General features: G+C 33.2%; 5 protein-coding genes across 8 annotated transcripts; 2 read left to right on the plus strand and 3 right to left on the minus strand.

Annotated features, from left to right (window-relative positions):
• Positions 1–9,171: 9,171 nt before the first annotated feature.
• LOC134697594 (mucin-3B-like) lies at positions 9,172–28,126 on the plus strand. The gene is made up of 5 exons (XM_063559878.1): positions 9,172–12,500; positions 12,765–15,254; positions 15,336–24,186; positions 24,583–26,638; positions 27,441–28,126. Exons 1-5 carry the CDS (start codon positions 9,172–9,174, stop codon positions 27,722–27,724), a joined length of 17,010 nt encoding a protein of 5,669 aa, XP_063415948.1. The 3' UTR covers positions 27,725–28,126.
• Positions 28,127–30,315: 2,189 nt separating this feature from the next.
• On the minus strand, positions 30,316–39,257 carry LOC134695936 (uncharacterized). Of its 2 annotated transcripts, none has more exons than XM_063557427.1 (4): positions 39,156–39,257; positions 34,381–34,474; positions 33,486–33,785; positions 30,316–32,914 (listed from the first exon to the last, which is right to left on the minus strand). In XM_063557427.1, exons 2-4 carry the CDS (start codon positions 34,457–34,459, stop codon positions 30,408–30,410), a joined length of 2,886 nt encoding a protein of 961 aa, XP_063413497.1. In that variant the 5' UTR covers positions 34,460–34,474; positions 39,156–39,257; the 3' UTR covers positions 30,316–30,407. The 2 variants fall into 2 exon arrangements, with proteins under 2 accessions (XP_063413497.1, XP_063413498.1); XM_063557428.1 differs by having other exon boundaries at positions 39,136–39,212.
• LOC134695937 (putative polypeptide N-acetylgalactosaminyltransferase 10) lies at positions 39,233–68,500 on the plus strand. Of its 2 annotated transcripts, none has more exons than XM_063557429.1 (13): positions 39,233–39,320; positions 49,355–49,554; positions 51,655–51,736; positions 52,141–52,285; positions 52,769–52,935; positions 53,763–53,963; positions 54,620–54,797; positions 55,542–55,659; positions 56,898–57,008; positions 57,898–58,119; positions 58,556–58,666; positions 59,835–59,978; positions 60,362–68,500. In XM_063557429.1, exons 2-13 carry the CDS (start codon positions 49,393–49,395, stop codon positions 60,524–60,526), a joined length of 1,806 nt encoding a protein of 601 aa, XP_063413499.1. In that variant the 5' UTR covers positions 39,233–39,320; positions 49,355–49,392; the 3' UTR covers positions 60,527–68,500. The 2 variants fall into 2 exon arrangements, with proteins under 2 accessions (XP_063413499.1, XP_063413500.1); XM_063557430.1 differs by lacking the exon at positions 39,233–39,320 and adding an exon at positions 42,980–43,079.
• On the minus strand, positions 46,333–46,683 carry LOC134697595 (platelet glycoprotein Ib alpha chain-like). The gene has a single exon (XM_063559879.1). The coding sequence runs from the start codon at positions 46,681–46,683 to the stop codon at positions 46,333–46,335; it is 351 nt and encodes a 116-aa protein (XP_063415949.1).
• An 8,430-nt stretch (positions 68,501–76,930) lies between the features above and the next one.
• On the minus strand, positions 76,931–103,296 carry LOC134696577 (ganglioside GM2 activator-like). Of its 2 annotated transcripts, none has more exons than XM_063558432.1 (4): positions 102,491–103,296; positions 86,857–87,064; positions 84,089–84,272; positions 76,931–77,874 (listed from the first exon to the last, which is right to left on the minus strand). In XM_063558432.1, exons 1-4 carry the CDS (start codon positions 102,612–102,614, stop codon positions 77,761–77,763), a joined length of 630 nt encoding a protein of 209 aa, XP_063414502.1. In that variant the 5' UTR covers positions 102,615–103,296; the 3' UTR covers positions 76,931–77,760. The 2 variants fall into 2 exon arrangements, with proteins under 2 accessions (XP_063414502.1, XP_063414503.1); XM_063558433.1 differs by having other exon boundaries at positions 84,095–84,272; positions 102,491–103,293.
• Positions 103,297–136,286: the final 32,990 nt, after the last annotated feature.

The raw sequence follows: 136,286 nt of genomic DNA on the forward strand, positions 1-136,286 counted from the left end.
TAATTCTATTCTGTGAAACTGGTAATATTTATAAAAAAAAAAAAAAAAAAAAAAAAAAAAAAAGTTTAAATATAATAAGGATTTCTTAAAATAATAAATTATTGAAATATTGATACCGAATTATATATTATAAGTCCTACATAGTCAACTCTATATTCTGAAAATCTTCTGTTTTTGTCATTTTGATTACGTGATGTTGATCGCAGATAATTGATGGTCTCTGTGGCATTTGTTCACAACTTTTTTTGTTTTTGTTTTGTTGTTATGGCGGGTTGACGTATATACACCATATATCTGATAGTTTGTTCATATTAACATATAACTAGAAGATCATCATTAAAAACTTTTTTTTATACTTTCACTTGGATTTCGCGGGCAGTACGGATCGAAAACATCTCCGAATTTCGATATTATCTCAAAAATTGGAATTTTCTGTTGAAAACAAATGGTTTCAAAGACAAATTTAGTAAGTACAACGCACTACTTTGATACATTTGTACGACATATTACAAATATTTCCGACTTTATATGGTTTTAGAGAAGTTGCAGCTCAATGGAAACGGTCTCCCTTTAGAAATATAGATGCACAAAACTTATAAGATAATTTGCTTACGAAAAAAAAATCCCAAAAGTATTTTGTTATTTAGATATCCACGTACATGTGAACACAGCATGTTGTTTTTTATGCAAATTCAAAAAATTATTTCACACAATTTGATTTGATCAAACAAAGGAACAAATCAATACCTGTACGACGTGCTTGCATGCATGTTAAGTTTTACATAATACTAATAACAAATGTATAAAATTTCCCATAATAGTGATGATTTGTCTTATCTTGATCTCTAAAATCATGACATTGAACTAATCGAACTAACTTCCGCATTATGTAATCAACAAGACAGTAGAAGATGTTTTCTTATATCAATTTTTTGTTGTTGCACAGGTGATTTAAAAATAATCAAATATAGGGAGAAATCAGATAGTCCGTTATATATCAAGTGTATTTAAATACATCACCATTCAAAAGTATAAATGCCAATATTGATGATGTATGCTTTAGGGGTTTAGAAGTAAAATTTTAAAAAAATGCATAAGAAAAAGATTACAAGAAAGAGGACCTGAGTCTATACGTCCAAAACTTCAGAAAACTATGCTACAACTAAAAGAGTTACTAAATGTTACTGAATGTTACTGAATGTGAGTTCAATAAAATTTAGAATGGAAATGGGGAATGTGTTAAAGAGACAACAACCTGACCATAGAGAAGACAACAGGATCGCAGAAGGTCACCAACAGGTCTTCAATGCAGCGATAAATTCCCGCACCCGGGGGCGTTATATATAGCATTTGAAAACATTTACTAATCATCAGAAAATGTACATACTTCTTACAAGACTTCATAAACTAACATCATTTACTTGGTATGTTGTCTTGAAAAAAGCACGATTATTATAACATGATTGAAGCGTCAGCATACTGGTTTATTTACGCTAATATATACGCTGTACGTATAAGAATAAGGGGAGTGACACGAGTGCTATCATTTCCAAAATTTCGCATTTTGTATTGTTTTCAAACTTATCATTCTCACTTGCTTTCTTCTCTTTCCAAGAGTCCACATGTTCACCCTCGCGTCCCACATTCCAAAGCGTGCCATTGGGCACAAGTATCTAAAAATAAAATTCAAATCAACATAATAACTATACAAACTCAAGTTTTTGGGAGAAGTGTTTCTCTGATATGAAAAGCATCAAAATAAGGTGTTGAGGTATATTTGCTTGTTAGAGACAACTGCAATGTAACTTCTGACCGGACTCCAAACATAAGAAACTATAGACCACTATACGTGCTTCATCAGTAATAGCAAACCCAGCTATAAATTGACCCGACATGACATAATATGAGACCGTGAATTTTAAAGAGATTATAAACGGCATGATTTATAGCAAAACAATAAACAAAAAACAATTATGGCGGACAGCAGCCGACAACAACCATTTCATTACATGCTCCTGACTTGTGACAGGCACACACTGAGTGTGACAGGGTTAAACATGTTTGCAAACACTCACCCTTCACCTTGCCATTTTTGTGGTGCATCAGTGCAACATTTAAATGGTTTAACTCATCAAAGTGGTCAAAGAACAAAAACAACATACGCAAAGACAAAAGACATGTTAAGGTCACGTTAGATGAACTATATCACGTATTTGTTTATGAACAGTTCATATTATATAATTTTAATTATTATTATTTGTTTACTATTTAAAATAACAAAATCAGGAATAAAATACGTTACCAATGTCATCGCAACATACCAAATATTTCGGTTAAGATCTTGATTGAACCCGTTTAAAGTATTTCAAACATTTAAATGGAAGCTGAGAACTTTGACGTGTATCCGAATTTTTAACCTATTGTACTAAATCTACCATTAAATTTAAAAAATGCAATTAAATCTAATCAATTTAACAAACAATTGGTCATTTATCATTCCGCATCTGATGAAGTGAATTATTATAGATTTTCGTCTTCGCAAATATTTCTGATTCCGGTGGGACACTTAATGAATTTCTGGACATAAATTTAATAGAAAGATGGAACATCGTCCCTTTTCGTCACATGTATTCCTGTAGAAGTTATTTTTTTATTTTTCGAATTATTTTGGATATTTTCGCTCATGGTTTTCGATTAAGGTAGGTCTAATAAAACTTATTTAAATAATTATAATATTTTTTAAATATTTTTTTTTATCATGGAATTTTATAAATGATATGTTGAATCGTATAGTTGATATGCTATTACTGCACTTTCTCTACATGTAGAATTTTCAAAATTCAATTTTTTCTTGAATACAATTTAGCAAAAGCGTCAAAAAGTTAAACCTAACAAATGAAATAAGAAAACAATATAAGATTGAATAATACCAACCCAAGCGAAAAAAGGAACCAGTCAAGACAAACATATTACATATAATTTGTATTTGCTTCTATCATTATGACTTTGTAAAACAATGGTTCTGCTTTGCCTATGATTAAATTGGTTTACAAAAGTTTTCGACTAAAACTACGATTTTAACCCCCTCAAATAAAGTTGAACATATTTTTTTGTTATTTGATTAAGAGGGTCGCGATTATATTTGAATTCCCCTACATACAATGCGACTTTTGCTTTTTGCTTTCCAAACATCTTTTTTAAGTGTTGATGGCTTCATCTCGATTAAGCAACATCATTTGGAATGTAGAGAGGAGCCGCTGTAATCTAGCAATCAAAATACGTTGTACCAAACATACAAATACCGCCAAAAACGACTCGAACAGCCCCAGTCGCCTGATACCTCCTAAAACCAACAGTCTACTGACCCCTCTAAACCCACCTACCCACCCACACACACCCGAAAGAAATGTACAGTCTCCTTACACCTTCATTAACAGCAAAGTCTAATGCTATCAAGTCTCCTTGATCCCCCTAAAAATAAGTCAAACTATTTATTTAGAAAAAAAATCGCTGACACCCTCCAAAATTAACGCTATATACATAAATGTTAACATTTAAAAGTAGCAACCTGCTGACAATGGGATCGATTAAGATAAAATCAAATTAGAAATATCTATGATGTTCAGCTGATTTAGTTATTTTCTGCGAATCAAAAACATTAACAGATATTGATGATAATATTACTAATTGTAGTTCTTATTCCTTCCTTGCTTATTTTGGCTCCCGTTTTGCATTTTCAAGATTTTCATTCTTTCTAGTGGTGAATTTAGAAGCCCTTTTGGAGAATCAAATATCGTTTATACATTTTGAATACTTAAAAAAGTACATAAATTGTATTTTTACAAGTACTAGTATATAGAAATGTGTGCCTATCCTTATTTTCAAAGTTCTATAGATACATCACGAACTTTCTTGCAACATAATCTTTTTTTTGTCATTTTTTTATTACGTAATTAGTAAAAGCTTTACTCTACTACGTTTCAAACCGATGAATACTGAGCTAAAAGTTAAGGTATTTATCTACAACAAATGCATGTTTGTTGAAATAAAATTAATTATTAATTTGTACTTAAGCGTTGCTTTGTGATTTTTCATTTTCGATTTTTACGGTAAAACTCTTGATATTTACAATTTGTAATTATCAATATAACATTCAATTGTAAGTCCTTAACTACGACTCGTATTACAAATATAGAAATTGAATTTGAAGTAATTAAATCGAGATAAGATTTTAAAAAGTTTAATCCGTACTATATTTTTTTTTATAAATTTATTTTCAGCGTAGAAACACCACCTATTCTTTACACAAGATTTTGTTTTTATTTGTTTTGATTTTTGATACATTTTACTATGGGTAACCGTATGATTTATACTTATATCTATATAATTAAAATTTTCTTCATTGTTGTAATTTGGACACAGACACAATAAGGACCTGTTTGCATCATCCTAAATGACAAAGAATTTAAACTTTGATACTAAACTAAATTAAAATAATAATCCTTTAAATATAATGATGAATTAAGTCGAACCAGGTGATTTAAAAAAATAACCTATCGTTTTCTTTTTAACGGTAAAAATGAATAATGCTTTTGTATGTGCTTACGATCTCTGACGCTTCATCGCAAACAATAAATGTTTCACGGGGACCAAAAATTTATGTCATTAGCGTGTTGAAAAGAAATATACAGCAATGTCCATTGGCCGTCACGGGCGTGAATGCACTATGCTGAAACAGAAGAAACTCAAGCAGCAGTTTGAAAAATGTAACATTCCGTTTATCAATTTTAAAATGATTAAGATATCACTCACTCAGGCAAAGTTGAACTTAGATGGAATTGGCTTTTTATATGTTCTTTTTTGTCATATGTATAACTCTTCAACTGTTTCGGTTCTTATACATCCTTGGATTTCAAATATTCGGTTTAGAATTTTCTCGATGAGAATAAATCAAGACAAGCGCTTCGGACGTATGGAATTTACAAAGTGTTAAACGTTGTTTTCAATTTTGGCTAAATTACTTTGTTTTATCTTTTGATATTTTAAAATTTAAAAGGAACATATTTCCCTACTATGCGTGAATTTGATATTAAAAATTATTTTCAGGCGAAGAAAAACAATTAAACACTGTAAATATTTAGATTCTTATTGATTTCAATGTATATATCCGTAGATTTTAGAATTAAGTAGGCGTTAACATTGCAGAAATCATAAGAATTCATTTCTATTATGATTTTTCCATCGATTTGAACTCAGAGCACTTACATATGATAGATTAGTTTTATATATGAATTTATTGGAAAAAGATTTCGAAATCTTCTACACTTATTATTAACTGGGACTATTATACAAGTCTCATGATTTAAAAAGCGATATTTTTATGTTTCTCCTCTTAAAAAAATATTTTTTGTGACTTACGTTTAAACAGTCATTTACATTGTATTGCACTGTAAAATAGGGAACACTCATAACAAAAAATTACACACACAAACAAAATAGTACAAAATAAAAACGTCATGAAGACGACAGTAAAGTACATGGCAAGATTCTCAACGAACTGCCGACGCTGAACATGTTCATGAATGTATACCCCTCTTATGAACAGACATTCTTCTCGCCGTGGTGTCTGCTCTATGGTTGGGTTGTTGTCTCTTTGACACATTCCCCATTTTCATTCTCAATTTCATTTATTGGTTTTATTTTTGCAATTGCTCAACTATTTACTTTATTATGTGCCAATCAACTTATCAGGATAACGAATTCATAATTCAAAGTTTTCAAAAAATGAGTGTTAAAACTGAACAAGTTTTAGTTAGTAGTAGCCGTTGATTTTCGCACATTACCCCTACTGCTTTTCACTTTGCAAACGTGTGAAAACTTGGTTTATTTATAAGATGAAATTGGTTTTGAAGTTGCTTCAGTAACTGATCTGTAGTACTTTTTGCTTTTTCGTATTTGCATTTTGTTGTGCTTTACGGTGAAAAAACGAGTCAAGCCTTTTCCAACTGACTTTTAGTTTGTTTTACGTTGTACCGACATCTGTTGATTTTGGAGAAGACGTTACTAAGTTGGAAAACTTGTGTCTAATCCATTTGTCTCTTTTTGGAACAATAAAATATGTTTAAACTAAACCGACATCTGTTACACTCCACACTCGAGTATGCAATTTTAAAGTAATGACAGTATTTCAGTTGAAAAGTTGCCGCCGTCAACTGACGTTTTGGCTGTCGCAATTACTGGCGACGCATAGCGGGAACAGAAACACTGATATTTGCATTCGTCTAAAGACACTTATCGTCAGCAACTCTTCAACTACAGCACTGTTATTGTGATTCTAATGAATAAAAAAAAATCGTTAATACTTGAAAAATATAATTCCGCGAAACTTCATGATTAATTTTGGCGCATAGACGTCATGTCTGAAGTGACGTTATGTAAAGGAGCACTTACACACTGAAGGTTATTGCAGTACTTCGGGTTAAAATTTCACCAAAAATGGCGTTTTTGAGGTAGGCGTGTTGTATTGTTTTTCATAATATTGAAGTTATCAAACATTTGTTGGTCTAAGATTTCAAAATGAATGGTCACTACTTAGTAATAACATGTCAAATTTGGATTTTATGGTCAATTTTAGCCAATAAAAAAAAATGTTAAATAGAAACGTTTTTCGTTTTTTTTATCTAAAATATTTATTTATAGATAAACTCAGCATAGGTATCAGGATTTAGATATAACTGTGTATACCAGACGTGTAAGACTCATCAGTGACGCTCGGATAATAAAAAAAACTTTCAAAGGGCGAAAAATAATCCAAAAATCTGAAAGATTTTGTCAAAGGGTTATTCTATCCTGGAGGAAAACATTCTTAGTATTTTGTAAAAAGTGTAATAAAAGTTTTTTTTTAAATTATGAGATAACTCATGTCAACATATTTATCCTGACTACTGGGTTTGGTATTACCCTCGGGGAGTAAACTCAACAAGCATAGGTTTCAAATAAACTCATCGTAGATACCAGGCTTAAAATTGTGTAAGCCTATCACGCGTTTTGTATTCAAAATATCCAATCTTCTGTTTCTCTCGTTTGAATTGTTTTTTTTTTTTCATTCCGGAATCTTCTTTTTCTCTCGTTTGAATTGTTTCTCTTTTTGTCATTCCGGAATCTTCTATAGGTTTGCTAATTGTTGAAGGGCGTACAGTAACCTATATTTATTTATATCTTTGCCATTTGGTCTCTTGTTAGTAGTGATTTCATTTGCCAACATATCATATCTTCTTATTTTTATAACCCAATCCTGGAGTAAGACCTTCATGCGAAATTAAATAAACATAATGCAGTGCGATGACTTATAGTGGTAATGTCTGTGCCATTTAGTCTCTTGTGGAGAGTTGCCTCGTTGGCAATTTTATACAGGAACTTAATCGTTCTTTGAATATGTATACAGGACACCTCCGGGTGCGGGAATTTCTCGCTACATTAAAAACCTGTTGGTGACCTTCTGCTGTTGCTTTTTATATGGCCGGGTTGTTATCTCTTTGACACATTCCCCATTTCCATTCTCAATTTTATATTTGAATTATACTATCAATTTGTTTCAGTCTTTTCAAAAGCTTGCTTTTTAAACAGAGAAGCGAACATCCTGTTTTATTATGCTTAATTTTATGTGCTTGCCTTTTATTCTACTGTTTGATTCAGATGACAGGATTGAGATCTTAAAAATCTTGTAAAAATCCGCCTTTCAAAACTTGGAAGCGTCGTCGGTCACTATTGTCTTTTCTTATTTTTTTGGGTTCATAAATGGAATTAGGTGTTGATAGTATGTCTCTTTTGAATTTATTGACCATTTTTCTTGACTACTGCCGATTATGAGCCTGATGTATTTTTGTAGGAGACTAAGTGTATTTGAAATGATTATTTTATGTCTTGAGCTTTTTTGCTATAGTATCGTAATTAGTTTTTTGTATGTTTATGTTATTCGTTGATTTGTTGCTGACCTGTTGTTTGTGTGTGATTTTGTTTTGTCACATGGGGTCAGTGTCGCCTGATGATTGTATATCTCACAACACTTTTTATTCAGAGATATACGATGATGTGATATGAGTTCCAATGAAACAAGGATCCATCCATGTTCAATTTGTAATTCTTTATTATATTTTACATTAATTTACTTTCAGTAATTTACAGATGAATGGCGAAGACGTTTCTTAGATTACTACACCCATCATGTCGAACATATTGGGTAAAACATTGTAAGTAGTAAAACAATATCTGTTAAATCGTAAATGCTAATTTGATAATCAGTGTCGTATTTAGGGAGGACTGGGGTTTGGAATCCCCTTTTTTTTGGACGATCAATGCACTTGAATTGGGACATATGCTTAGAGCCCCTCTTTTTGTCTGGGTTGGGACCCTTTTTTAAAAATGGCTTGATCCGCCCCTGATAATGACACCTTTCTACTATCATGACTTCAAAATGTCTTTTTGCAGTTTCATTATTTTGATGGATATTTGACCAATAGTAAATAGGAGGACTATTTTAATTGCAAAATCAAAGATTTTAATCATTTGTTTATCAGGGTATTTACGTGAGTGCAACACGACAAAGCGTGTGACATGGTCTATTTAAGGCACGAACCATTCAACGTTTATTTAGTTTGAGGATAGGGGTCTGGTTATTTGAAAATTATGTTTTTCCGAATATCAATTTTTTTGGGAAAATTAATCTCAAATGTAAGAAAAAAATGATAAAAGAAAAACAAAACGAAAATTCTTTCAAAATGAATGTCTTGTTATTGTATGCTATTGAAAAAAAATATTGTTTTAATAAAAATTGTAAACAATTACACGTGCCGAGAACCCCGCCCACCAAAATCGAATGGTCGATGACTTATTTATCAATATCAGAAAATCAACTGTGCACTTACACCGATGGTTATACTATACCATTTTCTTTTTAAAATTATCATAATGTCCTGCCTATCCAAATTCTAATTTGATACAGTAAATAAAGTACAAGAGGTTTTGTCAATTAATTTAAGAAATGATATGAATGATTTCAAAATAGAATATTTTACAATAGATAATCATTCGTTTTAAAAACACCAGATGTTAATATAACACGTTCTCAACTGCTTCATTTCAGATACTGTATGGACTCATCTCATACTGATCATGTCGATGACGTGTAGTGCATCTACAACAACAGAAGCTATCACTACAACTATTGAACCTACAACAACAGAAGCTCTGACTACAACTGTTGAACCTACTACAACGATAGCTGTCACTACAGCTGTTGAATCTACAACAACAGAAGCTGTCACCACATCTGTAGAATCTACAACAACGGAAGCTGCCACAACTGTAGAACCTACTACAACAGAAGCTATCACTACAACTGTAGAACCTACCACAACAGAAGCTATAACTACAACTGTAGAACCTACTACAACAGAAGCTATCACTACAGCTGTTGATTCTACAACAACAGAAGCTGTCACCACATCTGTAGAACCTACAACAACGGAAGCTGCCACTACAACTGTAGAACCTACAACAACAGAAGCTATCACTACAACTGTAGAACCTACCACAACAGAAGCTATAACTACAACTGTAGAACCTACTACAACAGAAGCTATCACTACAACTGTTGAACCTACTACAACAGAAGCTGCCACAACATCTGTAGAACCTACTACAACAGAAGCTATAACTACAACTGTAGACCGAACTACAACAGAAGCTGCCACTACAACTGTACAACCTACAACAAAAGAAGCTGATACTACAACTGTAGAACTTACTACAACAGAATCTATCACTACAACTGTAAAACCTATTACAACAGAAGCTATAACTACAACTGTTGAACCTACAACAACAGAAGCTGCCACTACATCTGTAGAACCTACTACAACAGAATATGACACTACAACTTTAGAACCTACTACAATAGAAGCTGCCACTGCAACTGTTGGACCTACTACAACGGAGGCTGTCACTACAACTGTAGGACCTACCACAACTGAGGCTGCCACTACAACTCTTGAACCTACTACAAAAGATGATGTTACTACAACTTTAAAACCTACTACACCAGACGCCCCCACTACAACTGAAGAACATACAACAGAAGCTATCACTACATTTGTTGAATCTACTACAACGGAATCTGCCACTACAATTGTAGAACCTACTACAATAGAAGCTACCACCACAACTGTAGAACCTACAACAACGAAAGCCATCACTACAACTGTTGAACCAACTACAATAGAAGCTATCACTTCTACTGTAGAAGCTACAGCAGCAGAGGCTCCTACTACAACTGTTGAACTTACTACAACAGAAGCTGCAACTACAACTGTAGAACCTACAACAACGGAAGCTGTCACTACAACTGTAGAACCTACAACAACGGAAGCTGCCACTACAACTGTAGAACCTACAACAACGGAAGCTGCCACTACAACTGTAGAACCTACAACAACGGAAGCCATCACTACAACTGTTGAACCAACTACAACAGAAGCTATCACTTCTACTGTAGAAGCTACAATAACAGAGGCTCCTACTACAACTGTTGAACTTACTACAACAGAAGCTGCAACTACAACTGTAGAACCTACAACAACGGAAGCTGTCACTACAACTGTTGAACTTACAACAACGGAAGCTGCCATAACAACTGTAGAACCTACAACAACGGAAGCTGCCACTACAACTGTAGAACCTACAACAACAGAAGCCATCACTACAACTGTTGAACCAACTACAACAGAAGCTATCACTTCTACTGTAGAAGCTACAACAACAGACGCTCCTACTACAACTGTTGAACTTACTACAACAGAAGCTGCAACTACAACTGTAGAACCTACAACAACAGAAGCTGTCACTACAACTGTAGAACCAACTACAACAGAAGCTATCACTTCTACTGTAGAAGCTACAACAACAGAGGATCCTACTACAACTGTTGAACTTACTACAACAGAAGCTGCAACTACAACTGTAGAACCTACAACAACGGAAGCTGTCACTACAACTGTTGAACCAACTACAACAGACGCTATCACTTCTACTGTAGAAGCTACAACAACAGAGGCTCCTACTAAAACTGTTGAACTTACTACATCAGAAGCTGCAACTACAACTGTAGAACCTACAACAACGGAAACTGTCACTACAACTGTAGAACCTACAACAACGGAAGCTGCCACTACAACTGTAGAAGATACAACAACGGAAGTTGTCACTACAACTATTGAACCAACTACTACAACAGAAGCTATCACTTCTACTGTAGAAGCTACAATAACAGAGGCTCCTACTACAACTGTTGAACTTACTACAACAGAAGCTGCAACTACAACTGTACAACCTACAACAACGGAAGCTGCCACTACAACTGTTGAACCTACAACAACGGAATCCATCACTACAACTGTTGAACTTACTACAACAGAAGCTGCAACTACAACTGTACAACCTACAACAACGGAAGCTGCCACTACAACTGTTGAACCTACAACAACGGAGGCCATCACTACAACTGTTGAACCAACTACAACAGAAGCTATCACTTCTACTGTAGAAGCTACAACAACAGAGTCTCCTACTACAACTGTTGAACTAACTACAACAGAATCTGCAACTACAGCTGTAGAATCTACAACAACAGAAGCTGTCACTACAACTGTAGAACCTACAACAACGGAAGCCACCACTACAACTGTTGAACCTACAACAACAGAAGCTATTACTACAACTGTTGAACCTACAACAACAGAAGCTATCACTACAACTGTCGAACCTACTACAACGGAAGCTGTCACTAAATCTACAACAACAGAAGCTGCCACTACATCTGTAGAACCTACTACAACAGAAGCTGTCACTACAACTGTTGAACCTACTACAATAGAAGCTACCACTACAACTTTAGAACCTACTACAACGGAAGTTGCTACTACAACTGTAGAACCTACTACAACAGAAGCTATCACTACAACTGTAGAACCTACTACAACGGAGGTTGCTACTACAACTGTAGAACCTACAACAACAGAAGATGTCACTACAACTGTTGAACCTTTAACAACAGAAGCTATCATTACAACTGTTGAACCTACAACAACAAAAGCTATCACTACAACTGTAGAACCTACAACAACAGAAGCTGCCACTACAACTGTTGAACCTACAACAACAGAAGCTATCACTACAACTGTTCAACCTACAACAACAGAAGCTATCACTACAACTGTTGAACCTACTACAACGGAGGTTGCTACTACAACTGTAAAACCTACAACAACAGAAGATGTCACTTCAACTGTTGAACCTACAACAACAGAAGCTATCACTACTACTGTAGAACCTACAACAACAGAGGCTCCTACTACAACTGTTGAACTTACTACAACAGAAGCTGCAACTACAACTATAGAACCTACAACAACGGAAGCTGTCACTACAACTGTTGAACCAACTACAACAGAAGCTATCACTTCTTCTGTAGAAGCTACAACAACAGAGGCTCCTACTACAACTGTTGAACTTACTACATCAGAAGCTGCAACTACAACTGTAGAACCTACAACAACGGAAACTGTCACTACAACTGTAGAACCTACTACAACAGAAGCTATCACTTCTACTGTAGAAGCTACAACAACAGAGGCTCCTACTACAACTGTTGAACTTTCTACAACAGAAGCTGCAACTACAGCTGTAGAATCTACAACAACAGAAGCTGTCACTACAACTGTAGAACCTACAACAACGGAAGCTGCTACTACAACTGTAGAACCTACTACAACAGAAGCTATCACTACAACTGTAGAACCTACTACAACGGAGGTTGCTACTACAACTGTAGAACCTACAACAACAGAAGATGTCACTACAACTGTTGAACCTTTAACAACAGAAGCTATCACTACAACTGTTGAACCTACAACAACAAAAGCTATCACTACAACTGTAGAACCTACTACAACGGAGGTTGCTACTACAACTGTAAAACCTACAACAACAGAAGCTATCACTACTACTGTAGAACCTACAACAACAGAGGCTCCTACTACAACTGTTGAACTAACTACAACAGAAGCTGCCACTACAACTGTAGAACCTACAACATTGGAAGCTGTCACTACAACTGTAGAACCTACAACAACGGAAGCTACCACTACAACTGTAGAACCTACAACAACGGAAGCTGCCACTACAACTGTAGAACCTACAACAACGGAAGCCATCACTACAACTGTAGAACCTACTACAACAGAAGCTATCACTTCTACTGTAGAAGGTACAACAATAGAGGCTCCTACTACAACTGTTGAACTTACTACAACAGAAGCTGCAACTACAGCTGTAGAATCTACAACAACAGAAGCTGTCACTACAACTGTAGAACCTACAACAACGGAAGCTGCTACTACAACTGTAGAACCTACTACAACAGAAGCTATCACTACAACTGTAGATCCTACTACAACGGAGGTTGCTACTACAACTGTAGAACCTACAACAACAGAAGATGTCACTACAACTGTTGAACCTTTAACAACAGAAGCTATCACTACAACTGTTGAACATACAACAACAAAAGCTATCACTACAACTGTAGAACCTACTACAACGGAGGTTGCTACTACAACTGTAAAACCTACAACAACAGAAGATGTCACTTCAACTGTTGAACCTACAACAACAGAAGCTATCGCTACTACTGTAGAACCTACAACAACAGAGGCTCCTACTACAACTGTTGAACTAACTACAACAGAAGCTGCCACTACAACTGTAGAACCTACAACAACGGAAGCTGCCACTACAACTGTAGAACCTACAACAACGGAAGCTGCCACTACAACTGTAGAACCTACAACAACGGAAGCTGCCACTACAACTGTAGAACCAACTACAACAGAAGCTATCACTTCTACTGTAGAAGCTACAACAACAGAGGCTCCTACTACAATTGTCGAACTTACTACAACAGAAGCTGCAACTACAACTGTAGAACCTACAACAACGGAAGCTGTCACTACAACTGTTGAACCAACTACAACGGAAGCTGCCACTACAACTGTAGAACCTACTACAACGGAAGCTGTCACTACAACTGTTGAACCAACTACAACAGAAGCTATCACTTCTACTGTAGAAACTACAACAACAGAGGCTCCTACTACAACTGTCGAACTTACTACAACAGAAGCTGCAACTACAACTGTAGAACCTACAACAACGGAAGCTGTCACTACAACTGTTGAACCAACTACAACAGAAGCTATCACTTCTACTGTAGAAGCTACAGCAACAGAGACTCCTATTACAACTATTGAACTTACTACAACAGAAGCTGCAACTACAGCTGTAGAATCTACAACAACAGAAGCTGTCACTACAACTGTAGAACCGACAACAACGGAAGCTGCTACTACAACTGTAGAACCTACTACAACAGAAGCTATCACTACAACTGTAGAACCTACTACAACGGAGGTTGCTACTACAACTGTAGAACCTACAACAACAGAAGATGTCACTACAACTTTTGAACCTTTAACAACAGAAGCTATCACTACAACTGTTGAACCTACAACAACAAAAGCTATCACTACTACTGTAGAACCTACAACAACAGAAGCTGCCACTACAACTGTTGAACCTACAACAACAGAAGCTATCACTACAACTGTTGAACCTACTACAACGGAGGTTGCTACTACAACTGTAAAACCTACAACAACAGAAGATGTCACTTCAACTGTTGAACCTACAACAACAGAAGCTATCACTACTACTGTAGAAACTACAACAACAGAGGCTCCTACTACAACTGTTGAACTTACTACAACAGAAGCTGCAACTACAACTGTAGAACCTACAACAACGGAAGCTGTCACTACAACTGTAGAACCTACAACAACGGAAGCTGTCACTACAACTGTAGAACCTACAACAACGGAAGCTGCCATAACAACTGTAGAACCTACAACAACGGAAGCTGCCACTACAACTGTAGAACCTACAACAACGGAAGCCATCACTACAACTGTTGAACCAACTACAACAGAAGCTATCACTTCTACTGTAGAAGCTACAACAACAGAGACTCCTACTACAACTGTCCAACTTACTACAACAGAAGCTGCAACTACAACTGTAGAACCTACTACAACGGAAGCTGTCACTACAACTGTAGAACCAACTACAACAGAAGCTATCACTTCTACTGTAGAAGCTACAGCAACAGAGACTCCTACTACAACTGTTGAACTTACTACAACAGAAGCTCTCACTACAACTGTAGAAGCTACAACAACGGAAGCTGCCACTACCACTGTAGAACCTACAACAACGGAAGCTGCCACTACAACTGTAGAACCTACAACAACGGAAGCCATCACTACAACTGTTGAACCTACAACAACAGAAGCTATTACTACAACTGTTGAACCTACTACAACAGAAGCTGTCACTACAACTGTTGAATCTACAACAACAGAAGCTGTCACTACAACTGTTGAACCAACTAAAAGAGAAGCTATCACTTATACTGTAGAAGCTACAACAACAGAGGCTCCTACTACAACTGTTGAACTTACTACATTAGAAGCTGCAACTACAACTGTAAAACCTACAACAAAGGAAGCTGTCACTACAACTGTAGAACCTTTAACACCGGAAGCTGTCACTACAACTGTTGAACCAACTACAACAGAAGCTATCACTTCTACTGTAGAAGCTACAGCAACAGAGGCTCCTACTACAACTGTTGAACTTACTACAACAGAAGCTGCCACTACAACTGTTGAACCTACAACAACAGAAGCTATCACTACAACTGTTCAACCTACAACAACAGCAGCTATCACTACAACTGTTGAACCGACAACAACGGAAGCTGCTACTACAACTGTAGAACCTACTACAACAGAAGCTATCACTACAACTGTAGAACCTACTACAACGGAGGTTGCTACTACAACTGTAGAACCTACAACAACAGAAGATGTCACTACAACTTTTGAACCTTTAACAACAGAAGCTATCACTACAACTGTTGAACCTACAACAACAAAAGCTATCACTACTACTGTAGAACCTACAACAACAGAAGCTGCCACTACAACTGTTGAACCTACAACAACAGAAGCTATCACTACAACTGTTGAACCTACTACAACGGAGGTTGCTACTACAACTGTAAAACCTACAACAAAGGAAGCTGTCACTACAACTGTAGAACCTTTAACACCGGAAGCTGTCACTACAACTGTTGAACCAACTACAACAGAAGCTATCACTTCTACTGTAGAAGCTACAGCAACAGAGGCTCCTACTACAACTGTTGAACTTACTACAACAGAAGCTGCCACTACAACTGTTGAACCTACAACAACAGAAGCTGCAACTACAGCTGTAGAATCTACAACAACAGAAGCTGTCACTACAACTGTAGAACCGACAACAACGGAAGCTGCTACTACAACTGTAGAACCTACTACAACAGAAGCTATCACTACAACTGTAGAACCTACTACAACGGAGGTTGCTACTACAACTGTAGAACCTACAACAACAGAAGATGTCACTACAACTTTTGAACCTTTAACAACAGAAGCTATCACTACAACTGTTGAACCTACAACAACAAAAGCTATCACTACTACTGTAGAACTTACAACAACAGAAGCTGCCACTACAACTGTTGAACCTACAACAACAGAAGCTATCACTACAACTGTTGAACCTACTACAACGGAGGTTGCTACTACAACTGTAAAACCTACAACAACAGAAGATGTCACTTCAACTGTTGAACCTACAACAACAGAAGCTATCACTACTACTGTAGAAACTACAACAACAGAGGCTCCTACTACAACTGTTGAACTTACTACAACAGAAGCTGCAACTACAACTGTAGAACCTACAACAACGGAAGCTGTCACTACAACTGTAGAACCTACAACAACGGAAGCTGTCACTACAACTGTAGAACCTACAACAACGGAAGCTGCCATAACAACTGTAGAACCTACAACAACGGAAGCTGCCACTACAACTGTAGAACCTACAACAACGGAAGCCATCACTACAACTGTTGAACCAACTACAACAGAAGCTATCACTTCTACTGTAGAAGCTACAACAACAGAGACTCCTACTACAACTGTCCAACTTACTACAACAGAAGCTGCAACTACAACTGTAGAACCTACTACAACGGAAGCTGTCACTACAACTGTAGAACCAACTACAACAGAAGCTATCACTTCTACTGTAGAAGCTACAGCAACAGAGACTCCTACTACAACTGTTGAACTTACTACAACAGAAGCTCTCACTACAACTGTAGAAGCTACAACAACGGAAGCTGCCACTACCACTGTAGAACCTACAACAACGGAAGCTGCCACTACAACTGTAGAACCTACAACAACGGAAGCCATCACTACAACTGTTGAACCTACAACAACAGAAGCTATTACTACAACTGTTGAACCTACTACAACAGAAGCTGTCACTACAACTGTTGAATCTACAACAACAGAAGCTGTCACTACAACTGTTGAACCAACTAAAAGAGAAGCTATCACTTATACTGTAGAAGCTACAACAACAGAGGCTCCTACTACAACTGTTGAACTTACTACATCAGAAGCTGCAACTACAACTGTAAAACCTACAACAAAGGAAGCTGTCACTACAACTGTAGAACCTTTAACACCGGAAGCTGTCACTACAACTGTTGAACCAACTACAACAGAAGCTATCACTTCTACTGTAGAAGCTACAGCAACAGAGGCTCCTACTACAACTGTTGAACTTACTACAACAGAAGCTGCCACTACAACTGTTGAACCTACAACAACAGAAGCTATCACTACAACTGTTCAACCTACAACAACAGCAGCTATCACTACAACTGTTGAACCTACTACAACAGAAGCTGTCACTACAACTGTAGAACCTACAACAACGGAAGCTGCTACTACAACTGTAGAACCTACTACAACAGAAGCTATCACTACAACTGTAGAACCTACTACAACGGAGGTTGCTACTACAACTGTAGAACCTACAACAACAGAAGATGTCACTACAACTTTTGAACCTTTAACAACAGAAGCTATCACTACAACTGTTGAACCTACAACAACAAAAGCTATCACTACTACTGTAGAACCTACAACAACAGAAGCTGCCACTACAACTGTTGAACCTACAACAACAGAAGCTATCACTACAACTGTTGAACCTACTACAACGGAGGTTGCTACTACAACTGTAAAACCTACAACAACAGAAGATGTCACTTCAACTGTTGAACCTACAACAACAGAAGCTATCACTACTACTGTAGAAACTACAACAACAGAGGCTCCTACTACAACTGTTGAACTTACTACAACAGAAGCTGCAACTACAACTGTAGAACCTACAACAACGGAAGCTGTCACTACAACTGTAGAACCTACAACAACGGAAGCTGTCACTACAACTGTAGAACCTACAACAACGGAAGCTGCCATAACAACTGTAGAACCTACAACAACGGAAGCTGCCACTACAACTGTAGAACCTACAACAACGGAAGCCATCACTACAACTGTTGAACCAACTACAACAGAAGCTATCACTTCTACTGTAGAAGCTACAACAACAGAGACTCCTACTACAACTGTCGAACTTACTACAACAGAAGCTGCAACTACAACTGTAGAACCTACAACAACGGAAGCTATCACTACAACTGTAGAACCAACAACAACGGAAGCTGCCATAACAACTGTAGAACCTACAACAACGGAAGCTGCCACTACAACTGTAGAACCTACAACAACGGAAGCCATCACTACAACTGTTGAACCAACTACAACAGAAGCTAGCACTTCTACTGTAGAAGCTACAACAACAGAGGCTCCTACTACAACTGTTGAACTTACTACAACAGAAGCTGCAACTACAGCTGTAGAATCTACAACAACAGAAGCTGTCACTACAACTGTAGAACCTACAACAACGGAAGCTGCTACTACAACTGTAGAACCTACTACTACAGAAGCTATCACTACAACTGTAGAACTTACTACAACGGAGGTTGCTACTACAACTGTAGAACCTACAACAGAAGATGTCACTACAACTGTTGAACCTTTAACAACAGAAGCTATCACTACAACTGTTGAACCTACAACAACAAAAGCTATCACTACAACTGTAGAACCTACTACAACGGAGGTTGCTACTACAACTGTAAAACCTACAACAACAGAAGATGTCACTTCAACTGTTGAACCTACAACAACAGAAGATGTCACTACAACTGTTGAACCTTTAACAACAGAAGCTATCACTACAACTGTTGAACCTACAACAACGGAAGCTGTCACTACAACTGTAGAACCTACAACAACGGAAGCTGCCACTACAACTGTAGAACCTACAACAACGGAAGCTGCCACTACAACTGTACAACCTACAACAACGGAAGCCATCACTACAACTGTACAACCTACAACAACGGAAGCCATCACTACAACTGTAGAACCTACAACAACGGAAGCTGTCACTACAACTGTTGAAGCTACAGCAACAGAGACTCCTACTACAACTGTTGAACTTACTACAACAGAAGCTGCAACTACAGCTGTAGAATCTACAACAACAGAAGCTGCCACTACAACTGTAGAACCTACAACAACGGAAGCCATCACTACAACTGTTGAACCAACTACAACAGAAGCTATCACTTCTACTGTGGAAGCTACAACAACAGAGGCTCCTACTACAACTGTCGAACTTACTACAACAGAAGCTGCAACTACAACTGTAGAACCTACAACAACGGAAACTGCTACTACAACTGTAGAACCTACAACAACGGAAGCCATCACTACAACTGTAGAACCTACAACAACGGAAGCTGTCACTACAACTGTTGAACCAACTACAACAGAAGCTATCACTTCTACTGTAGAAGCTACAGCAACAGAGACTCCTACTACAACTGTTGAACTTACTACAACAGAAGCTGCAACTACAGCTGTAGAATCTACAACAACAGAAGCTGTCACTACAACTGTAGAACATACAACAACGGAAGCTGCTATTACAACTGTAGAACCTACTACAACAGAAGCTATCACTACAACTGTAGAACCTACTACAACGGAGGTTGCTACTACAACTGTAGAACCTACAACAACAGAAGATGTCACTACAACTGTTGAACCTTTAACAACAGAAGCTATCACTACAACTGTTGAACCTACAACAACAAAAGCTATCACTACAACTGCAGAACCTACAACAACAGAAGCTGCCACTACAACTGTTGAACCTACAACAACAGAAGCTATCACTACAACTGTTGAACCTACTACAACGGAGGTTGCTACTACAACTGTAAAACCTACAACAACAGAAGATGTCACTTCAACTGTTGAACCTACAACAACAGAAGCTATCACTACTACTGTAGAACCTACAACAACAGAGGCTTCTACTACAACTGTTGAACTTACTACAACAGAAGCTGCAACTACAACTGTAGAACCTACAACAACGGAAGCTGTCACTACAACTGTAGAACCTACAACAACGGAAGCTGCCACTACAACTGTAGAACCTACAACAACGGAAGCTGCCACTACAACTGTAGAACCTACAACAACGGAAGCCATCACTACAACTGTTGAACCAACTACAACAGAAGCTATCACTTCTACTGTAGAAGCTACAACAACAGAAACTCCTACTACAACTGTCGAACTTACTACAACAAAAGCTGCAACTACAACTGTAGAACCTACTACAACGGAAGCTGTCACTACAACTGTTGAACCAACTACAACAGAAGCTATCACTTCTACTGTAGAAGCTACAGCAACAGAGACTCCTACTACAACTGTTGAACTTACTACAACAGAAGCTGCAACTACAGCTGTAGAATCTACAACAACAGAAACTGCCACTACAACTGTAGAACCTACAACAACGGAAGCCATCACTACAACTGTTGAACCAACTACAACAGAAGCTATCACTTCTACTGTGGAAGCTACAACAACAGAGGCTCCTACTACAACTGTCGAACTTACTACAACAGAAGCTGCCACTACAACTGTAGAACCTACAACAACGGAAGCTGCCACTACAAGTGTAGAACCTACAACAACGGAAGCCATCACTACAACTGTTGAACCAACTACAACAGAAGCTATCACTTCTACTGTAGAAGCTACAACAACAGAAACTCGTACTACAACTGTCGAACTTACTACAACAGAAGCTGCAACTACAACTGTAGAACCTACTACAACGGAAGCTGTCACAACAACTGTAGAACCTACAACAACGGAAGCTGCCACTACAACTGTAGAACCTACAACAACGGAGGCTGCCACTACAACTGTAGAACCTACAACAACGGAAACTGCTACTACAACTGTAGAACCTACAACAACGGAAGCCATCACTACAACTGTAGAACCTACAACAACGGAAGCTGTCACTACAACTGTTGAACCAACTACAACAGAAGCTATCACTTCTACTGTAGAAGCTACAGCAACAGAGACTCCTACTACAACAGAAGCTGCAACTACAGCTGTAGAATCTACAACAACAGAAGCTGTCACTACAACTGTAGAACATACAACAACGGAAGCTGCTATTACAACTGTAGAACCTACTACAACAGAAGCTATCACTACAACTGTAGAACCTACTACAACGGAGGTTGCTACTACAACTGTAGAACCTACAACAACAGAAGATGTCACTACAACCGTTGAACCTTTAACAACAGAAGCTATCACTACAACTGTTGAACCTACAACAACAAAAGCTATCACTACAACTGCAGAACCTACAACAACAGAAGCTGCCACTACAACTGTTGAACCTACAACAACAGAAGCTATCACTACAACTGTTGAACCTACTACAACGGAGGTTGCTACTACAACTGTAAAACCTACAACAACAGAAGATGTCACTTCAACTGTTGAACCTACAACAACAGAAGCTATCACTACTACTGTAGAACCTACAACAACAGAGGCTTCTACTACAACTGTTGAACTTACTACAACAGAAGCTGCAACTACAACTGTAGAACCTACAACAACGGAAGCTGTCACTACAACTGTAGAACCTACAACAACGGAAGCTGCCACTACAACTGTAGAACCTACAACAACGGAAGCTGCCACTACAACTGTAGAACCTACAACAACGGAAGCCATCACTACAACTGTTGAACCAACTACAACAGAAGCTATCACTTCTACTGTAGAAGCTACAACAACAGAAACTCCTACTACAACTGTCGAACTTACTACAACAGAAGCTGCAACTACAACTGTAGAACCTACTACAACGGAAGCTGTCACTACAACTGTTGAACCAACTACAACAGAAGCTATCACTTCTACTGTAGAAGCTACAGCAACAGAGACTCCTACTACAACTGTTGAACTTACTACAACAGAAGCTGCAACTACAGCTGTAGAATCTACAACAACAGAAGCTGCCACTACAACTGTAGAACCTACAACAACAGAAGCCATCACTACAACTGTTGAACCAACTACAACAGAAGCTATCACTTCTACTGTGGAAGCTACAACAACAGAGGCTCCTACTACAACTGTCGAACTTACTACAACAGAAGCTGCCACTACAACTGTAGAACCTACAACAACGGAAGCTGCCACTACAACTGTAGAACCGACAACAACGGAAGCCATCACTACAACTGTTGAACCAACTACAACAGAAGCTATCACTTCTACTGTAGAAGCTACAACAACAGAAACTCCTACTACAACTGTCGAACTTACTACAACAGAAGCTGCAACTACAACTGTAGAACCTACAACAACGGAAGCTGCCACTACAACTGTAGAACCTACAACAACGGAGGCTGCCACTACAACTGTAGAACCTACAACAACGGAAACTGTCACTACAACTGTAGAACCTACAACAACGGAAGCTGCCATAACAACTGTAGAACCTACAACAACGGAAACTGCCACTACAACTGTAGAACCTACAACAACGGAAGCCATCACTACAACTGTTGAACCAACTACAACAGAAGCTATCACTTCTACTGTAGAAGCTACAACAACAGAGGCTCCTACTACAACTGTTGAACTTACTACAACAGAAGCTTCAACTACAACTGTAGAACCTACAACAACGGCAGCTGTCACAACAACTGTAGAACCTACAACAACGGAAACTCTCACTACAACTGTAGAACCTACAACAACGGAAGCTGCCACTACAACTGTAGAACTTACAACAACGGAAGCCATTACTACAACTGTTGAACCAACTACAACAGAAGCTATCACTTCATCTGTAGAAGCTACAACAACAGAGGCTCCTACTACAACTGTTGAACTTACTACAACAGAAGCTGCAACTACAATTGTAGAAACTACAACAACGGCAGCTGTCACTACAACTGTAGAACCTACAACAACGGAAACTCTCACAACAACTGTAGAACCTATAACAACGGAAGCTGCCACTACAACTGTAGAACCTACAACAACGGAAGCCATCACTACAACTGTTGAACCAACTACAACAGAAGCTTTCACTTCTACTGTAGAAGCTACAACAACAGAGGCTCCTACTACAACTGTTGAACTTACTACAACAGAAGCTGCAACTACAGCTGTAGAATCTACAACAACAGAAGCTGCCACTACATCTGTAGAACCTACTACAACAGAAGCTACTACTACAACTGTAGAAGCTACAACAACGGAAGCTATCACTTCTACTGTAGAAGCTACAACAACAGAAGCTCCTACTTCAACTGTTGAACTTACTACAACAGAAGCTGCAACTACCATTGTAGAAACTTCAACAACGGAAGCTGTCACTACAACTGTAGAACCTACAACAACGGAAACTGCCACTACAACTGTAGAACCTACAACAACGGAAGCTGCCACTACAACTGTAGAACCTACAACAACGGAAGTTGCCACTACAACTGTAGAACCTCAAACAACGGAAGCCATCAATACAACTGTTGAACCTACAACAACAGAAGCTATTACTACAACTGTTGAACCAACTACAACAGAAGCTGTCACTTCAACTGTTGAATCTACAACAACAGAAGCTATCACTACAACTGTTGAACCTACTACAACAGAAGCTACCACTACAACTGTAGAACCTACTACAACGGAAGTTGCTACTACAACTGTAGAACCTACTACAACAGAAGCTATCACTACAACTGTAGAACCTACTACAATGGAGGTTGCTACTATAACTGTAGAACCTACTACAATGGAGGTTGCTACTACAACTGTAGAACCTACAACAACAGAAGATGTCACTACAACTGTTGAACCTTTAACAACAGAAGCTATCACTACAACTGTTGAACCTACAACAACAAAAGCTATCACTACAACTGTTGAACCTACAATAACAGAAGCTGCCACTACAACTGTTGAACCAACTACAACAGAAGCTATCACTTCTACTGTAGAAGCTACAACAACAGAGGCTCCTACTACAACTGTTGAACTTACTACAACAGACGCTGCAACTACAACTGTAGAACCTACAACAACGGAAGCTGTCACTACAACTGGTGAACCAACTACAACAGAACCTATCACTTCTACTGTAGAAGCTACAACAACAGAGGCTCATACTACAACTGTTGAACTTACTACAACAGAAGCTGCAACTACAACTGTAGAACCTACAACAACGGAAGCTGTCACTACAACTGTAGAACCTACAACAACGGAAGCTGCCACTACAATTGTAGAACCTACAACAACGGAAGCCATCACTACAACTGTTGAACCAACTACAACAGAAGCTATCACTTCTACTGTAGAAGCTACAACAACAGAGGCTCCTACTACAACTGTTGAACTTACTACAAGAGACGCTGCAACTACAACTGTAGAACCTACAACAACGGAAGCAGCCACTACAACTGTAGAACCTACAACAACGAAAGCTGCCACTACAACTGTAGAACCTACAACAACGGAAGCTGCCACTACAACTGTAGATCCTACAACAACGGAAGCTGTCATTACAACTGTTGAACCAACTACAAGAGAAGCTATCACTTCTACTGTAGAAGCTACAGCAGAGGCTCCTACTACAACTGTTGAACTTACTACAACAGAAGCTGCAACAACAACTGTAGAACCTACTACAACGGAAGCTGTCACTACAACTGTAGAACCTACGACAACGGAAGCTGCCACTACAACTGTAGAACCTACAACAACGGAAGCTGCCACTACAACTGTAGAACCAACAACAACGGAAGCAATCACTACAACTGTTGAACCAACTACAACAGAAGCTATCACTTCTACTGTAGAAGCTACAACAACAGAGGCTCCTACTACAACTGTTGACCTTACTACAACAGAAGCTGCAAATACAACTGTAGAACCTACAACAACGGCAGCTGTCACAACAACTGTAGAACCTACAACAACGGAAACTCTCACTTCAACTGTAGAACCTACAACAACGGAAGCTGCCACTACAACTGTAGAACCTACAACAACGGAAGCCATTACTACAACTGTTGAACCAACTACAACAGAAGCTATCACTTCTACTGTAGAAGCTACAACAACAGAGGCTCCTACTACAACTGTTGAACTTACTACACCAGAAGCTCCCACTACAACTGTAGAACCTACAACAACGGAGGCTCCAACTACAACTGTAGAGGCCACAACAACAGAAGCTATCACTACAACTGTAGAACCTACAACAACAGAAGCTGCCACTACAACTGTAGAACATACTACAACAGAAGCTACAACTACAACTGTAGAACCTACTACAACAGAAGCTGCCACTACAACTGTTGAACCTACTACAACAGAAGCTGCCACTACAACTGTTGAACCTACTACAACGGAAGCTATCACTACAACTGTTGAATCTACTACAACAGAAGCTATCACTACAACTGTAGAACCTACAACAACAATAGCTGCCACTGCAACTGTAGAACCTACTACAACAGAAGCTGCAATTACAACTGTAGAACCTACTACAACAGAAGCTGCCACTTCAACTGTTGAATCAACTACAACAGAAGCTATCACTTCAACTGTAGAACCTACAACAGAAGCTGCCACTACAACTGTAGAACCTACAACAACAGAATCTGTCATTACAACTGTAGAACCAACTACAACAGAAGCTGCCACTACAACTGTTGAATCTACTACAACAGAAGCTATCACTACAACTGTAGAACCTAATACAACAGAAGCTACCACTGCAAATGTGGAACCTATTACAACAGAAGCTGCCACTACAACTGTGGAACCTACAACAGGAGCTGCCACTACAACTGTGAAACTTACAACAGGACTTGCCACTGCAACTGTGGAACCTATTACAACAGAAGCTATCACTATTACAACGGAATATATCACTACAACTGTGAAACTTACAACAGGAGTTGCCACTGCAACTGTGGAACCTACTACAACAGAAGCTGTCACTTCATCTGTGGAACAGTCTACACAATCTAATGGCAGCATTAATTCAACCAAACTTTATTTAGGTAAACAAATTCATTTTCCATTCTCTTGCATTTACTTGTGTTTTAAAATTGTGATGAAACTAAACGAAACAAATATATTGCTGTTTGTCTTTCAGGTGAACTGAATTAATGTTAAACCAGTAAGAGTCACTGCCTTGTATTTTCTGGCATTGCATAGTCATGGGTATTACATCAGATTATCCGGTGTAAAGGAAAGATTGTGCCGTGTGTATCCGTCGGATTTTTTTTACCTTAAACTTGAACAGATTCAAAATCTTTTAATTCTAGTCCTAGATTTATTTAAAAAAAAAATTATGGGTCATTTTGTCGTTTTTAAAACAAAAATAGTATAAAGGATGATGGTTGCTTAATAGGTTACTATTCATAAATTTAAAAAAATACATCATTTCAAAGTCACCTTATTATGTGATAAATACACACAAAAAAAACAATCGCGCCCATTCGCATACTTATACTTTGTTCAAGGTAAAGGCGGATTAAGGGGCAGGGGACCCCACTTTGTTCAAGGTAAAGGCGGGTTAAGGGGGCAGGGGACCCCACTTTGTTCAAGGTAAAGGCGGATTAAGGGGCAGGGGACCCCACTTTGTTCAAGGTAAAGGCGGGTTAAGGGGGCAGGGGACCCCACTTTGTTCAAGGTAAAGGCGGATTAAGGGGCAGGGGACCCCACTTTGTTCAAGGTAAAGGCGGATTAAGGGGCAGGGGACCCCACTTTTTAAAATTTCTTATTTTTTTTAGAGTGGAACTGAATACATGATCGGTGTTTTAAAGTCCCATGCTTTTATCTTTCATTCATTCTTTTCAGCTGATGAAGCAGACGACACCCTTCGAACCCTTGGTATTGTCATTGGTGCCATAGCAGCCGCTGCATTCGTCATTGCTGTAGCTGTTGGTGTGGCAGTACTCAAGTTTGGTGGTACGAGAAACATCAGACGAGCTGATCCATTCCATCGAAGAGTCAATCCTTCAATAGAGGATGATATTCAAATTGAATCCGACGATGAACTTTTCGCTGACTACAACGACAGTGCTCTTCCTCCGCGTTCAACAACACTTATAATACTCGAACCAGTAGATTCAAACTGTTGAAACTGTATACACTACAAACTTAAGGAACATACAAATAACTAATGATGATTGAAAAAGGACTCACAGTTATAACTAATTCTGATTGGAAAAGGACTTGCAATAACATATAATGATTGAAAAAATACTCGTAATAACTAATTCTGATTTAAGAGGGACTCGGGTGTGTCGAGCGTCAACAAAGTGCCTTTGTGAAGCATTAATGTGTGTATTTTGCTTTGGGTTGCGGTATAATGATGTCGAACAATTTAACGAGAGCAAAATGTCTTGCTCGATTAAATAAATTAATTGGTTTAAAAATCATGGTAGTAACAAATCATTTTTATACTATTTTGTAAAATATGACATATGTATTATACATGTGTTTTTACATATGATTTCGTATATAAAGTTTGTTTTAAATAACGTAGTCAGTCAGATTTTTTCTCTCGCGCAAAGCGTGTTCAGAAAAAAAATGAGATCTTATTAAACGCATACAATATGTATGTGGGATAACTACTATTGCAACAGCTAGCAAATAACATGCAAAATTTAGGGCATCTACAGGTGAACATAATCGTTTTACATACAATTAATAACGACTATTTGGAAAACTATAAACTGCTCGTTGTCTGTATTCTCCACAGTAAACTGACCTAAGAAGGTCATCGACCTGAAAAACGTTTCTATATATTTGGATTTTCCTGAAATATCATATGGAAATATACTCAACATGTTCATTATCAAGCGGGAATTATTCTGCAATGGTAAAACACGGATTTAGCGTTTTAAGGCAGAGTATCAAAATCTTTTAAATATTTGGTTTTAAAACCAGTTCTTCGTTTAACAATTGCTCTGGATATGTTTGAAATATTTGCGACTGGACGCTACGCAATTAACCAAATCGCATTGACCCAGGCGATTGGCGAGTATTAACAACTTTCATATTCAGCAAAGGATCCGGAACCGAATTATCAAAACAAAAAATACTGTAGCATTATTGATTTCGACAATAATTATCAACTATTTCCATTCAACTCTACAGAAAACCCTCGTTTGACGAAATATTTCAAGTTCGATCAGCATGAATGTTTTGAGAATAGTATTTTTTTTAACAAACCTTCTTCATTTATTTGTTTTCCTGTTGGCTTGTAATTTAAATTTATAGATACGTGTTTAAATATTTAAAAACAAGCTATGGGTTCCTAGGTCCATCCGTGTGTTAGATATACTAGTACACAAAAAAAGAATTTGTGGTATGGTTGCCAATGAGACAACTATTCACAAGAGACAAAACACAGAAACTAACATCTATATGTCACTGTACGGCATTCAACAATAAGCAAAGCTCATACCGCATGATAGTCAGTTATGCAACTTGTCAAGTCCCCGAAATGACAAATGTAAACCAATTCAAACGAGATGAGACGAGACAAACAAATGAACGAAAAACTAATCTGGCACAGGCACGTTCATACAGAATGCAGCGGGGTTAAGCATGTTAGCGACATCCCAACACTCTTCAAACCAGCTGGGACAGTGGTGTGACAGACAACAGGTTTTTTTCAATAGCTGGTTGACTGTATGACTTTACCGGTTGACTTGTAATTCAGGGAACCTTTATTAACTTTAAATTTTAGAAATACCTGATGAAAAGCATTCAATTGTTCTTCAATTGTGACTTTACACGATTGCCATCAGTAGGGGGTAGTTAAACATTCACAAAAGATTAATCCCGCCACAGCTATATGTATGTGCCTGCCATTAGCATGTAGTCAAGTGGTTGTCTTTTCGGTTTCAATGACTTTTTTGTTTGTTCAGTGACCAGTAGTTCAATGTTTACAGCCTTTTTCTTTGAGCATTTGATGGATCATGACTTGTCTCAGTGGCATTTATACAACATTTCCTTATCTTTGTAATACAATGGATTTATAAAACCTATCATCAAGAAATTAATTCTTTTGGACAAGCAGTTTCACAAATGGAAAATTCAATGGTGATTAAAAGAACTTCTTCACTGTGAAAATTGGCATATATGTGACACATTTTCAAATTGAAGGTGTTGACTTAATGTTTTACCCAAAATGGTGACAACTTCTTATATATATGCTAATCCTCACAATATTTTCTCAAAAAATAAGACCAACATCTTAGTGAATACTCATTCTTTTTCTTTTCTTTCTGTTCTTGTTCTTTTTGTTCGTTTATTATTTTCGTTTTTCATTCATTCATGGTTTATATTGTCATTTTCCCATGTTTAAATTAAGGATTCAATCTCCTCTGTGTATAAATTAGAAAAATATCTCCTATCAGCCAGCATCACCAACCATATAGTTCTTAATTGTGTCTTTTTATTTATTTTCTTTCTTTTTTATGTAAAATGAACATTAATTTCTAAATATCTGACCATCAATATCATATTGATGGATTTTTTGGTTGTTTAACGTTCAGTGGCGAATATTTGATTAATTTCCTGCATGTTCAGGACCAGCAAATTATCATTATGAGGTTGACCAACAAAACTCAACATTAAACATAAAGGTGAACAAATTATGTTTAAACTATTGGCTAATTAACATTCAAATTCAAACTTTCCAGATTTTACACTTTATATATACTTGATTCACCTGTTAGTATAACAGCAAAGCAAACAATATTAGTCCATTATTAAGATAAAAGTTTGAATTATACAATATAAAAATTCTTGCTACATGAACATATATCTGTGCTTGTACTCCGGACCAGCCCTTTGCATTATTGCAATTAAAATTTCATCTTTCTGGCTTGGAGTTATTTCCCTTTCTTGAGGCAGTGGAAGTTCTATCCCTTCATCCAAGAAAAACTGTAGCAAATGAAAATGTCCATTCTTTGCTGCTAATGTGAGAGCAAATTCTCCTTGGCTTGTCAACATCTCAGGTTTTGCACCCTTATCCAACAGGATATGACAAAGTTCAGAGTATCCATTTTCAGCTGCCAGATGAAGTGGGGATATTTTAGTTGAAGTTGTTGAATTAACGTCTGCACCTTTGCTCAACAAGAAATTAACAATATCTTCATGGTAAAACAGTGTAGCGAAGTGTAGTGCTGTCCATCCAGATATTCCAGACTGATTAACCTCTGCATTATTTTCAACAAGATATCTTACGATTTCTAAATCACCTTGTGCTGCTGCTTCTGCCAATGGTGACCAAGGATCAAAGACACTGTTTCCACGGCAACCAGTTCCCAATCCTTGGACTAAAGTAACAATCTGCTTGTCTCCAGTACAAGCTGCTGCATGTAAGAGCGATCGGCTACCTTCCATTGTGGTTTTACTCAACCTTTCTTTGTCATTGTAGTGAAGTTGTCTGATTATGCTTTCTTTACCTGCCAATAAAGCTTCATGTATAGGTTTATGTCCGTTGGGTGTTTCCGCCTCTAAATCACACTTTAGGTCCATCAGTGCTCTAGCAGCACCATCATCTGTATTTCTCACTGCCAGATGCATTGGTGTGTATCCATCCTCAAGTGCTGCATTTATATCTAATCCTTTTTGTTTTAATGTTTTGATTGTTTCTCCTGAACCAAATTGAGCAGCTATATGCATCAATGTTGGTTTTAACTTCATTAAATCAAGTAAATCATCTCCATACAACTCTTTAAATTCATCGTCTGCAAGATTTTCATTTGAGGTCAGTGGTGCTCCTTCATCTAGGAGCAGCTTGACCATTTTTCCATGTGAAATGGTAGTTCCATAGCAAACTGCAAACAATGCAGCTTGAAGTTCATCCTGGAACCATTGTTCTATTTTAAATTCTTTCAATTCTTCATTTGTTAGATATTGCCTCACTGTAGCTTCTTGTCCATAGAATGCTGCCCAGAAAAATAACGATCTATTAAATGGACCTTTCTGCTGGATGACTGGTAACAAACTTCCCATCTCGCCCATAAATTCAAAGAAATCCTTTGAACACTTTTCATTGTTCAATGCAGAATGAGAAGCGATTAATCTGACATTTCCGGACAGGATCTCAAATACAAAACGTTGTGCAAGTTGTGAATGTTCTTTTGGCCATACAGTGATGTATGACTCCATTTTACCACCAAAGTAGTTTCCAGTTCTACATCTCTCCATTAAAAAGTTATGTGAACAAAGTTCGACTATTTTCTTTGGAATTTTACGGTTGATTGATTCAGCTACAAGATGCATGACATGTTCATGGCAGAAAACCCAGCAATGAAGTTGTTTTGGAACAAAGAAAACTCCATTCAGGAGAGTTGCTGCAAACCTCATTTTCCCAAGATTTACCTCTCGTGTAATTTCCAAAGGTTCTATCAGTTCTCTGAAAATCTTTTGTTCCCTGTCTGTGTATTGTTCAAATACTTCTTTATCAAGATCAAGTTTACCATCGAACAAAACAGCCACAGCTAATGTGTAGAATATAATTTTATCAAAATTATACACCTTCTGGATAACATTCTCAAAGGCTCTACTTGGATTGGCAAAATATTGTTTGCCTTCCATGTGGAAACTTTTCACGGCAGCAAAAAGTCTGCATTTGATTGGAAATCCCTCCTTAACTTGATCATACTGCAGTTCATCTCTATCACGGAAACCCATTTTAAAGTCATAATATTCGCAAATTTTCTCAATGACAGATCCTTGATCAGAATAGCCAGGTTTAGGGGCGGTGAGATCTATGAGATGATTGGTGGAAAAGATTCGCTTTCTAGTGACAAAAGATGGCAGTTTATCGAACTGATGTTTGTGACATGTTGTGATGAGAAGAAGATTTGGTTTATTGTCAATGGCTGTTTGAACCATAGTGTCTAGATGAGGGATCCAGGGTTCTATTTTATGCATGCTTGTTGCTGCTTCACCAAATATATCATCAACGATTATCACCTGTTTCTTGTTTCTGTCAACTTTCATGTACCATTCCTCGGGAGAATTTACATAGATACATTCGTACAGTTCTCTTTTACCTTCTGGAATGCTGTTTTCTTTAAATTCTCTTTCAGTCCCTGCATGTGAACCCCATTTTAAAGCTTTAGGCTTCATTATAAAGCTAATCATGAGATGTTCTGCCATTGAAGACTTCCCATCACCACAGAAACCAACAATAGTTACATATCCGTTATACCATAGGGTCTTTCTCGCTTTATTGTAGTAATAACGCTCATAATACATTTCTTCTGGATTCATTGGTGTTGTCTGGAAGAAGTTATTCCACACTGAAAAAAGATATTGAACATGTTTAAAGAACACTTAATATATTTTTCTTGTTTTCTGTTTTCATTCAACTGTTATAAAGTCCAAAATTGTCCAGATGAGAAATGGGAATTACATTTAGAATACATGGTTTAACCCAATCTTTCATTCAAAAGTATAAGCATACATAGTTTAATCAGCAGTTGTACCAAAAATAATCTTGATTAAGGGTAAAAATAAATCCAAGAACAGTTTTGATAAAAGGTTAATATTTAGCTCTGAATATTAGGGCCTTTTTTGAAAAGACAAATAAAAAAGAGAAATAGAGTTATTTTTATGAAAGTTTTCTTATAATGCTGTAAAATTAACAAGCCAAATAGGCCAATATAGATTTTGTTAAAATTTGGCTTTACTGAATCTATTTCTTTACTCTTGCATGTATGTTTTGTTAGTTTTTGCTTGTACGAATACCACTTGGTGGAGTTGGATGTTGGTTTTTAGTTTGGTCTGTTGTTCCTGTTGAAATTTTTGGGTAAATCCCATAATCTTTTTATGTATTATGCAATAATTTCTGAATGTATAGTTAATACTAACATGTAACCTCAGATTCTTGTAGGTATGTCTCAGGCGTCAGCTCTTTAGGTGTTTTATGTATCTCTATGTATTCAGGTCTTGGTTGGATTGGAGCGGGTCTGAACTGTTGTGAGAACCCAAATGGCTGTACAGGTTGTATTGGTTGGAGAGGCTGGGCAGGATGATATCTAGGTTCCTGTTGACCAGTTGTAAACTGGAAGGAACTTGAAGGTGCTTGTCTAGTTGGTGTAACTGGTTGAACAGGTTGATCGGATGCAAAGTGGAAATCGTCATCGTCTTCGTCCAAACTTTCATCATCATCTTGAATAAAAAATAAATTTCCTTACAGTTTGAAGCAAGATTATAAATATCTAACAATATCAAGTAAAAATCTAACAATATCAAGTTAAAATCTAACAATATCAAGTAAAAATCTAACAATATCAAGTAAAAATCAAACGATATCAGATAAAATAATACATACAATTCTAAACAGTTAGCATGATTAGAAGCAAATGCATGTTAGACACTTTTCGTATAAATTTTCTTTGAACAAGAAAGTTAATCATTGTTAATTGGTCAACTGACAATTTCTGTTGCATGGACATAAAATATATTAAAAAAGTTTACAGATATTTCATGTTTACAATGTACTTTTTGTAATGGAGAATTTCATATCTATTTGTAATCAAGCAATAACATACAAATCTGCAAGGGAGATAATTCACTCATGTTTATTTTATTGGTCAGTTTTTGTTGGTCCAGGAAGCTGGTGTGCTTGGACAGACACCTGCCATGTGTAGGATTAAAACTCTCATTGTGACAACCTCAGTGGTGTTGATAGGCTACCAGTTCAACAAATGAATCACTTTTGAGGTTGTAAAGCTAAGTTTGTACATGTATGTTAATATAATACCTGCAGTAAACACTATCTGTTCACCTTCCCCAAGATTTACATTCACCCCTAAATCTTCTGGTCGCAGTCTTTCTGCCATATTTTTTGGTCAAATCTAACAAAAGAATAAAATGTTTCATTAACACATGTAAAAGATGTTATTATACATTCAGAGCTACCTTAGTCATGCAAGTGCATGTTCTATAATAAAATACACAAAAATAAAAAAAAGACTTTGGTTAATGTTGAAATTGATGTATGGTTTATGTCTTTACCATGTTTACAGACTTGTCTTTTGGTGTTGAAGATGGTTCAGTGACCTCTATATCATATGAAAATAATGAGACACCAGAGTCCTAAAACATTGATGTAAGCAACTATACATCACCTTCAACCATGTGCATGATGTGTACTTGCATATAAAGTGATAAATGGACTTAAATCTAGAAAGGTAAAAGTGATGCCACCTAAACTAAATCTTGGTCTGTGTTTAGACTAGAGGTATATATACGTAACATAATCAGTCAGGGGTACTACTTATACAAGTGTATTTTATTTACTTGAAGGAGTAAAAAAAAATATACACATATAAGTAAATTTGTAGGATACTTATACAAGTGAATTTTATTTACTTGTAAAGGTAAAAAAAAAATTGGCTGAGTTCTGTCCCTTCGGCATTCAGATTTTTTTACTTGTATAGGTAAAAAAATCAACCTTTCTTCTTTTCTTGAATTCTGAATATTTCTTTGCTCTAATAGAATTTTAAATTGTGTACCCTTTGCAGATGTCTTTACTAATCATTCAAGTGTAATTTCATGGACAATGAAAGTCCCATTTGTCTGTTATCTTCTTAACAATGCTCATTTATAAGCCCCAAAGGAGCAATTTTTGAAGGCCTTGCGCAAATATACAAGATCTTTGCTCAATCAGTTTCTTTGATGAATTAATGAGATGAAACATTGAACTTTAATGAAAAAATTTGAGCAAACCTGGGAAAAATCATTAAAGGCATGATTTTACATCTTAAAACTTGAGGATTTTTGTTGGATTGTAAGAAAAATTTACTTATACAAGTAAATTTTTCAGAAAATCAAGGGGAGATTATTCAAACATTATTTATTTACTTATATGTGTATATTTTTTATCACTTCTTCAAGTAAATAAAATACACTTGTACAAGTAGTACCCCTGACTGATAATATGAACATAAAATGTGTTTACTTTTTAAAAGTTTACAGTAATTTAACGACATAATTACTATGTGCTTTTAGTAATTTATCATTTTACCAAACAATAAAAGAAAAACAAATATGTGTACTTGCATATAAAGGGATAAATGGACTTAAATCTAGAAAGGTAAAAGTGATGCCACCTAAACTAAACATCTAAATCTTGGTCTGTGTTTAGACTAGAGGTATATATACGTAACAAACTGTGTATTAGTTTCACAACATAAGGTTGAGTCAAACTAAGGTTAGAGAACAGCAACCAATTTTGGGATGTACAGAGTTAAAGATAAATGTACAGAATGACAAAGATAAAACTTATTATTTCTCATGCAGCAAAAATACTGCAATCTGATTGGTTGACTACCCCGCTGTAAATAACACCCCACCCTTGTTCATCCAGGGATAAATAAAATTTTGCCAAAATTTGAACTAGAGGCTCTCAAGAGCCTGTGTCGCTCACCTTGGTATATGTGCATATTATACAATGGACACAGACAAATTCATGACAAAATTGTGTTTTGGTGATGGTGATGAGTATGTAAATCTTACTTTACTGAACATTCTTGTTGCTACAATTATCTCTATCTATAATGAACTTGGTCCAGTAATTTCAGTGGAAAATATTTTCTTAAAATTAACAAAAATTTATGAAAAATGTTAAAAATTTACTATAAAGGGCAATAACTCCTTAAGGGGTCAATTGACAATTTTGGTTAGTTGACTTATTTGTAGATCTTATTTTACTGAACATTATTGCTCTTTACAGTTTATCTGTATCTATAATAATACTCAAGATAATAACAAAAAACAGCAAAGTTTACTTAAAATTAACAGTTCAGGGGCAGCAACCCAACAATGGGATGTCCAATTCATCTAAAAATTTCAGGGCAGATATATCTTGACCTGATAAATATTTTAATCATGTCAGATTTGCTCTAAATGCTTTAGTTCTTTAGTTATAAGCCAAAAACTGCATTTTACCCCTATGTTTTATTTTTAGACATGGTGGCCATCTTGGTTGGTTGGCTGGGTCATCGGACACATTTTTTAAACTAAATACCCTAATAATGATTTTGGCTAAGTTCTGTTTAATTTGGCCCAGTAGTTTCATAGGAGACGATTTTTGTAAAAGTAACTAAGATTTACGAAAAATAGTTTAAAAATTGACTATAAAGGGCAATAACTCCTAAAGGGGTCAACTTACCATTTTGGTCATGCTGACTTATTTGTAAATCTTACCTTGCTGAACATTATTGCTGTTAACAGTTTATCTCTATCTATAATAATATTCAAGATAATAACCAAAAACAGCAAAATTTCCTTAAAATTACCAATTCAGGGGCAGTAACCAAACAATGCCACGGGTTGTCTGATTCATCTGAAAATTTCAGGGCAGATAGATCTTGACCTGATAAATAGTTATACCCCTTGTCAGATTTGCTCTAAATGCTTTGGTTTTTGAGTTATAAGCCAAAAACCCCTATGTTCTATTTTTAGCCATGGCGGCCATCTTGGTTGGTTGGACGGGTCACTGGACACATTTTTAAACTAGATACCCCAATGATGATTGTGGCTAAGTTTGGTTAAATTTGGACTAGTAGTTTCAGAGAAGAAGATTTTTGTAAAAGTAAACGACGACGCCGGACACAAAGTGATGAGAAAAGCTAACTTGGCCTTTTAGGCCAGGTGAGCTAAAAAAAAAATTTTTATTTTGTCAAAAAAAATTAAAAAATTAAATTTTGCCAAAATAAAAAAATAATAAGAAAAAAATGATAAAAAAAATTCAAAAGAACACAAAATTTTTCTCAATTTTTCCAAAAATAAAGTAAAAAAGTATTTGACAATGTGCAGCAACATGGACATTGAAAAAATATTACACTGGAAATTTTTCATTACCATTTTTACAATTTTACATCCTGGTTTCAAAATGAGTAAATGAATTGTTCATACGAAATAAATTCGTTATCTTGGTGTAATCAGGGGTGTACAGAATTTTACACCCTTGTTGAAAATTCAGACACCCATTCGGCTTGCACCTGAGGGGGTATGAATTTTCAACAACCGTTTAAAATTCTGTACACCCCTTATTACACCAAGATAACTAATAATACCACCTTCACAACAGCAGGGGCATAAAAAAGGCATGTCTATTTTAAGGATAGAAATTCATAATAAAGCTCCATTTCCAAATCTTTGTTTCTGTGAAATAATTTAGTAAGGGTTTCCTAAGTGACTTGTGATAACAAAATCCCTAACTAGAGCATGCTTTTTTTTTATTGTAAAAACCTGGGGCTTTGAGCTTTTTTTAATAAATGATTTTAAATTGGTGAACATTACTTACATTTAATAACACATATATATACACTAATTAAACTATTGACATGATTAACACATAGAAATTTCTCATCTTTGTGAAAGTTTAAATAATAACTTTGCTGAAAAAAACACATCTAAGTCTTGCTTTTTAAGATTAATATTATAGGCCAGAAAAAAATGGTTCTCATTTCTGTACTTTTTACATTGATTGTATCATATGTTGTGAAGTACACTATGTACACTAGTATGTACTGGTAATTGCCTCCGATATCCGAAGAACCCCTCGAAAGCTGCGAGGGTACAGTGGCATCCATGTACACTCCCTAACGGGATTAATGGAGATGTGTCACTAACGTATATTTATACGACAATTATTTTTACAAGGACAAACAATCCCCACCCAATTCAACACAAAGGGAGTGCTAGGACACCGGGAAGTCTGTTATTGTGGTGGAGGAAGCCGAAGTACTCGGAGAGAACCACCGGGCCACTCGGTGGAAACAGACAAACCAGAGAGATATCAGAAGATTGATCTCCAGGTCAAAGTAGGGACACTTTGACCAACCGAGGCCCCCAACGTACCCATTCTAGTTTAATCTCCGGTCTGGGTACCAGAGATGTGTGTGAGAGGGTGAAAATTACCCTTCTAATGTACTGATATTTTTAGCACCCCGAGTGAGAATCGAACTCGGGACCTTCAGCACTGTAGCCATCGGTCTTAACCACTAGACCACGAACTCTAATATGGTATAAAGTATGTGTATTATAGTTCTTATTTGTTTCAGCCTTATGTGTGTCAGTGTGGCGGGATTGCTTCCCTTAGAAAATTTAGTAGATACTTAGTCAGCTGTAAGCGGTTGAGCGAAGGAAGTACTTCTTTAGCTCAGTCTGTTAGCTGCTGCTGTTGTAACACAGAGGTCCCGGGTTTGAGTCCCGGTGGAGACAAGCAATTTTGTAATGAAATTTGTGCTCTCCGGTTACATGTGGATAAAAACACCTCTAATACTAATATATGCGGTAGATACATTAGCATCCATAATAAGATATTATACAAATAATGAAATTGTGCTACCTTTGATATTGTAGGTCTAACTCTAAGATAATTTTTTGATCTGTTGATTGAATAATTTTATGGTCTAAAATATAATGTTTTCATTGGTTGCAAAGTTGAACTAGATGTATTATGTGTGATAAGCTTAGTACTAAGATTTAACTGAAGCATCTTACACACCAAGTATGAGCATAAAGTACCTGTGTATGACTGGTCTGAAATTGAAATGAAACAACGCTGCAATAGGTAAAACCCCAAATCTATTTTTAGTGACAGGAAATGTTCCATGTCCGATCCGTGATACACATCTTTAAACCGGGATTGTAAGGGGAACAACTCAAGAGTTATTTCTGTCTGGAGACGTGGTAAGATAAGAAACTTTTATCTGATAGTTTAAATAGCATTGAATAAGCAGCATGTCCTTATATAAATTGTAAAAGCAGATGTATATGAATTAGTAAACGTTATGCATAGTACCAATGTCATGAACTTTTTTGGTAGTCTCAAAAAAATATCTCCACTGGCACTATACACCTTATCGCTAATCCCGGCTGACCCTGCCGCTTGAACTTTTGACGTCAACAACAATCACTTTTCCATTGTGGCGTCAAATATTTTGTTTTATGACGTCAACATTTTACGGGAACCTGTGTGAAATCCAGCAATGGCGGATAAATAGCGATAAGGTGTATTATAGCTGCGAAAACGTAGCTCTAGTCACAGGGGCTTGTTTAGTGGGTCAGACGAGGTTTTACTGTCAATGGCGATCGCTATCCTATATAAAGTCAGACTGACCCACTAAACAAGCCCCTGTGCTCTAGTGTCCTTAGTCCAAATAATTATGACGTCTTGAAAGGCTATTATAATTTTTGTCTTTTACGCCTTACATTATAATAGCCTTTCAAGACGTCATAATTATTTGAACTATAGTGTCCTTTGGTTTTTTTTTGTCTATGGTCCGCAAATATAAAAAATCATCAAAAGAACCTTGCTCCGTTTTCGCAGCTACACTGGCACTGTTGCGGTGCATACACCTTATCGCTAATCCCGGCTGACCGGGCCGTTTGATTGATAACACCAGGTGATCTATTTACTTAAAAACGATGTCCATGCCATAATTTTGAACAGGCATATAGAGTTTGTTAATAGGAAACAATTTACATTTATTTTTCATAGAATTTTCTTTTTATTCATTACAAAAAGATTGATATTCTGACCATCATGACTGTAGGTAAATATTCATACAAAATTCCCTTGATGTCAAAAGGGATGGCAAAAAAAGAGTTTTCCTGTTGAATAAAACCCAGAACTATTGCAAAATATTTTGAAGCAATATCCCAGAAAGAAATAACGTAATTGCCGTAGACTGAAAAATCCCCTTATTGACAGTAGAGCAATTTCATGAATTTGATTGGATATAACGAATTGACATCACGTGATTGTCACGCCATTGAAATTTTAATGTAAACAAACAAGGTCAGAAGGTTCTGTATGGGACATCATCATACATTTAGTTACTGACAAACAATTACAAGTTATCAAGCTTGCCAATGCATGGTTATAAAAAATTAAAGCTAAGTCTACAGAAAAAATAAGAAAAAAATAGCCTTAGTATAACGACTTATAATTACACCTGGATAATTAACACTTTACCATGATTCATTTGTGTTTTAATTAAGTGATCATAACTGTATGATCACCGAGAACTAATTTATGGCTTCCACTCACCACCGAAGAGCTGACCTGTGACAAATCGGCAAAAACATTGTACACAAACAGTGCTGACTCAATAGTTGTACACACGTTGTTACATTTTTGTCGAGCCTTCGACTTTAGTCGAAAAAGCGAGACTAAGCGATCCTACATTCCGTCGGCGTCGTCGGCGGCGTCAACAAATATTCACTCTGTGGTTAAAGTTTTTGAAATTTTAATAACTTTCTTAAACTAAACTGGATTTCTACCAAACTTGGACAGAAACTTGTTTATGATCGTTAGATAGTATCCAGAAGTAAATTTTGTAAAAATAAAATTCCATTTTTTCCATATTTTACTTGTAAATGGACTTAGTTTTTCTGCGGTAAACAGTACATTCAGTCTGTGGTTAAAGTTTTTAGAATTTTAATAACTTTCCTAAACTCTTCTGGGTTTGTACCAAACTTGGACAGAAGCTTGTTTATGATCATAAGATAGTATCCAGAAGTAAATTTTGTAAAAAAATAAATCCATATTTTACTTGTAAATGGACTTAGTTTTTCTGCGGGGAAACATTACATTCACTCTGTGGTCAAAGTTTTTAGAATTTTTATAACTTTCTTAAACTATTCTGGGTTTGTACCAAACTTGGACAGAAGCTTGTTTATGATCATAAGATAGTATCCAGAAGTAAATTTTGTAAAAAAATAAATCCATTTTTTCGATATTTTACTTTTTAATGGACTTAGTTTTTCTGCAGGGAAACATTATATTCACTCTGTGGTTAAAGTTTTTAAAATTTTAATAACTTTCTTAAACTATCCTGGGTTTGTACCAAAATTGGACAGAAGCTTTTTTATGATCATAAGATAGAATCCAGAAGTAAATTTTGAAGAAAAAAAAAATCCTCTTTTTCCGTATTTTACTTTTAAATGGACTTAAATTTTCTTTCAGTTAACATACAGACTTGCAAAGTCTGCAGTTAAAGTTTTTAAAGCATTTATTAGATTCATAAACTATGCTGGATTTTTACCAAACTTGGACAGTAGCTTCTTACAATCAAAAGATTGTATCAAGAGGAATATTTTTATTGATTTTTTTCCCTCATTTTTGTTGAGCATGCGATTTACAGCAAAAGTAGGCGAGACACTAGGTTCCGCGGAACCCTTACAAATTTTTTACTTTTGTTAAGAATTGAATGCTTCTTTTTGTAAATTAATCATTTGTTCATTGGTGTGTAAATGCATTGAACTAAGTAACTTTAAGTTTGTACATTTTGTATGAAGAATGAAGCACTTCATTCTATAAATGTGTACTAGGTCAACATGGTCAATGCTTTTACAACTCTATAAACACATTTTTTTAAATTACTAAAAAAAAGCATTCAATACTTACATGACTTACCATGCTCATAATTACATTATTTCGCTATGATCAAGAAAACACGATTACCATGATTGCTATCAAGTTTTCTTTTATTTGCTAGTGCACTTTATTGTGGAAACTTGTGTCATCTCGAATGTTATTGTTCTTTTTTAAAATGAATATTAATTTCAGAATAACAACAGATTCTTATGTGAATCTTTTTTTAAGAAATACAATCATGACAATTTGTGAATCTTTTTTTAAGAAACACAATCATGACAATATGAATAATTTTCAGTGGTCAATATTGATAAATTAGCTTTACAGTTGCTTGTAATATGTATTACATTTGAAGCTGTTAAAGTACTGTTTCCTTTTAACACGTTTACTTTTACTGTAGTCAAGAATTAAATATTGAAAAATAGAAAATTCAGTTGCAAACATGTGTGTCATGTCAATAATAGAAATGTATTTTTCTCAGCTGTAATATTATACAATGTTTAGTTATACATTTATCATCCTTCCCTCCATCTATAACACCCTGCTCAGTTGCTTCGTAATACATTTGTTCTTGTAATACTGCTTTGAGACGAGAGAAGGCATTAATTATCAGCAATGTCACAATGTGAGAGGAGACCTTATCAAGCTTGCTTTCTTCAAGCATAAAACTGTCTTTGTATGGAGGGGGATTTTAAAAGACCATTAATAGAACAATAAACATATAATCAGTTTTCTTTCTATATATATCATAAAATATCAATGTGTAGAAAACACAATAATCTATTACATGATACATACATGACATATATGTAGATGTAATAATTTGGTCATATAAATATTATGATTATATATTCTTTAATTTATATTCAGAATCTAAAACATGATTAAGCATTTATAAGTATTGTATTTGTACATATAATTTATTTTCTTGTTTCAAAAGAAAGTGCATCTTTTCTATATAATGAGAGTTACATGTTATATTGTCACCCTCCAGCTTAAACATGATTCATAATATATATAGACTATTGGGAATAAAACAACCACTTATTTAATTCAGATTTTTACAGGTTAGAAACTTACATGTTCATCATTTTAAACTGTAGTATCAATTAAATATCATTTTGAGATTTTATTCTATTTATTATTCATAGATATATTTCATTTTGTATTTAAAAACAGGTACATAAAATATAACTTGTCTAACAACAGTAAGAAAGGAATTTGTACTAACTGGATTAGAAATGTATTCCATAATTTAAATAACAAATATAAATACATGTTTAAACTAATTTGTGGCTAATTTGAAAGCATATGTTCAATTATTTGTAATTTGTTTTAAAACTTCTTGACTATAACCAACTGGTGATAACGTTTTAAATTATAGCAGCCCAGATTGATTATTTAATTTACATGAACATCATTTACATATTATAACTTAACAATGCTTAAATTTTTAAAACTTTCATTAGTTTTATAATAAAATGATTGTATTGATAACTCTGTCTACTTCTCTGGACTATACATTATTTTAGTTGACAAAGAAAGAAATAACACAAAACGAATCCCAAAGCTGTGATTGGACCAAAAATATAAACATTTCGCATGTTAACGTTTCATCAAGAAAAATGTTAAAAAAATACAATATTTTATCTTTGCACCTAAACATGCTTAAAAATTTGGGGGGGGGGGGGGGGGGGGGGGAATCATGTATCTTACAAAAGGGATATACATGTGTGGTACATGTATGTACATTTCTCTATATGAGGCTGAAACCAAACAACACAAAAAAATCAAAAAGGCCTTTGGGTCAATATGTATAGGTATGGTCCAACAACAAAAACAAAAGTTTCTATCCCATGCAAGTCAAGCTCTAATTCTACACAATTCTTGAGAACCAATGTCAATAAATACATTAAATACACAGAAACTATTAAAGATTTGCATTCAGACATAATCTTTGTATATATTCCAATGTGCCTACGGACAGGATCATTAGGTCACTCAAATAGCAGTGGTGGATCTAGGGGGTTCTCGGGATTGGAACCCTTTCCTTTTTTTGACGATCAAGGCATTTAAACAGTCAGAGATATAACTCTATAGGGTTATTCCAGGAAATAACTTGCATGTGTTATTACAGATACTTCCACCTTAAATTTTCTAGATCTGTTATAACATATGCTTGTTATTTTTAAAATTATTTCATTTATAGTGGGCTCTAGGGAACTCTTGAGACTTTGCTCAGAAACTAAATGCATAGTCTTGATAACTAATTTTTTAATTAAATTAATACATTTTTGATGGACCATGGTAAATCAATGAGTCGAGGCTATTAAGGGATAAACTTAGCTGTGATAACAAGGCTCAGTTATTAAAGGAATGTAACTTATTATATAAGACACTTGGGAATTACTGAGAAACATGCGCAGAACCTCATTACATGCTCTGGTCATTATTTCTTACAATAAATTAAACTTCATTGTAATTAAGCATGATGTATGTCTGAGCAAATGCTTTGAAGTGATTTAGAGAAGCTGTGATAACACCCTTTAGTTATTACAGGCATATTTTTTCTGTAATAACATATAGGTGTACTATGCAAAATTTGCAAACTATGAACTGTTATATCTTTAAATAGTTAGTATACATATAGAAAAATGTAATATCAATAGAACTTATATACATTTTATCTAAACTAATGATGTATATTGTTCCTTTGAAACATGTAACATACATATGTTATCACAGTTCTTTGATTTTTTAGTCCACAATAACAAATGTATGTTATTTTCCTGTAATAACCCTATAGAGTTATATCCCTGACTGTTAAATGGGGACATATAGTTAGAACCCTCCCTTTGTCCTTGGTTGGGATCCCCCCTTTTTAAAAATGTCTAGATCTGCCCCTAAACTTGGTCATCTACATCATGCAAATGTAGTTCAAATTATCATAATATTTCTAATAATACATAATATTTTAGAATAAATCTTTTCTGTAGAGAAACATTCTGACAATGAAGAAATTGTTCATCCTTGATGTAATCAGATTATTAGTGAAAAGATTTATATCTAGGATGCATAGTGAATAAAATGATACCACAGAAAACTTTATGTTATTTAAAGGTTAACTTCCAAACTCAATCAGGTGAAACAATGTACCTTAAAATCTTACAAATCAATGTATTAAAAACATTTGTGTCCTATGAACCTGCCTTTTAAGGTACCCATGAATAATTAGGTCTGCTATAATTTCATATTCACATGATGTACATTTACTGTATATCATTACATCTGCATGAGGTAAAGAGATTATAATTTGATATTTCAGATGTAAAATATGTTTGTGATTAAATTTTCTAAGATTTGTTCACAATTTTCCTGTGAATTGTAAAAGGGCTAAAAAAAAAAAATTAACTGTAGGGCTACAATTAAAAACCTTGGGGTAAATTCAGTAATTGTAAAGGTAACTGACCATATATGATAACATCTTTCATATAAGTTAATCTTATCTTTTCTGGGTCAGTGAATGCTATATGTCAAGTAAATTAGTATTACATGAACATGACATATATAGTCTCCAGGCTCCCCTTTCTTAAACATCTATCTTAGCTTATTATCACTTCTGTAACAGTTTATATCCTGCCTCTGTTTCAGGTTCTTGAACTCTTTGTTTTAGCCAATTCTTAATGTCACTGACTTTTAGTGACTATAGAGGATAGTGTGTTACATTTTTATACCCCACCTTTAGAATAGTGAGAGTATCCTGTTGTATTATTATACCCATTTTAATTAAAATAGCACGGGTATACTGTTGTATTATTATACCCCTTTTAATGAAAATAGCGCGGGTATACTGTTGTATTATTTATTATACCCCTTTTCATTAAAAAAATGGGAGTATAATGTTTTACCACTGTCTGCCTTCCGTATGTCTGTTTGTCATGTTCATCAGTCCGTCTGTCCCATGGATATTTTCATTTCTAAATTTCTCAGAAAGTACATTACAAGGATTTCTGAAAATTGGTTGTAGGATTTATATGAGTAAGCTATACTGTTTGATGGGTTTTCAGATTCCTCACTAAACAACTTCCTGTTTAGCTTATAGTTTAAGTGGGCAGGGGTATCATCAGTGAGCAGTAGCTCACAGATTCACTTGTTTAGAACTGTTTTGATATAGCTGTTTGTTGTTTATTGTGATCATGGTAATCATTGGTTCAGTAGTTGGTGCATCTGTTATCATGGTAATCATTGGTTCAGTAGTTGGTGCATCTGTTATCATAGCAATCATTGGTTCAGTAGTTGGTGCATCTGTTATCATGGTAATCATTGGTTCAGTATAGTAGTTGGTGCATCTGTTATCATGGTAATCATTGGTTCAGTAGTTGGTGCATCTGTTATCATGGCAATCATTGGTTCAGTAGTTGGTGCATCTGTTATCATGGTAATCATTGGTTCAGTAGTTGGTGCATCTGTTATCATGGCAATCATTGGTTCAGTAGTTGGTGCATCTGTTATCATGGCAATCATTGGTTCAGTAGTTGGTGCATCTGTTATCATGGTAATCATTGGTTCAGTAGTTGGTGCATCTGTTATCATGGTAATCATTGGTTCAGTAGTTGGTGCATCTGTTATCATGGCAATCATTGGTTCAGTAGTTGGTGCATCTGTTATCATGGTAATCATTGGTTCAGTATAGTAGTTGGTGCTGTTTGTTGTTTATTGTCATCCTGGTAATCATTGGTTCAGTAGTTGATGCTGTTTGTTGTTTATTGTCATCATGGTAATCATTGGTTTAGTAGTTGGTGCATCACCAATGACCTGATTTATTACTGTTTTACAACCACTGCATTTACAGTTCTCGTTGATAACTTCCTAATTTCATAAGAAAGTGGTTCTAAATATCTAAGCTAAAATTGGTCGAGTGTAAAAAATTAACAACAAAAGCAGATGAACACTGTATATATACATGTATTTAATACCCTGGTTTTTTCAGCATCTTTCCTAGCAGAGGGTTTATAGGATTCAGCCCCTCTTCTGGATTGAAACCCTTGGCAAGTGAATATGTTCTTTCACTAACTTTCAATGTGCAGTATATATGCATGATATGTAGTTAAGTTGACTTCAAAATTTAACATGTTCAATGAAACTTCACAAAATTTAACAACCTATCTTAAATTAGATTCTCAAATTATAACCTTAAACATTATGTTAAATGATTATATTTTAGTCATATTTTGACAGATCATTAGTTTTAAAATTAATAAACTTGAGAAATGATTCAAAATCAAATTTCCAAAAAAATTGGAATTCACAGAAACTTTGAAAACTAATTATTTTGTTCAAACCCAACCCTTGAAAAGGCCCTGCGAATTATGGAAATATGTACATGTTTTACAGATTAATTTGTAGATGAAATGCAATAAGATTTAAATTTCAACTGAAAGGGTATTCATACATGTAGCAAACTGGATGCATAATTATGATTATCCCATACCCCCTTGATAAGACCCTTCATCTTTACAAATCAATAGTTATCAGTAAAAATTAACAAATCTATAAAATTTGTTTAAATTATTGAGTACTCAGAGACATGTACATGATGTATAGACATTTCAACATAAATATGATCTATTTATTACATATTTTAGTCAATACTTTCAAATGGATCATGAAACACATGTTTTGGGGAATTGTCTTATGAATAAATTTCTTAATAGGTTTATAAAGAATTGTCTGTCGTAGGAGGATAAAAAAATATATAAGCTTATATCATATATCATGAGTTTATCAAGTTTGTATATATATGTCAATATTTTGGTCACAGCTGTATGTATAGTCATAAAAACATCTTTAAATAATCATGAAAACTTTAACTGTACACATAGCCTCTCTTTTTTGTGCCAACAGTTTGAGTATAAACTTATACACATGTTCATTATGATTTTAACTGTTTAAAATATATGTTTCTCTAATTCTATGGAAATTTATCCCTTTGCGAACCCATTGTATAAAAAAATTTAATCAACGTGTGGTTGCTGGTGATCTCAAAAGATCATTGGATGATTTTAAGGGTCATGAACTTTTTAGCTAACTGGATGAATCAAAATTTGATAACAGGTGTTAATGAAATTGACAACTTCGTGCAATGTGAAAGGCACTCGAAGGGATTTTTCGGTTAGCAAAAAAAGAAAATGTCTTTTTAATCATTAGAGAAACAGATTCTTGCATAGTTACTCGTGGATTATCGGATTTATCCAATCTCGATAGTTAAATTATAAATTTTAAAGTCCTCGCCGAGGCAGCTCGGACTTTAAAATTGATAATTTAACTAGATCTCGATTGGATAAATCCGATAATCCACTGGTGTCAATGTAAGAATCTATATATATATATGGCAAATTGATGTTATTAAAATGATTTTTGAAATTCATCCCATGTTCATTGAGAACATGAAAAAGTTATAGTTTGATTGAAGCATTGTGTCCTGTGGACACATACCTATATACTTTTGTTTTTATTTGTTATTTGAGCAGTCTGCAATGGAGGATCAGAGTTTCACATCTCTTTAAAATTTACCTATTCTTGATTTACAATATTAATGCAACCCCAAATTTGGCAACATCAAACAATTTTAATATTGGTCCAAACAATATCAGGCAAGTACTGGTCAAATTGTCTGTCATCATTTGCATTTTTAAAACCAATTTTATTTGAACTAAAGAATTCTCCCTTTCCTATGTTTATATTTAATGGAAAGGCATTCATCTCATTAAGTCATGGTTTTTTTTTTAAAAACCTTAATGATTTGATTTGACACAGAGTTAATTTTGGTATGAATTCTCAAAATATGTGCAGAAAAGTGTACCTCTATGACTTAAACTTTTCAGTTTAGAAATTTTTAGCACAAGATATTAATATTTTATCATCATTGATCATGGTCATAATATCCTGGTCCTTAACAGAATCCTGGACCAACATGACCAAATATCATTTATCCTGAATTCCAGGAGGAAGTCATTATTTACCCAAGTAGTGGAGCAGGCCAGGTCAAAATTGACAAAGCACACTGATATCAAAACTCAACAGGGCAATTGCAATACATGTTATAATATAGGTCAGTCTTAACAATTAATCACAAGACATATGGCAAAGGCCAGTAAAAATTTTGCCTGGCCAATAAGGTTTCCAAGAAAAGTGGCATCATAAGCCAAATAAGAAATTCTGAAAGACTGGAATTTTGGGCGTGTCAGTCAAAATGATTTAGTCAAAGGCTGTCATGAGGGGTTATGTTGAAAAATATCAATAGTACTTCTGAATATGCTAAACACTAGATTTGATTTTTCAGGAGGTGCAAACCAATGGTATAGTTGCTGACTTGTCATCATGAGGAGGAATACAGTGACCTTACTCAAGTTTTTAGTAGCAGCTGTACTATGTATTATGGCCATCAAATATTTCACAGGGGGTCATGGAGGGGCACAGGATGTATATGTTGAAAGCAAGTTTCCTCATGAAGGAGGAGGAGGTGGTGCTGGAAACAAACGGGTAAGGAGTAGAGGTAGTGTATAGACGTTTTATGAGGAGTAGAGGTAGTGTATAGAAGTTTTATGAGGAGTAGAGGTAGTGTATAGAAATTTTATGAGGAGTAGAGGTAGTGTATAGAGGTTTTATGAGGAGTAGAGGTAGTGTATAGACGTTTTATGAGGAGAAAAGGTAGTGTATAGAAGTTTTATGAGGAGTAGAGGTAGTGAATAGAGGTTTTATGAGGAGTAGAGGTAGTGTATAGACGTTTTATGAGGAGTAGAGGTAGTGTATAGAGGTTTTATGAGGAGTAGAGGGAGTGTATAGACGTTTTATGAGGAGTAGAGGTAGTGTATAGAAGTTTTATGAGGAGTAGAGGTAGTGTATAGAGGTTTTATGTGGAGTAGGGGTAGTGTTTAGACGTTTTATGAGGAGTAGAGGTAGTGTATAGATGTTTTATGAGGAGTAGAGGTAGTGTATAGACGTTTTATGAGGAGTAGAGGTAGTGTTTAGACGTTTTATGAGGAGTAGAGGTAGTGTATAGACGTTTTATGATGAGTAGAGGTAGTGTATAGACGTTTTATGATGAGTAGAGGTAGTGTTTAGACGTTTTATGAGGAGTAGAGGTAGTCTATAGAAGTTTTATGAGGAGTAGAGGTAGTGTATAGAAGTTTTATGAGGAGTAATGGTAGTGTATAGACGTTTTATGATGAGTAGAGGTAGTGTATAGACGTTTTATGAGGAGTAGAGGTAGTGTATAGACGTTTTATGAGGAGTAATGGTAGTGTATAGACGTTTTATGATGAGTAGAGGTAGTGTATAGACGTTTTATGAGGAGTAGAGGTAGTGTATAGACGTTTTATGAGGAGTAGAGGTAGTCTATAGAAGTTTTATGAGGAGTAGAGGTAGTGTATAGAAGTTTTATGAGGAGTAGAGGTAGTGTATAGAGGTTTTATGAGGAGTAGAGGTAGTGTATAGAGGTTTTTATGAGGAGTAGAGGGAGTGTATAGACGGTTTATGAGGAGTAGAGGTAGTGTATAGAAGTTTTATGAGGAGTAGAGGTAGTGTATAGAGGTTTTATGAGGAGTAGGGGTAGTGTTTAGACGTTTTATGAGGAGTAGAGGTAGTGTATAGACGTTTTATGATGAATAGAGGTAGTGTATAGACGTTTTATGAGGAGTAGAGGTAGTGTTTAGACGTTTAATGAGGAGTAGAGGTAGTGTATAGACGTTTTATGATGAGTAGAGGTAGTGTATAGACGTTTTATGAGGAGTAATGGTAGTGTATAGACGTTTTATGATGAGTAGAGGTAGTGTATAGACGTTTTATGAGGAGTAGAGGGAGTGTATAGACGTTTTATGAGGAGTAGAGGTAGTGTATAGACGTTTTATGAGTGGTTGGAAGGTGACATTATATAAATAACACATGGCTAAGAGGGTGATAGAGCAGATTGTTACCCTGAGAAAACATTGTCAACCGCGGCTAAGCCAAGGTTGACAATGCTTTTTGAGGGGTACCAATCTGCTCTATCACCCTTTCATTTAAAAAAAATGTAATCTGCTCAGCCATGTGATTGAGTAAATTAACACCCTCGTATTAGCCAATCAAAATATGGCATTTTAATGAAAGTATAATAATATGTAATGCTATGACAGATCAGAATAAAAGTTTCCTGAATAGCACTTCATGTATAGATTCATTTGTCTTACAATTTGACAATATTGCTTAGTATTGGAATAATCTACTGATATGTCCTGAAAATTTTCTTTTTTTTATGCCCCAAATAGAAAAGGGCAAAATGTTGATTTTTTTTTAACACATTTCCAATTTTTATTTGTAAAGTACTTTCTCTACTCTTTTACATATTAAATGATTGACAAGTTACTTCTTATTTTCAAAACTAAGATGTATAGATGTTTTGTGATTTTATACCATGAAGTTTTGAAGTACCATTGTAGGGGGGTGTGAGGGGAGAAAAACTTAAGAATATTGGGTAAACTTTACAGCAGAATTTTCTTACATGGAAACTGAAAAGAACAATGATTACAACTACAAGTTAGATATGCTTTCTAAAAAATATTTTTTAAAATCTTTATCAGATATTTTGTATTGTCATGATTGTAGGCAATGATCATTAGTGATGGAGACATGAAAAAAATAGATTGGCATAATTATAAACAGATAGCAGAAGAAAAACAAAGAACAGGTTAGTATAATATTTATGATTGCTTATTTTGCAATAAGGATGAAATTGTTAAAAAAAATGCTGCAAACTTATATTAAAAAAAAATGCAGAAAATAAACCCTGTGAATATATTTTACTTTGTGAAAATAGTATATCATCTGGATTTTGCAACTTTTAATTGCATCATTGTAATGTTTTGTTATATTAACATGATTTACTTTTGTGGTTTTGCCATAATGAAAAAGGGTGTGTGCTTTAATCATGTTAATAAAAATTGTTTACTACAAAAAATGAAAGATCTTCAATAGAAAAAAATACATTGTCTTTGAATGTTTGAAATTGATAAAGCTCTGCGTTTGTAGGTCCTGGTGAGCAGGGACAATTGTCTTTGAATGTTTGAAATTGATAAAGCTCTGTGTTTGTAGGTCCTGGTGAACAGGGACAGTCTATCATTTTGGATGCTGCAGATGAGAAGAAAAAAGCAGACTTATATAAAGTGAATGGTTTTAATGCCTTTGCCAGTGATAAAATCTCCCTGCATCGGTCTATGAAAGACATTAGACATCCTGAGTAAGGTTTTACTTCTGTTCATAGAAAATTTACAAAAATCATACACTAATGTAAGATATTTTAAGATTAAACATTTCCAAAACTTAAATTTTATTACCAAATTTTATCCAATATGAAGATACTTTAAGATAGATGCACATTTTACCAGCAAAAATGCTTCTGTGAACTTCTATGTACAAATCTTAAAACAGTACTCATCATCCAAATATGAGTCTTTAATTAGTACTTGTATTTAATGTTGTAAGAATATTGACCCTATGGCAGGCTTAGAATCAGAAGGAAAATTGTACCATAATCCATTCATACTTAAAATAAATGGATAAAACAAAAGCCAGAGCAATAATTACAAAATTTGAACAATTGTAAACTCATATATATCTGACTAAGTTAAGACATTAATTTTTGCAGAGAAAAAAGATTGAGCATGTTTGGATCAAATAAATGAATTATTAAGTGTATTTTTGATTTTTTGTTACCTTATAGTTGTAAAAATAAGAAGTACTGGAATAAACTACCAACAGCCAGTGTAATAGTCCCTTTCCATAACGAGCACTGGACCACATTACTGAGGACTGCATGGAGCGCTGTGGAGAGATCACCACCAGGGCTTCTCAAAGAGGTCATATTGGTGGACGATTTTAGCAGTAAAGGTTTGTTACTAATGTCTGTATTAATATATATTACCCTAAAAGTTATTGCAGAACAAATTATCATAGAAAAAAGAAGATGTGATATGATTGCCAATGATACACCTATTCACAGGTGACCAAATGACACATAAATTAACAACTATCGGTCACTGAATGGCAATCAACAATGTGCCATGCCATTAAGTCATAGTCAGCTATCAAAGGCATCAAAATGACCAATGTTAAACAAATATAACAAGAGAACTTATGGTTTACTTAAAAATAAATATGTAACACAGTAACGAATGAATACCTCTGAATTACAGTTTCCTGACTTGTGACATGCACATACAAAATGTTAGCCAGCACCCTCCCCATCCTTAACCTGGGTGGTGTAACAGTACAACAAAAGAACTAATTATGAAAATTATATAAGGTTTAACTCATTAGATGGATACAAATAGAAATACATATAACAAAAACGGAGAGTGGTTGTGGCTTAGTACCTATAAATCCCAACAACTGATAGACACTACTTAAGTACAGATCTCATGCACGTGTGAGATTTGGCAAGCTGTAAAGTCTGCTTCAACAACCATGTACAATGCAGGATTCATATGCATATTCCATTTACATGTCTCGTCCAGAATATGCATTTAATTTGCCACTAGATGTTGAACATCCATCCATCATTAACATGATAAAAAGAAAAGACAAATAAGTCAAACTGTTCAACCATTCAGCAACCAACCTCCAATCTTCAAGTCATCAATTTAAATTTTTCATTAAAACTTTCAATACATGTTTTCATTTGAAAAACCATGAAAACAAAAGAGATCTATTTTTAGAGTTTCTGAAACAGAAGTTAGACGATTATGTTGCTGCAGAATTCAAAGACTTTTCCACCATTGTAAAAGTTGTTAGAGCAAAGAAACGTGAAGGATTGATAAGAACAAGGTTACTGGGTGCTAAAGCTGCTACAGGGGATGTACTCATCTTCCTAGACTCTCATTGTGAAACTAATGTCAACTGGTTACCTCCTCTTCTTGGTAAGTTACCAATTTTATTGTGCTTAAATTTTTATGAGTAATGCTGGTGTCATTTAAGACTTTTACTCTAAAGTCTTCCTCAATTCGTCACCTGCTCTATTTGTTTATCTGTACATATTTACTAAAATACCTTTGTTACAAAAGATGTTTTTATCTGCACCCTTAAAACATAATACTATTGTTTCCAAATCTCCAATGATAATTTCCTCAATATAGGACAGTGATGTAACATCAGGATATAAGAACAAACTTAAAACCAGTTGAAAAAAGATTCTTTGGGTATCTTAGCAATTGTAATGCTCTACTAATTAATGTGCAGACTTCAGAGTTTAACGAAAAAACGTAACGGTTAGGAAGTCGAGTGTTTCTTACCAGTATAGTTAACTGCAAAATATCCAAAATTAATTGAAATCATTCCTACAAAATCATTATTTACCAAAAAATAAAAATCACATTATAATTGACAAAACACTCTCTGTCCCAAAAATGTACAGAAAATATTATTAACCATATTCATATATCGCATTCAATTTAATATTTTCCAATTTACTGTAAAAAATTTAAAACACATTTACTTCAAGAATGATAGAATTTATAGTACTGAAAAGTGGAACATCTTAGCCTTTTACATGTATATTATATCTTCTTTTCCACAGATCCAATACAAGAAGATTATAAGACTGTAGTATGTCCATTTATTGATGTGGTAGACTATGAAACATTTGCCTACAGAGCACAGGATGAAGGTGCTAGGGGTGCGTTTGATTGGGAATTCTTCTACAAAAGATTACCTTTAAGGCCAGAAGATCTAAAACAGCCAGCTGAACCTTTCAAGTGAGCAAACATTTATTGTTTTTTGGGGTTGGTTATAGTTTAGTATATCTGAAATATCCATGAATATGCAAGTTTTCAGCATTTCACAAAAAATTGTTACCCACGAAAATAAATGAATCCACAGTAACTGACAATGGGGCTCTAAAATTGAAGAAATTTCTTGGGTTGTTTTTTGCATTACAACTTTTTTTTCTCAAATTTTAGATTTTCAGGACTGCCCCCTTGTCTTAAATCCTGGATTAACATCTGCTGACTTGGAACAAGGATTGACACCTAAGAGATCTTGAATACCTAAGAGACTTTCTTCAAATGTGAATAAATTAAAAATTAATAAAATGATAAATCGATTATTAATCCCATGAATTTTTAGGGAATTTTTAATTTTATAGTGCAGAGATTGATGGAATCAATATTTCTATATTTTTTAATTTTTGTTTGTTTCAGTTCACCAGTAATGGGAGGGGGTTTGTTTGCTATTAGTTCTAAGTGGTTCTGGGAGATGGGTGGCTATGATATCTCTATGTTTTATTTCTGTTTCAGTTCACCAGGAATGGCATGTGGTTTGTTTGCTATTAGTTCTAAGTGGTTCTGGGAGATGGGTGGCTATGACCCAGGACTAGATATCTCTATGTTTTATTTTTGTTTCAGTTCACCAGTAATTGCAGGCGGTTTATATGCTATAAGTTCTAAGTGGTTCTGGGAGATGGGTGGCTATGATATCTCTATGTTTTATTTTTGTTTCAGTTCACCAGTAATGGCAGGCGGTTTATTTGCTATTAGTTCTAAGTGGTTCTGGGAGATGGGTGGCTATGACCCAGGACTAGACATCTGGGGTGGAGAACAATATGAACTATCATTTAAGGTAACAGGATTAAGATATGACTATGACTGTTTCCCACAATCTTAGCAACATTAGTTATTTGGAAATTATTTTTACTAAGAACAAATGGTATCAACAAAAATTTACTCTACAATTTCTTTTCTTCTCAACATAAACATTTATCTCTTTCATTTTGCTGTTTAAAACTGAACTGCTATTTTTTTCCTCAGCTGTTTTTGTCGAGCCTTCGACTTTAGTCGAAAAATCGAGACTAAGCGATCCTACATTCCGTCGTCGTCGGTGTCGTCGTCGGCGGCGTCCACAAATATTCACTCTGTGGTTAAAGTTTTTGAAAATTTAATAACTTTCTTAAACTACACTGGATTTCTACCAAACATGGACAGAAGCTTGTTTATGATCATAAGATAGTATCCAGAAGTAAATTTTGTAAAAATAAAATTCCATTTTTTCTGTATTTTATTTATAAATGGACTTAGTTTTTTCTGCGGGGAAACATTACATTCACTCTGTGGTTAAAGTTTTTAAAATTTGAATATCTTTCTTAAACTATACTGGATTTCTACCAAACTTGGACAGAAGCTTGTTTATGATCATAAGATAGTATCCAGAAGTAAATTTTGTAAAAATGATATTCCATTTTTTCTGAATTTAATTTATAAATGTACTTAGTTTTTCTGCGGGGAAACATTACATTCACTCTGTGGTTAAAGTTTTTAAAATTTGAATATCTTTCTTAAACTATACTGGATTTCTACCAAACTTGGACAGAAGCTTGTTTATGATCATAAGATAGTATCCAGAAGTAAAGTTTGCAAAAATAAAATTCCATTTTTTCTGTTTTTTACTTATAAATGGACTTAGTTTTTCTTCCAGTTACATTTATACAGTCTGGAGTTAAAGTTTTTAAAACATTTATTCCATTCATAAGCTATCCTGGATTTTTACTAAACTTGGACAGAAGCTTCTTACAATCAAAAGATAGTATCAAGAGGAATATTTTTATTGATTGTTTTCCTCATTTTTGTTGAGCCTGGGAATTACAACAAAGTAGGCGAGACACTGGGTTCCGTGGAACCCTTACAAATTTTTTATATAATGTATTATTTAAATTTGATTGTTTTTATTAAAAATATAGTTTATTGTATAATAATCCAAATGACATCAAGAAACAAAATGTTATTGAACAATCACAAAATGGAAAATGCTGCACATTCTTCTTTAAAAAAAAAAAGAGGTTAGAATAAGGTTATTTATTTCAGATATGGCAATGTGGAGGTAAAATGATAGATGCCCCTTGTTCCAGAATAGGTCATATCTACAGAAAATTTGCACCTTTCGCTAATCCTGGAGTGGGAGATTTTGTTGGAAGAGTGAGTTTCTTATACACAACAATTGATGTTCAATTTTTATGTAATTTGCAAATATCATGTTTTATGTATGATTTTATTTTTGATTAGAAGATTTAAAATGTTGTCTTAAAAACATATTACCGTGGATTCATTATAATTCATTGGATACTAATTTTCATGGGTTTCGTGGCTACAGCTTAACCACGATTTAAAATGTTCAACGAATTACAAATTTTCCAAAATTTTTGTATGCTGAAATTGACAAAACAATGAAATCAAATATCCATGAAAGTGAAAGATTTCCTTAATCCATGTAAATTGATACCAACGAAAATAAATGAATCCACAGTAGTCTGCAATACATTTTGCAGAAAACTAATTTCTCTGGAACAATACAATGTTTCATCAGGATTTTGTTTTTATTTCACCAATTATAGGAATGTGTCATGAAACTAATATATCAAACCATGACAATTCTATGCTGAATAATAAGAATAGAATTGTGTCCAGTAAAATTAAGTTCCAGGACATTAATAAAATCATATTCTTCTTTGGTAGGCTCAAAACCAAAAGTTTTGAACACAAAACTGCCTAAACAGAATTAAATAAGTATTGCTTAATGGACGTCATTGATAGAGACCAAAACCTTACAACATACACTTTCTAAAAAATTTAAGACTTCCAGAGAGCTGCATCTCAATGTGTCAGATAAATTAAATCACATTTGAATTGCATGGGAATCTTGAAAAGTTGTGAACACTAAAGAGAGACTTCCAAAGAGTTTACAAATAATTAAATCACTGGCAAAATTTAAATCGTGATTATTCTATATTTCAGTACTAACATTTGTGTACTGTTGAGAAGTGAAGATTAGCTATAACAGGACATAACAATTTTGGTTTATTTTTAGAATTATAAGAGAGTTGCTGAGGTATGGATGGACGAGTATGCCACTTATTTATACAATCATAGACCCCATTATAAATCTATAGACCCTGGAGATCTAACAGAACAGAAGGCAATCAGACAGAAACTCAAATGTAAACCATTTAAATGGTTCATGAAGGAGGTAGCCTTTGATTTAGAGGACTATTACCCTGCAGTAGAACCACCTCCTTTTGCTAATGGCGAGGTAAGCTTGTTAAAAAAAGGTTTTGTCATCGTATAGTAGTCCCAAAAGGAAAACATACTCTGGAATTTTGTACTTCATGAAGTATTACAGTATTTGCCATAGGTGGTAAAAGGTCATGTAGTATTTGTTAAAAACCAAGGCATGTTATCAATGTATTGTAAATAGTTATGTTTCTGGTGGAAACATGTGGCAGGACTAATAGATATTCCTTTACGGATACCTGGAACAGTTTGAATCTTTGATTCTGTAATAAAATTTAAAATTAGAATTGACCTTGAAAAAATTGTGTGCAGAACTATATGAGAATATGTAGGTCAGGAATTGTTCTTGAAATATGTGTGTTGTTCTATCTATTCATATTCATATGACAATCAAATAGAAATGATAAATTTTCTACTCATAATTTGGTAGTTAATTATCGTTAATTTATTTGCAGATCAGAAATGTTGGAGCCAATATGTGTATAGATACACGATTTAAAGGACAGAATGAAAGATTTACAATAGAACCTTGTATTAAAGATGGTGGAAATGCCGGAGGGGAACAGGTAACACTTACTAGATAGTTGTTGTTTCAAAATGGAGGTTATAAAGTACGTTGTAACCTGTCTCATCACACACCTGAGTATTACAACATTCTGCTTTAACCCACACATTTTCCTGGTCCTAATATATGCATATTCTTTCAGAAAAAAACTGAGTATTCCGACACCCTGTTTAGTTCGACATTTTTTTCTGGTCCCCCATTGTGGCGGATTACAGAGGTTACACTGTAGTATCAAATCAACATATTATATGCATCTTCCTAGTATTTCAAACAGAAGAATTAAGCAAATGGAATAATTAAATTTTGACCACCAGTATTATCCAACTGATTCATGTTTTCTGTGCTGAAAAAGCATCATTTGTTAATGTTGAGTGTAAATGAAAAAAATACTCTATTCAACCTTCAAAGTCGTTTATTTTATTCATTGATGAATGTCGATTTCAAAATAAATTAAAAATGCGTTAAAACTTATATTCATTATTTTTTTTACAAAATTAAAGGAGTAGGTCCGGTAAGGACCGATTTTGGCCTCAAATTTTAGGTTCATCTAATGAAAGATGTTGACAACTTTTTAAACACTTAAGTGTCTATTTTATTTGATTCAATTAATTTATGTGAAAGATTTTAACTAATTTAGTCATTAAAAACGCTCCGATTGAAGTTCAAATATGAAAAATCTACCAAATATGCTGAAAAATGTCATTTTTAAGATGTTTTTTGTCAAAAATGAAAGTGGCCGCATCCATGTTCATCCTCAACCTTCATATATGTTATGTATTATCATCAAATACAACTTACATTTAAATATTTTGGATGAACACGAATGCGGCCACTTTCGTTTCACACGTAAACCGTCTAAAATTTAACCAAAATGCTAGAATTGTGAAGATTTCAGTAATTTAGCATGATTTAATGGTGCTTATACTCAATAAATGTACATCGTATTGTCAAAAACAGCCCATATTTATGTAGCAGAAGCATCCTACTGTCCAATAAATAACTAAAAGTATACATTTTAACACTTTTGTAAAACTGCTATATTTTGGGGCCAAACAGGGGTCTTACTGAACCTACTCCTTTAATGACTTTTTAGGGTGCAGGAGTGGGTCATTTTAAGCTGAATTCAGATTTTATGACATGAAATGTTTTTTAATTTTACTGTTTTACAGAACATAGAGTTAACCTGGCATAAAGACATTCGTCCAGGAAGGAGATCTGTTTGTTTTGATGTATCTCAGTCTATAAGGAAAGCACCAGTACTGTTATATAACTGTCATGGTATGAAGGGAAATCAACGATTCAAATATAATATAGTAAGTCAATTTCCTTGTTTAAACTATCTTAATGTAGTAAATAAACATCAATGGATATTCAAATTGTTGATAGTAACATGAATGCCCATGCATGTTTCTTAATTTTAGGCATTTGGTCCAAATTTCCATTTAAAGACACTTCAGAAACAAAATTGATTATGATGTTAGTTTTGAGGGTACTTACTGAGATCTTTCAAGTAACTCATCTTATATTGTTAAAAAAGAAATCTTTATTCTTTCTTCTGCTAAACTCTTTTCATAAGCTATTTATTTAACCAACTTTGAAATGTTAACAATTAATGGAAAACATGCTGAAAGCAATGTTGATACAAACTTTAGTATTTACCATTTTTTTACAACAAAATATATCTCCTTTTTTTCAGGACACAAAACAAATATATCATCCAATAAGTAATCAGTGTTTAGACTGTGATCCAAGTAATAAAGAACTATTTATGAATCCATGTGATCAGTCGTCAGATACACAGAAATGGAAAGTAGAACATATAGAAGAAGATAAAGTTAAACAGGAATGGGGTGCACCTTAATGTAGGAGGAATTCATAGGTGATTATGTAAAATGAATGGTGTGCATAAACCATGTGTAAATATTTAGTGGGAAAAGGCAAGTCTGTAGCAAATGTATTGTAAAAATGAGGTATGCAATTTTAATGGTATATTGTTGTTTTTTTATATGTGATTTATTTATTATTTGAACATTTTTAAAATAAATATACATTCCATCAATTTTTATCCTTTGAAAGTAAAGTGGTATACACACATATGTGTGACTGTGTATGTTTAAGTAAAATAAGGAATTTGTTGATGGTGTTTTGATCTATGCTGTGTAAATGAAGAAGTGTGATGTGACGTGTGTTAAGAGTTTCTGCTGGTGTGTTTGTGAAATTATCATGTGTGACTGAATTGTTGTAAATATTGAATAACTATGTGTTTGCTGTAATAAGAAACTAATAGACCACTTTCGAGTTCATCCGTCACTGGAAAAAACTCGTTAATTATATGCGCCTTTCTGACGTCATTTACTAGATAGAGGGGCTCACCTGTATCCCTGCACTATAAATGTTTATCAAGCGTCTAAGTGATCGTCGTTGTGCAGGGTTAACTAGAAATTAAGTTTGTTCGGTGGGTACTTAATCACAATTCCCTAATGACAGCGGTGCAGATTGTCAATTATGAGAATTTGATTTGCCGAACAATTTGTGCAATATAGCTTTAAAGTTTTTTAACCACTCGCTCAACATTTAAACGGAAGTCATAACGCACCTAAACACACGAGTGACGTTTACTAAAACCAAAGTTTTTGATGGAAATGCAACGAACTCGAAAGATGTCTATTCATAGATTGGTAAAAATGCATGTGAATGAAGGTTTCCAGCTCACAGCTACTTAAATACATCAAGTGTCTCATTATTTGTCTAATATCCATTTTGATATCCTTATATTTATGTGCAGTCTTTAATAGCAAAACACATTTATGTTCTTATTGAAACTGAATTGAGATTTCAACAAATGTCCTTCAAAAGTAAAATTCCTGTAGCTACCTATTAAAAACCTTTTATTATTTAATGTCATTTATTTGTTCTTTCTGATGATTTTCTTAAAAAAAAGTATTGCTTTTAAGATTAAAACAGGTTTATTTTGTTTAAGAAATTAAATTAAATATTTGCAAGTGTTTCTTATTTTGGAAAAGGAAGATTATATTGAAACATTTTCTGATTAAAAATTTACAAAGGATTGACACTTCTTTTGTACTCAGCATTATATTTATCATTGTTAGTATTGATACACTGTGTACTGCTGATATCAGAATACTTAAAGCATGTAATACTTAAAAATACTTTGTTTTCCTTTTTTTTCTATTTTGTAGAGATATGGTGCTATGAAAAGCTTCTTTTATAAATTTGGTAATTAATTTGTAAGGATACATATTATTAAAAAATGTATAAATATTCTGGGTTTTTTTCTATCTTTTTTTTTTGTTTTTTGATAAAAGCCTTTATATTAAATGACTTTTGGTATGTTGCATTTTTATTTAAATATATATTTTTTATCTATTCAATATAAATATGTTGAAATATTTTTGATGTTAAGTTATAACAATAATTGCAATACTAAACTTCACTGCCGTCACGAAGCAAAAGTACATTGACATCTATTTAACAACTGAGTTTATTTTTCTGCAGAAACATAACTTGTTTACTTATTTAAGCTTTTTTCACAAATTGTTTGAATGTGGATGCTACGCAAGACGGTGACAATTATGTATTGCCTATATTAAAAAATAAAAATCTCAGTTTGTTTTAAGAAATTTCATACTTTCAGTTAGATAAAAGCATAACATCATAATCGTCACAAAAAGCTAGGAAATTACAACAATTTGGCCTCTCCTTGCTTATCCCCCCTCCCCCCCAAAAAAAAAATAAAATTGGTTATTTTTTACTCCTACTGAAACATTCCTTTATTTTTCCGGTAAATCATTTTAGATTGTTATGGTTATATGGTTTTTGACCAAGAAGATTTACATAATTTATATTTTGATAAAATGACTTCATGATTTAAGCTGCCTTGGATAAAAATCAACCTTATACAAATGAATATCAATACACGTATCTGTGAACTTATTTTATCTGTGAACTTATTGTATCTGTGAACTTATTTTATCTGTGAAGTTATTGTATCTGTGAACTTATTGTAACTGTGAACTTATTGTATCTGTGAACTTATTGTATCTGTGAACTTATGGTATCTGTGAACTTATTTTATCTGTAAACTTATTGCATCGGTAAACTTATTGTATCTGTGAACTTATTTTATCTTTGAACTTATTGTATCTGTGAACTTATTTCAGGTTGAAATTTGACAAAATCTATATGCAAAGTCTGTAACTATTTGAAAATTTAGTTGTTATAAGAACCCTTTAAATAAATCCAAATTCATCTTTTATTTTGCATTTGATTGTCCAAAAATCCAAAAATGGCTTATATATGTACATGTGAACATGAACTTGCATACGCTTGATTTCTATCTGACGCAGCTTATTTGTTAATATTCGATTTTGTAATCATATTTGCTCCTCAGTATATTTTCTTATTTTGTATTGTCTCACCTGCAACATTTATTGGAGAAATGATATACAAGTTTTCTATCCTAAAAGAAAAGTTAAGTTTGTATGCTTTCCATAAAATATCCGTATTGAGAGTAAAGGAGCTGAATAGTCCATATTTATATACGTCTTTAGTTTCTATCCCTTGTCCACTGTTCGGTGACTATGTGATCTGGCCTTGAAGGCATAAAACTTTGCTCAGTGCTCTGAGCACAAAAATCATGCTTGAAACATGAAATCCAGCAATTTGATTGGTAGATTTTTCGAGTCTGAGTACAAAAATCATGCTCGAAGGTTTTATGACCGTGAGGCCAGATTTGTATAGGTTTAAGAATTATATGTTTTGTCCCCCAATTATTGTTAATAAAAGGTCAGCACTATTTAATACATAAAATCAGTGTGAGGTGTGCATGTCCATCTGACCTAGTTCACTTGACTTTTATCTTATGTCATGGTTCATTAATCATACATAAAGTCAGTGTGAGGTGTGCATGTCCATCTGCCCTAGTTCACTTGACTTTTATCTTATGTCATGGTTCATTAATCATACATAAAGTCAGTGTTAGGTGTGCATGTCCATCTGACCTAGTTTACTTGACTTTTATCTTATGTCATGGTTCATTAATCATACATAAAGTCAGTGTGAGGTGTGCATGTCCATCTGACCTAGTTCACTTGACTTTTATCTTATGTCATGGTTCATTAATCATACATAAAATCAGTGTGAGGTGTGCATGTCCATCTGACCTAGTTTACTTGACTTTTATCTTATGTCATGGTTCATTAATCATACATAAAGTCAGTGTGAGGTGTGCATGTCCATCTGACCTAGTTCACTTGACTTTTATCTTATGTCATGGTTCATTAATCATACATAAAGTCAGTGTGAGGTGTGCATGTCCATCTGACCTAGTTCACTTTACTTTTATCTTATGTCATGGTTCATTAATCATACATAAAGTCAGTGTGAGGTGTGCATGTCCATCTGACCTAGTTCACTTGACTTTTATCTTATGTCATGGTTCATTAATCAATGTTAAATTTTCATTTTAAATAGTTCAGGATCTTGACAAAAAAAAGTTTCATATCATTCAGTTCTATTATGCAGCAGCATGAAAAAAATTTCAGTGTGTCCTCTCATATTTGCTTGTTATATTTAATTTGTCATTAAGCATCGTAATTATTTCTGTGGGAAAAAAGTTCTTTTCTCTGCATAGTACAATCAAAATACTTGTTCCGTGTGATTTTTGTCTCTTCTGTTCTGTAGGTGTGAATTTTTAACTTTGAAAAACCAATAGTGTGTAATTCCTCATGTTTTGATTTGTTCGTCTTTTGGTTTTTTGAATTTTACTTTTTATGTTCTAATGTATAGTATTATGAAATTTTTCTATTTTTTCTTTTTGTTTCTTTTGTGTTTTTTTTTTTTTTTACCTATGATTATCAACTAAAGCTTTTGTGTAGTGTGTTTACAATTTTTTTTATTTCATACTAATTTTATATGGTAAAGATTTGCCTTTGTGGAAATTAATGCAAATAAGTCCTTATCAGTCTTTTAAAAACATATGAACTTACTTTAGATTTTCTTCTATAGAAAAAATAAAAACAGTGTATAATAACATTTTAACACTAGAGTATTCACAGATAATGTTGGTTCTAACAACGAAAAGTTTGCAAAGAAAATTGTATGATTACATATCAGATTACATTTCTATTATAAGTATGGAAGTTGGACAGAAACATTTTTTTTCATTCTTGCTTTCGTTAGAAGTCTTCTTTTTGCATTATTATATAACTTTCACATTAGCTTACAAAAATTCCATAGAAATGATTCTGTTTCCTGCCCATGAATTGTGTACATATAGATATAAGAAGATGTGGTATGAGTGCCAATGAGATAACTCTCCATCCAAGTCAAGATAATTAATAAAGTCCCTACCAAGATATTATATTCCAAATGCAGTTATGTACTTTCAAGCAAAACTTATACTTCTATACCTTTTATATGAAAAACGATTTTATTTATGGAAAGATCTATAAGTATTGTAAATTATGCTTCAAATGATATGATAATACATGTAGCTATTTCATGTTCCATTTAAGATATCTAAATGTCAATTTCACGTTCTTTCTGTCAGAGCCCATTCAAAAATAATACTTATCATTTTGTGTTAATACTCATTTAGAACCAGTGCAGCCTGGAAGTTTCATCATAACTTTTAAGATTTTTTTTAAAAATCCATATAGCTGTTTACTCAAACTGAAGGGTCAGCATTGGTTTTATCATAAATGTGAATGACCTCTTGTATTGTAAATTTGATAATTTGCATGCATTTAAATATCCATTTTTGTTAGAAATTAAAAGAAAATTATTTCAAGAAATGGTACATGCAAATTTTGTCCTTGTAACTTTCGAAATTATAAAAATATAGCAAAAATCTCTGAATTTATAGTATTGTCATAGATTTATAAATATGTACTTTTAAAAGAGTTCTATCTAATTCTTTTAAATGTGAAAAGAATATCTCCTTGTAGGCTAAAACTTTAAAAAATTAACTATCAACACATGAAAATGTCTATTGAATGTACCTCTTCATTTTTATCCAAGTCCCTTTGAGTTAGATCACAAAAATCAGTTATGTTGGTGTAAATCATTTAATTTTGTTGTTGCATGAACTACCTCAAGTGAGAAAAAAGATAATGTTTTTAGTTTTCTTTAATGGGAATTGTATGCAACTAGCAAATGTAATGTTTATCTGTATTATTGTGTCTGATTCTCAATTGAAATTTTTGTCTTATTAATTCTATAAGTGCAGCTATATTTTTCAATGAAAGCAAAAAACAAACATACATTGAATGGTTATGGTTGTCAGGTTTATTTTTCCCTCATTTTAAATGTACATTTATAAAAGCACGATAGCAGATGACTAAATTGTTGCTAGAAGCCATATTGATCTTGATGTAAAATAGAAAAGCTTCAAATATATGTTGAAAATATTCAAACAACTGTCAAGTTGAAGGATAGCAATTTAAAAAGTATTGTGCCATAGATAAATTTATTATTTTATAGCATTTCATGAAATGTTTTTCATGTATATCTTTCTCATAATGTTTCTTTTGTGGAATTATTTCAAAATTTATTTTTGATTATATGTTGATAAATTAGGTATTGTTTACCACCTGAGAATGATTTATTGTAAGTTTACTATATAAAATAATTTAGAATATAACACATATTTTCTGGAAATGAGTATTTTATTCTTTAGTTTAAATTTTGAATATGCATGCATATGAAATTTATGGAATATTAATTTCAATTTCTAAAGTGCCATAAATTATGGATTTTTTAAATATTTTGTATCCAATGTTTTTGTTATGAGCATATATGTACATTTTGTTTGTGACTAGAATATGGAGCCATTCTGTAATAAGATGGTGTTCAGATTGGCATCCTTAGAGGTTATTATTGCATGTTGGCATGCTTAGAGGTTATTGTTGCATGTGTTTCATAGATGTGTTGATTTGTTTATGCACCATAAATTATTAGTTATAAAGAAAGACATTTTTAAGTTATCTCCCCTTAACAAAGCTTTCTAGCAGAGATGATACAAGTGAAATAAAGACCTGGCCTTGAAGGCATAAAACTTTGCTCAGTGCTTGGAGCACAAAAATCTTGCTCGAAACATGAAATCCAGCAATTTGATTGGTTGATTTTAGAGTCTGAGTACAAAAATCATGCTCGAAAGTTTTATGACCGTGAGGCCTGATCTAGACAGAAAAAAAGAACCAAATACAAAAGTAGATTACAGATGTTCAAAGGGATGGTTGTAACTCATAAAACCTAATGGATACCGCCAAAAGAAAACAAAATTGGATGATTTTATGATTAGAATAACAGTTGTTTTAAATGATCTACAGTGTTTCTGTATATGTTGTCATTTGTTTTGTTTAGTTTAGTTTTTCTTTTTATCAGTTGTTTCCTCTTATAGTTCATGTGTTTTCCTTTGTTTTAGTTTGTTACAGGAATTTGTATTTGCTTAATCAAATTATGACCATTGAACAGCAGTATACGATTCTTACCTTTATTTAAGGCATATAAACTGTGAGAAACAAGATTTATTTTGGCAATCATGGAGGGGTCGCATACTTCCTATGTAATTCCTAGATTTGCCTCTACGATATTCAAACATTGAATGTCTTCATCAAGAAAAGAGCAGAAAGAATAAATCTTATAAGAAGGGAGATAAATTGCTCCTTTTAACTGAAATAACAAATTGTATCACTAGGTGAAGATGTAAAGGGAGATAACTGAATTATGTTTCTCAATGTTCACAGGTAGTGGTGTAGTTTAATATGTAAATTTTGTTTGTATGATGTAGTGTCACATTGACCAGTTACATGTGTTAAGTTGAATTCTAAAAAGAAAATCTTTAGTTTTTTTTTACTCTCAGGGTAGTTCTTTTTGTGACTACTGTAATTGTTTCTCTATTTTGAAGTATTTGATTAATTCTAAAACTGTGTATCCATATATGTCTTCTTTTCATTTGATGTCAAAAGATTTTTTATAGACTTTAGTAACATTATAAAAAGATGTAAAGTAAAAGATTTTGTTCTTGCAAATTAACTGTATGAGCTAAAAGTATTTAGTAAAAAAGTGAAAATACTGTTTTATATATTTATTTATTTAGGTTTGTTAAAGTTTATGCAATACCTGTTGATACATATGTAGTATATATATACATGTATATTCCAATTGCAGTAAGCTGTTGTTCTTTTGAATACAGATATTTAAAAAATATACTAGTATTTTCTTTACTTATACCATGGCTTATAGTTTCAAAATATTGACTCATGATTGAAATTAACTGCTAGTCTATGTAAGAATCAGGCAATTTTGGAAAAAAACAAAACATGGAAGGAAAAAAACCACTGACCTAACCATCCTATTTTGAAGTTACTCTCGACCTGTAGGTTATGAATTAGAAATGGTAGGTCTTTCTTTTCTGTGTCTCTGATTAGCTGAGAAATTGGATACATTTTGGTTAGAATGATATCAAATTACAGAGTGAGCTCCCCTTAATTGTTACAGTCTAGTGCATTTCAACGAAATTATCGCTTGAATTACCAGAACGGGACAAGGAAACCAATTTCATATTCGTGCACCATTATACATTTTAAAAACATAAATTAATGTCAACTTGAGTGGGCTTTTGTTTGTCATGTTTTCACAACTGCCTCATCAGCCTGATTCTTAGGTAGATTGGCACTTAAACTTATCCGTCAACAGAATATAAAAAACTGATCTGTTAGTTCAACATGAGAAATGCTGATTATTGATCTGTAGATGATTACTGATCTCAATACGATTCCTGGAAAATGTGGGGATTAAAATTTACATTTGACATTGTTTTATTATTTATTTGTGTGAAATAAACAACATTTACTTACAAGTCTAAAAAGTAAAATCACAAAAATACGAACTCAGAGGAAAATCCCAAACAGAAATTCCCTTATCAAATGGCACAATCAAAAGCTTATGAACCTGATTTGGTACACACATTTTCTTATGTAGATAATGGTGTATTAAATCTGGTTTTATAGCTAATTTATTTCAAACTTAAAATACAAATATTGACATGATTAAGGTCCTTCATCATTCAAAAACAAAACGAGGCAAAAAGTTTGGGATTGCTGTATGTGATTTCTAATATTGTAAAGGTTTCACCAACAGACAATCCCTATATATTGTTATTAAATACTTTGATAACTATAAGCATATGTTGCACAATTGATCATTTACATGAAGATGACTCCCTCCTACAGGGAGTGAGAAATTTAAAAAAACACGAAATAGAGTTATCTTTCTTTCTATAGTCAAAGTAACACAATCTTTACTTTTTTGTTGTTTTATATACAATTATAAGATCTTCACAGAGTTTAGACTACCCTAAAATCTTACTGGGTTATTCTGTTCAATATGAAAACATTAAAGTTGTGAAATTAAAATTATAAGATCGTCACAGGGTTTATACTACCCTCAGATCTAGGGAATTATTCTGCCTCATGTGACAAACATAATTGATAAAATTTTATGAATTTTTTCACTATTTAAACAAAGTCCTTCAACATTTTTCCTTTTTGAATAACTGGCAAAAGTTCATAAGATGAAGCTTCAAACTTCGTCATGCAATTTGCTAATTGTTTATCTCCTGGACACCATTTAATATAATTGTTTATTTCTTTTGACACCAATGATTCAGTTATTGCTTTATTTTCAACTCTGAAACGCTTGTCGAATTCACTTTTATGTGTAGAATTATCAAGAGTTATGTCATTTTAGTTATAATGCATTTGACATCTTCATATGAACAATTTATCTCTTCAATTTTTCCGGCAACAAATCTTGTCAGCACTTTTCTCATATATAGCTTCCTCACATTTTTCATCTCCAGAATGAAAAAAAAATCATCTACATTACATTACTGCAAATTATTTCACTTAAACTTTGGTCAGTATGTTTGACAAACTACATTGTTTACATCCTAAACTTAACAGCTTTGCCCTTACACTTAAGTAGAATTGCCTTGCTCCATCTTTAAGTCCATATAAGTAGTGCTTTAATCTCCATAGTCTTCCTTTCTTAGAATTGCTTCCTAGTGGGGGGATCAGAAAGACATCTCGATCTTCCCTTGAAGAAACGCTGACTTTCTATCTGTTTATTCTAACGATCCAATTCATGCTAGCATTAATTGAAAGGAATATGTTAATTGTTCCTTTTCCTACAGTACTGTTGGACTGTCTTTCTGCATGGGAACTTCTTCAAAACCTCGCACAACAAGTCTTGCTTTGTTTGATTATCCTTGATTGTTATAACCATCTTTTAAAAGCGCATTCTGACCTATGTCATCTCTTTCTTCATAAGTGTCAAAGATATGAAGTTTTGAATGTTGTTTGTTTAGCAGTTTCCTCATCATTCAAAAAGGATTAAATTTTGATTTTACGCCAGACGCGCGTTTCGTCTACAAAACACTCATCAGTGATGCTCGAATCCAAAAAAGTTAAAAAGGACAAATAAAGTACGAATTTGAAAAGCAGTGAGGATCAAAATTCCCAAAAATTTTGCCAAATACAGCGAAAGTCATCTATTCCCGAGGTTGAAAAGCCTTAGTATTTCAAAATTCAAAAGTTTTGTAAACGGTTAATTTATAGATATGACCATATCAATGATAATTCATGGCAGCATAGGGCTGGTAATACCCTCGGGGAATTAAAACTCCACCAGCAGTGGCATCGACCCAGTTGTTGTGAATAAACCCCTCGTATATACCAGGAGCAAATTTTGTTTTTACGCAAGACGCGCGTTTCGTCCACAAAAGACTCATCAGTGACGCTCGAATCCAGAAAATTAAAAAAGGCCAAATAAAGTACGAAGTTGAAGAGCATTGAAAAAAATTCGAAGAGCATTTAAAAAAAGAACTGTTTTTCATATTTACACCAATTTCGTTCTCATTACTGTCACCTGTGACCTTTTCAAATCAACTTTATCTAAATCTACACTTTGAAATCAACCCATCTTGAACATTATACCAATGTTTATTTTTCCCTGTACATTTTTTTATGTGTTTAAGTTAGGCAGTTTGTACTGAACTTATTTTCTTTTAGATAATTTTTACGTTTAACCTGAATATATAAAAAAAGATGTGATATGATTGCCAATGAGACAATTGTCCACAAAATACCAAAATGACACAGACATAAACAACTATGAATGTTCTCCATCTGAGGAATTCTTTCTTTTGATGTTGATAATAGCTCGATAAAACAATTTTTCATTTCTACACACAGAATACTTAATTTTTTTATTAGTACCTCTGGATTCATGATTGCCTCTTTCATTTGTATCAGTGTTCCCGAAAATTAAAACCTTTAGGTTTAGTAAATATGTTTGGCAAAGACTCGTCCATGTCAAATAATTTTTTATTTTTTCCATCTGAAAAACTACGATTGCTGGTCCTAGCTGATCTTTTTCCTCTTGCTAATAAAAAAACACGTTTTCTGGTCCTAGCAGATTTGTTCCCTCTAGCTTATAAAAAAACGCTGTCACCGTGATCTAATATCTGATTTGGTGCTTTTATTTTGCCACTTAGTGCTAGTATAATGCGTTCATTTGACTAGGATTGAATGTAAGCTTTTTGAGAATCATGTAAAAATTTCAAATATTTTGCAAATTAGTCACTTGAAGTTTTTCCTTCTAAATATGGCAAAGTATAGTTTTCAAAATGATTTTGGAAGATAAGGATTGAGTCCCGACAAACCAATTTATGACTACTGAATCCATTCCACATCTGCGAAGCATCTTTTGCCATATTTTCTCAACAAAGTAAACTCTGCTCATTCACCTCTCTATAATCAGCTTCTAGCTTCATAAGCATAATATCAGAAATTGCATGGACTCTCTCACAGAGTCCATTTTGGAAAAAAAAACTTTCACCAGCTTTGGTATAACCTTTAACATTCAGTATAGACGAAACCTCTCTCATTTCATCTGAGCTGAATTCACCCCCATTAACTGTAAATTAAGGTACTATAATATCAAATATTCCAATCAAATTAGTCATCATTTTCTCAATATTACGTGTAGTCTTTTTCTTTCTAATAAAAAAAAAACAAACAGAGGCAGTGTATCGTGATCTATCGTGACCACGAGTCGATCATTTGCAAAATCCATCGTATATTCCACTGTTTTAGGTCGATTGCCACTTTTCATTGAATTGAGATGCCATAGGTAGGGAAATTACTGGTCTTGGTGGTGTTTTTTACAAATATCTTATAAATTTCACGTTGTTTCTCTATAGTCGACATTTCTTGTTCATATTCCTCTTTTTATAGCATCTCTCAAAAGTGCAATTAAACGATTCACTGGTAGGTGTGCAAAAATGTCTTTGCAACTTAAGTAAGGTTGCATATCTCTTTTTCGAGTCTAACTCTAAGTCTCACAGCACTTACACCTGAGACTGGAATTTCTTCAGTTTTATCCATTGGAATGCATTAGTGGCCTGATGAAGTTAAATAAGTACATTGATAAATGTTGACCAAATATCTCAGCAGTATCATTTTCCAGGTCCATTTTCATACCATCATTTTCGTAGCTGTTCGCGACAGTAAAAGTGAAATGTCAGAATCTACAACATCAGTTATTATTGTTACATACATTTTCGCTTTATCTGTTCCACTTCAACATTACTCCTCCGTAGCCATAATTATCCACAATTAGTGCTACTACATACACTATCAAGAACAGCACAGTTTCGTGCATCCATCCAAAGACGCGTGATATCCTCACGCACATTTCCTGTAAACTTTCTCTGTTATATTACTTTCTCCTGTAAATTGTTTTAGCAATGTGGACTGTACCATGATTTTGGAAGTTGTATTTGTATCGCCTGAATTGATGTGCTAAGATGTTCAGCTTCTCTGCTCTGTTGTCTATTGTAAATTAACTTCTAGTATGTGTTCCCTAAGTCCCAAGTTTGAAACTGTATGTATATGGGAATTTAGTACCACTTTGCTTGTTTTAATGTCTTTGACCTTTTTGTACATCTCCGACATAAATTGCCTTCTATGGACAACTTTGAAAGTGTTAGAAATATTGCGTCCTTCATATTCATTCGTTATGTGCCTGTCCCAAGCCAGGAGCCTGTATTTCAGTGCTTTCCGTTGGTTCATATCTTTAATATTTGGTTTTCGTAAATTGTTTCTGTTATAGATTGTCGGGGCCTTTTATATCTTTGACTATTGTTTTTATTGATATGAATATAGATTTTGTTATCAGTTAATTAATGAAAACTAAATATTATTGTTATTTATATATGCACTTTTATGGATATACAATCTGTTGATTCCCATATTTTGACATTGTACAAGGCCATAAATAAGGGCAACAGTAGTATACCGCTGTTCAAAACTCATAAATCCATGGACAAAAAACAAAATCGGGGTAACAAACTAAAACCGAGGGAAACGCATTAAATATAAGAGGAGAACAACGACACAACACCGAAACTGACCAAGCAACAGACAAAACACCACGAGAATAACAAATATAACATAAAAACCAAATACATAAATTTAGGATAGACAAGTACCGTGCCACGTCTTATCTCAATATCTCAAAAATAAGAGAAAACACAAACGACTCAACGTTAAAAAGCAACACACACAGAAACGAACAATATTATAACAATGGCCATCTTCCTGACTTGGTACAGGACACTTTTAAAGGGGAATAAAAGTGGTGGGTTGAACCTGGTTTTATGACATACCAAACCTCGCACTTTAATGGCAAAGTTAAATAAAACATTGAAATGACAACATAATATTACAGGACTACAATACAAATAAAAAGGAGAACATATTAGACACAAAAAAGCATGATTAATAGATAACAAAAAGCATCAGGTTTAAAATCCAATACGCCAAAAAAGCGTCTTGTCCACACAAGACTCAACAGTGACGCCCAGATATAAAAGATCGAAAGTGAAAGTGAAAATGTTTGTCGAATCTTTGACTGTGAGTGCCGTCTTTATTCTAAATCCATTGGCTGCTGGATGTGTACTAATTGATATTTGAGTCTTAGATATTTGTACATTTTTTATCAGTTGTTATTGGCTTTTAACGAGCTGTTATTACTTGATTTATTTCACTTGACTGGGCGGGGTTTAACCGGTTCGCGTATCAAGACCAGTCCATCTATAGACAGGTGTTTTTGGATAAACTCACCACTGAAGTGTCTATATCATACACTCGGCTCATTTGTATATCCATTTGGTAACACTGATAAGTGATTAGAAACCAATAATGATTATAACGGAATTCATCCTTATCACACACACCTTCTAATAGACTGTCCATATGCAAATTAAAATGTAAACTCCGCCCGATCAGTTGAAATTATATTGGTAATAGAATCTTCAAGTATCTCAGATCTCCACTTGGTGTCTTATTATTTATAGAATGGATAGATACGCTGTCACGTCCAATCTGTGTTTTTCGTTAGATGTTTTCTGCTTTGTATTGATCAAATGAATTGAGCCCGTTTCAACTGATTTCTATGCCCCACCTATGATAGTAGAGGGGCATTATGTTTTCTGGTCTGTGCGTCCGTTCGTCCGTCTGTCCCGCCTCAGGTTAAAGCTTTTGGTCAAGGTAGTTTTTGATGAAGTTGAAGTCCAATCGACTTCAAACTTAGTACACATGTTGCCTATGATATGATCTTTCTAACTTTAATGCCAAATTAGAGATTGTACCCCAATTTCACGGTCCACTGAACATAGAAAATGATTATGCGAGTGGGGCATTCGTGTACTGAGGACACATTCTTGTTTGTTCTTATGTTGAACTGTCCTATGTTAGGAGGAATGTAACATTGTTTGGCGCCAGAAAAGTAGTTTATCCCCAATATATTCTATGTGTGTCTGTGAAAAGTCATGAGCCTGGAATTGGTGTTTTAGGTAAGTGGTTTGTTAGGTTAATGTTTGTTATTGGTTTCGGTGCATCCTAGTATTTGTTATTGGTTTCGGTGCATCCTAGTATTTGTTATTGGTTTCGGTGCATCCTAGTATTTGTTATTGGTTTCGGTGCATCCTAGTATTTGTTTTTGTTAATTGTTTTGTTACAAATTAGGCTGTCAGTCTTCTCAATTGAATTGTTTCATATTTTTCATGCCAGGGCCTTTGTGGTAGACCATACGGTGTGAGTTGTTCTAATGGTGGACGACCGTACGGTTGCCTATAATTACTTACATCCACTTCATTTGAACTGTGGTGGATAGTTATGTCATTGACTTATATTTATAAAGGCCAATTCAGACATATTCATATTTGTTTTATAAAGGAATCATTCCTGTGCAATTTTCTGTAAATACTCGATCTCATCTAGATCTGGTACATGTCATAAATTTTCCCATCTGAGGTTGGTTGACAGCTTTCCATGGTAATGTTGTTAAAAGAGTCGATCAGTTTCCGTTTCTAATTCTTGATCTTATTTATTTAAGACTGAATGGTTTTGAAAGAAAAATCGGTATATTTCAATGTCAATGTCGATGGAATATGTTTCCATAAATGTCTTTATCTTATAAAGATACAGATAATAGTTCTAAAACAATATTTTAACTTATATATTTTCAAAAGCAAATGCATCCATTCGACATTTATTACTATAAATAAGTATTCATTTACAATATATCAAAGGAAAATAATAAAATAACATCTTATATACATTATGAAATGATAATAAATTGGATGCTAAATAGGGTACTGGCATAGGCTTTAGTTTTGATGAACTTGTTTAGAAACTTTAACACGAAGGTAGAATACTAATATCAATTCGCTGTTTCAGATTTCTTACGCATGATAAAAGGGAATTTTAAACGGTATGACTGGCTAATAATGGGCAATGGTTAAATGAGACCAATTAAGTCGATTTTGTATTTTCGAGCAAAGATTGACGGCCGGGAGTGGGGGGTAATGACCTTAACTTCCCATGACGATGTTTCACGGGTCGGTACGGACTATACAAGTACCAACATCCTTATATTTTCCAATTCATCATACGTCAAAGTACAAACATGAAAATGAAAAAAGCAAAATTTACGTGAAATTCAAACGGAGTAACACATTGTATGTTAACCAGTAAGCATCTCGTGCTACATATGCAGCACCCGTTATGCGATTCCTCTGTCATTTCAACAAACCTATTGCCTTTAGATATCTAATTATAAATAGATTCCAAACACAACCGACAGAAGTAATGCAAAAAAGCCAATTACTACTAGCATGGAAGTATTTTATAAACTTCCATTCTACTAGCAACTTAAACAAAGGGTTTTTTTCCTACTGAATTCACTATTTTCTCCCTTCTTAAAGAATTCTCAAATTTGTACATATATCTTTTTCACATGATATTTTGTCTTCGAGTATATCAAATATGCTTACTGCCTCATTATTCATCCATATTTATTGTCCATTACATATAAATAGCCACGTAACAGGTCATTGTACTGATTAGTTGATAACATATATGGGGAAATTGCAATAACTTTAAAATATTGTCTAAGTTGACCTCTTTCTTCATTATATTTTTCCAGTGTGTTTTAGAATTATTTCGAATTTAGCACAAGAAATTATCGGGTTCCATCTCAACCGTCGTCTTATTAAAACCAATCTCTCTACCTATATGGTACCACAAATGTCTCAACTACTATGACATTCTTTGATAGATACAATTTGATTTAATTTTACTTTGATTCTACTTGGTTATTATGGTCTCTATACCGGTATAACAGAGGTAGATGCTTTTTCTGATCTGTTTTTGTACTGGTTTCGTTGTTCCTTTTCTAATGTTAAAACTAATGAGAAAATGAGAAAGAAAAAAAAACACATGTTACTCCCGCCAAATGTGTATGTGCCTATCCCGAGTAAGATACTTCGTCAATTGGTTTCTTTAGTTATATCTAAATTGATTTGGTCTTTAGTAATATGGTTTTGACGGAAGATCTTTAATAAAATGTAACTTTTTTAACTCTAGGCGAATCTAATCAGGCTCATGGTAAATGACATTTTCGTTTATAAAAATGAAATGTTCTTTTTATAAAATAAGAACTTCAAATTTTGTAATTTGTTTGGAAAATACAAAGTAAAGGAATAATATAGACACTGCGAAAAAGGTTTAACTTTTGAAAACTCTTTCCTTAGTTCAGAATATACAAACACGTATGACAATCGTACAAACATTATAATTACATCTGGTTGGAGATCTTGATTACAGGTGTTGCGGGATTGCCTAATATTAATCAAATTTGCAGAAATTTAGTGCAAAGATAAAATTTCAGGGAAATTTCAGAATATTCATTGTTTATCCCTGAAATAAACGATACTAGTATACGTTCCCTCGTTGGTGTTTATTGAAAGCGATATTCAATATCTTCATAGGCAAAAAAAAATGTCAGCGGTTATCTCGCTTTTAAGTCTTTTTGTTAATTCATCTGTTTTAAAACCAGAATTATTAACTTTAAACCATGAAAGACTGAAATGATCGGGAATGGTGCAATATAAATATGATCATGATATTAATGAAAATACAATGCAAATAATTCGACATGAAAAGAAATATATAATGCAACAATAGTTTACAATATTAAAGTAAACAACCAAAAAAGCACAATAATACATAAAATATAAAGGGATCCTCAAAATCAGCAATACAACCTATTGTCTGTTTCTACTTTCATACTTTTTATATTCCTGATGCAAATGTTTGAATAATGTGTCACCAACATTCACTGTTTTTTGTCCGCTTAATATGTATAAAGCATAAACAGCCAGTAAATATCTCATGAGCATGAGAAATGAAGAGAATCATATTAATTCTAAAACTAACGGCTTAGTATTGTCGTACAAAGTAAACTGAACACGTGCTGTATACTTTCATTTTTGTAGACACTGACAACATGTCACGTGCAAGTTGAGTCTGCGCATATTGTAAATAATAATAGGAACAGCCGATGAAAGCATCTCTTACTCAAGTTTGGATTTCATTTTGATCCGTTCGTCAATAGATATCTATATTCACCCGTAATTGTATGCAATGATATAGGTTCATTTGATTATATTCGGAAAAGCCATCCTTTATTTCGTTTTTTCATGGCAAACCGCAAGTTCAAACAACCTAGTTCACCACTGTCTTCGTCCAGAATTCTAAAATTCACTGCATAATCTCCCTGAAAGTAAAAACATATTGAGAACTTAAAAAAAGAGTTTGACGTCACAAATTTATAACAAAATAATTGGGGAGAGGCAATTATAAAAAACAAAGAAACGGGTTGAACTCATGTGATCCTGAAAGCTAAATAAATCCTGCTCCACTCTTTACACCCGTCGTGTGCCCAAACAATCAGCATTCGGATATATCTAAATTCTTTTGATAACAAACAATATCAGAAAGCCGCATTAAGATACTCTATTTTTTGGTTTTTAAGACATACTATTTAGATAAAATGCATATTTGTCTCTACATGTTTACTACACAGTATCCATAGATTCCTCGTCAAGATGTACTTAAGAACCCTAATGTCATGGCTAAAATTTACAGTTCATTAGACTAAAATATCATTATAAAGTGTCAGCTAATTCTAAAGCATGAATTTTGCGATGTAAACAGTAGTATTGCTAGCTGTCATATAATGAAAGGAGCGTGTGACCGGTCCTCCATGTCAAAAATTTTGACTTTGACATGGTCATATGCGTAAATAAAAGTATAGTAACAAGCTACGACCTTAAAGTTAATAAACAAAAGATACAAAAACTTTTACTGTTTACAAACTATATCGATTAAATCGTCAATTTTCTGGAGTCATGAAGAGGAATACGTAGATAGACTTTTACCTACACGTACCTACTTTATCTCGGTAGATTATCTTAAAGGGTGTAAATGTTATAAAAAGATAAGTGTCATGTTATCGTGTCAGGGTAAAAGGTGTTGACAGAATTCCATGTATATATCGAATAACCTTGTAATGTATATATTGCATGATGTTTGTTATGTTTTGTAAATGTTACCAGATTTTCATTCAGGATAATAACCCTTAAATTGTAAGATAGCATGGCAGTGTAAATAAAAATATCTGACAAAGATTTTCTATAATGGGAACGATATGATATGAAACGATAGGAAGTAGAAAAAAAACAAAAGCAAGGAGTAGTGCTGGTAATGTCGTTCTTCATCTTAAAGCCGCAATGATGCCTTCAACACGGAGCAAACATTCTCAATACACAGCATGATCACTCATTGACATTCATATCTCGCATCTTTAATTGTTTTATTCAGGAAATATGTGCATATTTTCAAGGTTTTAAAATTTCGTCGTAGATGTGCATTGCAGTTATTTCCCCTATTGCATGATTCTTTTATGGACTACTTCTTCAAGACAAATTTGTCTTCGATAATACTCTTTTTTTATATAACTGTATCGGAAATAATAAGCCTCCGTGAAAAAAAATCCAAAATGTCTTCGTGCGCTTCAAAAATTTTCTTGTCAGTTTAAAAGAAAAAACATATTTATTTTGAAAAAGGACACGATTAATCCCTTTGACAATTCACAGCTATTTCAAAATTGACTTGATTCACATAAAATAGTACAAACAAAAGTCTAACAAAGGAAAGTTTCACTTTGAGATTCTTCGTTATTTTTTTGTTCCGTACATAACATAAATATCCTAAAATAAGAAGAAAAAAATAAATCGTTTAAATAACTGATCTTTTGAACAAAAAAATCTTTAAAATAACGACCCGACACCAGTCAACTTTTCATTAAAATTTAAGTTCAGAAATCACATAGTCGAGACGAAGCAGACTTGACAGGAAAAATAAAAAAAATGATGTCTGCAAACAAACTTAATTCAGTAGTCTTAAATCGACAGACTGCACATTTCTTTATTCTATTTAAATAGAAGCTTTTAACGCTATTAGAGAGAAGAGAAAAAAATGTTTATATAATACGGTAACGTATAATTACTTGTACTCATTAGAGAACCATAGGTTTATCTGTTGTAAGTGGAGGTTAAGCGTGGTTAATAATGCGTTATTGAACCTTATAATAATTTGTTAGCTATTTACCGTCTACGAGACATATTATGTTGTTCTTCTATGTGAAGGAAAATAGATAAATATTAATTATTTGTGCTAAATCATCTAATCATTTTCCGCTATTCAGATTCTGATGTAAAATACAAAAGAAATGTAATGAACTAGAACTGAGAAAACTAACAACACGTTGTTTAACAGCCTTAGGCTTTGCTTCCTAGGTGGTCCATTAAAATACACATCACTGTCATTTGAGAGTGTTGGCCGAAACTCTTTCTTATTAATCAATTCATGATAAACGCCTCTTTCTATCGAGATGTTCTTTATACACGTGCCACTAAATTGACGTTAGTTGTGTTTTAAAGTAAATGTATAATTTAAGGAACGACCAATTAATTACGTATTTAGAGAACATCAAGAGGATGCTTATTGTATATTATAAGCAAAAATGCTTTGGCACTTTAAACAGATTTCTTGACATATTCAAAGTTTCCCACATAGTAAAATAATTATCTTTCAAGACTTTAATTTCTCAAATACTGGCTATATCGTTCCTATTTCTGTTTTAAATACAGCAATGAAATCAAAAGATATATCAAATTGTAAAATTTATTTTAACATTATTAAGATGATACCTACAATATTGCCAGCTAATGAGTTGGCAGTATCATGTCATAGGACAGAGAACAATAATTACAAATTTTAAAACAATTAGGTGAACGAATTTTGTCAAGATAATTGTTGGGTTTTTTTTTCAAATAAAGATGTGGTTTGATTGCCAAATAAGCAACCATCAATACAATCCAAAAGGTGTGAACTACTACACGTCACGGCATACTGATCGGGATGGGATATAACGCATTTTGCAGGATTTAATACATTTGAATGCAGTTACTCGTACCAACCAAACACTGGAGACAACAAAATATAAAACCAGAGTGCAAACATCTATTGGGAGGAACTTGACTAATAAGATCGGAGCTAACCAAAAACAAAATAACAAAAAGACAAAAGATTCAAAGTATCGAACTAAGAGTCCTTTCAGTTTCTGAAAGTTTCTTCAAAGCCCAATTTCAACAAAAAATAATCCAAGACTAAAAATTATGTATAGTGTAAAGATGTCAACCGATGAAAGTATGACCTTGCGCAATGTCAAATTAAAGGTTCGACAATTGTTTGGTCGTGTAGCGATCGTTTTAGTTTTCTTGTGTTTTGTAGACAATTCGTTTATGTGTTGGTTTTTTTTTCTTTCTTTATCGTACAGTCGTCTACATTTCTGAGACATACTGTTTTAACACTCCACTCCCGTTCTGATGGTATTTCTAGATTTGTTTATTCAACATCCCAACTAGTTTTTACTAAATTCACACTTTCAGCATTGACAAAGGTGTAACAAAACATTTTGTGGTTTCTTTCACTGTATACTTCATTGTCACATCAACAAAAAATAGAAATAAAGATTTATCGCAACTTCACAGGAATTAATGTGTTCTTCTTTATATTTACAAATGACGTAAAATATGTAAAGATAAGCAATGAATTGTACAACGTGACAAAAATAAACCGTTTACTGCACGATTGCTGTGTTACAAAATGACGTCAGAGCTATTTACCCGTCAACTATAACAATAGTAGAAGTAGCTACTTTGTACCGGAAGTTCGAACAAGATTGTAGTAAATTAGATTTATCTTCAGATGATCACTATGATGAAAGATCTAGATGCCTTGATTGGCATTTGCCCTGTATCAGCTTGACACTGACGGAAACGATATACGAACTTGTTTTATTAGTTAAACAAACTGCCTGATCGATATCTGCCTCTCTTTTTTTTACATTCTTTATGATTTGAATTATTTTTACTTAATATTTGTCCATAGATTTGCTTATCTTTTCCAATTATATATGCAAATTACAAACAATTAACTCGTTTGGGGTTTGGTTTCATTTTGGATTATAAAATTTTATGAAGAATCATGAATTGAATTTAACATATAAAAAATCCAAAACCATAGTTAGTTCTAATAGTTTCATTTTTATAGTATTCTTTCTATTTCTTTATAAAATTTTGTAAACAATTAAAGTTTCTCATTAAACTTTAACAATAACCATCTAGAGTCGTTTCTTCTGAAATTATTTGATAATTTTTTCATTTTAAATTACAAAAAAATGTAAACTGTGAGTATCGTTCATTTAAGGGACGACCGTTGAGCTGCCCGAAAGGGGGGAGGGGTAAGTTTTTTTCTAAAAAAATATTCTGATCTGTAATTTGATATAATAAAAAAGTTATGGTCAAGCAGATGGAAAAAAATTCTGAATCAATGTTTTTACACTACCTTAAAAGAGGGACGAAAGATACCAAAGGGACAGTCAAACTCGTAAATCTAAAACAAACTGACAACGCCATGGCTAAAAATGAAAAAGACAAACAGAAAAACAATAGTACACATGACACAACATAGAAAACTAAAGAATAAACAACACGAACCCCACCAAAAACTAGGGGTGATCTCAGGTGCTCCGGAAGGGTAAGCAGATCCTGCTCCACATGCGGCACCCGTCGTGTTGCTTATGTGATTACAAATCCGGTAAATAGTCTAAATCGGTAGGTCAAATTCATGAAAGGGAAGGGGATTGTAGTTACGACGTAAGGAACATATCCGATATCATTTGTGAAACGGCTATTCCATAACGGTCAACCAACTCGTGATGGCGTCTGTAAAATTTACGAAGGGATGATTTCAACTTCACCATTTGGAACTCTTGGTTTAATAGCTTCCTTGTGAGCAGTAACCCTCTATCAAGAAAATCATGATAGGAAATGCAAGCACGGGAATATCGTATCAATTGGGAGAGATATACCCCGTATGCAGGTGCTGCTGGAAGTGCTAGATTTTAAAAACAAAATTATGACCCCCTGAAGTTAAATGGTTGCTGCCTTAGTTCTTTCAGTTTTGTGGTCATAATATCAATTGATAATACTATACACCTAGAGTTGAAAAAAACACCAAAACAAACAGTGTAATGTTAATTAAATTATTTAAAAACCAACACAAATGCTCTTTTTTTTAGATAACATCCATAAATAAAAATGACTCGTTTGCTTTTGTTAAAATGAGGTTTTTTTCTTATCTAACAGATAAATTGAGATAAAATCATAAAACTGTGATAATTTGTTGTTGTTTAAAATAAAGCATTTAACGTTGAGTACATAAAAAATAACTTATTTCTAATGTTACTAAATGCATTATTAATCGCTTCGGAGAGAATAATTGATAAACTACAATATCTATGAATTGGTATTTTTCTATTTTTTAGAACATTTCGATAATGTAAATCTCAGTGCAGATAAAAAAAATCTTTTTAATAGATTTTAACCTGATTTATCAAATACGCTGTAAAATACTATATTTTTCTTTTCTTTAATTCGTAAAATTTAAACAGATTCTCACAGTGGTATCTTTTAATATAAATACTTTACTTGTTTTACCACACACGAGCTATTTTTCATAAAACGTATCAATAAATAATCCTAAAAAGTCATTATTTTTTCTTGGAGGACATTTAACAATATAATGCGAATATGCAAAATTTAATCTACTAGGAGACTAGATTCAATTCAAGTACACATTTCCACAAGACCATTATGTGTTTAACTTCATTCAAGTTTCTCAAAGATAATTATACAAATATTAGATTTTTTCCAAGCAAAATCAATCAAAAGTCACATACATGATGAGTGCGATTTGACAGGTATCTATGTTTAAAATATCAATAATTCAAGTTTGAAATTATTGCATATACAAAGGAATTTGAACCCAAACGAATGTTTGTACATCTATATCAATAAGTAGTACTATTGTTTTCATATTTTTTTTAACGGCTAAAATAATTCAATTCCGTTTAAAAGTAAAATTTATTTTTAAAATAAGTTTGAATCCAATCACTTTTGTATTGACAAATTTCGCATCTTACATATTTTATTTTTGTTGTGAAGAAAGACGGCAAAATCATTTTTCCAATATACAAACATATATGTGCAGTGTCTTCTTTGCAGATGTTTATCAAACAAACGATTCGTTCCTCGTTCCATCAAATACAGTTTGGCATATACTAGTAATACGAAGTGTCAGATTTTAAAACCTGGTTTTACAGCTAGCTTAACCTGTCACTTGTATGACAGTCGTAAAATTGTTTACTATATTGACAACTATCGTTACATTTATACATGACTCATCAGTTGCGTTCGAATAAAAGCAGTTAGGAGGTCAAACAAGTACGAAGTCATAGATAAAGTTGAGAATAGATAACATATATCAACATATATCAAGATGTAAAAATAAATTATGCTTACTCTTACTTTAACAAAAGAGCCAGCGTATCCACCTATTCTAGGTATATTTACGGCTAGGTTTTTCACACTAAATACTCCAGCATGGAATGGACAATAACACTGAATATCTAAATGTCTTAAACGTTTCGGACATCTTTGTCTCTTTTCAAATCTTTCTAAATTTTGGCAAATATTGTCATACGTGCTGAAAAATAAATCAAAACTGTTGTATATGTTATTTAGAGATACATTTTGGGAAATACAAGTAGACGGGAAAGCTACATTTTTAAACGAAGCACAGAAACAATACATCGGATATATGAAAAAAAGATATAAGTTGTTTTGGATTTTCAAATTTTTTGGTCTCGAGCATCACGGAAAAGACATTACTTGCCGAATTCGCATCTGGTGCAGAAAAAAACGGGCTTTTTTCACGACAATGTATGACATATGCTCTGATTTTAAGTTTCCATCAGTTGATTTCCATTTCTGAAAAGTAATGTTCCATTTCATTTATTATCATTGACTCTTCCAGAACTCGACTTTTCGACAAAACGAAACTGCTGCTCCATACTCGGTTTACTATGGTATAATTCGATTTAATTGTTATTCACTTAGCAGGTATGAAAACATATAATGAACATTTGATGTGTTGATATGAAAACGAATGTATTTGTAAACCATAAAAGGTTATATATAAGAATCAAAGAAAATAAACGTTTGCAATAATAATTCGAAAGAAGAGAGAAAAGACTGATTTTCACCAATGTGTGAATTCAACTTGTGTCGCTGCATTTGTCATTACGATATTAAGTACGTAGTATGGTAACACAATGTAAACTATGGTCTCTTTTTTTTTCTTTGGGATGAAGCGGCGGATATTTATATGACGTGTGCAACTCTTTAGAAATGAAACCGATACGTTCTTTTTGTGTATAAATTACTTAATTGTATAATTATATCTGTCAAATTGTTATCCTCAATTTTGAATTTTGGCCCACATTTAATTTTACACCTCTAAATTTGAAAATTGTTTTTTTATTGTTATTATTTACTGTTCATACTGAATTCATAAAGTAGTTAAATAAAACTAAGTACAAAGTAAATGACATCTATCATAAACATGTAATTACTACGGACATAATGATATATAAACACCATATTAAGTCCAGTAGACCGCACACGTCGTCAGGTTCCACCCTGATATATACAGTCAGTTCTATAGAATCAAAACTATTATAGAAAGCAGATCTTCTCAATTACATCTTGTCTTACGCGACATCCTTGCTCGTACAAGGATCTTATACTCTCGTTTTCTATAATAGGTATCTCCCATTATGTTAATTGGTCCACCTAATTTCAACGCTTTGTTATATGTTACGGATCAAACAGTGTATTGCGAATTAAAGAAGGGACGACGACTTACATTTTATCAAAGCGCGACAAGGTTGTATTGTCAAGTATTGTTATTTCAGAAAACATCGTTCAATATATTGAAAACACGACAACAAATTTAAGTTGTTATTTAAAAGTGGAAAAAGGGTTTGGTACAATTTTTAAACGCGATTCCCAACACCTTACACTTGGTTGGTAATTGAATTTGTGGATTTGTTGTATAATCCATCTAGAAGATAGCATGTTGGTACTCCTTTGATTGAAATATACGTTTTGATTGTAAATTTCAATTTATTTATTATAAATATGTAAACACCATGATGTCATTAAACATGTTAAACGTATTTCAGTGTTTTGCATTTACCACGTTTTCTTTAAAAAATTATTTTGTACTTCTAAATGTTATTAGTAGTTATCAGGATTATACTTTAATACGCCAGGCGCGCGTTTTGTCTACATAAAACTCATCAGTGACGCTCAGATCAAAATAGTTATAAAGCCAAACAAGTAGAAGAGCCTTGAGGACCCACAATTCCAAAATGTTGTGCCGAATACGGCTAAGGTGATCTATTCCTGGGATAATATCCCACGTCTTTTGTACTATCATATAATGTTCTTTTTCCTAACAACTTGAAATATTTCAAATAGAATATCGACAATTCCTTCTTTTATTTCAGTTGATGAGATACTATTTCTGAATGATTATCAAATTAGTTAAGAACTCTTAAGTCAATGTTCATCTTAAATAGTCATTTAGATCTGAATAGCCCTAAAAAGACTTAACAATAAATTATTGAGTCATTTTGGGAATTTCGAAATGCGGTACGTTCAGACTGTTCAGGTGATGCTATTTACCTTAATACATCATCTTCATGCTGAATTGTCTGAAAAGCTGAACAGTACTGAATTGAATACATGCGATTCGTCTGATCAGTACTGGATTGAATACATGCGAATCGTCTGATCAGTACTGGATTGAATACATGCGAATCGTCTGATCAGTACTGAATGGAATACAAGCAAATCGTCTGATCAGTACTGGATTGAAAAAAAAACAAATTGTCTCATCGGTACTGAATTTGCCCTAATAAATAAGTCTTAAAATTGACTGACTAACATATTGTTCTGACTGTTTAGATGACGTCAAGATCAAAATTACCGTCTCAAATAAAAATTGAATTTGTAGTATTTCCTCTGCTATCCCTTTCAATAAATTGTCTCTTCTGTTGTGTCGTAGTACTCCTCTTATATTTGATGTGTTTCCCTCAGTTTTAGTTTGTAACCCGGATTTGTTTTCTTTTCTCAATCGATTTATGAACTTCGAATAGAATATACTGCTGTTGCCATTATTTTACGCACATTCTATGATAATATTATAAGTGCATTTTACTTACCATGATCCTATCTGGTTTTCAAAGCACGGTAGACTAAATGGAATTCTGTTAAAGAAATATTTTGTAACTTTCATCTCTATAGAAATACGTCTAGGTAAGGCATGTGTGATATTTCCCGCCATAGAAAGTTCCAGCGTTCCCGGTGTTACTATAGGATTTGGATGAATTTTCACATGATGAAAAAGTATAGGACGATTTGGATCAGAACCTGCAAAACAAATTAAAAGCTTATACAGAACAACACTTTGAAAAGTCTATTTTGCCAATATTTGGATTTTTATGAATCAAAAGTTATCATTGGTACCAGGATTATAATTTGATACGTCAAACACGCGTTTCGTCTACATAAGACTCATCAGTGCCGCTCAGATCAAAATAGTCAAAAAGCCAAACAAGTATAAAGTTGAAGAGCATTGAGAATCCAAAATTCCAAAAAGTTGTGCCAAATACAGCTAAGGTAATCTATTCCTGGGATAAGAAAATCCTTAATTTTTCGAAAAATTCAAAGTTCTGTAGCAGGAAATTTATAAAAATGACCATATAATTGATATTTGTGTCAACACCAAAGTGCTGACTACTGGGTTGGTGCTTGACCAATGCCCATTTAATGTGTGTTTTTTAGCTAAAAAAGTAATCATGTTTTCGTATGATACTTGTTTATACATATGTTGATATCTGAAGCTCTCAACTTCACAATATGTGTACTACCATATAATATATAATATATAATATACAATATTTGTGTTGTTTTTAAATTAAGGAAACACTATATCACTATATGAATAATATTCATTTCATATAAAACATGTTCTTATTTCATAACAAAAAAACACATATTTTTTTTATTCCTGTGAAATTATTTTTAAGTATTAATTTTAGTCATCCTACGACAGTATTTTTGAAATTATCTGAATGATTTTGACTGCACTTAAAAATGGAAGTGTCAAGGAGGCAGATAGTTTGGAATTTTGTTCTTCTTGAGTTAAACTTTTTTTTTTTACATATTTGCCATACTAATTATTTGTGGAATTTACTTTCCTTATAAGCTCTTAATACATGTCATCTTCAATGGGGCCTTTGCGTGGGTATGGATAAAATAATTAATAATATTTGACATAAATATAATTTGGCATTTTAAGTCTATGCTATCCCTTTTTAATTCTTCGTTTTCTTTTAAGTATTATTGACATTTGTTTTAAGTCATTTACTGATGCTTAAATTTATATAGTGAACAACGATTTCAGTTCGTATAGGAGTCAACGTATATTTTAAACTTCAACAAAATCTATATTTCTTTCTTTTTTTAAATCCTTAATGCTTAAAGATTTCAAAATATATATGTAAGACCACAACAGTTTTCTTACATACGAGTAATACAAATTAGAGGCAACTGTAGTTGACCAATTCTTGAAACTAATTGATCATTAACAAATCAAGAGGAGATATCATGTGGAGGTTTTCTGGTGAACCTCATAAGGAGTAAAACCGCTGTGTTCGTAAAAGGCACGTGTCTCTTCTTATCGGGTTTCCCGCCATGCAAATCGCGATTTGTTGCAAACGTCACGATAAGGATTTTAACTCGATCGGTAAATCAAAAGATCAGATGACTTTTCGATCAAAATTAATATTCTAAAAGTTTTTCAGATGCACATTCTGGACCTTAAGTCTATATTTGATAATGGATTTTATAATTTTTTCGGTGTATCTTCGAAATTGTATTTAGTTGTTCTTCGACTTAAATGAGGAAAATGTGTACGTAGTTTTAATAGTCAACAGTCAAGGAAAACGACGATGAACTAAAAGATTATTAAATTCTGTGTACTGAGTAGATATGTTTTTATTTTTTAGGATTCAAGAATTTGAGTGAGAGTTGGTGTTTGTTTATAAGGGGCTATTGAACCAGGAGTTTCAAATGATGAAGTAAAAACGTCACGTCGAAAGTCCAACCAACGTCATCACGAGTTGGTTGACCGTTATGGAATATCTGTTTCACAGATGACGATGGATATATTCCAACTGTTGTTACCACAATATCGCTCTCTTTTCCTTAAATGTGACTCACCGATTCAGTCTTATTACCGGATTTGAACTTAAAAAGTAAAATAAGAACAATACGTAACTCCGATGAAAATTTAAAATGGAAAGTCCCCAATTAAACGGCAAAATCAAAATCTCAAACACATCAATAAATGGATAACAACTGACATATTTCTGACTTGTTACAGACATTGTCGTATGTAGAAAATGGTTGATTGAATCTGTTTTTAAAGCTATCTATACATCTTAATGAGCAACACGAAGAGTAGCAAATGTTAAGCTGGATCTGCTTATCTCTCCCGAGCGCCTAAAATTTTCTCCGTTTTTTAATGAAGTCGGGGGTAAAGTTGTCTGTTCTTAAATGAAAACGGTAACATGCCCACTCAATGATGTCCAATGTATACAAGTGCATACACCAAAATGTTCTTTTCTCGAGAAATTCATAATTCTAACATAACAAAAATAAAGTAAGAGAAACCAAATATAGTTTTGACTTTTTTTAAATTTGTCTTTTAATTGTAATACTTACTGTCATTTATAGCAATTTCATTAAACGTTTTAAAAAAATAGAAGTAAAACATCTTGCCATTAATGGTTATATTTAGTAGATCGCACCTGTTATACTGTAAATTAAATCGAATCGTTCAATTGAAAGTAACTTTCCACGTAAGTATCAATTAACATGTTGAACAAATGCCTACCGCATTTAATGATGTTTTCTTTTCATCATATATTCAGTTAAAGTCGTAAAAGACAACAGTGTGTCAAAACAGGAAGGTATCAATCATTTTATAATAGGCTTCAAACGTCTTGTTCTTCTATTGTTCATTCATTAATGCGCGAGTGTAATTGTTTTAGTTATTAACGTTAACAAATTGTAATTAAGTACCTTTCTATAGAAGGTTTGACCTGTCTGTTTTTAACAGAATCTCTACCTTGGTGTGCAATAAATCTGCCATTGGCATTGACGGGTCTTGATTGACTTCGGTTCATTTTAGATTTCGACTCGTTCTTTAATTTTTGGTACGAAAATAGGAATGTGTATTACAACACGACACTAGGGACGGGTTAAGACTACGGTGACTTTCATGCAACATTTCAACGTAACGATACGGTTTTTAGAAGTGAAATTTAGCACTTGTAAGCAGGATTGGGACATTTCACATTGTATGATTTAGCACATCTCTTCAACTGCTCGATATTTTATCTTTAACATACATATGTCCGGGGAAGATAAAACAATCTTTTCCTGTTTTTCAAGTGTTTATGTTTAAGCAATCATGATTATGTCAAATACAGAAGAGAGGTTTGCACTAAGGAAATTTATCAAGTGGTTTTTTCTTTTACGTTTCTTTTTTTTGACAACGAAAATTGGTTGTTGTCGTAACAATATATTGACGTATTTTTAGTATTCTAACTGGTCAAAAATCACCAGTTAACAGGTGTGTCAAATGCCTAGTATTTAGCAATTGTTGTGACACTTTCAAGTGCAATTCAATTATTCTCACATGGAGTTTCAAGTTGACATGCTCAATATAATTACAGGTTTATTATATCACAGGAATTTCAAGGAGGTGACCACTATGTCATTTCATTTACTGAATGGGTTAACCACAACGACCACAGTGATCTAACTAAAAACCACATATTAAATAATATATCATGTGTTGACCACAAATTAACACTAAATGCCACATTTATGTTGTCGTATTTTGCCGTTTAACTTGCATACTTTAAATATCTGCCATATTTGTCAAGATATAAAGAAATATAGTATGGCTGTTCATATATATATGTAGGACTCAAATCTATTATGGGTTCCAAATCTATGGCAGATTATTAATCTATGGTAAATATGACGTCATGTCATCTATGGCAGATTGTTTTAGATTCCTAATCTATGGCGGATTATTTTTTAGATTTCTAATCTGTGGCAATTATTTTAGTTTTCTAATAATGGCAGATTTTCTGCACAAGTCGAACAAATCAGTACATATCTGACCATATCTGAAGCATATATGTAATATCACAAATCTAAGGTTGAAATCATGTGCCCCGAAGAATTGGTATTTCATACTCTGTACCTGGCCCATCACAACACAAAAAGCAATTATTTTTTTTTACTAATTACATGTATATCTATTTGGGCGTAAGATGATATAAATATTTTGTAAATGATGACTATTTAAGTCCGGTTATGAACAATGACTCGCTTTATACATGTGCCTTTCAAAAAACAATTCCTTAGTTCTCCAACAGTATACAGTCATTCGACATATTGATAGAGAAAAATGAAATTAATCTATGACATCTTTATTTTCCCCGTATCTGAGCAAAAGATTATTTGCTACAATAATACAGGTAGTCACTGTTGCATAGCTGATAATATACTTTTATGTAACATATAAAATAAAATAGAAAAGACCAAAAGGATACATAAAAAAACCATGAAAACAGCAAAAAGCAAACCAAAATGCACAGTAACAACTTGTATAATAAAGGGTGAAGGCAACGTAAGGAACACCAGAAGAGAAAACAAGGCCTGAAACAAACACATTCTCAAATGTTTTTGTTTATGAATAAGGATCCCTTGCAAACTTGCTTTTTGATCTTTTTCTTTTTTTCTGTATTGCATTGTATAACAAAACCGTCCCCATGAGCGGCAGCTTTGACGCTACATGACGTTTTTTAAATGCGACGGAAATTGCGTTATTTCAAAATCTGCCATAGATTTGGAGAAAACAAAAACCTACAATAGATTTGTGATTTTTTTCGGCGTTTGTGACATCATATTTGCCGTTGATATAGAATTTGCCATATATCTGGAACCCGCCATAGATTTGAGTCCTACATATATTTATTCATTGTAATTTTGTATGCATATGTACATGAATAAAAAGTACTGTTTCGATAGAGAAAATGTCGATATGTTAAAGTGACGTTGGAAAATATATTTTCCGTGGCGTTCCGTTTTGTCTTTATAAAAATAACAATTTTATGATGAGAGTAGCACAGTAAGTTCTATCAACTCCCACGTATAAGTATTTTCAAACAAAACCTAACGGCTTTGATTATTTCTATGCGTGTCAAATTAATGTTAGTTTTTTTAAAGTTTTTTTTAATTATTTTTTCTAATGAAAATTTTATACTTGTACATTAAAACAATTTAAAAAAATGGACAAATCACTTTTGAGACTTTATTGTAGATTTCTGACAGTAGCAGTTTTAACAATAAGTTTATTACCAATCTCTGCAAAGAAAAGATTAAATATCTCATTGAAATTTAATGATGTTTTCAATCAAGATTTGTCACTTTTTACTGTTAATGTTCTTAAAGAATACTAAACAGAAGACTAAGCTATATCATATTATTATAGCTAGAAAATAAAGTTGTCAATGACATGTCAAACTGAATTATAAAATAAGATAAAGTTTCTTAATTTGATGTAGTCAATCCTTTATAATTTTGTGCAATCAAAAAGTAAAAAGTGTTTCAATCGTATATTTCTTTTGAAGAAATACCTATCGATAAGATATAGGAATTGTATTTCAAACGATTTGAATATGTATTGCAATGAATATATGTAGTATAATTATACGAATGGGTTAACATATACAAAATGCTGCTTCACCAATTTCAATTAAATCTATCAAATACTCCATAGAAACTTGAACTTAGTTAAATATAAGTGCATTTCATGTCAAAGGTTGGATTAATACAATAGGTGTATGTTTCGTATGTTGGCCCTTCGCTGTAGGTAGAATTTGTTACCTAATAACAGATTTTTTTCTCACCTGGCTCAAAATTGACATTTACATGTTTCTTATACTAGTGCTACCGATTAGTCTTACAAACAGTCGTACCTATAAAAGTTTGAAGTATTGACAGTTTTTCACAACTATTTGCAAATTTCATATTATCATTTTCTCACAACCAGCGAAGTCAGCAAGTATCATGGGTATGAATAAAGCCAAAAGAACGTAAGGATGGTTTATTCATTGCAATATTTCTATTTCAAAACTTCGTAGATAACTGCGAAAAATCACATTTTCATACAAATAAGAAACTTAATAATTTAATGAAAGAGTTCAAATAGATTCTTCTATAATTTTTAAAATAAGGCAAAGGCAAAAAGTTAATAAAGTAAATATAAGTAACAGTAGTTTCGAAATTCATAAATCGATTGAGAAAAATAAATCCGGGTTACAAACTAAAACTGAAGGAAACGCATTAAGGGAATACGATACAGTAGCAGGGGCAGATAATAACGTTTTCAAAACTGTTCGTGTTGTTTTCGCGACGTTAGTAACCAGAACGTTGTAATTTCGCGATGTTTCTAATAAAAACGTTAACATTTCGCGACGTCGCTTTAAAAGAAGTCATATTTCGCGGAAAATTCACTGACGTCATTAATTTGGATTGTGCGAATTTCAAAAAAGGACCTGCTAAAAAAGTGGCCATGCCGTTTCTAATGACGGAGAAACCCGCCGAAAAGCAGTGAGATTAAAGGAAATACTTGAGATGTACAAAAATAAATCAAATAAAATTTTGTATGACGAAATTGAAAAAATGTTAATAGACACAGAAGAGAGTACTGACAGTATAACATGGAAAGACGGGAAAAGAATTGTGGAGCTATTTAGTCTGGCACTGAAAAACTGCCTTAACATTTCGGCCCAGCGGAATCTGCTCAGCGTAGAGAAAGAAAATTGCAAGGAATTGGGGTCTATCTTACTATCCGTTGCTTAAACATGCTGAAAAACATTTTACCAATAACACAATTCGGAAAAAAAAAACTACCTGCAATAGCTAATTATGAGTATTGGTACCTGCTTAACGTCCAGTGGCAAATATTTAATTGCACATTTATGACATCCAAATGTTATTTTTATTTTGTTCATTGTTTTGTACTTAAATCCGACCGTAATTTAAGTTTCCCGTTTGAGTTGTTTTGCATTTGTCATGTAGGGGGCCTTTCATAGCTTACTATGCGGTATGGGTTTTACTCATTGTTGAAGGCAGTCCGATGTTCTATAGTCGTTTAGCCATTTGGTCTCTGGTTAAGATTTGATTCATAGGTAATCATATTACCATGTCTTACTATTTGCATGTCCCTATTGTACTTCAATGTGTTGAGAGATAAAAATAGAAGTATCGGCAAATGTACACTAATTGCAGATAGACAGATCAGAAAGTGTAAACACGTTAAAACTCGTCGTATAGTTAGACGATCGGACAGACGAACAAAGTGTTTTCAAGGGGGTTTCATCATGGAAGGGGGGGGGGTTCCGATCCCGGATTATTGTTTTGTCAGATTCCCGTATCCCGCTTACACTTTGTACGTCAGAAATTCTCATTTTTTGCGATTTACCTGGTCCTGCAAGACCTCATTTCCCGTTTTCACGACACAATAATTTGACTTTCACGTGTCACGCTTACATAAAATCGGCAATCCCGCGTCACGCTTCGACCCCAATGAGACCCGCTTTCAATATAGCTCTACTTCTAGACAAACAAGTACGCCAATATGCATACGTATACGCCTTAAAAAAAGGTTATGTAACTTATCTTTTGATAAAGACATCGTACAATGTTATTCTCTTATACTGGCTGCTGTACTTCCTATGAACAATTATATTACAACCTCATTTTCGGTCGATTGAGGCAATAATGGCATGAGTTAAATTGTACAAATTAAACTAGCTCTTAAATTATTATAAAACAAGAAGTACTGCTTATAATTTAAATTTGAAAGATGATTATCTTTTGAATGTAAAAAAAAATCAAAATACGTCGGGACCTTTTAAAGTCCTGTTGACGATACGGTATCAGTTTTGTCATTGTTGAAGGTAATACTGTTATCAATTTATAGTATCGCCTCTCTTAATTTATAGTTGGTTCACATGTCAATAATGTTGTCTATCCTCTTACAGTACATGAAGCAATTTAGAACTAATGTTGGAAGGAGATGCACCTTGTATCTGATTTTCTTTTTTGCCGTACATCTGACAAAGCAATCTGCTAGAATCCTTTTTTCTAGTCTTTTTTTTTTATTATGAAAAGGATCCTGTCCAAATTTCGTTTCGTAAATATTTAGAACAAATGTTTTCTAATTTTATGATTTACCATCTAATAAATTTTTATGATAAGTGTCAACGCTTTGAAAAACACCTGCATATACTTGACAGTGAACTCGTGTACGGCGGGAATGATTACACGACGTTGTTGCGATTAAAACTTAATTTAACGTAATTTAGCGCCATATTGACAGACGTCGTAAAAAATTAAGGTTTATGGCTTTTATTGAAAAAACAAGCACATGGACCCCATTATTTTTCTTTTGAAATCAATCAAGCACTGTTTCAAGAGTACTCCGCCAAAATTTCAGGAAAAAATCAACGATCAATTTTTTTCTGCACTTCCGAAAAGACGCAAAAATATGGTCAATTTCTTTATTTCGGATATAGCACTCTAAATCCGGAATATGATGATTTAATTTAACCTTAAACTTATTTCAGCATGTTGATGCCATGGATCAAGGGAATATTTTACAAAAAACCCGGTGAAGTTATGACTTTTTGTTCAAAAGTATCGTTACTTTCTTTAAAAGGCATAATTTATGAAATTTCAGGAATTTTCTTCCAAATATGCAAATTTCAAACCAAATTATCTCAAAAAGTAAGTCATGAAGGTACTTTTTTCTTTGCATATTTGAAAAGTACACATTGAAATTGACCTTCTATCAAAATTTAAAAAAAAAATCAACGAGGGATCTCTACTGTATCGTATGCAATAAATATAAGAGGAGAACTACGACACAACTGAAACACAACATTAAAACGTAACACACACAGAAACGAACTATAGTATAAAAATGGCCATTTTCCTGACTTGGTACAGGACATTTTAAGAAAAAGAAACTGGTTTTGTGGCATGTACATTTTTTGACTAGAATACATATAAATATATTGGATGCAGTATTTAAAAAGATGTTTGAAAATGTATATTGGAATTTGATAGGACTGACATACGAATGAGGGATTAAGCTAGCGATAAACCAGTTTTATTTAAGAAATAATTGATGCAAGCTATAATAGTACTTAATTGTAGTTTTAACATGGGTAGGCATTATATGCGTGCCTATTTTTGCCCGAGCGATAGTGTGGGCTAAAATAACACGAATATAACGCCAACCCATGTTACAACTACATTAAAGTATTGCTTGCATCAATTATTTCGATTCTGATTAGGACAATTAAGCAAACGACTGGCAATATGATTATTCAGAGGGAGGAGTTTGAACAGCCAGCATGAAAGGCTGTCATATCTAGGTCAAATATGTCAATTTCCATTCACTCAACAGTCATAATAAATAAATTAGTAACAACATGTGCATCATTTAAATATATTAAATGCATGCCAATTTTCATACTCTGCAGTAGTCAATATATGCATGTGTAAACAAGTTGTATCGAATATATAGAGCATGGGTTTAGTCACAAAGCGAAAGAAGCACGTCATATTAGAATCCCTAACTTTCTACATATGAAAATGCACCAAGTCAGGTATATAAACTCATCATAGATACCAGGACTAAATTTTGTATATACGCTAGACACGTGTTTCGTCTACAAAAGACTGATAAGTGACGCTCGAATATAGCAATTGTTATCCATTCATTTGGTGTGTTTGAGCTTTTGGTTTAACCTCTTGATTTCGTTCTGAGTTTTCCTCGGAGTTCAATATTTTTTGTGATTGTACTTTTTTTGTATATATACAGTTATTCTTCACTCGTGTTAAGTGTTTGAGCTTTGATTTTGCCATTCGATAAGGGAATTTCCGTTTTGAATTTTCATTGCTGTTTGGTATATTTGTTATTTTACTTTTATTCTGATATTTAGTATTTAGATGCTTCAAATAGTTTTCATAAGAATCATCAGTTTAGATCGAATCATTACAGTTTGAATGATAAATCAGGTTAAACGACTCCGTTATGCATTTGCATTACCTGCTGATCACTATATCTGGCTCAGACTATGTGTGGCTGCATAATAAAACTTTACCGCAATGTTTCAATATTTGATATCATATTAATTTACAGAAAATAAACATATCAAATATATTTTACAGTGTCAATGTTGGCACATAAAAATAACATATACTTCGATAAAAATTTAGGGCAACATTGTAAGGTTTATAAATTTGCTGTAGCAAATTTTCGTCTTTCTAGAAGTGGGATATGAACCCATACTCCTGTGAAATTTCAGCCTTCACTTTTCCCACCCTATACCACTAGCCCAACTAAGCTTTATAAAATATGATAACTTTCCTTGTGATGCCTTTCTTTATCAGCTTTATTTATATAGTTGTGAGTGTAACACACTATAAGTAATGTAATTTGGCAATGGATTCTTTCAGATTACCTATGTTTTTGTATGTATTTGTCTGTCATGAAGTATAATAATATTCAGTCCAATCCATGTACTTTATTTTAAACACTAAATATGTGACAAATTTATGACAGACTTTCTCAATGTTAAAACTAAGGATTCGACATTTTATGTATATAAGTCCTTTAAATATTTCTTTAATCTATATTCTATCCTAAGATCCTCTAACTCTGCACAGGTGGTAGAAATGGGATAGCTTCATATATATAAATAAATAAAGTGTCACAGCAGGTGGCCCTGTTTGATCTATTGAAAATAAAGGTATCTAATTAATTTAGAGAACCCTGAAATTAATATTGTTGATAGAATGTGGTCAATTGACCGCAATATTATCAGTTTTTCTTTGTAAATTGTTTACTATTTCCTCAATCCTATTGTTTATTGCATTAATAAACACACCTGAATTACAGTTAAAGATATTATAGCACTTCTTTATTTCAAACGTAAATTAGTATAGATATTTCGTATTTTTATTGTAAACGACATAATGCTCTTCATACGTGCTAGAATTCCCTTTTACAGTGGTATTACCATATACATGTCGGACTAGATGAGTATTTGGAACCATACGCGTCACCGTTGAAATTGACTTAATACCCTAATATATCGTATCACGCAGCAGCTATAAAATGCCAGCTTTTCACTCACAAGCAAAACTAGTTTACTTCAAACGACAATGCACAACCAAAAAGTGTCCCAGAAAATCAATAGTGCTTTGTGATGGAGAATGTCAGTATGATCGTAGATGCTACAATACAATAAAAGATGCTGTTTTTATTGATCGAATGTTAAAACTGTAGTCTCTCGGTGGTTTGACTTTGACGTGAAAAAACAATTTTACAAAATATGACAGTTGTTTTCCATTTTTTTATGTGTTTGAGCTTTTGATTTTGCATTTGGCCTGGGACTTTCCATTGAGATATTTTCTTTGAAATCGGTATTTTTTTTAAATTCAAGACGTCTTGATTGTTCATATCCTACAAGTATGATATTCTCATGTGGTCTGACCACCGCATATGTTTGGACCATTTGAATATACACATATGGTCATGACCAAAATAGTTATCAAAGGTACCAGGATTATAACTTAGTACGACAGACAAGCGTCTTTATTAGACTCATCAGTGACGCTCTTTTCAAAATATTTATAAAGCCAAACAAGTACAAAGTTGAAGAGCATTATGAACCAAACTTTCAAAAAATTGTGCCAAATACGGCTAAGGTAATCTATTCCTGGGATAAGAAAATTCTTAGTTTTTCGATAAATTTAAAGTTTTGTAAACAGGAAATTAATAAAAATGACCACATTAGCTATTTGGCCTTTTTAACTTTTTTGGATTCGAGCGTCACTGATGAGTCTTTTGTAAACGAAACGTGCGTCTGGCGTATATACAAGATTTAGTCCTGGTATCTATGATGAGTTTATTAAATACTCATATTGTCAGAAACATATCATAGCACTCGTATTTCTTCTAACTACGATTGACAAATCAGATTTTATTCTTCCATTGGTACCTTCCGTCTCTTTTTCAAATTAATTTTCATTTGATACCATTTTGCAAAACATCACAACTAAATTTTTTATATACACAGTATCCATATATTACTATCAATTTTGTATCTACTTATCATACAATATTATAAACTATCAATCCCTTAATATTTGTATTTGAATAGTAAGTAAACATATCATAACAAAATCTTAAGTGTACCGAACATGATAGGCACAACGAAATATATATCAAATGAAAGTTTGTCCTTCAAACAGGTGTTCAATCGCATCCGAAACAAATAATCTTCAAACTTTATCTGTGTATATTCAACTTAGACGTTAATTACGTAATTTGAATTTACTACTATGAAGCGACGTAAAGTTTACAGGTAAATTTTATATGTCTAAATGGTTAAATCAATAATTCATTATCATAGTTTTCTAAAATATGTGTCAATGGTCCTCTTTATATGACCATTACATCAGGAAAAAGCGTAAAATCTTTTAATTCAAATAAAGAGGCAATGGTCATCCATGACATTTTGAAAATACCTAAGATCTTAATGAATTTAAACAGGTGCTCGGTCACGCAATAGACGTCATTGTATCACCAGGTGTGTTCATATTTCTAATTTTTCACCGTAGATGATAAACTAAGCCGAATCGTGTGTGCATGTTTGAGATTGTTTGGTTTTTGGTTTTTGTTTTGGTGGGAGGGGGCATTAACCTGCTGAATCTAAAGAGACGGAGCTTACTTCACGATGTTCGAAGCTTCTGTTGTTTCGTTCTTACCTACGTTGTTTTTCATTGTCACAGATCTTAGAAGCGACTTTAAAATTAATGCTATGTTAGTGCCACAGTCGTGCGATACAAGAAGTTGTAATTGAACATAAAGTTCAATAGTTCCTAAATAGTAGTATACCAATGTCAGTTATAAGGGTTATATTATCTGCAACTAAACAGATTGTATCAACATTTTTACACATATTTCTTTATTATTTTTTTTACTTATTTATTTGTTTAAATGATATGTTGTTATAGCTAAGCTAACATACATTTTAAACAAAACCAGTTTAGTTTTCATAAATTGATGAAGTCATAAAACAATGACGTCACGATCCTCATGGCAAGTAAATCAAATCGCGTTTAAAGATGATGGACATTTACTGTCTGATTTGAATAAATCAATACCTGTTTTGTTGCAAATGCCATTCTACTTTGCCTGGTATCTTTGTATGTTCTAAACCAAATATGATTTCATACTAGAGTAATATTACATTTCATAGCACGCATTACTATGGATATCCTATTAAAGCAAGTATAACTCCTCAATAGAAATTATTTTCATAATGCTTACAGTATTTTAACCCACTATTTTAAGATGTTAATTATATAAATTCGTTCAGAGATTTTAATTATAATGTCAAACATTTATCTACCCTTCATCATTCCGTTTTTCTTGTAACTCCATATAGTCCATTGTTAACTTAATAGCTTGCGTTGAAATTTTCCTATACTCAAATATGAAGGGAAAAAAATTACGCTATGAAATTACAAATTCATTTTAGGATTTAACAACTAGAAAAATCACTCTTTGAACTCGACAATAAGGCATATTTATAGTAGCTGATGTTTTAAATAGCCTCTCCCGATCTATAAATATAAACCAATTATATGTTCCACTTATCATTATTTTATGGAATTTCCTGTTATTAAATCAATAAAGGTAATGAGGCTAGGTTATCTTGATAATTGATATCGTTGATATACTAGTGGAAAACGGTTGGCACTAGTAGAAAAAAAATTAATAATAAGCACGGAATTAAAACAAGAAAGTTGGAAAGATGCTGCTTAAAGAGCGCTGGATCTTCTTATCCTAAGCAAAAGTCAAAATAAAATATGTACAGACCAATAAAGAGTCTAAAATATTAACTTAATAACTTAAAAACAGACTGCACCAAATCAATAAAAAAAAAAGAAGAATTCGATGTGTTGACTGAAGATTTTGGTCTGATATGATTACGTTTTGAGATCTGTCAAAAAAACAGCTAAGACAATCTGGACCAACACTTCTTTTGAAGGGCTTCATCTCTTAGAATCGACACTTATTTCTGCAGAACCTTAAAGAGTATATTTATTCATCTTTTAATACGTTTATTCATTTAAGCAGACTCCTACACTGTTCCCTATTTTAAAAATGTATGGTTTTAAAATAGATTGTTGGTAGTTCTTTAAAATTGAATTGCAAGCTGGTAATATCTCTAATAATCAATATATAACTTACTTTCAAAATATAAATTTTAAAGTGTTACATTGTGTAGCGTAATTGTTAAATATTTATAACTTTTCTCTAAATTCTTCAACATGAATTATTTTGCAAAATGCATACAGAGTCCCTAACTTTTTAATGATTTTCAGATAATTAACAGTAGGTCACACTAACATGAATGTTTTCCTATAATTCTATGAGGTGTAGACTGGCAATTGGGTTACTCTGAGGTCTTACTTTTTAGGACGTACCTAACCTATATTAATCGTGGAAATAATATTAATTCTTTCATTTATTCTTCAATTAATTGTACTGAATGTTTGTTAACGTTAGAATTACGTGTGTTCCATCAATATATTCAACTTTGATGTACCTGTTGAATTTTTTTATTCTCACATTTGAATGAAAGTTAGTTTCATTCAATTCAGTAAATTAAATTTCAAGCAATTATTTGTTTTCATTTATAAGTTCAGATGCTTTAGTTGTGAAATAAATTATATACAAACGATCGTTTCTTTTTCAGATTACTTCGACGTACTTTAATTTATCAATGTCGTAAAATAAACATGTGTGGTTTGAAATCAATTTCATGTTCACGGACATTGAAATTGCACGTTGCAAAAGCCATTTCTTTTTCAAACAAGCCAAGATATACGACCTGTGCTTTCTATTTTATTATTAATCTGTATGTGAATAAATCAAATTTGAAAATAAAAGATTTAATCTTATAAAATGCTTCCCATCTTCCAAAATAAATCACTGCCAAACGATCAGTGTGGGATAGATGTAGGGGGTTAGGTATATTTCATGGAGGTAGATGTTTATTTCATTTGGTTGAACCCAACAATTAGGTACAATACATAAGTTGATTAATTGTTTTAAGACATCAAATGATCTATCCGTACCAGCAAATGCGTATAATACTAACATTAACTTGTAATAATTGAACATTAAATGGAAATTAACTATTCACATCTCAGATAATATTTGGGTGATGAAGTACAAAACTTACATGAAAGATTTAATATTTTGAAAAATGTTACATTTGAAATAAAATAAAATTCATATCTATATCATAAAAAAGGAGGGCTTTACAAACAAGTAATTGCCATTGAATAATTATGATGATCGGAGATTTCAACTTCAAATTCGTAGAACTTTCGACTAAATCGTTTAGTTGGCTTTTTTAAATGCTGGGTTTGAAATGATCAATAAAAATACTTCAAGATATATGCATCAAATGTATTCCCTTATTGTTAAAATTACTTTTATCAGCATTACTTAGATGATGCTTCATCCATGTTGGTGGCCATAGGCGACATTTTTTTCTTCTAATGGAATTAACAATATAAGAAATACTAATATACAAATAAACTCCAACTCACCGCAGTCTGAAAATTTGAAGGATTTGTTGTCCCTTTTTCTCCTGCCTAGTATAGTTGTACACCCAGTCAATAAAAGAAACAAAGCTGGAAATAAAGTTATCTTGTTGTGATTGAAATTAACCATTATTTCATCAAAGCATCAATAATTAAAGTGTTATGTCCAATGTCTTATCTTATGTCATACAAATAATGATAGTGTATCCAACTTTTGTCTGTAGAATATAATTTTGTTAATTAATTCAAATATTAATTAAAATTTTCGTCATTGAACACCTTTTAAATATATCCAGTAAATTCCTCTGCAATTCCATTATTATTGAATTATGCATATGACAAGCGTTGATATCTAAGTGTCAGAATTCGTAGAACATATTACAGTCGCATGTTCATTCGTACAAATATTTACAGTGATCGGCAGATCACATAAAACTGTTAAGACCTCACACATCGAAAGCAGATCGGACGTCCCGGGGAACACCCCCACTTTACTTTACCAAAAGTTAAATGTTCTGGGCAGCGGCTAAGTTGGAAGGTTGGATCACTTCACTCCATATTTACAAGATAAAAGTTAACCTTTTACAGAAGCTACTGAACCGTATGATTATCTTGTATAATATACATTCAATGTTTAATATTGTTCGCTTGTAGCTTTGATTTACTAAACCGATATTTTTTAAAAGTTTATCCTATTTGTCGATATTCATTATGTGTATAATACATGCCAACACTGATTTTAAACTATCCAGTAGCAAATTTGCTAAAATGTATGGAGGTTTATATTAAAAATGTAAAAGTGGCGGTCAGTCAGAGGCGTTTTATTAGATACTACTGGATTTACCACACACGTCGTTTGTTAAACTTGGCAAGTATACGAGATCAGGATGGGAAAGTTAAATGTTTTGAACCGTTACACTTTTTTGCAATGAAATATGCAATGAAAATTATTTATTTCATCAATTTTTTTTATTCAAACAATATTAAAGTATTGAAATGCTATTGGTTTTTATTTATTTAAATATTTTGTATCAAACTATCTATCGATTTGATAGGAAGATTAGAATATGGAAATAAACATGTAATTAATTGTTAACCTGATACGTACATTATTTATGTTTACACTTAAATGACATACAGGTGTTTATAGAGAGACATTTCAATAAAGACAGTACTCTACTGGTTGTGTGCCACCTTTCTATCAAATAGGTATGGCAGGTCTACTTGAAGTGTCAACTACCATACCTTCTCTTGCCAATAATACATTACTAGCTGTGTCAAATTGTTCAATTGATCTTCCATAACGAGAAAGGGTAACTTATAGATAATGTTTCAAATGTATTTTGATACGCTGTTTTCTTTTTATTAAATTCCCAAATGTAATTAATTTCAGGTATGAAGTGTAATTAGTCATTTAGCTAGTAGATATTTATAACATTTGTAAAACGATATATTTCAGCTATGATAACAACTGGTTTACATAGAGTTTCAAAATAAGTAGATATATTTGTAAAAATGTATGTACATTTGTTATATCAGATCCATCGGATTGGGAACTATAATATCAGGTACGCTAAAGTTATCGACTTAATGTTCCATTTACTTGTTAAAATGTATGATATTCTCAGATATTATCATATAAAGCTAATTCATCTCTGCTTTTTCTTATCTCTTTTATTAATTTCCTAATAGAAATAAAAACCCATACAGTAAGAAGTTTTTTACATTTTGTTATATATTTTTTTTAATTCCTTTGGCAGAATGGATGTTTAGCTTTATTAAACCTGAATTCAGTGTTCTGTTCGTTGTTAATTTATATCATAAGATGAATTTTGTAACGAATTTAAGTTTTTCTATGTTGGATTTTTTCTGAACGATTATTTAATTTTGTTGAACTATTTGTAGTTGAATGAAGATCAAATGAGTTATCTTTTGAAAATAAAGCTGGCATTTATGGGTCATGCTGTAAGGTTACGAAATAATTTTCTTCAATTAAATGTGGGGTGAATATTTTTTCTTTGACTCTTAAAATATTAATCCTTTGGCACTTGAGTTTGCCAATAATTAGATTAATTGTCAAATCTTATAACAATTTCAGCATGTATTATACGGCGTTCATTATGTTAGGGAAACACTAAATATTTTGTAAAAGTTAATAAATTTAATAATGACGAAATTTGTCGTGCATGTCTTTAAATAGTAATAGTAATAGTAATAATGATAATACTAATGATAACGGGCATTTCGAAGCTAAAACTCTCTATATATATATAAAGAATTAAACATCTGTTAAACAGAATTTCATTATATTATTTATGATATCAAGACATATGAACGAAGGAATGTAATAAAAATCTCCGTAATGGTTACCAGTTGCGCTAATTGGAGCTTCCTTACAAATTGACGAATGGTACGTATGCTTGACGAATCATACGTAAGACTCGTTTTAGGGATCTTTTATTTTGACATAATCACATAATTCTCATGGAACTTCGATTATCTACTAAGATCCATTACACTAAATGCAACGACACTTATTAAATTATATTTTTTGTGAGATATAGGATTTGGGACGTTCACTAGGTAAAATATAATACCACCAGGTGAAAGAATATAACTTTACAAAATATACTTAATATAGGGAAGACAGAAGAAAACATACTCCTTATAACAAAACACAAAACGTGTCCAAACCACCTCCCCCCAAAAAAAAATTTCAAAAAAATACAATATTGCATTATTTAACCAAAGTAATACCACTGCAAATGCATTGTTCACTTCCCTGAGAAAAATTAAGAAAACAGTAAAAAATACAAAATACTTTCCTTAATTCAATATTTGCAACGCCCACAATAATAAAATGAAAAACAATATGACCATCATACTATGTCATAGACATTTGCAATCATGTGCACCATATTTAACTTGTGATTATTCTGCCTGTAATGGTCGTCTTTAATTGACAATAAAATATATTTGATTTATTTAGGTGCTCATTTAATAATTTATGAATCACCGCCTCTCCCTGGTTAATATTCATTGTACTATGTGGTGTGTCCATACACCAGAGTTAGTAGATATAGGAAGATGTGGTGTGAGTGCCAATGAGACAACTCTCCATCCAGTGTCTTTTATGGGACTGTTTTTATAGCGTATGATTGTGTTTTGGTACTGAACATTCATGAAATATTACCCACTTGACGTCTATGCGTTTATCTCCCAAGCATGTTGTGTATTTAAACGTCATTATGAATCCACAACCATAACTCCCTCCCACAGGCGGTTTTCCTATATACCTTTATATAACTATAAGGATATATAGGAAATATTTTTCTGAGACGAGTGCCTGTGTCCCTCCCCCTATTGTTCTCATAACTTTTTGTTTGGTTTTCCTCTCGTCTTAGTCATTGAATGCATGTTTAAGGTTTATGTACCCTTCTGTAGCCATTTTTGTACGAACTTTTCAAAATTCAATTGTATCAAAACTACAGATATAATGAATAATAGAGATAAACCATTTTGTACATATTCCAAGGGGAAACTTGATGCAAAGTATTTTTTTTACTGTTCCATTGCATTTAATAGAAATAGAGGAGTTTGTGGCAAATAAATCAACATTTTTATAGAAAATCCACAGCCTTTATTCTTGTACTCTCATATTTTGCAATTTGATGACTGATAGATATAGGATTATTGCATGCAGTGCTAGCATTGATTTCCTTAAAACAATTTTATAAATGTAGTTATTGGTTAAAACAAATATAAATATGGCCAAAGCAAGTACACCTTTTAGAGTGCGCTCGACTTTAGTCACTCAGCACGAGGTTTTTTGGAATTTACAGGTTGCTTAGAACTTTTTGTCATAAATAAACACTAGCACATCATAGAAAATCAAGTGAGTAATTTATGTTTCAAATTTTAAAACAAAAATCTCTGTATTAAAGGCTGTGGATTTTCTACAAAAATCTTGATTTATTTTCCACAAAGTCCTCTTTTTCTATCAAATGCAACGAAACAGTAAAAAAAATTGCCTTTGCATCAAGTTTCCCCTTGGAATATGTACTAAATGGCCTATCTCTATTATTCATTATATCTGTAGTTTTGATACATTTGAGGTTTGAAAAATTCGTACAAAAATGGCTACAGAAGGGTACATAAACCCTTTGTTACGTTCATATTTAACTGAATTTGCAATTAAAGTATCAGTTTCACAATTTTGTTGCCTGCGATCACAAGATTCACATTGCTTTTCGTCATTTACCATTACATTAATTAAAAAAAACTTTATCACAAAATCTGTTTTCCTACATTTATTTCACATTGCTTTTCCAAAACATTGTAGCATCCTTGATTTTCAAATCTCAATGATCAACGTTGAGAATTTGCTAAAACGGTACTCATAAAATATAAAAATAAATGTTAACCTTGTCGTTAATCGATTAAGGCACTAAAATAATGCCCTTAAAATATTTATTGTGGAACTCGTGCTTCAAAAATTCCCGCGAACATGTATATGATCGTGGTTTACGTAGGTAAGGTAAGTGTATTGACACTATTTTTCTTTATTTTCTGATTTTAAAAGTGTGAATTATTTGCGATATGCTTATTTTTGAAAGTTAAATTTGATTCAGTACAAATGCTGTTTTACCGGATAATACAAAGACTCTTTTAACTGTAATTGTGGAAATTTAATACTTGCTCCATTTAAGTTCGTTCGTACCTTTCGTCAATTTGTAAGAAAGCTCTAGTGTGCGCATTCGTATATCTAAAATGGTGTGCACGATTGAAAAAAGTTCAATGAAATACAAAAGAATAAAGCGGGAATATAATGACAACTAAGTAATCTGTAATTGACAACTTAATCAGAAGGACAGGATAACAAGAAGGTAATGAAAAATACACAAGTCGAGGAAACGTCAGATGACATATTAGCGTATTTATAGGACATTTTAGCGAAAAAATGGACTTTTTAACGCCGAAGTATGACCCATTTTAGAAGATTTTTAACTTATTTTAGAGTCTATTTATATGATCAATGCCTATTGTAGATGAATATTTTAAACCTGACAGAAGTTATGAATGATAATGCCGATAGAATCAATAAAGAACCGTTTATAAAAGTAGAATTACAACACAACACCAAACGTTTAAAAGGTTATAACTGAAATGTTACCAATCTGTTCTAGTCTTAATTCTATATTAGAAGAGAACGTACATAAAGGTCTCTTGATAATACCCCCTGTGCAGTATTGTTCATAAAATTGGATCAGGAACTGTTATTTTTCTTGATTTTGTCTAGAGTGAGGTGCACATTCATCTACACTTCTTATTTTGATAAATGTTGTTGTTTTCTATTTGATTATTATGCAGAAAAACGTATAATATAAAACAGAAGATGTGGTATGATTGCCAATGAGACAACTGTCCACAAGATACCAAAATGACTCAGACATTAACAACTATAGGTCTCCGTACGGCCTTCAACAATGAGCAGTATTCCCATAATTAACCAAACTGTAAATGCAAAAAAATAAAAAATTGAACCAAAACAGCTAAAACATTGGACCAGTAGAAATTAATTACTGTTCGTGGATTTAGTATGATGAATATCATTCCACTAAGAAGGTTTGTGCTAAAACTGGGTATCGAAAATGCATGTGAAGGGATTAAACCTGCGCTAAAATGGACTATAATGTTTGCACTTAATGTCCCCTGGTTGTTCAAAATGTGTCGTTAAAATTTGGTGCGCCTCTAACAAAAACATGAAACCAAACAAGACAACGACGACAGTCTACAATACCCTACACTTAAAAAAAAATACAGATAGAATTTAAAAGAACCTTATTGCAAAAATGCGATGGACGTCCCGAACGGAAAATCAACTACTGATCCATTTGTGGCATTCATCTAGTTGCTCGTGGTAGTTAAAACAATTTTATTTCGTTAGAAAGAGTTTGTATACGACTGAAAACATTTTTTTTTGCTCTACACTACGATGGAGTCGTCGTCATCTGCGTCGTCTCGTCTGACTCGTCGTCGTACGAAGACACATTTGGTTTCCGCACAATTACTTTAGTTTAGGTGAATGGATATCTATGGTATTAAAAAAAGGTTTCAATATCACAAAAGGAAGGTTGGGGTTGATTTTGGGTATTTTTATCTAATCAGTTTAGGAATTAGAGGTCAAAACAAGCATTTTTGTAGTTTCCGGACAATAACTTGTGCGTAAGTGTATGGATGTTTCTGACATTGTACCACATGGTTTCATATCACAAAGAGAAGGTTGGGATTGAGTTTTGGGCCAAAAATATGCATTTTTGGGGGTAATTGCTCCAAAGGAGTGGGGTCCAATTTTTTTTGGGGTTTCATTTTTTTCTCATATTTTTTTTTTCTCCAAAGGAAATCATAAAATGTACAGTACTAGTATTGAGCAATATCTTTTGAAATTCATTGACCAAATAAATATTGTGTCATATACTTTTTGTATGTCAAATATTTAAACACAATTCAAATTCAGTATCAAGCTTAAATATTGTGTCCCAAAAATCCCTGATTATTCAGGGTTCGACCTAAAAAATCTTAAATCTTGTATTTAAAAAAGCAGTCAAAACCCTTGTAAAATATGTAAAACGACGAAAATCCAAGCTACAATGATTAAAACGCACAGAATACGCTAGCTTTTGTTTATCACGTGTTTCTCTTAACAAATAAAACTATTGATGACGTATATATAATATTTAGTCCTGGTATCTATGATGAGTTTATTTACAACCACTGGGTCGATGCCACTGCTGGTGGTGATTTAATTCCCTGAGGGTATCACAAGCCCAGTGGTCAGCACTGTTTGTGCTGACATGAATCATCATTGATATTGTTATATTTATAAAGTAACTGTTTAAAAAATTTAGAATTATTTGAAATACTAAGGCTTTTCTACTTCAGGCATAGATTACTTTAGCTAGCTGTATTTGGCAAAACTTTTAGGAATTTTGGTCCTCAATGCTCTTTAACTTTTTGGCCTTTTTCACTTTTTTGGATTCGAGCGTCACTGATGAATCTTTTGTAGACGAATGCGCGTCTGGTGTATATATAAAATGTAGTCCTGGTATCTATGATGAGTTTGTTGATATCATTGCTGTTAATAATTCCATGTTAGAAGAAAAGGGAAGGTTATTATAGTGTTAACACATGGAACATGTCTGTGTTTACTTCTTAACCAGATATTCCATAACGGCATAGCAAATCATGCATCATCTATCAAACTACCATTGTGAAGGCTTGGTGCTGGTAAAAATGTAAATTCAGAGTTTCAAACAATTAAAAACATATTCTTCAGAGAACAATTGAAGGTCTTTCCACCTCGATAATAAAAATGAAATTGTAAAAACCGACGTTAGAAAATGTCACTCCGTATTGATATCATGTGGTCAATCAAACTGATATAAGATAAATAAGATCAATAGGTTTATGCAGAAAACTTTAATTGTATAATAATGAACTAGAAAGAAATTTAGCAGAGGTCAAAATTTAGAACGTCCAATTGACCTTTGACCTTGACCTCAATTTTGAGGTCATTTGTCAGTGAAATCAAATTAAAGATCCCAGGTCAATCACTTCTATGGTTGTGGAGAAATACTGATTTCATATACAAAAGGGGAGAAAACTCCTATAAGGGTTAATCAAAATTCTTCGACTTAAATAGATTGAAGATGCGCCTTTTTGTAAACAGTTGTTTGGCAAATACATCTTATCATTTACCGTCACAGTTTCTTTGAAATAACGATAACAAGCAAAATTCATAATTTATAACATGACCGTGACCTTTGACCTTGACCTCAATTTCCTTCAAATGGACCTAGGACTTCATATCAAAAGACTGTAGGCCTCTACGACTTATAACGTATAACGAAAAGTGGAAAGACCTAATAATCTCAACTGAAAAGAAGTATCACAAAATTATTGTTTATTGTCGAAAAACAAATGACGTGGATATGATTAAAGGCAACAGTAGTATACCGCTGTTCGAAAGTCATAAATCAATTGAGAGTAAACAAATCCGGGTTACAAACTAAAACTGCGGGACACACATCAATTTTAAGTCTTAGAGAAAAAAAACAACGAAAGTGGAACAAAAAATACGACAATGCAACACACACAGAAACGAAATATAAGATAACAACTGCCATTTTTCTTACTTGGCACAGGCCATTTTAATAAAAAATAATGGGTTGAACCTGGAATGCCGCTAGCCAAACCTCGCACTTGTATGGCAATGTTAAATATAACATTAAATCGACATAAACACTACATGACCGGACTACAGTATAAATAAATGCAAGAACATTACAGACAGAGAAATACACAAATAAACATTAAAATATGACATTTCGACATGCATATAGTCTTCAAAGGTACCAGGCTGATAATTCAATACACCACACGTGACTTTCGTCTTGCATAAGCACGTACAAGTTATGTTGTAATATTCAATTTGAACCAAAAAAATGACAATAAAAATTAAGGAACACCTGTGATCAACATCTGTTTTGGATTTGGTTTGTATTGCTCAGTCTTGAGTTTTCTATGTTATGTTCTTCGTAATGTTGTTTGTTTTTCATCTGTTCTTCTTTTTTAAACCATGACGTTAACGGTTTGTTTTCATTATGTGAGTTTCAGTTTCTCTCAGTGTCATTATTGTCATGTTGACAAAGCAGTTCTCGCTTCTTTTGGAGTTCATTCGATACCTTGAGTTTCTGTGTGTTACGTTAATCTCGTCATAATCGTTTTACGAGATTTTAATATTGGCAAACTTATTGTCGCCTCAATATATAAGGCATCGACAATTACAGCCAAATAAGCCAAACAATTCTTTGTATTTATGAGAACAAAAATAAGTAATTTGTTCGATTAGTTTATTATTTCATTTGAAAGCAAGTGTTGGAAATAGGTTTAAGTAGAGTGAATAGTTAATAATAGATTATAATTTAATATGCCAGACAGCGTTTCGTTTACATAGATATAGGCAACAGTAGTATACCTCTGTTCAAATTCATAAATTGAAAGAGAAGAAACAAATCCGGGTTGCAAACTAAAACTGAGGGAAACTTGTCAAATATAAGAGAACTACGACACGACAGAGACTCAACACCGAAATGTTACACACACATAAACGAATTATAATGTAACAATGGCCATTTTCCTGACCTGATACAGGGCATTTACATAGTTTCATCAGTTACGATCAGATCAAAATAGTTCTAATGCCAAACAAGTTCTAAGTTAAAGAGCATTGACGATCCAACATGCCAAATAAATTGCGCCAAATACTGCTAAGGTCATCAATGCCAGGGATAAGACAATCATTGGGTTTTTTTAGAAAAAAATCAAAGTTTTTGTAACAGAAAATTTATAAAAATGACCATATAATTGATATTCATGTCAACACCGAAGTGCAGACTACTATGCTGAGTTTTTAATCTGTCACAATGGGTTCTACATTTAATCATAAACTGAGTCAATAATGAAGAGAAACGACATTTAAAGGTTTTAATTTTTTGCACTATTATAAAATTGAAGTTTTATTAGACCGACTTACTGATACAACATGATACATTGACAAGCAGAATACCCAAATAAAGTCACAATCATTGATATTGAAAAGTTCACAGTATGCAAATTTTTCCTTAAAAAAATAATGAAGAATTGTTTAATCAACCTTAAAATAATTTGTTAATATTTTAATACCTCACTTAGTATGGCGGACTCATTTATAATATCACGCACCTGTTCAAAATCATACGAAATGGTCTCTTATGTATGCATTTATTAATAATATATTGACATCTTTATATACATTTTGTACTCTATTACGCCAATCAATTGTTGGTTTATTATTATTTCTTAAATGTAATATTTTTTTTTAATTTATAGATATTACTTTAACAAATATACTTTATAATATGATTAAGAGTACTTTCTTTCAGGAATTCTTAAATTTGATGATTTTTGTATATGTAATAACGATTCTATAATAGTATATATTTATAAAGTTTGAAAGTAGAAAATGGTCGCAACGTTTAGTTGTAGAACATTATTTCAGTTAAAAAAAAACTATGTATTGCATAAAAAATGGAAAGGTAAATATTTTGTTTTATAGTTTAAATACGATCGATTGATCTGTACTTATACATCCCGTCATGGTGTCATTGTAAATGTTTGTTTATATATCTGTGTGTTTGTATAGTGAAATAGGATAATAACACAACGTTGACTTCTGTATCCCTATTTTTGACTTTTTTGCCTATTATGTCTGTTTATTTTGTTCACAAATCATTTTCACTCAAATGGAATTTTATACGTCTGTCATTTAAGTGAGAGATTGAGCTAGCTATAAAACAAGGTTTAATCCACCATTTTCAACATAAGAAAATGTCTGTACCAAGTAAGTAATATGACAGTTGTTGTCCATTCGTATTATGTGTATGTGCTTTTGATTTTGCCATTTGATTAGGGACTTTCCGTTTTTGATTTTTTTCGGAGTTCGGTATTTTTGTGATTTTACTTTTTCTCATTTAATCACGTATATTCACATACCATTCTTTTCTTATATGCCTGACACAATAAACCAGTAAACCATTTTTGAATTTTTCACAATTTTGCTGGAGGGATCAAAATAATGACCCTCGAGAATACGTAGTTTTTACTGTTTTCCTTGTTGGAGTTATAAAATACACTCATCATAGATATCAGGGTTTTTGATGTTCGTGCTGCTCATTTCGTCTTGAATTAGATATATAAAGCCGAATAAAGCTTTAGGTTAAGGAACATTGGGGGTCCAAAATTCCGACAATTTTTGCCAGCTAAGCTTTTCTAAAAAATAAAATCACAAAAAATACTGAACTCCAAGGAAAATTCAAGTCAGAAAGTCATTTATTAAATGGCAAAATCAAATGATAAAACACTTCAAACGAATGGACAACAACTGTCAAATTCCTGTTTTGGTACAGGCATTATTAAATGTAGAAAATGTCGGATTGAACCTGTTTTTTTAGCACTAAACCTCTCACGTGTACGACAGTCGCATCAAATTCCATTTTATTGACATCGATGCGTGAACCTAACAAAGACACAATAGGGTTACAACAGCTACAAGAGCGCCATCAAAATCTGGGGGTGCTCCGGAAGTGTATGCAGGACTTGCTCCACATCTGGCACCCGTCGTGTAGCTAAACAAAATATTGTAATTTTATATGCATTTTTCCGTTCTGTTGCTGGCGGAATGTTAGTCACTCAAACTACTCTAAAAATAGGTTTGAGACTAAAGCTTCCTTGACGGATCAGTATTAAGAGTGTTTTTTTTATTTTTTTGATCCCTTATTATATTTTGATGCCATATTTTTATAATTTTTCTGATTTCCAGAAACATGTACAGTGTCATCATTCAATTAAAAAAAAGGGGCGAAAGATACCAGAAACTGACAACGCTATGACAAACAGACATGCAATAGTACACACAACACAAAACTATAAAAAAAAATATGCAACATGAACCCCAACGCAAACTAGGAGTGATAACAGGTGCTCCGGAAGGGTAAAAAGATCCTGCTCCACATGTGCCATCCTTCGTGTTAGTACAATCCCGGTAAACAATTCCAGGTTTTGCAGGAGTACACAAGATATTATATATGGTTCAGTTATCAACGGAACAATCTTAAAATATCGATATCAGTATCGACATCGTCGCAGTCAATTTTATTATAATCACCAGCTCATTAGTCTTTGATTCGGTACTGACTTATTAAGACTTTAAATAAGATTATGTATTGATGAATTTAGCAATTATCAACAAAAATTAAAGTTTCAAATTTCTCATGCAAAGTTGACCTTAGATGAATATTGTCATTCTTTTATGTTCTATTTGGTCATATAGCTATTTACGTATTTGTATAGTTATATATCCTTGGCGTTGAGGTGTAAAAGAGGGACCAAAGATACCAAAGGGACAGTCAAACTCGTAAATCTAAAACAAACTGACAACGTCATGGCTAAAAATGAAAAAGACAAACAGAAAACAATAGTACACATGACACAACATAGATAACTAAAGAATAAACAACACGAACCCCACCAAAAACTAGGGGTGATCTCAGGTGCTCCGGAAGGGTAAGCAGATCCTGCTCCACATGCGGCACCCGTCGTGTTGCTTATGTGATTACAAATCCGGTAAAAAAGTCTAATTCGGTAGGTCAAATTCATGAAAGGGAAGGGGGTTGTAGTTACGACGTAAGGAACATATCCGATATCATTTGTGAAACGGTTATTCCATAACGGTCAACCAACTCGTGATGGCGTCCGTAAAATTTACGAAGGGATGATTTCAACTTAGCGTTCCCGATAAATGTATATCCAATAAGTCGATTTCAATGTACCAAATTGATATAGTGTTACTGTAGTTCTGGTTATTTATTCATTTGATATCGCACTACTTACAGAAGTAATAATCATTTCACACTAACGAGAGTTCAAATACTTCAGGATAAATAAATAATTTAAATGTAAATATTTGAAATTTTACGGGTAGGTTAAATGATATTTTGTCATTTGAAGTTGACTGGTCATTTTTCTTTTGTTATTTAGAAAGTTATAGTAGATTATTACTTGAAGTTTTCTATTATTTCACATGTCAGTGGTCATTCATAACACTCGGCCACCAGGTGAGAGTCTTATCTGAAGATGAATTGACTTACATATACTCGTTGAAATATACATTTGTCAAAAAGATTTATTGAATTTTCTTCAGTTTGTCTTGACATGTTAAGTTTTTATCCTTGACCTACAGTGTCATACATCAATGAAATGAAAAATATTATTCTACAAATGGACTAATTAGTGTCAATTGATTTTCACTAAAATCGAAGCGTTCGTTTCTGAATCGCTAATTGTTAGCTTGTGATTAAAAGCGTAAGACAATGACAAGATATTATTTTAACAATATATCACAATTAACTATGCTTTTCCTTATTAATCTGATGTCCTGCTATTCAGTCCATTACATTTGTGATTGATAATTATATCCTCAGAACAGCTTAACCTTACGGACCACCTGTGTGCTTTCGGTTTTATATTGGGGGAAAAACAAACAAATACTAAAGGATACGAGGACCAATTCACGTCATGCCATTGTCATTTACTTCTTTTACGCGTCATCAATTGGTGGGTATAACGTTGAACAACCCCAGTTATGCACTGCGATGTATAACTACATGTCGTTATTTGAAATTGAAAAGAAGCATCGGTTTTGTATCATATGAATTCGATACACACTCAATCACAATAAAGTGATGCTATATGATTAACTTGTATGTAAATGAACGCTGTATATCATATTTGCCCTTCGTTAACAGTTTTATAAAAAAAATCGTTGTTTTGTTTATATTTTGTCATAATATTGTAGCCCTTTTAATAAGTAATAAATAGTTTGAGTTTTTATCATTTTAAGGCCGTACGAAAATTAATAGATATTTTCATCTACGTCATATGTTGTTGAATTTGTACTTAATATTTATGTTTGTACCTATTAGACCGCTTTATAAACATTAGCTAGTATTACATACCCTAAGCTTACGCATTTCCTTTAAATGTCCTCTACAATATCAGGAAAATGACAGTTGTTATCTTATAGTTCGTTTATATATGTGTTACATTGTGTTTTTGGTTTTTTTTATTGCACTTCAGTGTTTCTGTTGTTTCGTTGTTTTCCTCTTATAGTTGATGTATTTAAACAGTTTAAGTTTGTAACTCTGATTTGTTTTCTTCTCAATCGATTTGATGAATTTCAAACAGCGATGTCGATTCCACTGCTGGTGGAGATTTATTCCTCCGAGGGTATCACTAGCCCAGTAGTCAGCATCTCTATGTTGACTAAAATTATAATTGATATGTTCATTATTATAAATTTACTGTTAACAAAACTTCGAAATTTTTAAATGCTAAGGATTTTCTACCTCAGGAATAGATAAACCTTAGCTGTATTTGGCATAACTTTTAGGAACTTTTGGTCCTCAATGCTCTTCAACTTTCTACTTTATTTGGCCTTTTTAACATTTTTTATTCGAGCGTCACTGCTAGTTTAAACATATTTATTTATAGTGGATTGGGAAACAAGTTTTGCAACTTATATTAATCCCTCTCCACTTTGCGGGTGCGAGTGCTGCCTTGTAGCGGCATATTAGCCTACTCTTTTTCGAAATCTACAAGGGTGTCTTTAACGTGCAAGAGATGTGGCTCTCTCTTAACACGGGTCAGCCATTTATCGTCCCCGTCCGACGGACTATCATCGTTTCCTCAAGACCATAATCGCAAATGGTGTCAAGGGAGAGCCGAAAATTGAGTTCCTGAAATTTTCATCCCAAACGGGAATCGAACAAGGAACCTTTGTGTTAGAAGTCCGATGCACTAACCACTACACCACGGCTCTCATTTATGCGTCACTGCTGAGTCTTTTGTAGATGAAACACGCGTCTGGAATAAATATAAAATTTCATTACTGGTATTTATGATGAGTTTATATACTACTGTTGCCTTAATTAAGCAGACCGAACAGGTTAATCTGATATAAACTGCTAGAGATGAAATATGACGAGCATGAGTAAACATTATCGAGGTCTGAAGTTTACAGTGTGGCGTTTATTTCATTTTGTCTAGATAATCGCACCAAAAACCAGCTACTATTACAAAACTGATACCATTCATGAAGCAAATAAATCCTTGTCGACATGTAAATGAACAAACTGCACGAATTGTACCTTAGTCCTGTAATCTTGCTTTTGTAAATGTCAGGAAAATGATTATTAGGTTTATAGTTGTTAAGTGAATGTTTCAATGGTAATCGTAAACATTTCGTAGGATCTTCACGTCTTTTTAAGAATTTACGATCTTGTTATATAAATCTAAAATAATACTGATTACAATGCTAACATAACACAACATCCTTGGTGATGACCTTTTTTAGCAATTCGCTAAGGAACTAACTATTTGAATATAAAACAAATTACTAAGAGCAAAGATATATTGAATTGAATATTTCAAACATTTCCGAATTTAAAAGGAAAGATGACATTAATAAAGCATTGATACTTTGTCATTCACAAAATTTCATGATTATGTAGCTTTTATAAATTATTGAATAAAGATTCGAACAATTTATAGATTGATACAATATGTGCTATCATAATCATAAGTATTGATCAGATTGTGTTTCAATTTGCATGAACGTGTGCTTATACATCCCGTTATTTTGTTATTGTGCTATGGTAATTTTTTTTTTAATTTTCCGCAATGTTGGTATTTTTATTATTTCACTTTTTGTTGATTGATAAACGACAGGGTTTTTGTCGGTATTTTAATTTTGTAGTTGACTTACAGATCTCTATATTTACCTGTAAACATATGTATATACCTGAGTCATGTCTTTTGCACTATACAAAAGACGTAATTAGAAAGACTTCTTATTCACATCTGTTACTGGCCATATGACACTTGAATATGTTTTGTGTTGCGTCGATACTGAAATGACGTTAGACGTTCTTCGTGATTATTTTGGATAGGGTCGCTCATCAAATTACTGTTACTTAATCGAATCGTGTCTTGTTTCATAAAAACCAAAGTAACATTTCAAAGTAATATATTAAGATACGTATTTAACTGTTGTAGTACTCAATTTAAATCAAAAAGCCCACTCTTAGCTTACAACGATCTGACAACGTTCCTTTTGACAATGATGTTTGAAAGATGAAATTTCATTTCCCTATGTAAATAATTACCGAAATATAAAATATAGTTGAGTTAAGACAACCCACCATTTGCTTTCTTGAAATGTCCTGTACCACGTCAGGAAAATGGCAGTTGTTATCAAATAGTCCGTGTATATGTTTGTTGGCAAGTTTGTTTGGTTTTTTTGTAGCATTTCAGTGTTTCTGTTGTTTCGTTGTTTTCCTCTTATAGTTAATGTGTTTCACTCAGTTTTGGTTTGTAAATCGGATTTTTTTTTCGCGTAATCAATTTATGACAATTCAACAACAGTATACTACTGTTGCCTTTTAAAATAGCCAAATCCCTTTAGGTGAGCCGTGGATTTGTATGAAGCGGTGTTTCCAAATTTCTGTATGGAGGGCTAAAACTGGCAAAGGCAGTTTCAAAAATTTAAACTACGTTTAATAATATGAATTTATTTCGGACGGTCATAAATACTGTAGAACTGATGAAAATTGTAATTTGCTTGTGTAATAAATACTTTAAAGCGGTCAACCACCTAGGGATTGCTGCTTGCATTATAAAACCATAGTGTAAGAAAATGTATCATTTACTTATTCAAGTTGCTAGGCAGGTGTGCATAACAGTCGAACAAAGTATTTGTTATGAAGGGAAAAAGTTAAAAGAAGAAAGAATAAAGTAAAGCTACAAATTGTTTCAAACCAGGTGTGAATTTAACGTATTGTAACATCTGTGTTAAATAAGACGAATGGAAATGGATAGAGCTCAGAACAAATGTATACATTTGTAAAAATAGTTCACATAGAATGAATACGCAGTGTAAGCCTTACGCGGTATGGTAAGTCTGTAATGGGATAAAAACACGCAAAACGTGTCGACAATATTGTTGATTTTCCAATATTTAGGTGTTTTATCTTTAAGAAGAACGACTATTTAATGCAGCTTTATGTAAGATTTTGATTAAATGTGCAGTCATCGCTGTGCGAATAAAAAATTTAATTTTGAGAACACAAAACAAACTGTAATATTGACGATCGTAAAATATACATATTCAAAAACATAATGAATGACATAGACGTGACATGGTCGTGCTAAAGTGAAACGCTTCTTCCTCAAAAATGTATTGGTGGATAAACTTTCATCTATAGTTCAGAAAACCAGATATGTCGGAAGGAGTTGAATAGAACTGTTCGATACTCAAGCGTAAGATTTGTAAACCCGTCGTCTTTAGCACCGAGGCTCTTCATTGATAAACAAAATAACCTCTACACTTCTATGGTGTTAAATATTTCATCAGATGTACACAGCTATATGTTTCTCGACTATTTTTCTTTGATGTTCATTTCTTCCCATATATATTTCAAAACTTAGTTCTCCCAAAATGTTTATTGCGTGTATTCAAAACAATTGCATAGACCTTCGATTATTTTCTTTGGTTTTCATCAGTCAAAATTGATCTTATACGTGGATTTGGTTCCTGATGAATATGAATACAAAGTACGGATGAGAGCAGATGTGCATACATGGAACACCTACTATGCTTATTATTTGCACGGTGTATAATGTTTGCCTTCAAATGAGATGATAGTCAATTTTGAGTGTAAAAAGGAATTATCATTGATATGGTCATAATTATGAATTAACTGTTTACAAAAATTTGAATTTTTGAAATACTTAGTTTGTTCTACCTCAGGAATAGATTACCTTGGCTGTATTTGGCAAAACTATCAGGATTTTTTGGTCCTCTATGCTCTTCCACTTCGTACTTGGTTTTGCCTTTTTTTTGGGGGGGGGGGGGATTCGAGCGTCACTGATAAGTCTTTTGTACTTTTGTAGACGAAACGCGCGTTTGGTGCAAATACAAAATTCCAATCCTGGTATATATGATGAATTTATTTGCTGTGGGAAAAGTCCACATTAAGGCATAACCAACCAACAAAAAGAATTTGACAGATCGTTGATGCTAAACCAGCTTGTGGACAAACTAACAAAATGGATTCGTTTTTTCTTTTGTTTTTTTTGCATAAATTTTTAAGAATTTCTGTTTAAATACTTTATTCTAGCTCTTCCTAAAAGCAGTTAATATCTAAATTATCAAGGATGAAACACGCTTTATAAGCTAAACTAAAAGACAAATTAAAAGAGTTGGTATTACTTTGCTTCATAAAAAAGAATGGCCAACGTAGATACAAGTATCTTGTCTTAGGGAGGGATAAATCATACTTTGTAAAGAATCATTCTGATTCAAACAAAAAATTCTCTGAAACCGATATTATCAAGATGCTTGATTTCTTGATTGACAACATATTTGTTACGTTCGGAGGACGTGTTTTTCAACAGACTGTCGGCATCCCAATGGGAACAAACTGTGCCCCTCTACTTGCTGACATGTTTCTTTATTATTATGAGGCTGACTTCATGCAGGAACTTCTTAGGAAGAAAGATAAGAAGTTAGCAATATCCTTTAACTCTACTTTCCGCTATATAGATGACGTTCTTTCACTAAACAATTCAAAATTTGGTGACAATGTGGATCGCATCTATCCCATCGAATTGGAGATAAAGGATACTACAGATACAGTTAAGTCGGCTTCATATCTTGACTTACATCTAGAAATTGACAATGAGGGTCGGTTGAAGACAAAACTTTACGACAAAAGAGATGAGTTAAGCTTTCCAATTGTGAACTTTCCATTTCTAAGTAGCAACATTCCAGCAGCACCTGCATACGGGGTATATATCTCCCAATTGATACGATATTCCCGTGCTTGCATTTCCTAGCATGATTTTCTTGATAGAGGGTTACTGCACACAAGGAAACTATTAAACCAAGAGTTCCAAATGGTGAAGTTGAAATCATCCCTTCGTAAATTTTACGGACGCCATCACGAGTTGGTTGACCGTTATGGAATAACCGTTTCACAAATGATATCGGATATGTTCCTTACGTCGTTACTACAATCCCCTTCCCTTTCATGAATTTGACCTACCGAATTAGACTATTTACCGGATTTGTAATCACATTAGCAACACGACGGGTGCCGCATGTGGAGCAGGATCTGCTTACCCTTCCGGAGCACATGAGATCACCCCTAGTTTTTGGTGTGTTTCGTGTTGTTTATTCTTTAGTTTTCTATGTTGTGTCATGTGTACTATTGTTTTTTTGTTTGTCTTTTCCTTTTTTTAGCCATGGCGTTGTCAGTTTGTTTTAGATTTACGAGTTTGACTGTCCCTTTGGTATCTTTCGTCCCTCTTTTATAAATGTCTGTTTTAGAACAAATATTTTACTCTTAAACAATTCATCTTTGAAACTGTATTGTGTTCATAATAAAGACAAAAATAGCTATTTGTCTCTCGCAACTTATACTTTTAATTAGATTTATGACCGAATACTTCATTTAGTTTCCGTCTCAAAGAAATTATTTTTTTGTTCAAACAGAATTTCAAATACTGTGTAGGGATGAATCAAATTGATGCTAGCTTTGCTTCTTTGTGGGATAATAGACAGTTCGATATAAGACGGGTTCACTGCGTTCGAATACTTATAAACATCAATTTTGTAATATAATTGGTTTGACTTGTCTTTGAATACTAAATTGTATAATAAATTGTGTTTCCGTATCTATTTAAAATGTTGGGTTTTAGTTTCTTTTGACCTTTTCAAATTAATATTGATAATTTTCAACTTTATTGGAATGTCACAATTATACAGTTCATGTTTATTTTTCATGAATAAACCAGACGAAAATACAAGATAAGTTCAATAATTAAGAATAAATTGCTATCAATTGGAATAATCTTAAATCAAAATCATCTGACGTCACGGTTATGAACATATCGAGGATAAAGAACGTCATTACATCAAATATTTAACGTAGGCAAAACAAATTCGTTTGAAAGAAGAAAAATATACCAGACTACCAAATAAATTTAATTTTAACACGAATTAACTTGAAATTTCTTGAAACAGGTTAATCAATTTCAACGTCATTTAACGAATTCGTAGAATCAAATACCGGAACTTGAAAGATGATATTAACTGCCTGCCAAATATTATTTTTAAGAGTAAGTTATGAAATTGAAAAGTGTCAAAGAAACAACAACCCGACCAAAGAGCAGAAAACAGTTCAAGCCACCAATGAGTCTTCAACGCAGCAAGAAAATAATACCGCACCCGGAGGCGGGCTTCAGCTGGTCCCTAAACAAAAATGTTTGCTAGTTTAGTGAAAATGGACGTCACACTATACTCCGAAACATATAACGGAACTAAAATTTAAAAACTATACAAGACTAACAAATGCCAGGGTTTCCTTACTTTCGTCTCATTCGTTGAAATGTGTGTATGTAAAATTGAGAATGGAATTGAGGAATGTGTCAAAATGACATGTGTTTGGTTGTCAGCATTTTATAATTTATAATGGAGAATACACTATATAGTAGAATAATAAAGTAATTAAAAATCCCTAAACCCAAGAAAAAGATAAGCGTATAAGCGTTTTCGAATGATTAAATAGACGTCACATGGATTAACAACAGGTTTGTTGTCTTTCGCCAAATTATTTCTTCATATAGTTTTTCATCATCAGAAATATCAATTTTATCGCAATAATACAATTTTCATTTTCGAAGAATCTATTTCTTTTCTCATTAGTTAAACAGCATTACATTGGCAAGAGGAACAAGTAAGTTAGTATTACTGACAAGAATAAGAATGTATTTCTCATTGTCCTGATTAATCTAAAAAATCAACACTTAACATTACTTCAGAAATACTTTACAAGGTCGGCAGATGTCAAATCGTATCAAAGGAAATCTCTTTCTCATTGAAATGAATGAGATTCTTCACCTGCAAGACTTGCATTCTTTACTGTTAATTTTGGTAATGCAGGTGCTTGACGCAAACTGTTGAAAGCTGTCTAGATATTCTCCGTAGTAGTATTCAACTAGGTCAAACGGAATGTCATTCCGTATTTAGAATGTTAAATGCCAATGGTTGCCACATTGATGGCTTTATTGATTGTTATGCGAGTTTTTGGGGGTTCGGGTTTTTAATGATGTTTTTATCATGACATTCTCTATGCAACTGGAAATGCATCTTATCTTTCTGTTCATGTACAACTATTGCTATAAATATTAAGGATGTTCGCTTGTCTTAATTTGCAAATATTCGGAATCCACTAGTTTTATCCATATGGCGTCATTGAAAAAAAAAGGTGCCAATATCAAATACTATATGTGCTCCTTGTCCTCTATCTGTTTGGCTCTGATATATATAATGTCCTTATATATTTGTGGTACAAGGAAGAGAACCAGGCTATGTTTAATGCATGAAAAATCTAGAAAGAATCATTTCCCGCCAAATTTTAAATGGCTTATATCCTCGCTTACATCTGGAAGACAGGACACGTGCCTTTCGTTGGTTCTGTTTTTTTCGTCCTTTATTCATTAAAAAAACACCCAATTTGATATTAGTCTTTAAAGAATGGCGATAATTCTGGATCATTGTTTGAAATAATTGCAATTGATGGTATATAAGCTGACATAAATAAAATTCACTTAGTTTGGATTTGTCTTAGACTGAGAAGCACAGGCACTTGTCTCGGAATGTTTTTCCCTATATTCCTTAATATATAACAAGTTTAAGTGGGGTTGACAGCCTAGAAAGCGACATACAACGGAATTTCGTCACCGCCTGAAATTTTTTCGAAAATGCAAGTTAAGTACCTTGTGTTATATTAAGGTATATAGGCAAAACAATCTGAGACAAGTGCCTGTGTTGAGAAGGGAGATAGAAGTTGCCCTTTTTATATATTTTTATTGCATAAACCAGAGAACTGCCTAACATAAATGTATACAAGCAAGAACAAAGAAGCTCAGAATCTTCAAAAAACACTTTGTGTTTACAATGGATATCGTGACAAAATTAAGTATTCGTAATCTTACCGGAGTAGAATAGAACTTGCTTCCGGTGGCAAGTTCGAAAAAAAATATATAGCTTAAACCAGGAAGACCTTTACACCCCATTCCCGACCATTTCAAGTTATGTTACTACAATATGATTTGAATGAAACCGAAATAATCATCATGAATATTTTATCTCTGTGAACATACGAACGTCACACATTCAAGTGTGTCCAACTTTTACCAGACCATAGATAATCAGCAGGATTTGGTAAAGAAATTTCTAACCACAATTTCAAAAATTCGTCTACATCTGTTTTATGCTTTCATGGGTAAAGATCATCTGAATAGGTTTTGTGGTGTAAATCTCATGTGCGGTGTAGAAAAACTTTAAGTATTCATAAGAAATAAAATTCATTTTGTGGTTAAGAAAAATAAATAGCTATGAAAAGCCGGAAATTGAAACTGAACCCGTTATCAGTCCATTCATTAGTAGGATAGAAACCATAACGGCATTAGTCTTTTGTACGACGAAAAAAATCACATTACATGCGTTATACTGGCCAAATCTTAACAATTAACAACTCCTGTTAGCGCCATGCATCGCATAGGGCGCGAATGGAAACCTTCCATCTGAGCCTGTCTGCTGCTTGTTGTTGTGCTTCTTCCCATGCCCTCCATCCAAATGATGTTCTTTCTTTGTCTACCATTTGTCACCAAGTTTTCTTTGGTCTTCCTACATTTCTCTTTTCTTGTGGTGTCTAGGTCAAGGCGACTCAACAACAATTCCATTGGTCCATCCTCAAGATGTGTCCTTTTCTTGTTGTGTCTAGTTCAAGGCGACTCTACAATCATTTCATGGGTCCATCCTCATGATGTGTCCTTTTCTTGCGGTGTCTAGGTCAAGGCGACTCTACAATCATTTCATGGGTCCATCGTCAAGATGTTTCCTTTTCTTGTGGTGTCTAGGTCAAAGCGACTCTACAATCATTCCATGGGTCCCTCCTTAGGATGTTTCCTTTTCTTGTGGTGTCTAGGTCAAGACGACTCTACAACCATTCCATTGGTCCATCCTCAGGATGTGTCCTTTTCTTGTGGTGTCTAGGTCATGCCGACTCTACAACCATTCCATGGGTCAACCTTCAGGATGTGTCCTATCCAACACTATCTCCTGTTCTTAATGGTGTTGGTTATGCTGCACATGTTTACTCTTTGCAGCAGTTCTGTGTTGAATATCTTAGTTGAACCAAATATCTTAAAGATTCTTCCTCAGTTCCTGCTGTTAAATGTGTAACCCAGTAAGTCTTTCTCCACCTCTCTTGCTTATCTTTCAAAATTCTGCCCCATATAACAACAGCTTATCTTCCAACATTCTTGGGTAGAATGTTGGGGGCCGAATCATACCTTATCTTATCTTTTTTTTTTATGCAGTGGATTAACAGTTTGTCATTTCGTCATTGTTGGACGAGCATTTCTTTAGGGACCTTTAATATTACCTATGTTACTGATTAAGACATCCAGATGGAGCGTTTTGATAACTGGAAAATCCCAATCTTAGTTTTTCATAAATTTGATAAATTATAAAGGCATCTAATCATTTGAACAAATTATTTTAAAATGTGCATAACTGATGTTATTCCTGTCCAATATGTCAATATATATAAAACAAAATGAACAATGATATTCACAGAGTAGTAAGACCTACATCAGTCTGATTGCTTTTACATTATGCAATATCATTATTTTACGATTTGTCAAAATATGCTTAATTTTGGATACCATTGATAAGCTGCCACACAGCAGTCTTAGTTTTTGCAGGACGAGACTGTTATTCTATTACATTTATAAATAAGTTTATTGAAATAAATTCAAACTCGGGCAGCCGAGTGAGGACAAGCAATAGGGTTTTAAGATATCCAGCTGTCCCATAAATTTCTAATGAAAATAAGACTCGTGGAAACAAAAAGTTCAATTTCGTACTGTGACACCCAAAAAAACAAACAGACACGCGTACGATTATCTCCTAGATTCATTTTAATGATAATTCTCAGAAAAATAGGAAACTTTCCAGTGGTGGATCCAGAAGGAGATGAGGGGGGTGGAACTCCCATTTGTTGGACGATCAATACATTTGAATTTGGACACATGGTATGAACCCCCTTTATCCTGGGTTGGGAACATCACCCACCTAACTTTTTTATAAATGGCTGGGTCATCCCCCTGCTTTCGGCGCGTAGCAATCCGGACAAATGTGTTAATTTCCTTGCCTTACTTCGTAATACAGGCCTTTAATAAAGCACCAAAGTATACCATCATCAGCATTATAACACAAAGAATTAAAACGCGCAGAGCCCGCTTTCCGTCTTTGGTTGATGATTACATAATCCCTAAGGGACCAACAATAGAATGGTAATATGATCGTGATCACCATGATTATGAATATAGAAATCTTCAACGATGAAACTGAAGAAAAAACTCAAATTTTAAACTAAGTGAGAATGTTTCAGAATATTTACCATATCGCCGTTTAGATATAAAAAAAAAACACTAAATAAAACAGAAAAGGAATTATCATAGTAGTAAAGACAGTTCAATATATAAAAAAATGTAACTATAATTGCCAATTATGAAACTTATTTGGCCACCACAGATCAATTTACGCAGATAAAAGCACCTATAATTCTTTTCCTGTGTGAATAGTTTTACACTGGCACTTTATAGCTTGTTGTTCGGTGTGAGTCAATTGGATCCGTTATGTGTTGAAGACCATACTTTGACCTAAAGTTGTTTACTTTTACAAATTGTGACTCGGGTGGAGAGTTGTCTCATCGGCACCTTTTCCAAGTATTCTTGTATCTACGTATAATAATTCACTGTACGGCCTTCACATGGATGGAAGCAGGTAGATAGTAACAAACTTTTAAAAGATTCGTCGAAGAGTATGCTATTATAGCACTGAAACAGTTAGTTCTAACGCGCGTGCCTTTAATGTAGATATTGATTACATATAATCAATGATATATACTGTAAATACAAATTAAGGTGCTGAGGGCAATTAATTTCATTCATATTTTATGTAGGAACTCACAAGTCGCTGCTATTTCGCACTGTGGTTTTATTAGATGATAGAACTCAAAAATAGATAATAATGTTAAGACTGTAATCACCTATAAATGATAAGCGTAAGATGAATAAGTGGAGACTTCTTCCGAGGTATTAGTATATAGTGTAGAAGGTTCATAATTTGTACTGGAGCGATAAAAGTACTAGTAATTAATTTATTTTTGAATTATGATTATACGTACGTGTGACGTCAAAATAATTTATTATCCATTAATTTATCAGTGATGTAGGTACGATCTACTTTCATATTAATGATTTTCTTGTAGTATTTTGAGTTCGAACTGCTCTACCTACATGTAAGATAGCAATTTTTCAAATTTTATCAGGGATTGATGCTAATATGTTTATTTTATAAATATATTAAATGCGAAATACCACATGTCTAGCTTTAAATCGTCCGAACTCTGGGACACACAGTCATTAAACTTTTAGAGTACGTTTACTGTGAAATCAACTAATCAAAATTTTGGATATGGTGTTTGGAACAACAACTCTTAGACAGATTACTTACTCTAAAGTAGATAATACCAAAAGCACTTACGGAACAGCGCTTTTATTGCTGCAACACCGCCCCAGAGTAGCAATGAGGCCTTCAGCTCGGCATAATTATTCTCAAGTTTAATACGGTCCCCAGTACCTGTCATTGTTAAATATCTAATACGTTGATGTTTCATTTGAGCATAATCATCAGATTCTGACGACACAGTCGGTCTGTTTCTGTTATTTCAACACATTCATGTTGTGTACCCTCAAACGTTTCACTCGTACTAATCTATAGACTTTGATTTGGTGTACATTTTCATACGCACATGCAATGTGAATTATGTCCGAAACATTTTATGGAATTAATTTGATCCTTATTTTATCTTTTCTTGCAGTCCAGCTATGTGCTCCAAAGATTTCTTCTTTTTTTTTGCATTTTACTTAAACAGACCATTGTAAGGATATATGTGGTTTTCGCGAGAATATCTTTTTAACTGTGGCTACGTGGTGTGAATTTGGGATGATGACTACGGACCTTGTCTCTTTGTGGCTGGTTGTTTTAACTCCAAATATAGTTTTTTCATTTTTACCTTAACCTGTAATATTAGAAATACCTTTGCATATGTTCGTTGTTGTTCTTCAGTTTGCAGATTATATAGACTTATACATTATTTGTGTGCGATTTTCTCTGTGATGAATGTTCTTGCGAGTGTGTGTGGAGTGTTTCTGTCACGTAGACTAAGTATTGTCATTTTAGATACCGTTTTTTGACATTTCCATTACGGTGGAAGGTTTGGTTAGTCATTATCATGACCTGGTTCAACCCGCCATTTTTCTTTAAATTTGCTGTACCAAGTCATCACGAATATAGCAGTTGTTGTCAAATAGTTCGTTTCTATGAATGTTGGCGTTTGTATGTTTTGTTGCACTTCAGTGTTTCTGTTGTTCCTTTGATTTTCTGTTATTGTTGATGTGTTACCCTCGGATTAATTTCGAAACCGGATTTTTTTTCTCTCAATTGATTTATGACTTTTGAAAACCGGTATACTACTGCTGTCTTTATTTATGACAGCTGTTATCTAATCGTCTGATGTGTTTTATCATTTGAAGTTTTTGTCATTTGACTAAGGACTTTCCGTTTTGAATTTTCCTCGGAGTTCAGTATTTTTGTGATTTTACTTTTTGATATATATATATTTCGTATTATAACCAAAAACATTCCTTTTTTTCTTTCACATGGTATTTTTTAGTACAAAAAAAATAGACTCGAAATTTCCAAACTATCTGAAGGCATAATTAGCTACTACATGAAGTGTTTGGTACACTTCGTGTAAGATAGATGAATTAATTGACTGATTGTTAATGTTTAACACCTCTTATAAAGCACACTCGGCTATATCATGCAGGTAGGTTTTTATTGGTGCACGGGGGAAGTCGGAGTACCCGAATATCGAACTTCGACATGAAAACTGGCAACCCTATAGTCAATTATAAAGTGACTAGGGACGACCCTTCAATCAGTATAGCCATAAAGAAAAATAGTTAACGTGCAATAAATTCCAAATTATAAGAGGTGAGAAATGCGCAGTATCTCATTAATACAAGAAAATATGCAGAAAATTTAAATCAATCACTTAACGAAAGACCACCTGTTAAACTTATAGCTACATATATAAATGTCAAATATTTGATCTTTTAATTAAGCGCACACTCACAGACAATAATAGGAAATCTGTTTGGCATTCCATGTTTTTATTGTGTTATGATGTTTTTACAATATGTTTGTTTATACGTTGCTTTCTGCTACACGGTTGGTTGTTTTATAACATTAATTATTTCCTTCGTTTTTGTACAATTATTAATTAATTTGATGTAATTGGTGCGATTGTAGTAACCTAGAGGTGTTTATCATCGCAAAAAATATACAATGACAGTTAAAAACAAATAAAAAAATGCCACCGTGCAAGGAACGCGATTCTTTAGTTGTTTACATTCAATGGGTTCTTTCTCTAGCAATATTACGGGAGGCGTTCCATGCTCGATGCGCAAGTGATCTTGTTGGTGGCTCCAGCATTCTCAAAATGTCTTGCACAAATATGATAACTAATATTCAAATAATGAATATTTAATTAGTTACCAAAAGTACCAGGATTATAATGTAGCACGCCAGACACTCGTTTCGTCTACATATGACTCATCATTGACGCTCATATCAAAATAGTTATAAAGCCAAACAAGTACAAATTTGAAGAGCATTGGGGATCCAAAATTCCAAAAATTTGTGCCAAATACGGCTAAGGTAATCTATTCCTGGGACAATAAAATCCTTAGTTTTTCGAACGAAATTTAAATTTTTTATCAGGATTTTTTTTTAAAATGACCACATAATTGATATTCATGTCAACGCCGAAGTGCTGACTACTGGGCTGATGATACCCTCGGGGAGGAAACGTTTAAAAACGACGGGGAACGAGATTACAAAAGTAAGCACAGTTTGAAAAGGTTATCCTGGCTGTTGCAATAAACTGACTTCGGTTAAAGCCTGAGAGTTTGTACATTAGGATAACAGAGAAATATCACAGTAAACAAGGAGAGAGGGGGAATATTATTGCACAAAATAAAAAAATATTTTTTATCAGTTAAAGTACATCCAATGAAACCCGACTTAACAATGTTAAAGATCCAAATCTCCAATGAATGACATTTGGCAATATTCTGCACCGTTTATACCAAACTTATGGATCTCTTAGCCGGGAATCAACACTAATCCGTAATTTAAAATTGGTGAGAACGTATACTATATGCAAAATAGCAACAAAAATATATTATTATGTTTTGATATGAATATAAAATAGGAAAGGTAAATTGACGTTGTGGACACAAAATCAGTTTAAAATTCAAATACCTGTTATTCTATATCTATATAGCCGGGTAAAATGGCCTGTTTGCTGGGGGATCAGCTTCACAGGTAGAACAAGGTATCCGAAAGATGCGTTGCCCGTACGTCCTAACACCAGATATAGCCGGGTAAAATGGCTATTCGGCTAAATGTAAATCAAGAAGGAAGATTCGCTCCTTAAACTTTTATTTCAGCAGTCCGGCAAGACCGAACAACAAACTCCAAACTAAATGTAATGTAATATACAAACAATAACAATATATATAAGCACAAGCAATTAACTTAAAGGATTAAGAAGATGACAAATTAGAAATAACAATAGATTAAAAGAGTAATTAGTGTCCGACACGTATTTGAAAATTATAGTCCAAACTGTCACATAGAATGAATAATGAAATAAATAGAGTAAATGCATTTAAGACCTTTGTCCAAGATTATGACACATAATCCGTGTAAAACACTTATGCCTAAATTTACGACAAAGTCTAGAATAATTAAATACATGCAAAACCTAAATATATTAAAACAATTGAATTACTAAAATATTGTTTAAAAACTAATTTCATTGCACTGTCCAAATTGTCCGGTCATATCTATAACACGGTCAGACACAATAAGGTATAACTTCTAAATCAAAAGTAAAATCAAATGTAATTATGTATAAAACATGCAACCAAAACGGAAAGAGATTTTTCTGACATAGTGTTTTGCTATCAAAGGCAAATAACGAAGTGTTGCATGTATATATAATATGCCTTTCGATACTTAACTCTATGTATATTCCTCTTATTAATTTCACCAGTGCATCCTAGTAGGGTGTGTTTCGCCTTATTACGAAAACTTTAGAACATTACGGGTTTTTTTTTATTAAAAATTTCCTATCGTGAATAAAGTTTAAAGAATCGTAATGCAATGAGAGACATCACAGCATCACTGTAGTACTGTAGTACACAGCATCGATAATTATTTTATCGCCCAGATCGATCTTTACAACGTAAATATTAAACGTTTGTATGCCATAGATAAAAGTTGACAAGTTGTTCATGTAAATTATTTATTCAATGTTTAAGACAAGTATAAGCACACATGATACAGTTGAGAGACCTGTACCTTAGACAGCGTACTCCCAGATGTCGTAAACAAACACGCCGTTTTATGTTTTCGGTTTGTGATTGTATAATTGTTAAGAAATGAACCTTAAAATCGTTACTTTGATATGTTATCGGAGTTACGACAGAAGGTGTTAATTTTGTATTAACTTCAAAGTTTTTACTTCAAAAAGATCAAAAAAGGTCAAACCGTTTACGTTACCTACCACGCTGTTACTGTAGCAGTGGTGAATAAATTCCATTGGAATAGTTTTAGAAATTTGCTTTCTCTGAAGTTTTAATGACTTCAATACAATGATATTTCTAAAACAATCCTGTTTTAAATAAAAACTCTATTAATTTTTTGACGTGAATAACATGAAACATAAGTTATGTAGGTGTACTGCATATAGCAGATAAGACAAAGTGTACATAAAATGCATTGGCATCGAGTGGGTTGTAGGTTCATTTAGTTTCCTCTCTTTATTACCTATGCATAGTGTCCCCGGAAAGATAAGGGAAAGGGAATATGTGTGGGATATAGACGAGACAATATATATGTTAAATATATGTTTCGATATGAATAATAATGCAACTTATAGAGCAGGAATATTGAAATTACCATACTGTTTATGTTTAAATTGTATTTTATTTTATTTTTTTGTGATTTTTTTTTGTACTTCTAATTGTTCTTTTTGCTTGCTTTTGTTTGCTACCGTTTACATTTGTTTGTATGTATTTAATGAGCTAACAGTTTCTGAAATGTCTTTTCATGAAAAAATGTCATGATACGCAATACTGTATCCTTTTTCTTCAATGAAATTTCGTTTTACATTTTTTCATTTCGTATTCACATGATCATTTGTATATGAAGTTTTAATTTAATCAAAATTGATGTATTTGAGGAGCTCCTTGAATATTTCTGGGCCTTTATAATTCGATTTCAAGATGTCTTGAAATATTTCAGGGACCTTAATGTCGAATTGTGAAGGTCCTGAAGTTTTTGACTTTCATAAAATTTAGTGGTTTTGGGGGGGGGGGGGGGGGGGGTTCTGCAATATATAATTATAGAGATCCGTAATGTAAGAATTTAATATCTTGCTTGTGCATGGAAACAGAGGAAATTTTCGAAAAAAAAGTTTATCGTAAATAGACTCTCGGAAAAACACTCAGTTATTTATGGATATCCTGAATGAATGCGAATTATGGAGTTCCTAAAAATTTTCAAAATTTGAGTAAATTCGTGCCTCGTTTTTAAGTTTATAATACTCTGGATCATTTTATTTGTTGTAGAAAAGGACTGGTATATTTGCACTCTACAAATCATTGGCGCAGTAAAAATTTCTTCTAGACTGAGTGGATGATTTCATAATTTCATTTTTGTTATTGTTTGTTTCCTTGATTAAAACTATATCTAGTCTCGTCTTCATTCAAACCTATCCCAATATAATTACTCCTATTTTCAACAAGTATCTATATTTGTTAAACATTTGATTTTAATAAAGGATTTATTAGTTTTCACACAGCGGTATATAGCCAATTATTCGTTCATTAACTTTTTGTTATATCTTAACCTTTTCTTATTTCTTAAATTTCCAAAGAAGTTCACTGTAGGGAATCTTTTAAGTGAAATAGGGAATCGACTGGCGACATTCTCAATGGCTGAAGTGCGACCACTAGTAGCCAAGGCACCGATATAGTTTGAATTTAACATAAAATACGACAATTCCGGTAGTATTATACAAATTTATAATTGAATAAAATTTGTTTTTAATAAATATGTTGTTAATACGAATTATAGGTGGGTGGTCTAATATTTTGGTATTTTCAAATCATTTTTAAATTAATTTTCTTTAAAAGAAGAATGAATCGATCTTTTTTTTATAAGTCCGAAAATTAATTTTCTTTGTTATTTTAAAGAGATCAAAAATTATTATCATATAAACCAATCCTAACTGATTTTATAGAGTAAAAAGTTCCCATAGAGTTGCGTATAACCACGCCATGACAGACTATCGTCATATCAAATCTTCTTTTTTTTAGTTTACATTTTCTCTCACAGTTATTTGATAGATGAGATGTGATCGAATCTCTAGCAGTACTTTAAAAATCTTCGAATAGAAATTTACAACTTGACAAAGTAAACTGTAATGATATCCAAAAAATAATTTTGAGATCAAACAATTTCATAACAGTTATGATAGAAAACCTCAACTATATATATAATCAGATTTCCATTTAAGTGAAATACTTGGAAATATAACGGATGCGTGTGCTATATTAGGCAGTTATTAAACTAGATAGTGCATTACAGAATATGTTAATGTTAAAAAAAAAATATATATATTTTAAACTCTTCCGGCCATACGTTTGGCTGTGCTGGGTGTTGTTAAATACATTGAAACCCGTTCAAACCGAACCTCTTCGGGACTTTAGGGGGTTTTGGCCGATGTTCGGTTTTATCAGGTTCACAACGCACATATGATAATTTGATATTACGATGCTAACGAACATGTTTGGTTTAGATAGGTTTTCGGTTTATGCAGGATTCGGTTTAGTCAGGATTCACTGTACACAACAACGTCATGTATGAACAGCCGACCGTACAAAACCTTCATTGGTTGGGAAGGCCGTTAAAAAACCTGGTGTCTGAATGAAGACGTTAAAGTTCAATTTAGTAGCGAGGATGCACTTTGAACACTATGAAGAATCTGTGCAAAATCTTTCTGAACGGCTGTAGGTGACCATAATCTTTTGCCAGGCAAAATGTCTGTCCCTGACCACCGTACCCTCATTTTTGAAGGGCCGCTAAACCTATTTTTCGTCCTTCACCCCAGTCAACCCCTACCTTGCAGAACTTATTTGATTATATGTATTGTTATATTGTTCAAGTTCTGAACATGTGGAAGGTATTTGCCACCGGATGTTGGTCAAAACAGTAATAAATTATAAAAACTCATAAAAATATAACGTTTATCATTTAGTGCAACGGATACAGAAGACTCGTATATGGAGCACGAATCAAATCGACCAGACGGATAAAGCTACAAATTGTGACTTGGATAGAGAGTTGTCTCATTGGCACTCATACCACATCTTCTTATTTCTACACCGAAACAAAAATTACCATATTCATCGCAGGTCCAAGTTTGTCTAAAGTCAAAAATGGAACCTCCATTAGAGAAACATACAAGTATGATTAAAATTAAAATCAAAATGAAGTTTGACAAGAACGCAAAATGATAATTCTTGTTCATATAAAAAAGATGTGGTATGATTTCCAATGAGACAACTTATATCAAGAGATCAAAAATGACACAGAAATACCGCATAGTCAGCAATAAAAGTCCTCGAAATCATAAATGTAAAACAGTTCAAACGAGAAAACTAATGGCTTAATTAATGTACAAAAAATGAAAGAAAACAATTATGTAACACAGCAACAAACGACAACCACTGAATTACAGGCTCCCGACTCGGGACAGGCATATACATACATAATCTGGTGAGTTGAAACCTGTATAAGTGGGATCCCTACCCTCCCCTAATCTCGGACAGTGGTGTAACAGTACAACATAAGAACGAACTATAAAAGTCAGTTGAAAAAGGTTTATCTCATCAGATGGATACAAAGAGAGTGAACGTGGCAGGGTACTTGTACATCCAAACAACAACATACTAAGTACAGGTCTTAGAGTAATCGCAGTTAATAAAAGCTAGTTTAAAGCCAATAACAGCCTGATTGTAGATGGAATTGCATATGTATATATAACAATAATATTTAGTTTGCCTTTAATTTACTGTTAAAAAAGTCAAAACTAATACCAATAAAAACAATATTCAAAGATCTAATTACAGTGTTTTGTTAAATTGGTAACCTTCATAGTTTCATTTCATGATTTCGGGATGATATAAATTATAGCTGCAACTGTATTTGTCGTAATTATTTATAAAAAAAAAACACATTCAAGTATGTTCCTATATAAATGACGTTTGGGTCATGGATCAGAATCCATGTTTCTTTCTTCTCAGATCTTCTCATAGTCTTCCAGAGTAGCTCTAGGAAAAGTGTAGAGCAATACCCAAGACTAGGGGAGATAATCTCGTGTAGATGTTTGATCATCGCCTGGTTTAAAACTGCAATCTCACCATGACATACTTTAAAAGTTACCTATTTATAAATATCATTGACTCTTTTTAAATCAGATTTACACTTTATCAAACACGGTAACAAAAGTGGATTAAATACTGTTAAAAGTAAAAGTAATAAAGCAATACTTGTAAGGATATGATAGTTTGTTTTATATTTTGTTTTGTCAAATTTCTTCTGATTGTAGTGTTAGATAACCCAACGCAAGACGGGAAAAACATAGATATTATGTATTTACATGTTGATAAAAAAAATATAAAATAAAAAAAAAATATAATAGGATATTAATATGCACAAAATAATATCCCTTTCATAATATTTATAATTGAGACCCCGCGCTCTTTTGAATGGTTGGTCCTTAAAGAAGAAATTGATATAATTGTAAAA

This window comes from Mytilus trossulus, chromosome 14 (genome assembly GCF_036588685.1).
Source record: "Mytilus trossulus isolate FHL-02 chromosome 14, PNRI_Mtr1.1.1.hap1, whole genome shotgun sequence".
NCBI lineage: Eukaryota > Metazoa > Mollusca > Bivalvia > Mytilida > Mytilidae > Mytilus > Mytilus trossulus.

Excerpts from the sequence above, each read along its gene's own strand:
- LOC134697594 (XM_063559878.1), top strand. The coding sequence starts at position 9,172 with ATGTCGATGACGTGTAGTGCATCTACAACAACAGAAGCTATCACTACA. Across the intron at positions 15,255-15,335 it reads ACAACAGAAGCTATCACTTC|AGCTACAACAACGGAAGCTG; the intron begins TACTGTAGAAGC and ends TACAACTGTAGA. Across the intron at positions 24,187-24,582 it reads TTGAATCTACAACAACAGAA|GCTCCTACTACAACTGTTGA; the intron begins GCTATCACTACA and ends ACAACAACAGAG.
- LOC134695936 (XM_063557427.1), bottom strand. The coding sequence starts at position 34,459 with ATGGCAGAAAGACTGCGACCAGAAGATTTAGGGGTGAATGTAAATCTT. Across the intron at positions 33,786-34,380 it reads ACAGATAGTGTTTACTGCAG|ATGATGATGAAAGTTTGGAC; the intron begins GTATTATATTAA and ends TTTTTATTCAAG. Across the intron at positions 32,915-33,485 it reads ACAAGAATCTGAGGTTACAT|TGTGGAATAACTTCTTCCAG; the intron begins GTTAGTATTAAC and ends ATCTTTTTTCAG.
- LOC134697595 (XM_063559879.1), bottom strand. The coding sequence starts at position 46,683 with ATGATAACAGATGCACCAACTACTGAACCAATGATTGCCATGATAACA.
- LOC134695937 (XM_063557429.1), top strand. The coding sequence starts at position 49,393 with ATGAGGAGGAATACAGTGACCTTACTCAAGTTTTTAGTAGCAGCTGTA. Across the intron at positions 49,555-51,654 it reads GTGGTGCTGGAAACAAACGG|GCAATGATCATTAGTGATGG; the intron begins GTAAGGAGTAGA and ends TCATGATTGTAG. Across the intron at positions 52,286-52,768 it reads AAAGACATTAGACATCCTGA|TTGTAAAAATAAGAAGTACT; the intron begins GTAAGGTTTTAC and ends GTTACCTTATAG.
- LOC134696577 (XM_063558432.1), bottom strand. The coding sequence starts at position 102,614 with ATGGTTAATTTCAATCACAACAAGATAACTTTATTTCCAGCTTTGTTT. Across the intron at positions 84,273-86,856 it reads GAAAACCAGATAGGATCATG|CACGTATGACAATATTTGCC; the intron begins GTAAGTAAAATG and ends TTTATTTTTCAG. Across the intron at positions 77,875-84,088 it reads GCTCTTTTGTTAAAGTAAGA|GGAGATTATGCAGTGAATTT; the intron begins GTAAGCATAATT and ends TTTTACTTTCAG.